This window comes from Adiantum capillus-veneris, chromosome 29, assembly GCF_014529385.1.
Source record: "Adiantum capillus-veneris isolate H3 chromosome 29, ASM1452938v2, whole genome shotgun sequence".
Taxonomy (NCBI): Eukaryota; Viridiplantae; Streptophyta; class Polypodiopsida; order Polypodiales; family Pteridaceae; genus Adiantum; species Adiantum capillus-veneris.
In genome coordinates, this window is record NC_140959.1 from 116,502,713 (window position 1) to 116,646,891 (window position 144,179).

The window sequence follows — 144,179 nt, forward strand, 5'->3', positions numbered from 1 at the left end:
GGTCTTCGCATATGTGTGGATGATGCAGGATATGGAACATAACCGGGCATAGGTCCACTCGGATAAGGGCTAGGGAGCGGCACTCGAGGAGCGTAAACAAGTGGTACTATTGGAGGTGTGGGGGCCATGTGTGCATAAGGGGCTAGAGGCACATATGGTCGAGGCCCCATATTAGGTACTACGACACTAGGTAGTGGCACTGCGCTAACCGTAGATGTCATCGGTACATTCTCTGTCAGGCTTATCCCTGGAGTGAGCACTGTGTTTTCCTTAATAGAGGGTTGAGCCAAGTTAGGGGAGCTAAAGTTGTCGCTCGGAGGCTCAGATTGCATAGAGACCCCACGTGAAATGACGTAAGATGGGTCCATGGGGCTCATTAGAGGAGTCTCCATTTGTGATAGAGTAGGCTATTGAGCCTTGCTCGTATCCAGAAATCTCATGGGGCCAGTTGAGAGTATATTTACCCCTCGGTTTTGCCTTTCTGATTGAATAATGCCATGGATAACATTACAGATCATTTTCTGTTGATCTTCGATGCTCGTGGCACTAGAGGTGGATTGTACAATCTCTATCCATCCTACATGGTAGGCGTGGCTAGAGTGTAGATCCGTCAACACCTCAGTGTGGAGGTCGTATGTCCAATGATCATTAATGAACAATCCTTCTAGAGTCGACGTGTTAACGGTTTCTTGTGAGGTAGAAGCAATGTTGCTCCCCGTGGTTTTACTTGTCACCAACGGTACTCTACAGGGAACTTCTGAAGGAGGCAGCTCAACAGGGCCTTCTTGGTAAGAAGTTGGTAGGATATCCACATGGACACTCTTTGGGGGTGTGGGGTCCACGTGCGATGTGAAAGGAGAGTCCACTTCCCCACCCCCTTCGTGTGCTTCATTTGCATCAGGTTCCGAGCGAGTAGCTCTACCTAATGTTTCCATGAAACGGCTAAACATACTAGTACTAGGCTGTGGAGCTTCGGGAGGTGCATGGCCTTCTCTCTCAGTGTTTTGGGTAGGGTATGCTTCCATGATTTCTGAGTCGGAGGAGGAATCACTAGCGGCTATTTTAGGGTCTTGGGTGGTGCTACCTTGTGTCCCCGCTGAGGGTCTAGAGCTTATCGTGGATGGGTAATGGGTGTCCGTATGAACAGAGGCACCCTCAATATGCTCGTGTTCTAGCACCCGCCCAGAGCGTGAGTGCATGTGCTTTTGATACCCTAAGGTGTCAAAAAGCTGCTCTAGGAGGCCTTGTGACTAGTTTTTAGCGTGTTTTTTGTTTGTTTTTTTGCTAGATTTTTTAGAGCGTGTCGTGGAATGGGCCGTGTGATAGCTCAAAACGAGCGTATCGGTCAGAGGGTCGTGCCGTGCTTTACAGCCCTCCGTTTGGTCACTCTATGCCCTCGGAATCCCTAAAACTGTCAATTTCCAGTAGAGAACTAGGCCCAAACTAGAAAGTCTAAGGGTGCAAGTGGGAAGAGAAAGGAGGAGAGTGGAGGACTTGTCCCACATGCTCTCATTCTCTCTTGAGGGAGTAGGGTATATATATAAGAGTGAGTCTAGTATATATCATAGGACTAAGGCCTGAGGCTTGGGCCTGGGCTTGGGCTTGGGCTTGGGAAAATGATCTCGATCCCGATCTATCTTTTATACAAACCAACCTGTCCGTTTTAAGAGTCACGTTTTTTATTTTCGAAAAATTTAACCGCCCGCTCACTCGCGTTTTTATTTTCCGATTTTATTTTATTTTTTTTAAATTCCCCAGATTTTTTTATTTTTTTAAAAAAATAATTTTTTTTAAATATAATGCAGAAAACGCAGAAATTGAAAAACCGCGAGAAATGCAGAAGATTGAAAACGCACAGAAATTGCAGAAATTGAAAAAACGCAAGAAATGCAGAAAATTGAAAAAGCACAGAAAATGCAGAAATTGCAGAAAATTGGAACTTGACAGAAAATTAAACGCAGAAACTGCAGAAATTGAAACTTGACAGAACCAGAAAATGCAAAAAATGCAAAAACGCAAGAAATGCTAACTGTGCAGTGCAAACCAGAAAACGTAGAAAACGCAAAAAACAGAAATCTCCACACAACTACACACACTCATTCCCTGCCTTTCCTATGATAGAGATTGCACCACAAGAAAGCATAAAGTGCTAACCGAGCTTAGTGTAGGGCATATCCCCGGCAGCGGCGCCAAAAATGTGCGCTCCTTGCCGCACTGTCGAAGCAAGGGACTTGCCGATACACCGTGTGCGAGCCACAAACGGCTCCAAGCACACAACAAGCCTAAACTAGCAAGCTCAAGAGAACAAAGGGTGTGTCACTCACCGCTCTACGCTCGTCTTTGTGGTGGATTCCTCGCCGCGATGAAGAAGAAGCTGCAGTCGTGCCGCGCTCAACCGCTTCGCCGCCGTCGTGCCTTCGTAATGCTCGATCGCACACACACTCTCCCTCTCTCTCTCTCTCACACACACACACAAGGAGGTGAAGAAGAAGAAGATGGAGATGCAGATGGAGCAAGAGCACTCTTCTATTGCACAAATGAGAGAATGAGTAAAAATTAGGTTTAGTTGGCTTTTATAGGAGCTCACCCCATTCACACTTGGGCGCCCATGCTTAGCCAACTAATCCCTTGAATGTCCCAGTTAGAGTGCGCCTCTCATCGGCGATCACTCTTACCCTTTTCCTATTGGTCCGACAAGCCCGGTACCTGACTCTAAATAATACAACGTTTATAGATCATAGGGTGTCCGTGTGCCGTGAGGGTTAACACAGAGAGAGAGAGAGAGAGAGAGAGAGAGAGAGAGAGAGAGAGAGAGAGAGAGAGAGAGAGAGAGAGAGAAGAAGAAGAAGAAGAAGAAGAAGAAGAAGAAGAAGAAGAAGAAGAGGAAGAGAGTTTTAACATTGTAGGAAACTATCCCAAGAGACCTTAAAGAGAGAGAGAGAGAGAGAGAGAGAGAGAGAGAGAGAGAGAAGAAGAAGAAGAAGAAGAAGAGAATTTTGAATGCGATATGGTCAGTTGCAAGAGACCCTAACATTCATGCGATGAGTCTTGGCAGAGGCAATTGTCATAGCTAGCTAGGTTAAGTGCAACCCAACCTATAAATTTGGAAATTTACACATATATAGAGCATCTGGCTTCAAAAGTTGCTATACTAGGCATGCAACCACCTCCAGGTCACAAACCCATAATGAATTCTGCCAAGATACTGCCTCTGAGAAGCAATCAACACACTACTCGCCAAATCATTTGTGCATACGATGTCCGACACCAATGGCATAGTGTCTCCTCTTGCAACTCCCCCTCCCTCCCCAAACTCGATCATGCGTGCAACCCAAGAATACACCCATCTATGAATAGGGGTCACACGTGTGAGGCTTCCCCAAGAAATGAGAGAGAGCGCCTTCGGCTTTCATCTCCAATCCCGGTGTAGCACTCAAAAGTCAACCATGAGCCCCCATTTACTTCATGTACAGCTAGCCCCACACCCTACAACCTCCACCCTCGACTTGCCAGGATGCCAAGACTTTGCATCCACTACAGGCCCTAGTGCATGCTCGCCACAAGCGCTTGCTGAGCCACCTACTTCTCTACCGCTACCTATATGCCACCCTTGATCCTGACAAGCTCCATTCTACCTACCTGCAACCCTACAAGAGAGAGAGAGAGAGAGAGAGAGAGAGAGAGAGAGAGAGAGAGAGAAGAAGAAGAAGAAGAGAATTTTGAATGCGATATGGTCAATTGCAAGAGACCTTAACATTCATGCAACGAGTCTTGGCAGAGGCAATTGTAATAGCTAGCTAGGTTAAATGCAATCCAACCTATAAATTTTGGAATTTACCCATATATAGAGCATCTAGCTTCAAAAGTTGCTAGAGTAGCCATGTAACCACCCCCAAGTCACAAACCCATAATGAATACTGCCAAGATACTGCCTCTGAGAAGCAATCAACACACTGCTCGCCAAATCAATTGTGCATATAATGTCCAACACCAATGGCATAGTGTCTCCTCCTGCTATGAAGTGTAATATTGGCGTATTGGGTCATGGCCAGGGATATAATATTTATGTAATTACGTCAAATTTTGTGTGATTACAAGGTCTTATTGACACATTTACATGATCACAGTAAACATGATCGCACAGAAACTGGTTTAGGGTGACTTGCAAACCCACAAAACTCCTGTCAGGCTTCTCTGTTTCCCAGGCGGGCCCGCCGGGCTTTACTAATACCCCTGCGGGCCCGCCGGGGAAACAGAGAAGCCCGGCGGACTATTAGCGTTATATATACGCAGGCCCGATCGGGCCCGCTGGGTGTATTACCGCTTTCGCCTTGAGAGAGAGAGAGAGAGAGAGAGAGAGAGAGAGAGAGAGAGAGAGAGAGAGAGAGAGAGAGAGAGAGAGAGAGAGAGAGAGAGAGAGAGAGAGAGAGAGAGAGAGAGCGCTTGCGCCACCTTTGCAGGTACGTCGAGAGGAGAGAGGGGGTCGTGTGGGAGCGTGCTCTGCGTCGCAGTGCGCGGCAGCAGCAGAGTACCTTACCACACGATCCAGGTATGTGTTGTGTGTGTGTGTGTGTGTGTGTGTGTGTGTATACATTGTGTGGTAGCGTGCCTTTTGTCGTAGTGTGCGGCAGCAATAAGGTATCTTACCACACAATGGGAGTGTGTGTGTAAGCTGTTCTCCGGAACAGTGCTTATCACGGGGGCATCACCTCCGTGACGCGGGAAGATGGTGTCCTTGTGGTAAGTATTGGCTTACTATCTGGGTACTACGTCGGTAACGCGGCGAATCTAGTATCCTTATGGTAAGTCAACTTCCCTTCCCCTTTCCCAAAAAACATATGGGCATCGGTCGGTAACGCGGCTATATGATGTTCGTATGTAGGCCATTGTTTTTCCTTAGATTCAGGCGGCACTCGGTCGGTAACGCGGCAATAGAGTGTCGTTTGTTAGAAGCATATGTTTTTGCATAAATGTGGCATTCAGGTCGTTAACCCGGCCATACGAACGTCATATAATTTGTATTTGCATGTGCAGTTAATTTTTTAAGTATTAAGTATATGAAATACTTGGTCGGTAACGCGGCTGTGAAGAGTATTCAATATACAAAATGTATGAATTGTTTGATTTTGTTGTTTTTAACTGTCCATTTGAAATTATATACTAGCTAATCATATTCAAAAGAATACTTTATTCATCGATCATCTCTATTTTAAATGTTCTATTTATATAGAATACTTTATTCATCAATCATCACTATTTTAAATGTTCCATTTATATAGAATACTTTATTCATCGAAGCGATGTCTACATCAAAGACATCACTAGCGCTATATGAGAGAACACAGAGCACAGGTTGCAACTTGAAGGCCAATACGAGTTGTTGAGTCCATCTGGGATATGAGAATTTGACCCCCACCACAAAGTCAGACAGTGTTGGGCAATATGAAAGTATGTTGCAGAGACTTAAAGGAAGATATCCCACCTACTTGCGACATGTCAAAGTTAGAGCTCTGGGATAAATTGTGGGAAGAACAGAAGGTAAAGATGAAGCTTGTGAAAGCGCGGGACCAAGCAGCTTTACCCAAGAGATTGAAGATGGCACAAGATGCGCAAGCAGCTTTGGGAGGTCGATCCGATGCCAGCGGCACCGGCACAATCATGCGCACTGCTTTGAATGCAAAGTGCGCTCATCTTGTCGGCATCCCTCACGAAGCCTTGGTAGAAGGTATGAGGATTGGAGCAGGCTCCTTTGGTGTGTGCACATTGTACACTATCAAAGGCATCTCATTTTTTCCAGACCACATTACATATGTGGGAAAATGTTACAAGGGAGGGAGTGAGGCAAAATTTGACAGCTTTTAGACAGAGCAAGGAATGCAAACGCTTCACCCCTCCATTGTAAGGTGCATTGGGTTTACTACAGAAGCTCCTTGGATCACGATATTCCCATACTACAATGGGGGTACCGTGGGCGACATGATGTGCCGCTTACCGTTCACTCACGGATTTTTCAGACGACACATGCACAGGCTACAACACGGTTGGAGGTCATTGCCTGTAGCAAACAACCCTGTAAACGAGATAGACACGGTGCGGATCAAAGCAGTGGTCGAGCACATGCCGGCAATTTGTCATGCCTTAATCGACGGCGTTGCGGCTGCCCACTCGGTCGGTATAGTGCACAGTGACCTACACCCGTTCAACGTAATGTTGGACTTTACTCACGCCAATAAACCCCGCGTCAGTATCATTGATTGGGGTATGATGCTAAGAACACCTGCTAAGCGCGTAGCAAATAATTATTTGTCTCCAAGCGCACAGTCGAACGAAGCAGTTTTGAATGCACAGAGAGCAGGGAACGTCGAGATGGCTAAGCAATCGTGGATTGCTCCTGAACTATACGATCCACGGTGCACAGATACATACTCAAAAGCCAACGACATTTATGCATTGGGCTATCTGTTAGACATGCTGGGAGATTTTTGGAGTGCATCCAGAAAAATTTATTTTCTAAACGAAGTTTTTCACCACCCGGATGAAGATGTTATGAGGGCTATTCGAATTAAAGTAGATTGTTGAATTAAGTTAAAAGAGCGAGACCAAAGAAGGAATGCTTCTGACGTGTTGATATTTTTCAAAGAACATTTAAAGACAGACCCTAATCCTGTGCAACTTCCACTTGTTGAACTTGCACCATCATTTTATCCGATTTAAACATTTCTATGATATACATGTCTTGTCAAGTGTATTCAAATTCTTATTGAAGTGTATTATCTGGTTTGAAGTGGTTCACCTAATTGAGTCAATTATCTTTAATCATTTCAAATTTGTCATTTAACTGTCAATATTTCAAATTTGCCTTGTGGTTCAATTAGTCGCATTTGAAGTGGTGGTTTTTAGTGGATTTCGCGCAGTGTCCCAATGAGTGAGAATATATATTTTCCAATGATATTGAATATTTGCCACTCTGTTGACTGCAACTCTAAGAGAAAATGGCCAATCAAGAACAAGATATTGGCACCCAATCATTGCGTGTGATGATCAACAACAAGTGGTTGTTAATGCATTTCAGCGCATGAAGTCTTTGGCACACGGCATGTCAGCACAACAAGCGACGCGTACTGCTCGCCGACTCTCAAAGTGGGAAAATCCAAACCATATGCAGTGGAAAGAGATCAATAAAGAAGTGACAAAGGACATGATCAAGACAATATGGCCATGTGAGGATGCAGAGATCAAGAAAGGAAGGTGGAAGGTTTCGAAGTGCACCAATGATGGTATCAAAGATAATGCTGAGAGGATGTATTTGGAGGTTTATGGCCATCCCCTGCACAATGCAGATTGTGCGCTATATTTTGCCAAAATGTTATATGTTCACTTTGTGCAACAATGACTAGTAGACTTCTTGTCAAAGGAGACAACTGTTGCCACTCATGATTTAAGGGAGAGTTGTATCACTTTCACCCGGGATGGGCTGGCATTGATAGTGGAAGGCACCGACCTATAGTTAAAGAGAGAGAAGGATATTTACACGACACAGTTGGAAGAGAAAGATGTAGAAATAACACGTCTTTCTATAGACACCCAGACACCACAACCCTCATAAGTCCGGATGGAGAAAAGCATTCACCGCTTAAGTCAGGATGTTCAACACAGCGAGTGAATCCAACACCTGTTTAAGGGACACACATCAGCCACCTTGTCTTGCATCCGGAGTTGGTCCCCTTGTCTACTTCAGATGCATCCTCATCTTCCCAATGTCCAGTTTGCTACAAGAATTTTGATGGATGGAGTGGGTACTATACATTGACATGTGGTCACTATTATCATTTAGTTTGTCTTATTCATTTGATGCAAAACAATAGTTGATGCGCAATGTGTTCACAAGATATTCCACAAGGAACGTATATGATGTTTGGCATGGCAAACAAATATAAATTCAAGCAAGCACGCCCAGATACCCCTAGCACAATTAGAAATCTGTTTGATGAGCAAGATATTGCTTCACGGCAACACAATTGAGATCGACAAACTATGTAATATCGCGACAAACTATGTACTATCGAGAATATGAAGCATTGTAATTACTCAAAACACATTTGAATACAAGGTCTTTTACAATGGTTTTTGACATTTGCTCATTCTACTCTCAAGCTATATTGAATCAGTTGAGTTGTTATCTGGTTCTAAGTCCGAGTGTTGTGGTTCTCCTTGTAATTCAACCTCCACATCTATTATCAAATTCTCTTCTATTTCGTCTACAGTGCATTGAGATACACCAACATTGAAATCTTCTTCATTTTCGTTTTGACAATCATACAACCAGGTTGGCATTCCCTCCTCGTAGCCAGCACTTTCGATGTGATTCAGTATCTTTTTGTTGCAATACATATACACTAATTTCTCTGCTTTGTCTGTTAATAGTCTGTTGCGAATAGTGATGTGAACATACTTGTACATACTCCAGTTTCTCTCTGAACTTGAATTTGCTGCACATTGTGCGAGTACTTTCATTGCAAGAGGACGTAAGGTAGAGTAATGCTCTCCACTATTCATCATCCACCACTTCCATGCAGGTTGCTCTTTTGCCATTACCTGTACAAAATCATTCACAAAAGGACCTTCTTTTAATCTAAATGCACTCATTTCTTTGATGCAATCAATTCGATCCTGAACGTTGGAATAGAACGTGTTGACCACGTGATAGAAATCGCCTACCATCTCTGTATTGGACATCAGATCTAAATTTCAATACTCTGGATCGAGCATGTAAGCCACGCTATGGAGTGGACTATGAGCGCTCTTCCACCTTGCATGAAAATACTTAGCCAAAATTTTTCGCTGTTTGCCAGAGAATGGTAATCGCCACTCCTTATCTACTACAGACACTTTCAACTCTTCAGGATTTTCAAGACTCTGTTGGACTGACCACCATGTCATCCACACTTTGCCCAAGTTTGGCTTGGCGCCCTTTGATCAAAATTGCGGATCGCGAACATAATGGGCATCATTACATGGTATGCATCCATTACACTCCTCCACCAAGCAACCTTGTTTACATTGCCACGTAGACATGTAATTTTATCCTTCACTGTTTCTTTCTGCTCAAGCTGCCATTCATCAAAGGACGCGCAATTGAATGTGTCAATCACAACACAGTTATTACGGAGAAGTGATTCAAAGGTATAAAAGTGTGTGTAGAACCGAGTTTCAGCAGGAAGTTTCAACATCGCTGACATGCGCATCCTTCACAAATCGAGCACTCTTTGTCGTTTCAAGATAAATTTCACAACCTGATGTGCTGTATCAATTATTTTGGCGAACCATGTGGTTTCTTTGTTAGTGTACCAATCTTTCAGCACCAAGTTCAAGCTGTGCGTATTACAACCATTGACAAAAATGTGTGGAAAGCACTTCTTTATTAATTTACTGGCGTTTTTACAATTCTTTGCGTTGTCCATCACAACTTGAACTACATGTTCAACACCAATTTCTTTAATTACATCAATCAAGACCTCAGCAATGTATTTGTCACTTTTAATTGCACCAGAACTATCAATCACCTTTATAAACGTTTCTTCCCTTGGACAAACCAGCATTACATTGATCAACGGTCTTCTCTCAAAATTTGACCAGCCACATCACTCACAATCATACATCCTGAAAGTGAAATATTCCCAAGTATTATTTTGCCAACACACTCTTTGACTTCGATGTAACATTTGTCCAAGAAAAAATTTCTTATCGTGTGATAAGAAGGAGCTGAAAATCCCGGACCAAACTCATCGATTTTCTTCCAAGCAGCCTTCCAGTGATTGCTGTCTACCATGACCAAAGCACTTTCAATAAAGAATATTACTTTGGCGAGTGCTATTTGTGCTTCTTCTAGAGATTGCACTCGAAAGCTTTGATGTAATGATTTTTGACGCATTTGACAAAGTCCACCTTCATTGTGGCGTTTAAAAGGAACACTCCCTGGAATTTCCTCTCCTTGCGCAGGTTGTTCTCCAAGGTTAGTTGGCGTCAATACAGGATCTGCGGAGTTAATATTTGGCTCTGGGAACTCTTGATTCGAAGGCATAGAGCTATATATCTGTCATCTCTTGCCACCTTTTTTGGCGAGCTCTTCTCTCAAACGTTTTGCAACTGCAGTTGCCTGAGAATGTTCACATTTTCTACAATTGTTTTTAGCGCTACCCAGAAAATCCCTAATACGTGGAGCACCGCCAGATTTTGTTGTGTGACAAAATTTACATTGCCACTCCATATATCGGCCGCATATGTTGTGAGCATAATCCCACTCTTTGCCAGGAGCTTTTTTATTCTTTGGCTTCTTCGTACCACTTGTGCCCACATTTTGCTCCATTGCTTTTAAATTAAAACCGAAGAGAAAAGAACAAGATGTTACAAAGTGAAAACAATTTTATATTTTCAATATATATTATAATTTAAAAACCATTCAATATGAAAGTAACCATGATGCACAATATGAGATTTCCAATGCACGCTAGTCAATCCACATATCGATCACTTATATTGTGAGCAACCATACACATTGCAATGTAATCTATACATGGCGTAATAACCATAACAATGCTATGAATCTCTCTATGCAATTATTTAATGATTATTTATATGTCCACTTTGATTTGCAAACAATAGACACATCTAATTTCATTTGCTACAAAAAAACAAACGAAAGCAATAAAATATATAATTGGTCATTTCATGCACTAGTAATCTATTGTAATAAATAATGCACTCTCTGTATAAACCAATGCATGAACTAACGCAAATAAATCTTCAATATAATCACCCAATTGGGGACTACTTGTACCCAGTGAAGGATTGTAGCCCACCCATGCAACCAATTCAATATATAAAAGCTATTTTAACCCAATCAAAGATTATAGCTCTTATATTGTAAATCAACTCAAATATAAAACTTCAAGGATCTTTATATGCCCGGTACACTAGTAGAGGACATCCGACCCTTGACTATCGACTCGTCATTTACATATGCTCATCTTCTAAAACCATTTACAGCCCTCATTTGGACCAATGGCTTCTTCGCAATGAGCATATTTCTCCAAGTTTTCAGTTATTTTGGTTTCGTACCTTTATGTCGGTAAACGAATTAAAATTTTTTAGAAGTGGTTACCGAATTAAGAATCACGTTCGGCCCAAAAAAGGACCTGTGACTCTGTAACCTTAGGTCAATTCACAAGGAGATGACAATATCCGGCACTCGGATACACTCCCCAAGGATTTGCCTAGCTAAAAGACCGGGGTTAACACACTATTTACTATATATAATTACGCCCGCCGGGCTTTTTCATTTTCTTGCCGAGCTACTGCATATACCTGGCGGGCCCGTCGAGAAAATGAAAAAACCCGGCGGGCCCAGCAGGGAAATTAGAAATGCCCGGAGGGCTAACCGGCTCTATAGGTTTTTGCAGGTCATCATCAAAGTCACGTTAACAATTAACGTGATCACCTGATTTTTTTGTGTAAATACTAGAGTTATTTACGTAATCACCCGATCGTGATTACGTTAATGAAATCCATGAGATTCATGGCCAACACATGCATCCTAAGTGACAACAAATAGCACTTGATGACTCAACTGACTCTAATGCCCCAAATGCAAGACCAAAAGTAAACCAAAGAAACATGGGAGAGTTGCTAGCATGACTGGTGCCTTGATTGGTGAGGATGGTGAGAGGAGATGCTAATGCTTCTAAAGAATTTTATGTTCAATGAAAACATTATATTCAAAGGATAGTAGCTCTCCATTAGTCCACTTAGAGGGTCACTACCACTCACTGGGGTCCCATATCAACTGTGCGAAGGGGACTCTAGCCTAATCGCAAATTATCTGTCTCATTAGAGAGAAACATAGGATGGCAAGACAAGACATCATGTGAAGGAAACCCATTACTTAATTTAATCCCAAGAGACCTCAAATTGAGCTGATAATTCTTAAACACAAAAAAAAGGGGGTGGGGTTTTTGGGGGGGGAGGCAGGGAACGAAATTGCCATGATTTGGAGGAGTGTGTTGGATCTTGGCATGACCAACTAGAAGGAGTTTTTTTCTTCGTCAATCCATGAGAATATGAAGAGTAATTACACTTCATTAATCGTTAGATCTTACACTCGAAAAGATAAACATAGTGTTGATCCAAAATATAGATTTGTGCTTGGTTGACGGAGATCGTTTAGACCTTGCGAGTTGTCATACATTGCCATGGAGAAAGTAGTTATAGCGATGATTGATGTACAAGCATATTAAAGAGCTCTGAAAGCTCATATGAGAATCATACGCATGTGCCCTCACTGTGACCGAAGAAGATCAATGGTTGCTTCAATTGAAGGACACCTTCTTCTTGGCCGCAGCAACGCGCGGGTCACATACTAGTAGATAATTATGGGTGATAGTCATATCGTAGATGACCCCCTTATTGAGGATAATGATGAAATTCAGGTATAAAAAAAAAAATATTGACCATGCAGATACTAGAAGCATCACTAAGCCAACACTACCACCACTCAACATGTATTCACGAGTTTCGGCAGCAATCTCCTCTGAACCAACCTAGAAAGCCTACCATATAATGACCCAAAACATGGTGTTTGCGTATGATTCTAGCCCTGTTGGCATTGAGAGAAACGAAGGGGATACATTATCTTACACTTGAGCGGCTTCTCTCCTCATTCAAGGGAAAAGTGCATCCAAGCAGAAAAGGAAAGGCCAACATGGTTTCTGCTATGCTTGCGATGGACTCCCATCACGATAAGAGTGCGTCTTCCTGCTCCACTCAGCTAAACCCACTCGCCCTAGTGCGACTCAGCTCTTAGGTTCTGAAACCGTGATGTAATAATGACAGTTAGTTGGCGAATCTCATTTGTTACCGATCTGGATAAAGGTCCACGCTACCATGAGTCCACGTCATCTCAAGTTTTGAAAGCATCTCTTCTCGGGTAACTCTTTCCCAACAGAACGACGCGTCCTCGTCTCTTCTCTTTCTCTCTCTCTCTCTCTCACACACACACACACACACACACACACACACACACACACACACAGAGAGAGAGAGAGAGAGAGAGAGAGAGAGAGAGAGAGAGAGAGTGTCCTACAGCTTACTCTACGCAACCCATAATCCTGGACTACCTTTACGCGATTCCTACATGCTCACTCAGAGTATCGACCTTTTTTTTTGGTGAGGCAATTCATTGAGGAAGCCCTGCTTATTTATCAGACATTACCATTCTCATGGAATGGTCGCTTTGCGAACACACTCACATGACGTGCTTCTGTTTAGGTACGATCTTCATCATTCTTTACGTCATTCTCTGTGCTATTTTACCATAAAAGCTTGCAAGATTTGTTGTCTTTGGCTGGCTGTATTCTGAAATATCGCTTTGCATAAAATTTAAAGAGCATCGATTGGATGAATAACGAGTATTAGAATGCCGATGGTAGAGCTGATTGTTTGTCAGAACTTCTCTCTGCTGGAGAAGCTCTGACTCTCTTGTGTGTGCAAGTGCAAATTGGCCCATGTTGCTGCTTGGTAAGCGAGAGAAATCTATGTATCAAATGACTCACCTTTATAAACGTTGGAGGGCCTTCTTTCCATAGTATTGAAGGTTGTATGGATTTAGTGCAAGTGACGCAAGCAAGACCCCAGTTTAATCACTTGAAAAGGTTTTAGTCTACGCACCACTATTTTTCCTAAAGGAGTCTTTGCAAGACATAAACTTCCCAATGAATACTCCCCTTGAGAAGCGAGGCCCCAGGCCATGAGAAATTCAAAGGCCACATCTCCCCATGAATACTCCTCCCAAGAACCGAAGTGTGGGCCATGAGATTCAAAGGCCATATACAACTAAATGCTCCCAAACCGTAGCTTGCGTCGTTCAAAGGTTCCATTTACAACTAAACGCTCCCCAAACCGTAGCCTACGTTGTTTAGAGGTTCCCTAATTACACATAGTTATTCAGATCTTTCAACCATAGTTTTCTGTTGAATTCTCCTCCCAAGCCAATGTTCGAGCCATGAGTTATTTACATGTCAAAATTAAAACCATGAAAACCAGAATCAAGTAGTCTTAGTTGGCACCAAAATGAGTTTGAAACAAATAAATTCTATTGCAAACCAATTACAAACAGTATTCTCAAACAAAGTTCAAAATTACAAAGCAAACTTAAAATCATTGTGGGTTTGTCTTGATCAGTTGAACCCGAAGTACAACTGGCTTGTCTTTTTGCACCAAAGTGATGGTACAATTTCGGATGTGGATGGTAGCATCATTCTTATCGTGCAAGGCATGCCCAAAAGAGCGTCGCCATGCCCTAACTTCATGATGTGGAAGTCTACCTTACCATGGCACCCTTGGATGGTGACCGGAAGAGCACCGATGAGTCGTACAACTCTATGAGTTGCCTTGTGGCTAGCTCGGCTTCAAGTTCTCCAACAAACCGATCATATTTAATGTCAAAAACTGATGGCGTGGCATGTATGAACCGGAAGATGTTTGGCCAAGAGGAGACGTAAGAGTTAGCTAACTTTTAATTTCTCCAATCTTGCTAGGTGTGGACGTTGAGTGCACTCTGTACAAATGCCTAAACCAACTTTAAGCAAAACTCTGGTATATTGTTGTCTTCAATTACTATCATTTGACTTTTAAATGCAATTATACCATTCCTTGCATTCCATGAATAACTCTGAAATACTCAGACCAGCACAAAATATGCAAAACTCTAGTATGTTGATGTCTTCACTTACTGCTACTTGACTTCTAAATGCAATTATACCATTACTTGCATTCCATGAATAACTCTGAATTGAATTGAAGAATTAACATTGGTTGTTTGGAAGCTGGAAAGAGAGCATATTTTGCATTTGAGAACATGTGTAATGCGGACCCAGAACATGGCCGAGGGGCCTTAACCCTTTAAAATAAAGCAAGACTCCCAAATTGCGTATTTGCGTAAAGGATGCTAAAGTGGTGCTGTTGTACGAACTTCTTGTAATTGTCGTTGACTATTGACGTGACATTGTACGGAATTGCGTGATTTGCGGCGAAGCTTTTGGGTAGCAGCGCTTTTGGAATAGAGCTTTTCACTTGTATGCTTTTGCCCACGGGTCCTTAAGTATAGAGTTAGGCCTCACTCTTGGAAGATTAGCTTGGGAGCATTGCCAAGGAGGGGACCCTTGGACATTGTACCTTTGTGAAGCAATAATAAAGAAATACTAGAAGAGGCCAGTGCACATTGGCTCGAAATTCCACCGTGCCGTGTCGACTCTCCTTTTGTCTCTCTTCCTCTATCAAGTTTATTCAGTTTTCTCAAGTGTGTTGTAGATCTTTGCCTTGGAGTGTCCAAGGCTTTTACAGTGGTATCAAAGCTCAGAGGTTTTTTTTTCTACGAAGGATCGGATCTGTCGAGATTGCTTTTCAAGTTTGAATTTTGTTTGAGAACTTGTTTGGTGATCTTATTTAGAATCTGTTTAAAATGGATGGTATATGTTTTAAAGCTGTCTTGGTGCCGATTTAAATTGTTTGACTCTGGTTTCAATACTGGTTTCAATGCTTGGTGATTTACTCCCCGGTTGAGTAGTGAGAAATGTTGTTTGGTTTGACGGGGTTACCTTTGAATGCTTGAAGAAGTCGAGAGGCGTTGGAAAAACTCGAAGCTCGATTGTATGCCTTGAATTCTTTGAAGGTGTGTCGAAACCTTTGTGTGGGTGGGTGCCTGAGGGTGAGGTTGGAGCCGTTGGACGCTTGCACGTGGGAAGGGCTTCTTATTGAAGATCAATATATATAAATCACGCTGGCGTCGAAAGCTGCACGTGATGACAAGTTAGATGGTGGCCAACAAATGTCGAATCTCAAGGCGGTTGCAGGCGCCGAGGGGAGTTGCAGGCACAGACTGGCTGACAGCAACTGCGTGGCCTACAGATGATGAGGTGGCAATGATTTGTTGCTTGCGGACGATGGCGATGGGAAGGAATTGATTTCACAGACAATATCTTCAGGGATTTGAACTACGACTAAGGAGGGTTGCAGGCGGGGGTGATGGGCTCGCGGTTATGCTGCACTTGGCGCGTAGGAGGGACCAAGGGCTTTGGCAGCTTGAAGAGGTGTGAATTGAATTTCTGTGTTCTGAACTTCTAAACCTCAGCCTCAAGCAGGTTTGAAGCGGGCCGCGGCAGTAGGTAATGGACGTTGCAGCTTGTAATGGAGTAGATGCCTTGATACAGCGAGAGCACTGCAGAATCGCAGATACGGGCTTATGATAAGACCGTGCCTTGCTTATGGGGTGTACGAGAAGCCGTTGACGAGCTTCAATTTTATTGTATGTGTGGCCTCCTTTCAAAGGGTCAAAAAGTCCCTAGAAGGCTTTCTCACGTGCTTGCCAAGGGGGGAAACCAATTTAGGGGGTTGAGCATTAAATACTCTCCACACACATACACTGTTTTGTGTGAACAATCTGTAGGGATTCCAGAAAATAAAACAACGCTAACCTTACAAACTTAATGGAGCAATTAGGTGCTTGTATGGAACCTGATTAGAGAAAGTAGACAGTCTGTGGAAAGCTCTTGACAAAGCCCTCTTCCACACACAATTGACAAAGTGATTTGAGGCTCAAGTAGCAAATAATTAGGAGAGCAAAATCGTGCAAAATCAATCATAAAACGCAATCAAGAAATGCAAATGCAATAGAACCCCAAAACTAATGGTAATCTAAAATGAAAAATGTGATCTTCTCCTCACATAATCACCAAAGGGTGATGGAGCATGATCATGGTGATTAGAGTGTAGAGTTATTATTAATCTACAATGCTAATGTAGATAGAGATTAATACGCTTAAGTATAGACCATTGGCTCTGATACTAGTTGTAGGGAACGGTGTGTGTGTTCTCAAGGTGGCTAAAAAAGGTAGACAGCCATAGCTTACACAGTAAGAGATAGAGAAAGAGAAATGCACTACTGAAAAAGTAAAGTGGACTCAAATTGCAAGGACAATATATTACATTAGCTTAGGATATATCATATGTACATGAAAAGCCTTTATTTATAAGGCCCAAAGGCTATCCGACTGAGAGCCCTTGACTTCCATAAAAGGCACGCAAATATCTTGCCACACAAGTACTTATCCTCACATAAGATTTTAAACAACTAAGAGTGGTTTCTCACACTAGTTGTCGGCGTTTAGGCCAAAGGCCACAAAGACAACAAAAGAGAGACGAGGAGAATTGTCACAAAACAGGAGCACATAACAATACAAAATATACTCGGATAAATAGAATTTATCACTTAATACTGAAGTCAGAGGATATAGAGAGAAATAGAGAGAGTGAGAACGATGGAGAGAGAGAAGATCGACACAGTACTTGGGGCGAGAAGATGGACTGGTCCCCCCGGTAAAAGCACTTATACAAGCACTTGAACTGAACGTATTACCAACACTCATTCAAGCCTCAGCTTCCTTTTTAAGGACAAGACCCTATCCCAAGGAACTTCCGTTCCTTATTTTGAATACTCGAGAACCAAGGTTCTTGCCTTTGGATCTTACCTTCCAGACTCGGGGCATGGCCCTGCAACTCTTTTTTGACTATGTTCCCAGAGGCCTCTTCCTGCATAATAACTCTACTTTCTTGGACGCAAAGTCCTTCCTTTGGGAATCTCAACTTCCGGATCCCAACTCGAGAGTCTACCTCTCTCCGATTCGTGGATCTACTCCCAAGCTCAGGGTGCGAAACCCTTGGGCTGACCTTGCTCTAGTTCCTTAGAGCGCTTTTCTCCGGCAGAGGCTTATGCCTTCCTCTGCTCCTACTCTCTCGCGAAGAGGAAGTACACCTGCAAATAAATACTCGAAGTTTATAACATGAAAAACGTTACCTTCAAAGTCTTGACGCTCGGAACGTAACTCGGTTCTCGAAAAAGCAACTTCCCTGAAGATATCTCTACACATTTCATTCAAGTGCTTGCTCATCCTTGTGCACAATTCTAACACAATTCGGAATTTCCTCCCAACTATGGAATCCAATGCCCTCGTCACCCACCGTGTGACGCATCAGGAATACCCATTACCTAGTCCTTTCCTACCGAACTTACGATACAATCTCCTTGGCGATGCTCTATGTCACCCATTCTATGACGCATCAGAGACGTCCGTTTCCGGATGGTCGAATACTTCTTTCCGATGTTTCCTGTCACCCATTCGATGTGATGCATGAGAAGTACTTGTTCCTGGTGGCCTTACAGATATTCCCGTCCACAGTGCTCCCGTCATTACTCTGAATGACACACTAGAAATATCTGTACTTGGATGTCTCCAGTGAGAAATCCCTCTCACCTATAATTTCAATTATTCACTTAAAATTAATTTTCCTAGTGTCCAAAGCGAGCAAAGTATCTCACTTATAAATCCAATAATTCATTCAAAATTATTTTTCTCTCCGATAAAGCCAATTTAGCAACATCTCTCTCACTTATAAACAATTGTCCTCAATTGTAGAGGTCCAACTGAATTGCCCAGGTAGAAACCATAAAAATTTCAAATCTTGCTTAATGGTGAGTTGAGTTGGTCCTTTCTCAAATGAGAACTTAAAAGTTCAATTAAACAAGAACTCAATAGTTTAACACTTACCTTACCGGTTCGAAAGTAGATGGGGTACTCAACTTCATTAGGAGAAATTCAAGTCCTTCCTCTAGTTCCTCGAGGATATCTTTCACCAAGTATCTTACGAGTCACGTAGGCAACCTGTTATTCATGTCTTTCCAGCAGATCAGAAGTTTCCTTATATGAGAATTTGTTAAGTCAGTTCCGCCTTCTCAACCTCGAGAAGAACAAGGTTCCTAAAATCCCTTCTGTTCCTGGGCGTAATCTTGCACAATTAGTCCTGAGGATCTTCAACCTCTAGAATCCTTCCGCATAGGGTATGTCCAATCATAGAGCATTAATCTCATGTTAAGATGTCTTCCTTTGGCAAACAGAGTCTGCCATCTTATTAGAGAAGGTTCTTGTTCGGGGCCCTTGCTCAAGGTAGGCCGACTCTTCAGATCCGAAGATCCCTTCTGCACAACGGCACTTCTTTCCGTGTTTTCCTACTGTAGGTTATTACCATCGAAAGTGTTTTCTTGACACTCATTAGTGTCTCTTCCTTGCGGAGGTCATAAAAAATGTTCACCTTGCAAGCATCAATGACGGCTTGCAAAATCTTAAGCAGATAAGATTCTAGCCATAGCATTTTCTGAACGTATGTCCACACTTGGTTTACAATAGAGCGAACCCACTTCGGATCTCAGGGATGTTCTCCCATGTGTGGTTCAGGTCTTTCTTTCCGTCTTGGAATGGTTGGCCGATCATTACATGCAGGAACAAAATAGTTCATGTTCAATGTAGCACTATGCGAATATTAGTTGGCCGCTTGTGGAGAAACATATGTTGCAACCGTAACTTACTACTCCGATGGTCAATCCACGTAGTGTTCTCAATGATCAACGACCATTAGAATAACCCTTCTCAACAGAGAAACTCAGAGCAACATTCTCGTGTCAGAATATCATGGTGCACAAAAAGGCGCTCAAGGAAGGTTTTTCAAATGCCAATCCACTTCCTGAAAGGGAAGTTGACTCATCTCATTCCGGTCCGCAGAAAAAATTTCGACTCGTAGTTGACTCACCTTGACAACAAGGTCTGTATCTTCATATGTTATCCATGTACGTGAAAGTGTACATACTGCTCATGCTGAACTACATCTTTTGTGAACTCGGAAGATTTCTCTCTCTTCTGAAGTTCCTTAGAGCGAAAACACTCAATGTGATGATCCCTCGACTCTATCTGAGAGCAAATCCGCTCATCAAGTAAATTGGGATTTCAAATCTAAAATTCCGCGAGCACATGCCGTAGCCGGCTCCTGCTCCTCTTATAAAGAGAGTGTTCATTCACTTGTGCAAAAAGCACTACCATATCTTCCCTTAACAGGTAGGGGTGTGGCGTAGGGAGTACTCAAGCTTAGTTAAAGCTCGAAGTGGTCCCTTCATAATGTCGGTGAGGGAATTACTGGATACGAGACCAATTATTGACGTTCTAGATGGTTGATCAAACTAGTTCATCTCATAGAACAATGTTCCAACTTGATTCTACTCTCATAATCACTCGAAAGTGATCGTCCTGGTTAGACATATGCATACCTTGTGCGAAAAAGAAAACGCACTTTATGATTTCCTCGAAGATGTAACTTTGATCAAAGACTACCCTTTCACTTAAAGCTTGAGGGTCTTCGGTTCAAAATCTCAGGAGTTAGTTTGAATTGCCTTACTCCAAAACTTTCTCCAGATAGAAATGCATCCTTCCAGGAGAGGTAACAATTTTTTTTTGTTTTTGTGTTCAATGGTTCATGTCTCACTATGGGGATTTGATTCTTGGTACGCTAAAGTGTACGCTTTCAGCTTGCATGGTTGACTCCACCATCCTTGCAAAGTATCTGTATGCATCTACGAAGTTCGGGGAAAAGTCCTTCGTTGAATTTCTTTCTCAGAGACTCAAGAATGGAGCCACCGTTGAGAGAGTAAACCAATACTTGTTCACGTAATCCGTAACTCGCTCGTGCTTTTATTGGGCTAGATGCCTTCCTCAAAGCGTAGAGGAAAAACTTTATCGGAAAATTCAGCCTTGAATCGAATCCAAGTCTTGTTTTGAATTCCTTGCAAAGCTTTGGTATACAACCAAGTACTTGCAATCCGTCAGAGGTACATACCTCATCTTCGACTCTTCAGAGAAATTGCCGTTTGCAAAGGCAACTTGGAACTGTCGAATGAAAGCGGTAGTTGTCGGGACATCTCCCCTTCTGTCAAAAGTATCAAACTTGACTGGAGTGTTCTCAGGTCTAGCGACCTCCTTATGTCCTGCCTGAAATGTCGGGATTTTTTGGCTATGGTTTTGGACTGGATGTTCATGGATATTTTGAAAGAGGAGTGAGGTGAAATAGTGGATGATAAGGAAAATTCTTTCAAAGTTCTCTGAATTTCAAGAAGTGAATTTGGCTCACTTCTAGGTTTTGAAGGATCTCGGTATTCCGCTCCTCGGATTCTCTAGGTTCTTGAGCATCATGCTCTTGTTGCCGTCTTAGAGAATCTCAAGTCTTGTCGACTTCCTGCAGAGAGAAAAATTTTCTCAACTTTGCGAGGTTTTGGACTGGATGTTCATGGATATTTTGAAAGAGGAGTGAGGTGAAATAGTGGATGATAAGGAAAATTCTTTCAAAGTTCTCTAATTTTCAAGAAGTAAATTTGGCTCACTTCTAGGTTTTGAAAGATCTTGAATTTTCCGCTCCTCGGATTCTCTAGGTTCTTGAGCATCATGCTCTTGTCGCCGTCTTAGAGAATCTCAAGTCTTGTCGACTTCCTGCAGAGAGAAAAATTTTCTCAACTTTGCGAGCTTTTCCTATAGGACTTAGGATTCCGCGTGCTTACTTTTCTCTTGGCTTGTCATGGCTTCTTCCTGTATCTTCCCAGAGGAGTCGTCCTTTACGGAGAAAGAGAGGAGACCATGCTCTAACACCACTGTCACAAAACGGGAGCGCATAACATTATAAAATATGTTCGGATTGTCACGAGGACGTGGCAACTGCTAACCTTAGTTGTTGGTTTCTTTCCGATGATTTTTATTTATTTTTGGGACCCTCTTTTTGAAGTCACAAATGGTCGGGCATTGTGTGGCCAGTGTGAAACGGCCGATGGCCGAGAGTTACAAAGGCCTTGTTGCCACAAGATGGTTGGGCGAATCGGCACTGGAATCCGAGTAGTAAAAGGGTGTCTAGGCTCTGTTCAAAGTCATTTAGGCTCCCTCGCTACACTTATAAGTTGGTGGGTACTAGGAAATTAACTCAAACGAGGCAAATTGAACACCTGGTGGCTCCAGATGATTTTGCCAAGTCTGCATGAAGAGGGGGCGCCCAAAATGAGAGGAGGCTGATTTGACTCGCTAAGTGACTACAAAGTGTGGGTGAGTAGTGGGTGCAGGTTTCACAGCTTTAATGCAAAGCTTGCCTTCTCCCTTGTCTTATGTAGTGTGATGATTCCGCTCTCGTGCATCTCTCTCCCCCTTCAAATATAGAAACGTGATATCCCGCTCGAGGGTTTTTCATTTGTATGTACAGTTGTGTGGGTTCATGCGCGATTGCCGAGGCAAGAACCTCTTGTACAGGCACTGGATTAGCTAGTTGCTAATCCCCTGCGGGTATAGGTGAATTCTGAGAGATTTCACCCGAGAAATCTTGTCCGATTCAAAGGCAAGTAGCCCTATAGGTGGGGAGCTCGAGGGCTTGCTACGGATGTGACCGGCATGCAAAACGGAGCCCAAAATGCAAAAATACAGCCTGCTGTGGATTTTTGCAGGTTTAGGGTTTTGACCCTAATTGATCCCTAGTACCCCTAGGACAATCGGGAAGCGTTGGGATTAGTATACAGGTGTTCTGGTGCATTTTTGGGGCAGAAAACAGAAAATTCAGCATGCTGCAGATTCTCGCCAGGTTTGGAAAAGTGTCCGTATGCGCCGGGCAAGTCACCTTTGACATGGGGATTTTGTCTGTGAAGCCTCCTAATGTGGTTATGTCGCCAAAATCGGGCTAGAATAGGTCTTTTTCTTCCTGGATTATGCGGGACAGCTCGTAGGAAATCGCAGGTTTTATTCCCTTTTTGATAAGAATAAAGAATACCGGTAGGGGCGCCAATCTTTGGGGCCAACAGGGTGTCAACGTCTGCTTGGAGCGCTCTAGCTTCCAGGCCGTGGTCATTTGAAGTGTTAATTCCAGCCACATGTTTAATTGTGAAGTTTCTCTGGGTCCTAAAGTTCAAGTAAAGTTTTGGGTGAAAGCCAAAGTCTACCGCCCTATGGTCCTGTCACACGGATAAATAGAATTTATCACTTAATAGTGAAGCCAGAGGATATAGAGAGAAATAGAGAGAGCGAGGGAGATGGAGAGTGAGAAGATTGACACAGCACTAGGCACCAGAAGATGAGCTGGTCCCCTCGGCAAAAATATCTTTATCACTGGGAAGAAGTCTATACAAGCACTTGAACCAAACGTATTACCATGCTCGTTCTAGAATAAGACTCGATGGAAGCCTCAACTTCCTATTCCTAGGGCAAGACCCTATCCCAAGGAACTTCCGTTCCTTAATCCGAATCTTCAAGAACCAAGGTTCTCGCCATTGGGTCTCACCTTCCAGACTCAAGGCATGGTATCCCTGCAACTCTTTTCCGACTCTGTTCCTAGAGTCCCCTTCTTGCAGAGTGATCAGGATTTGTATCTGAGACCCTCGATAGAAATGTGATTGATCAGTGGCTGATGTCTTTGTAGAAGTGCTCAATTGGTGCAGTCTGGTGCATGAGTACGTAGAGTCAGTGTCTACTGAAGATAGTTTCTGTCCTTTGGCTGTTTTCACAGGTGTAATCGAGGGCGATTACAATTCTTTCAAGTCACAAAGTGACTACGTGGCATGCCCAAATGGAAGAGAAATGGCCGAGTGGACAAGAGAGACTCGGCCTGCCAACTTAAAGAACTTTTGAGCACCGTCTGTGGGGCTTAAAACCCTAAATATCAAAAGCTTGACCTCTCGAAGTGATTTTAGTAAATTGTGTTGTCATGTTGACGAGGCAGGCTGTACGGAATTGCTGATGTGGCAAACTGTATGGATTTTCGTAAATTGCACTGTTGGTGCTGATGTGGCAGGCTGTACGGATTTCCGCGTTGTGCGTTGCTGGCCGTTGAGCACTTTTACGAGATGCTTTTGAGAGGAGTCTGCTTTTGGGCAACCCTTGTACTGTTTATAAGAGCCCTTGGGGCCTCGCTCTGCAGAGCATCTGGATCAAGAGTCTGAAAGCAGAGGACCCTCGGGAGTTGTATTATTGCGAGCATAATAATAAAGAAATACCGAAAGGAGAGCGAGTCTTTGGGGCCAGTGCTTCTGGGCGTGGAACTCCGCCATGCTCTCTCTCTCTCTCTCTCTTCTCTCTCAAGAGGACACTTGAGATGCAAACAACACATTTGATGCAACTTGAAGAGGAAGTCAAGGAATGTAAACGCTCTCTTGTGGACTTGAATGCTTTGAAGGAGCGGATGAGCAAAGTAGAGCATGACCATGTATTGAAAGAGGAGAAATTTGACACTATGAGCCGGGATGTATGCGACATGAAAAATGTATGCACAAACAAGTCTTGGGCTGATGTATGTGGTAGCAATGTGGTTTCTAATTTCTCACTCATGCAAGCTATGGTTCAAACAAAGAATGTTGAGAATGTGGATGTGGAGGAGTTGAAGGAACGGGAGCGACGTTCCAAGAACATTGTTATTCGTGGAATTCCCGAAGAGAAGTTAGAGACACCTCCTTCTCTTGCCATTGTTATTGAAGATTTCTTCAAAACCCACTTTGGCATGTCCGGAGTTATGGTCTATGGAGCACATCAAGTGGGGAAGCAAGGATCTCCTCGCTCGGGAGAACGGCCAATTGTATGCACCATGCCGGATGAGACCAAGCGAAAGATTATCCTTGATAATAGTTGGATCTATTTGAGGGATACAAAATGTTTTGTATGTGAAGATCGCACTATTAAGAAACAAAATATGCGTCGCAAGGCATATAAGGAAAAGAATAATAAAAACAAGGAGGTCTCTCATGAAGAAAATGTGCCCAAGGAGGAGGCAAGTCTCTCAAGGAAATAGGGATGCGTGACCTATGAAACCGAGTTACAATTGAAAATATGCTTTTGGAATTGTAATGGATACCCATGGAATGCGGGGGTTGGCATTGATGAACTAACAAGCAAAGCCGATGTTGTACTTCTTGTTGAAACTTGGGAGCATGATACACAAAGGATTAACGGCTTGGAGGATTACAATGTACATTCATTGATGTGGTCAAAGAATCTCAAGCAACGAAGAGGACAAGGAGGGTTAGCATGTATGGTTAAGAAAGGATTGGAAGATTTTGTATCAATTGTGAAAGATGACAAGTACAAACGTTATGTATGGCTGAAAATTATGACACCAAAAAGAGCACCCATTTTTGTAGCCGGTCGCTACATTCCTCATCATGATTCTCCCTTTTATGTTTGCATGGATAGAGATCAACCATTTTCTGATTTGGAAGAGGACATTGCTTATTTCAAAGGTGAAGGTGATGTTATTGTATTTGGGGATATGAATGCTTGCACAAAAACATTGCAACATGATACTCAACAATTTGATATGCCATACCTTTCAAGGGAGTTGGAGAAGTTCACTTGTATGATCGTACTTCAATGGATGAGAAAGAGCCGGATCACTATGGAAAGTTACTTTTATACATGTGTAATAGCACGGGTATGCTCATTGCCAATGGTGTATCTTTGTGGAGTGGAACCAATGGATTTACATGTAGGAGACATAATGGGGATAGTGTGATTGACTATATGTTACTCTTTGAAGTCATCATGTATCGCATAAAGAGTTTTATGTTTGGTCAATGGACCCCGGAATCCGACCATCGCACCTTATGTATTGACCTTTCATGTGGAGAAGCAACTAAGCATGATAATCTCAGCCAAAGGAAAGAGAAGTTATCACTATGTATGGATTTCAAACGGGCACCAATGTACATTGAAATGGTTGAGAAAAAATTATGGATGACAAAGCTTCAATGTGATGCACCATTGGAAACTAAATGGGAAGCTTTCAAGAAAGCTATTTGTTCTTGTGCGGAAGAATGCTTTGCCATAAAGCATCTCCATGGTATCAACAAAGATAGATCACGCAAAAGGTGGTTTGATAAAGAATGTGAAGATGCTCGAAAGTCCTTGATAAAGCTTGATGCAACTATGGACAAAGACAACTATCAAAGTCATTTGCATTCATACAAAGCATTGATTCAAAAGAAGAGAAGAAGATGGGAAGTAAAGCAACAAGAATTTCAAGTCCAAGAAAAGGCACATGCATGTGGAAGATTTTGGAGAAACTTGAGAGGCAAGCGGGTTGAGAATTTTGGTAACTTGAGTCTAGTGGATATGTACACACATTGTAGGTAATTATATGAGCAAGTAAATACTGAAAAAATGCCATTTTATGGTTCACTCCCATGTATGCCGTCTTTTTTTACTATTGAGGATGTATGCGGTGGGCTTGAAAAGTTGGCCACTCGCAAAGCGGGAGATCTTCAAGGTATCAAGCCGGAGATGATCAAAATTCAAATGGACGGGAGATTTTACCCATGAGTGGATGTGTGATATGTTCAACCTTGCACTTCAACATGGTATGCCTTATGATTGGAGTACTAATTGGGTTAAGCCTTTGCATAAAGGAGGGGATGTAAAGAATGTAAGCAACTACCGGACTATAATGATTGGGTCTCTTATGGCAAAGTTGTTTAGGTACATAATGGAGATGAAATTGAGTGATTGGGCTGAAGAGAATGACAAGCGTGCAAAGGGACAAGCGGGTTTTCGTCGATGCCATAGCACCATTGATCATCTTGTCACTCTTCGTGTTCTCATGAAGGAAAGTCGGTTGAAAGGCAAGCGATTGTATTGTTGTTTTGTGGACTTTAAGAAAGCCTTTGATATGATTCCACGTAACAATTTGTGGAGAAGGATGAAAGAACTCCAAGTGCCAAGTGAGTTTATGCTTGCGGTTTTTCGAATCTATGAGAAGGTGATTTGTCAATTGCGCATGGGAAGAGAAATTTCAGAAATTTTTGTAAGCACTATTGGGGTTAAACAAGGATGTCCATTGTCACCAACTCTCTTTGGTCTATGCATCGATCAATTGGAACAAATGGTACTTGACTTTATGCAAGAAGAAGGCATTGAAGAGGTCACTATTTGCAATGCGGTAATCATGCTTTTGTTGTATGCGGATGATGTAGTGCTTCAAGCACACACTTTAGAAGATGCACAAAAGCTTATGGTTGTCCTTGAGAACTTTTGCTTGCATAGTGGGCTGATTGTAAATGAATCCAAAACAAAGGTTATGCTTGTGAAAACCAACCATAAGGAGAAGCCATGCATTGTGTACAACAACGAGACACTTGAAGTTGTTGAGAGCTTTAAGTACCTTGGCCTTGAGGTTCCATCCAATCACAAGTGGCATGAATGTGCTATGCGTCGTTTGGAAGCGGGAAAGAGAGCATATTATGCATTTGAGAACATGTGTAATGCGGGAAACATCAAGTGTTGGGTTCTCAAGAAGTATCTTTTTGATGCATTGGTGACACCGGTTCTTCTTTATGGAGTTGAAGTGTGGAGCGAGAGCATCTCAAAGTCTACTTGGAAAGAGTTTGAGAATGTCCAAAAGCGTTTTCTTACAAACTTTCTCCAAGTTAAGACACAAACACCATATATGCTCCTACTTCTTGACTCGGGATCTCTTCCAATTGAGGTTATGGGCATGGAAAGGGTTGTGGAGTACATGATAAAGATGCGTCAAAACCCCTCACATCGACTTCCTACAATTGCATGGGAAGCAAGTAAAAAAGTTCAAAAGATGCATAAAAGCAAGATCTTGAGCACGGGATGGATGCAAGACATAAAGAAGTGGTTTGGGAGATGGGATGCATTACACTTGCTACATGATGCTTCAATTGACTCTCAAGTGAATGAAGCTTTTCTACAACGCCAATGTATTACGGCTTGGGAGAAATCTGGTGGGTCACGCTTCATACATTACACCACCTATATTGCCCCCAACTACAAAACCATGTTCTTCGCTGAGAGAGGAAACCGTACTCACACTTACATGCTTGAGCCTATTCCCTTGTCCGCGATACGCACTATCGCAGCAATTCGGCTTAGCTCCCATTTCCTTCGATGCGAGATAGGGCGTTGGGGCAATGGAGAAGAGTCAAATCGATTGTGCACATTATGCTCACTGCAAGTTCGAGAGTCTGAGTACCACACACTACTAGAGTGTTCAGCTTTTGATCACATCCGAACTTGCTTCTCTCACATTTTCAGCCATAACTTAGACCTACACACTTTCCTCTCCCAGCCAAAGTGTGGGCTCTCCATTGTGACTCTCATCACTACAATTTTGGAGCTTCGAGAGTCACTCATCAGCCATACACATACTACATCACATATAACTTTGGTCCCATAGGTCATATTTGACCTCCGAGGACGATAATAATAAAATATATCTATATCTATATCTATATCTCTCTCGTAAAGTTCAGTGATATTGCAGTTTTTGTTCGTGTGTTGCTCTTGATTTCTCGCTAGGAGTGTCCAAGCCTGTAACACAGGTAAGATGGACTTATAATTATAATGAAAGAGGTCAAGATTTCAATGTTTTGTATTTTTTATTGTGAGATAAAATTAGGCAATCTGTGGCCATGCTGAGTTTTCTTTGTACTGAAAACAGCTTCCTTGCAGATTCCAAGGGGGCTTTGACGGGTATAACATTACTAGCTCCAGCTTTGTGAAAGTTTAGTTTCAAGGACCTGTCGACTTGTTTGAAAGCGTCTTGCACATACCAGCCAAATCCGTTGAGAAAGTTACCTGTGTTACTTTGGTGAAGAGCAAGAGAAAGCTCAGAAAGGAGCTTTGCTAGAAACTCGGATGGTGCAGCCCAACTTGCGAAAGGACGAACGACATTTTGTAATTTAAGAGTATGCCCCTCAATGATGTCTTCTTTAAGTTAAGTCTACATTTCTCACGTCAATTGTGATCCCCATTTTTTGGGGGGTCCAAGGAATAAATGAAGTTATTGCCAACATTTATGAAAAGTTTGCAGCTTATGTTTCTTTGAGAAAAAACTGCATTGAAGAGGACTCAAAGGTTTTAGCTTTGTCTTGATTGGTAATCTATTTTTGTTGATAACTTAATGTTCCACATATGTCTGCAGATGAAGTGCTGCGTGTCAAACGAAAATGAAAATTGGATTTTGACGAACATCCAAAATTGCTCGAAGTGCATCTGGAAACGCATGGGTGAACTACTTTTCTCAGGGTCCTTTTTATTATATTACATGGTTCATTTTAATATCCTCAGTAAAACCTTACATTGATTTTTCGCCTTCTAAGAAGGCCTTAGTTTCCTTGTGCCAGCCAAAGATTGTCCAATCTTTCAATAATGTGTCCACTTTTCATCTTTTTGTTTCTCTTTGTCCCTACTTATCTTTACTTATTTGTGTCTTTCTTAAGTGCAGAATAGTTAATATGATATCATTTGTGTTTGTTTCCCCCACATTGGTATTTTCATTTTTAGAATACCATGATGAGATCTCATTTGTTTAAGTTCTCAACCTCTAGCAATCTTGATTTACCCAAAGTACTGTAGTAGATGACCATTTCATGTAAAATTTAGTAAAAGAGAGCTCTTTGTTATTCGTGTTGGCAATTCAAAGTTGTTCGAATGACCCAAAGTGCTATTATAGACGACCATTCCATGTTAAATCTAGTGAAAGAGAGGACTATGTTTATTTTTTTGGGGATTCAAGGAGATTTGTTTAGTCACAGATTGAAGTATGCAATAGTATATAGAGATTGTCCCAACTAACCCTCTCAAGGGTCCCCCATACATTACCACAGTTGTAGTTGCTTATGAGTGGCACTAAGAATGTGGACAACCACCGAACCTTGATGATCATGCAATGATGATGATACCTTCGACGTAGATCCAGCTAATGACGACTTGGCACCGACTCTCTGGTTTCTCTGAGACTCTTCTCTGCTCCTGAAGGCTTTCTTCAAATCATTCTGGGTGACACACCTCTTGGTGTTGCTCTTTGCCACCTGGGAGAGGCTAGATCCATTGCAGTCAAGTATGGGACGGTACATAAACTATGGCAGTGTAAACTGCGTATCATAAAAGGGAATGATTTTTTAATACATCAAGTTTTTTATAAAATATAAGTTTCCAGCAAGGGGTAGGAGGAAAAAGTTTAAGCATGTTCACAACATGCATCATAGTCATTGTGCTAAAGGCAAAAGCAGAACTTGAAATGCCTCGTATTTTTTTCAATGCTATGTTATGAAATGTCGTCTACTGGACTTTACCATTTAGTTTGAAAAGCTCTTCAGTGAAATTGGAAAACTCTATTGGAGTCAAATATTCAAAAACTGAAGCTACCTGGTTGAAAATGCAAATTTTCTTATTGTCTGGTTCTGACTTATTTTGGGCTACTTCAGGCTGCCTTTGGACTGGGCCACCCCAATATCAGTGTTCATCATCGAGAAAAGTTGTCAAAGTATTGATTGACCCCTGGGTCTTTGGCCTAGATCTGATAGGAAGGGATAAGTTGGCTAAACCCAAAGGGCAAGCAAAGGGGTGCTCAGGAGGCTGTCCTCAGTGATAGTTTCTACCAGCTGGTGCCAGGCCAGGTGGCCATTTCAGGTCTGCCCAAACTAGCAGAGATCGCTCTGTACTGGAGAGGGAAGGGCAACTGAGATCTCCTACCAAAACGCAATGAGGAGAGAGATGATGGTGCTGTAGCAGGTGTCTCTTCTACTCACTTGATCAGTAAGTGCCCCCCCTAGTGGTGCTTATATACTAACTTATTGGCAAGTCATCTAGTGTCCACCAATTATGTTGTTAACTTAACAATAATTAAAGCCCTTAAAAATGTGCCAAGTCAGATCTGGTGAGACGTACTCTTGCTCACAGACATCATGCTTCCCGATGCAAGCCGGTTCTTGGAAGCAAAGATGGGTAGATGTCAGCAGATTGGTGACATGGCATGGCTCCACCATACGGAAGAGATCAGAGTAAAGGAGAGGGGGAGTTCGCTGATGTGTGACGTGTACAGATTGATGATGATGAGGCCTGTACGAACTTGATGATGTGGTCATCATATGGATATGCTGACATGGCATACTATTTGTGAGATTGGGCATATGGGGAAGCATGAGAGAGAGAGAGAGAGAGAGAGAGAGAGAGAGAGAGAGAGATGTGAGCATTGAGAGGGGACTGACCAATCCCGCCATAACTACAAACCACCAAAAGGCAACAAATATAATTGTGTGATTAAGAGATACTAGCCCAAGCCTCCCATGTGCTCTACATATATAGGGTCAGAGGTGGAGGCAGGGAAAATCTCCCAACAACCCAACAAAAATAAATGGGGCCCCTTGTAACCAGATTGGGCACCGGACTAAAACCTAAATCACAAGAGATCCAGCATCGGTCGCTGGCGGATCTCATCAATCTCCTCCATGGTCAATAGTTTGACCGGGCGTCGTGCATGTCGGGCCAAAGTGATCCGAATCCTCTGATGCAGCCTCCGTCGATGCTGTGTGGTCCTCCACAGTCGTGGGCGTGTGGATCTCCCTAGCCTGGTTGCTCGGTCGATCAGTGTGCCTCTGGTGTGAGGCGATGAGCTCTCCTGTGGTAGTGGAGGTAACATTTCCCACCACCTTTTGAGGATACCTGTAAAACCATTTACTGCAGCTTCTACTGCAGTTTGTTGTCGCATTCGCCCAAATAGCATTTGCTGATAGATCCAATTATGCATGTATTCTAGAACAAGAATGATGTACTCTTGTTCTAAATATCAATGTTGTAAAAGGTAATGTCACCTACCGTTTTAATTCCTTGCACAAATTGGGGATGTTTAGAAGCTCGGGCTGCACTAGTAGAGGCTTCATCCATAGGTTCATCTTTTTCCATGTGTAATGGCACTAGAGGGATGTCGGCTTGTGAATCATCAATCTCTGACTCTTCCTGAGAAAAAGGATTATCAATTTCTATTGGAGGAGATGGAAGATTGTCAGGAATGATTTCTGCTTGAAGACCATTGTAAATTCTTTCATCATAGAAAGAATCGAACTGATCCCAATCACCATGGATAAATGCTGGACCATAATCCTTGATTCCAACTCTATGTTCTGCATTGGTTATATCCCATATTCGCTCGAGTTGGTCATGAGTCCATTGGTAGTCGATGGATTCTATGGTTACACCTTTGGGTTTTGTAGATGGAGGTTTACCTGCGTTATCAATTAGTTTGTTGCGATTTTTGTGGCAACAAGCTAGAGTGTAAAGATCTCTATCATCTTCGTCTGATAAGCCACTTCATGGCTGGTAATAAAGCTGCTCCGCAGCTTTCCAGTCTTCCCACGTCGGTTCAATGTCTGAAGAACTATCCTGTTCTTGATCAACAGTCATGACATTAAAGGACAAATTTTTGCCACAGTGACTAGAGCGATTATGCTTTGAGGGCTTATAAAATGAAAAGTAAGGTAACTCAAGGGAAGAGGGAACTATTAAATCTGTATGTACAGAGGAGGGAGAACTGTCAAGCATTTGTTGTAATTGAATTTGCATATGAGCAAGTTTATGAGTTGACTCAATGACTAACTTATGCAAGTCATTCAATTGCTTTTCAAGGAAATGCAACTTGACAGTATAGTAATTGCTTTGAAGCAATTCCGGGTGAGGTTTTACTTGATCAGGCATAGTTATATAAGGAGCTATAAAGATTTTTTCTGTGTCAGAGACAATAAAATCTTTTCCTTCGATCATGCAAAACTGTATGTTAAAAGCAAAGGAAGAAGAGTCTAATATTCCTATGAGTCGTAAGCAATGCCTGCAAAAGGTTTGATCTTTTTGCTCAAAGGTTTCCAAATGTTGGCAATCCTTTATGCGCATAGCTCTAGACTTTGTGGGGATTTTATGCACAATAGCATAAGAAATGGGCTTTTGTGAACTACTTACATAGTTAGAGGAATCTAGACTATCTATATTTAGAACTCTATTTATAAGTTCTGTTTGTACATAGCCAAGGTGAACAAAGTGATAACCCTTTTTTAGGGCTTCTGCTTTGTCATGTTGGAGAATCTCAGTAAGCTTAATAAAATGCATTAAGTTATCGGAGGGAATAGATGCTATTGACCTATTATCTAGATAGACAGTGGAGGCTCTAAGTTTAAATAAATTTTTATGTTTATATACTTGATCGTGTTTAAGTTCTGGGATTTTCCATTGAGCAGAACGCTCGGCTTCTTCTACAGCCATAGAGAGGTGTGCAAAAGACTTGGTCACTTTTGACAAAGATCTGTTCAAGAATGCCATTGAATGTTTATTTGAAATTGAGTCGTGTGGTAGGAGTTTACTACGGGAATTTACTGCTGGAATTTACTCGAGGATTTGATACCTGTGGCTTTACTCTAAGATGCCTGCGGCGACCGTCGGACCACGCGACCACGCAACCACGCGACCTTGCCTCACAACACGATTTTGAAAAACACCAATTGATTCTTTGGCAGACGTTGTTGAAAGAGAACAAACACTTTGCTAGCCTTCTTGGTAGTATGAAAGATAACCTTAGCTTAATGATGGCAAGAGATTAATCAAACACTAATTAATGACTCTGATACCAAAATACGCACACACACACACACAGAGAGAGAGAGAGAGAGAGAGAGAGAGAGAGAGAGAGAGAGAGAGAGAGAGAGAGAGAGAGAGAGAGAGAGAGAGAGAGACGATGAAATGAAATGTTATATTAACGTCTTCAAAAGGCCAAAATGACCTATGAGACCAATCTGTTACAAAATGGTGAATCTAATGCCATGTCTGGGTACAAAAAAACTAGAACAGAGATACTACTACTAGAATCCATCCTCATGTGCACTCTGGATGTCGAGAGAGTATGGCTCAAATCCTTTGCTGTAGTCTCTATCGATGCTGTGTAGCCCCTCTCCTCAATCGTGGCCGTCAGGATCTCCGTAGCTCCAGTGCTCGATCGATGAGAGTGCCAGTAGTGGTCGAATGAGTGTGGGCCGAGCTCTGCAGTGATGGCTGCTCCTTTGGCTGTCCCAAAAGAAATCTGTAATCTGTCTCTGGGACTGTCTCTCTCTATCTCTCCCCAGTAAAGTGTCTCTATATCTGTCACTAGCGTGTGACTACTATCTATCCTTTTTGTTGATTTCTTTCTTATTATCTATTTACTTTCACTTTTTGGAAACACCCCTCGGGAAATCTAACTGCCCTGCATTGCATAGCTAGTGTGGAACTGTCCAGAGGGAGTCCAGGCCTGAGGGCAAGAGAGCACTAAGGTTGGACAAGGACTATGGTTAGCCAAGTGGGGTCATTGACTAGCCAAAGTGGAATCCTTTGCTACAGAGGCTACATTTTAGTTCTGGATGTGGCCGCAGTGTACAAAGAGGGTGGGATGACCTAGAAAGATACAATGGCAGTATCTCCTAAAATTTAGGGAACTGCTATTTTGGGACCTGAAAATGTGTTGACGTCATTACCTCCGGAATGACAAGGGGAACATTTTCTTACTCTGCCGTGAAGTCAACTGGGCAACCGGTTGGGAGATTTTTAGGCGGCAACCCTGAAACGGGAAAATGCTTGTAAATGTGCCAAGTGGCACATTCTGGTGCACTTGCCTCATGCAACAAGAAGTGGCGCTGAATTTAGGAGGGGGAGAGCCTCATTTTTCAGATTTGTCACAGGTTAAGAGCTATGGAGTGCTTGCTTTCCCTCCTATGTACAGTGCGGTGCCAGGAGTGATGCCCTGCACGCTACGCACTGCCCTCTCTCTCCCCTTTGGCAGTATGTTATGCCCCTCTAGTGGGCTCTTCATTTGACCAATGTACAGTTGTGTGGGTTCATGCGCGATTGCCGAGGCAAGAGCCTCTTGCACAGGTACTGGATTAGCTAGCGGCTAATTCCCCCGCAGGTACAAGTGAATTCGGAGAGGTTTCACGCCAGAAATCTCGTCCGATTCAAAGGGCAAGTAGCCCTACAGGTGCGGGAGCTCGAGGACTTGCTAAGGATGCGACCGGCAAGCGAAACGGAGCCCGAAACAGTAAATTACAGCCTGCTGTGTATTTTTGCAGGTTTAGGGTTTTGGCCCTAAACGGACCCTAATACCCCCAGGAGGTTTGGGGACGCAAGGGGACCGCTGTACAGGTGATCTGGCGCATTTTCAGGGCTGAAAACAGAGAATTCAGCGTGTTGCAGATTCTCGCCAGGTTTTGCAAAGTGCCCGTATGCGTCGGGAAAGTCAGTCAATGCGTGGGAATACTGACTGTGAAGGGTTCTAGTACAGTTATGCTGCCGAAATCGGGCTGGAACAGTGGAAATTCAGCCGAGTTTGTGCGGGGCAGCTTGTAGGGAACCTCAGCGTTTATTCCCTCTTTTGAACAATAAAGAAATACCGAAAGGGGCACCTAAGTTAGGGGCCAATCTGGTGTCTGTCTACTCATACAGGTGCAATCTAGCAGCCTGTATCCCTCTCCCCTTTGTTGTGTCTTGAAAGTACAGGTAAAATAGATGACTAATAATGGGTGAAAGCTAAATCAAGGTTTGAAGTAAAGTCTACTGCCCTTTTTGGATTGAACAGGCCGGTTTCATGGTTCCATCGACGGGATTAAATCACTTTTTCCCATAGAAGTGAGCCTTGGGCAGTTTTGGACTTGAAGACACAAGGGATCATAGACCAGACACAGGGAATTGCAATTATGGCTGACAGACCGGATGATGTGACTGAAGAGGTTTCCTCTTCACAGGGTCAACAGACACATGAAGTGGGTGAGTCCTCAAGACCACCACAGACAGATGATGATATATTCAGGACCCAGTTGGCTACTGCTGTGACTATGTTCACACAAGTAATGCAGAATCCGAGGTTTTTAGCCTTTCTGCAACCTCCTGTTCCGTCTCAGCAAGTTGGGTCACTGGATCATATTCAAAAGCCTGTTAAGGCTCGAGCACAGGTGATTCATACCGCACAGTCAATGGAAACACCTGTACACTTGACGGAGAACATGCAGTCTCCACAACCTATGCCTAAGGTACAAGAACAGGTGGCTGAGATGCCAATCTTTCAGGCTGTACCAGTTCAGCCCGCCACCTTTCAGCAGCCTATAGCTGGTTCTAATGGGCAGGGAAGCAACCTACAGGCTATGCAACAGGTCTTCCCACCACCTTCAGTACACCCTGGCTATTTTGGAGGTGGATCGGTATTCCAGAGCATGGCTGGTCATGCACTTGGAAATCAGTTTTACACGCCAGGAACAGTGTTTGGGGGTGCTCAAACGATGATGCCTAACCCCATGTACAGTGTCATGGGTATGCAACCAGGGTTTCAGAGCACTCAGGGCCAATTTGGGATGCCACAGGCAAATTTTGGTATGGTTGGAATTACAAATCAGCAGCCAAATTTTGGTATGGTTGGAATTACAAATCAGCAGCCAAATATGGCATTTCCAGGTCAAGTTAATAGCGGCCAAGGAACAGAGATGAACCCTAATAGTGTTCCCATGTTTCAGTCACTTCCATATGACAATTTAACGCCGCTGGAGAGGCCAACTCCGTACAAAGAAGGTGGCAAAGGTGTGTCATTCACGACCTTTACAGGGTTTGATGACAGGAAGAAGGCTCTCTCATTCCTCCAGCAGTTTGACAAGGCCTATGCAGGGGGAAATTTTACAGAGGCTTCAAAGGTCCGCAAGGCAGCCACTTTCTTGACAGGGAATGCGGGACAATGGTGGACAACTTTATTGCTTCAAGGGCAAGCTCCGTCCACATGGATTTACTTCAAGCAGATTTTTGCAGCAACATGGTTATCTGATGATTTTGAAGCAGATGTCATGACAAAATGGCACCAGCTAAATGCTGCCACTTGCAGAAATCTGGATGATTACAATCGGAAGTTTTGGAAAGCTCTACTTCCAGTAACTTCCTATAGGTTTGTGCCATTGACAGAACAGATTGAAAAATACTGTTGTGGCCTACCCAAAGGATTGAGAAAATACTGCACGAAGACCAAAGTCACTACTTTGACGCAGCTCATCGAGGTAGCAAACACTGGCAATGGTTTGCTCAAGGGAGAAGATTGTGAATTTAACATTGGCGTCAAGGCAAGATCAGGCAAGAAAAATTCAGCCAAGAAGCACGTTCCCAATGAGGCTCCTAAAGGGACTCAGGAGTCAGCTAACGCAGGGAAAGATAAAGCTACGGCTGAATCAGAAAAAGGACCAACAAAGAAATGGAAAAGACGTTTTCCTCGCAAGTCAGAAGAGCAAAAGAAGGTCCTGAGGACAGAGAACAAATGCTTTATATGTGAGCAGCCTGGCCACATTGCTTACAATTGTCCTACAAAGAAAAGGCCAGCTGATTCTGATGACAAGGAAGACAAGAAAGGAAAGAAGCCCATGGCCGGTCTAGTGCCAGATATGGTGGGCGACAAGCCAAATTCAGATGCAAGTGAGCTTTGCAGAGCATGGGGAAAGGTCAGGGATCAAACAGTGCTTATCTTCTTTGATCCAGGTGCCAAAGCCAACTTCATTTCCCCAGAATTGGCTTCAAAGTTGGGAATCAGACGTGAAGAGATGGGGTATACAGCAGAGGCAGGTTTGGCATGTCCTGGCCATACAGAGGCTGTCACACCCATCATTGGAAAGTTGCGTCTACATATCCAGTCCTATGTAGATGCTGAAGAATTTTACATCATGCCACTGGACGGATGTGATGTGTTGTTAGGTATTCCTTGGTTGTTTCGTGTACAGGGAATCTTGGATGCCTACAACAAAAAGATCACTGTACAGAGCAGGGGAAAGACTCACATTCTGGATGTAAAGCTTAAAGGGGAGTCTATTCCCGCTGTATCAGCTTCTGCTATTACTTCTGTAATGAAAAAGCATCTTTCTGCGTACTTGGTTTTTGCACGTGAAGTGTCAGATTGTGATGAATCAAATTTATCTATGCTAGATAAAGAAAGGTCAATGTTTTTACAACAGTATAGTGACTGCTTTTCCGATTCATTACCGTCTCAATTACCGCCAAAGAGACCCGAGGACCATGCGATAGATTTGGTGCCAGGCAGTAACCCACCAAATAAGCCTCCGTACAGGGTTAGTGCGGCTCAGCAGAAAGAGATAAGGGGCCAAGTACAGGAGCTGTTAGAAAAGGGGCTGATTCAGCCTAGTTCATCTCCATTCTGTTCTCCAGTGTTGTTGGTGCAGAAAAAGGATGGCTGATGGCGTGTGTGCATCGACTACCGTGCACTGAACAAGAATACCATCAAGAATAGGTTTCCTATACCTAGAATTGATGATATTATGGACAAATTAGAAGGAGCAGCTATGTTTAGCAGGATAGATCTAAAGAGTGGGTACCATCAGATCCGCATTAGATCAGAGGATGTGCACAAGACTGCTTTTAGAACGACGTTTGGCCTTTACGAATTTTTAGTGATGCCCTTTGGTCTCGCAAATGCTCCTGCTACGTTCAATAGGATGATGGACAGAATTTTCCGTCCACACCAGCAGTTTGTTAGTACGTTCTTTGATGACATGATAGTCTATTCAAAGAATGAAGAGGAGCATAGGCATCACTTGGCCATTGTGTTCAAAGAGCTACGCAGTCATAGGTTGCTCATCAATGCAAAGAAAAGTGAGTTTTTTCTGGAAGAGATTCACTTTCTGGGACACATTGTCTCAAAGAATGGTGTCAGAATGGATCCTGCAAAAGTTGAAGCGATCAAGTCATGGCCAAATTTGAAGACGGTGCATGATGTTCGAAGCTTTTTGGGACTATGCTCCTATTACAGAAGGTTTATCCGAAATTTCGCTGAGATTGCTTCACCTTTACATGCTCTTCAAAAGAAGGCAGTCACCTTCAGATGGACACAGAAAGAGATTTCAGCTTTTAATCTCTTAAAGGAAAAGATGACTTCAGATCCAGTCATTGTGTTGCCAGATCTTAGGAAGTCATTTGTGGTCCAGTGTGATGCCTGCGGTAGTAGCATTGGTGCAGTGCTAATGCAAGATGACAGGGTAGTAGCCTATGAGAGCAGAATTTTGCAAGGGCCAGAGATGACCATGCAGGTCTATGAGAAAGAGTTACTGGCTGTGATTCATGCTCTCTTAAGTTGTGTTGCCAGATCTTAGGAAGTCATTTGTGGTCCAGTGTGATGCCTGCGGTAGTAGCATTGGTGCAGTGCTAATGCAAGATGGCAGGGTAGTAGCCTATGAGAGCAGAATTTTGCAAGGGCCAGAGATGACCATGCAGGTCTATGAGAAAGAGTTACTGGCTGTGATTCATGCGCTCTTAAGTTGGAAACACTACCTGCTAGGTGCAGACTTTGTTGTCCAAACGGATCATCAGACCTTGCGATACTTCTTGACACAAACAAAGTTATCTGAGAAGCATATGCGATGGGCAAATATCTTGTCCATGTTCCATTTTCAGATTGTGCATGTGGAAGGCAAGAAGAACGTTGTGGCTGATGCCTTGTCAAGGAAGCCACAAATTTCAGCTGTGTCGATTCCTTATCATCATGAACTTGATGATATGAGAGAACAGTATGCAAATGATAAAGATTTTGCAAGGGTCTTCGAGCAGCTAATGGATGGACAACGTCATGAACACTATCTTCTCAGAGATGGGTTCATGATGATGCATGGCAGATTGTGTGTCACAAAGCCATTGCGACGCAAAGTTATGGAAGAGAGTCATGTCCCACCGTATGCAGGACATCGTGGTATCGATGCTACAGTTAAAGCGGTTGAGACATTCTTCTATTGGCCTACATTGAGAAGGGATGTGGATGCCTTTGTGCGAGAATGCCTAATATGCCAAAAGGTCAAGTTTGACAGGCAAAAGGCACCAGGATTATTGCAACCACTACCTATTCCAGATAAACCATGGGAAAGTATTGCTATGGATTTTATCTTTGATCTTCCGAGAACGCAGACAGGAAACGATGGTATTTGGACCATTATTTGCAGATTCAGCAAACAGGCTCATTTTATTCCTGTCAGGAAGAAGATAAAACCAGATCAGATGGCACGCTTGTTCATGAGCAATACTTTCAAGTATCATGGCATGCCACAGTCGATCGTTAGCGACCGTGATCCACGCATGACAAGTTTGTTCTGGAGAGGCTTGTTTGAGAATATGGGCACAACGCTCAAATTCTCTTCGTCATTTCATCCTCAAACAGATGGGCAGTCAGAAGAGGCAAATTCTACTGTCCTAGATCTGCTGAAGTGTTATGTGTCAGAGCATAAAGGAAAGTGGGAGCAGTATTTGCCATTGGTGGAGTATGCATACAATAATACAATGCATTCATCAACTGGCAAGGCACCCTTTGAGATAGTTGAAGGTGGCAAGAAAGTTCCTCCCATACTGCATACAAAGGACAAGATATTTGAAGCAGATAAGTATGTTCAGGACATGGATGAAATGTACAAGAAGGTCAAAGTGGCCTTAGAAAGGACTCAGGCAAAGCAAAAGAAAGCAGCTGATCGTCACTGTCATGAAGTGGTATATTCACTTGGTGATTGGGTGCTTTTACGCTTTGAAAAGGCAAGGTTAAAGAAGATGAAGGGCAAGGAAAGACTGTTTCCAAAGCTCAACATGCGTTACTATGGGCCTTTTCAAGTGTGCGACATAATCAGTGATGTTGCATATAGGCTGAAATTGCCTGACAGTTGGAAGATTCACAATGCGTTTCATGTGAGTCTTCTCAGACCCTATGTGGGTGATGTGCCAGAAGATATGCCAGCTGAAGATCAGCCGGAAGTCGAGGAACTTGACGAGATCTTGGTCCCTGAACAGATTTTGGCACACAAAGAAAGGAAAGTGAAAGGCAAGGTTGCTAGGCGTTACTTGGTAAAGTTCAGAAACTATCCACCAATGGATGCTAAGTGGATGGAAGAAGGTGAACTTGCAGAGTCACCAACTGTGTTATCACTTTACGTGGAAGCCTTCGATTTGCAACCTACCTTGACCCCTTGAGTTTCACAGCTACATGGATTGTCAGTGTGACAATGGCTTCTGAGACAAATGATGTACATGGTATTTAAAGTGAGCTCAAATCAAATACCTGTTACATGAATGTTAGAGCTGTACAAATTGTCAGTTTGGCAATTGCTCTTATGGAATGTCCAAGAGTTTGGTTAGTGCTATAGAAGTGAGTATTTCTTGTCAGTTTGTCAAGGATACAGCGATTGCTTCTATTGAAGAGTACATGTGTAACTGCATTCTTAAACTGTCGGTTTGGGTATGCTCGAAAGTGTTACGGGATCCAACGTGTACTATAAGACAGTGGCAAAATGTGCAGCTACCATTTTGTCATTGCAAAGTTAGTGACTCAAAGCAATGGCACAGTGCGAAGCTACCACTATGTCATTGGGACAGGGTTCACACGCAGGCAATACATGAGTCGACGAGGTGTTGAATACACCAGGGTTGACAATGAGCATGTATGTGTCGTATATGTGTCGACAGGTGTTGAATACATCAGTGTTGACAGTAAGCATGTACGACATAGATGCAAACGAGGACGTTTGAGATTTCAAGAGGGGGGTATGTCACAAGCGCGTGTGACTACTATCTATCCTTTTTGTTGATTTCTTTCTTATTATCTATTTACTTTCACTTTTTGGAAACACCCCTCGGGAAATCTAACTGCCCTGCATTGCATAGCTAGTGTGGAACTGTCCAGAGGGAGTCCAGGCCTGAGGGCAAGAGAGCACTAAGGTTGGACAAGGACTATGGTTAGCCAAGTGGGGTCATTGACTAGCCAAAGTGGAATCCTTTGCTACAGAGGCTACATTTCAGTTCTGGATGTGGCCGCAGTGTACAAAGAGGGTCGGATGACCTAGAAAGATACAATGGCAGTATCTCCTAAAATTTAGGGAACTGCTATCTATCTTGAACAGATTTTGGGACCTGAAAATGTGTTGACGTCATTATCTCCGGAATGACAAGGGGAACATTTTCTTACTTTGCCGTGAAGTCAACTGGGCAACCGGTTGGGAGATTTTTAGGCGGCAACCCTGAAACGGGAAAATGCTTGTAAATGTGCCAAGTGGCACATTCTGGTGCACTTGCCTCATGCAACAAGAAGTGGCGCTGAATTTAGGAGGGGGAGAGCCTCATTTCAGATTTGTCACAGGTTAAGAGCTATGGAGTGCTTGCTTTCCCTCCTATGTACAGTGCGGTGCCAGGAGTGATGCCCTGCACGCTACGCACTGCCCTCTCTCTCCCCTTTGGCAGTATGTTATGCCCCTCTAGTGGGCTCTTCATTTGACCAATGTACAGTTGTGTGGGTTCATGCGCGATTGCCGAGGCAAGAGCCTCTTGCACAGGTACTGGATTAGCTAGCGGCTAATTCCCCCGCAGGTACAGGTGAATTCGGAGAGGTTTCACGCCAGAAATCTCGTCCGATTCAAAGGGCAAGTAGCCCTACAGGTGCGGGAGCTCGAGGACTTGCTAAGGATGCGACCGGCACGCGAAACGGAGCCCGAAACAGTAAATTACAGCCTGCTGTGTATTTTTGCAGGTTTAGGGTTTTGGCCCTAAACGGACCCTAATACCCCCAGGAGGTTCGGGGACGCAAGGGGACCGTTGTACAAGTGATCTGGCGCATTTTCAGGGCTGAAAACAGAGAATTCAGCGTGCTGCAGATTCTCGCCAGGTTTTGCAAAGTGCCCGTATGCGTCGGGAAAGTCAGTCAATGCGTGGGAATACTGACTGTGAAGGGTTCTAGTATAGTTATGCTGCCGAAATCGGGCTGGAACAGTGGAAATTCAGCCGAGTTTGTGCGGGGCAGCTTGTAGGGAATCTCAGCGTTTATTCCCTCTTTTGAACAATAAAGAAATACCGAAAGGGGCGCCTAAGTTAGGGGCCAATCTGGTGTCTGTCTACTCATACAGGTGCAATCTAGCAGCCTGTATCCCTCTCCCCTTTGTTGTGTCTTGAAAGTACAGGTAAAATAGACGACTAATAATGGGTGAAAGCTAAATCAAGGTTTGAAGTAAAGTCTACCGCCCTTTTTGGAATGAACAGGCCGGTTTCAATATCTATGTAACTCAAGTAGATATAGCCCAAGACATCTCGGATCCTCATAACTCATGACCCTAGAGAAAGGACCGAAACCCTCTCTGAATACGCAGTGGAAACGGCCTTGTATCTCATAGTACACTGTGCAATGACATGTAATGTACCTTTGTCTTTGGCTCTAGCTGGCATAAGTGGCATATCCTGCTGTCTGCGGACTGGTATCCCTATGAATCTACCAGTCTCAATCTCCAGCTGATGTGAGGATGTGCGTATTTGACCAATGACACACCGCAAACCATGAGACATATGTGTGTCCATGTAGCTGGGACGAATCACAAACCCATCTCCTGTGAGGTGGAGAACATGCTCTCTATAGAAAGCCATCTTCGTGCCCAACTCCTGTGGCGGCTCTATCCATGTCCTCCTCATATCCAGCGAGATCAGGTCCTGACGAATGAGTCTAGTAATCTCCACCCGTGTAAGAGACATCGAGGGTGTGTGAAGCGAGTACTGAAAAGGGGGCAACTTGTCCATGGTGAAGCCATGCGTCTGAAACCATGATGTCATTTGTGCATACCAGCTTGAAGTGTCTCCCTGAAGAGCTAACTGTCTGGAAGACTTGAGCGCCAATCTAGCATATCTGTCTCTAGTAGTATCCCACAAGCTGTGCACAAAGGAGACTGATCTGGTAAGCGCCTCAATCTCCATAGGAGGGGCAACTAGCTGTGCTGAAATGATAGCGTGGGGTATGGAGGCCTTGGCTCTGATCAGTGGAGAGATCATAGATACCAAGGGCCTCTCCATACGTCTCCAACCATCTTGGCCTAGAGAAGGTCCCTATATCTGCACCCTATACAATATAGTTGAGGCTACTAAAGTATCAAAGAGCCATAAATTCGTCTTGAGGTTCCTGGAACTGAACCTGCGAACACATCCTCTCCAAGCCTCCCAAGGCCGCAAAAAGCTCTAGTCAGTCTAGTCTTTGTTGCTCTCCCCAAAGAAAACCTCAGCCGAGTGAAGACAACCCCAAGGAAAAGTGTGTGCATCTATATACTCTACAATCTCCTGACCAGATGTGAAAGTCGGTGCTGATCTCCTGATCCACTGTGATATGGTGTTAAACACCATAACCTTGGTTTTACCAAGGTTTATAGACAATCCACTATCCTTTGCAAATCTATGTTATGCATCCACTTGTCGCTGCATACCCTCTGGTGACTCAGAGATCAACATGATATCATCAACATATAACAACAATGGGATCCACGTCCCTGCCAGCTGGGCACCTCTCTATCACCCTCTTTGTCAATGTAATCAAACACCTCATCAACATACATACCAAATAGAGTAGGAGACAATTGGCAACCCTGTTTCACCCCAAAGGTGGAGTGAACTAAATCAGAGATCCCCTCCAGAGTGCGTACATGTCCCATCACTGATTTGTATAGAGCTATAGTCCCCCAAATCTAAATCTGGGTATCCCCATCTCCTGCAGTCCTACGCATCAATCGAGCTCTTGGTACCATGTCAAATGCTTTGCGGAAATCCACAAAGCTACAATAAATCCGTCTCCCATGTGACCTGCCCTCCTCAATGATGGCTCTAAGCGTCAGAATATGATCAAGAGTGGAGAAACCCCTCTTGAAACCGGCGTGGCCCTTTGCTCGTACACCCTCACCCTCTGCCCAATGACTCAACTGCTGCTCAAGAATGGATGCATACAACTGTGCCAATGTGTGACCAACCATAATACTGCCATAATTCCTAGGCTCTGTAGGATCACCTGCTTTGAAGATAGGCACAATAGTAGACAACCTCCAAGTCTCAGGTCTGTCACAAACGGGAGCGCATAACAATGTAAAATATACTCGGATAAATAGACTTTATCACTTAGTACTGAAGCCAAAGGATAGAGAGAGAGAGAGAGAGAGAGAGAGAGAGAGAGAGAGAGAGAGAGAGAGAGAGAGAGAGAGAGAGAGAGAGAGAGAGAGAACTGTTAAGGTTTCGCCTGCTGTTTTAGGGTTTTGAATCTCTGTTTTTTGCATTTTTAGGGTTTCGCCCTGCTGTTTCTAGGGTTTCGCTTGCTGTTTTAGGGTTTCGAATCTCTGTTTTCTGCATTTTTAGGGTTTCGCTTGTTGTTTTTAGGGTTTCGAATCTCTGTTTTCTGCATTTTTAGGGTTTCTCCTGTTTTTTTAGGGTTTCGAATCTCGTTTTCTGCATTTTTAGGGTTTCTCCCTGCTGTTTTTAGGGTTTCGCCTGATGTTTTAGGGTTTCTTCTGCACAACAATCAATACTTAGCAGCCCGAAAACCGTAATTGTCCGAAAACCCTAACTGTCCTAAACCCTAACTGTGCGCATCTTCCTACCGCCTGCAAGAGAAAGAGAGAAAGAGAGAGAGAGAGAAAGAGTCCAAGCTTCATTTCGGGTCTTGCTTTTCCCGTTTGCTAGTCTCGCCCATTCTTCATGGCGGCTTTGCCGGTCTCGAGTGCTACACACGGCGCTCCATCACCACTTGCCTGTCGCGTGGACTGTACTGGCGACCTGTTGACACGCATTGACTCCAAAATACAACACTTGGCACAACATGCCTTGGTTGGCCGGATGATTGGACAGTCTCCACCTCGCTCTTCTATACGTGATTGGTGTCAGACTGCATTGGGCACTACTCAGGGACGGGTCTCGGAGCTTACATTCCTTGGCAGGGGCATATTCATGGTACGTCTTTCAGATCCCGCCACTGCCTCAACTCTCCTGGCTCGCTCTCCGATACTCTCTGATCGTAGGATGATATACTTGACGAGGTGGTATCCCGAGTTTACTACTGAGGAGTTTGACAGTCGACACCTTATTCCCAGATTCCCTCTGACGCTCTCCTTCCCGGGTATGCCTCTCCATTTTATTGATGAGCATCTCCTTCAGATGATTGCTGCTCATTTTGGCACAGTAGTTCCAGGATCCTGCATCTTCTCATCTGGTCCACCTCGCATTCAGGTCCTGGTGTTTGGGGATACTTCATTACCAGATACAGTTACTGTGGCTCTGTGCGATCGAGACTACTCTTGCCGAATGGTAGTCACTGGCCGCCCAGGACAGTGCTTACGCTGTCACGAGATGGGACACTTGGCACGAGATTGCCCCACCCTGCCACGCCATTGGCGGCAACAACAGCCGGCTCGTGGCACTCATGCTCAGCCACGTGGTCAGCGTCAACAACCGGTTCCTCCTACTACTACTCGAGCACCTCAGCAGCCTGCAGGTGGTCCTCGAGCTTCGACCCTCCATGTTCCTCCCTCCGCTTCAGCTCCTACTGAGGCTGCATGGCAGACAGTGGGTCGTAACCATTCCTTCCGTCCTCGTCAGCAACCTACAACGCATGCAGCCCCCAGTGTTACCTCTCCTGCTCCCTCTCAAGTTTCCACCACCCCCTTACCCCCTGATTCTCCTCGCCATTCTTCTTCTTCAGCACAGGATCACTTACCTCTGCTACCAGCTCCTCCTTCACTTGCCGTTCCCCCGCCCGCTCCTTCCCCTCTTCCCGAGGTCCCTATTCCCATGCAGATGGATCATTCACCGCTATTACCTCTCCCTTTTCCTCCTCTCCCTCTTGCCCTTACTCCCCCCCCTTCACCTTCTGGTCCTCCCTCTCCCTCAGCCGCTCATACTTACGTCCCACGCTGTTTTCTCAGCTCTTGCCCTCTTTCCTGGGGCACTCATCGAGCTGAAATGTGCGGTGACTCAGAAGGGCCATTGCAGGTGCAGCTCTACCTTATGCATCACAAGCCAGGTTGTGTTCCCTCTTTAATAGGCAGCCGCTCTCAGCCTACCCATTCTTTTTTCGTTCCATTCCACGCAGCTCAGGAATGGTCCGAGGATCAGGTTCTACATTTTGTGCATGCACAAACTATGGCTCAGCTTCATTTATGGTTGTCTACTTCCGCTCCGGATGTATTGTCTCCACACTTCCCTTCATGTATTGGTGCTATGGAATGGAGTGATGTTTATGCTTGCTATTCATTGCCTATGGTCTTGCCTATGGTCATTCATGTATCCTCAGATGTGGTGCTTCCTATGTCTATGCGCATTTGGGGTGTCAAAGCTGCAGCATCGGTAATGCAATGTAAACAAGCTGAGGTCCGCAGTTGGTGCAATGAGACACCATATTTTAGAGAGGGATTGCGGGTTGCTTTCCTACCGCCCGAAGCTCACCCCTTGGATGGCCCAGCTGCCTCCAAGAAGATGCGCAGTTAGTCAGCTGCTCTACCAATTCTTTCATGCAGACTATGGATTTACATGTAGTTTCTTGGAATGCTAATGGTTTACAGACTTCTCGGGTAAGAGGTTCCCGTAAGCGTTTACTTCGCAGAGATTTACACGCTCATGTAGTAGGCACTGTGGATATATTACTAGTACAGGAGCATAAGATTGCCACTCCCTGTGGTAATCTCATGCCCTCGAGCGCTCACACTTTTTGGGAGCCTGCTCTGGGCCTTCATGGACAGAGTTGCGGTGTATGCATCTCAGTGGGGCCACGTTACTTGGCCTCAGTTCAGCAGCATGGCACCCTTGTCGCTGGCAGAGCAGTCTATGTTTCTATTCGGATTCGGGACTCTATCATTGGTTTTATGTCAGTCTATGCACCCACTACTCCTCGGGAGAGGGCTACTTTTTGGTCCTCCTTGGCTGCTGTTCTACGTGCTGTAGACTCTTGGGTTGTTGGAGGTGACTTCAACAACGTCGAGAGCGACTCTGATTGGCGATCCATCACACCTCCAATTCTATCATCCATTTCTCCCGATGAGCAGCCAGCTTGGGATCGATTTCGTCTAGCTATTCAAGGTGTTGACGCATGGCACATACCCTCTTTTGGTCACCACCCTGCTACACTTCATTACTCGTGGGGGTTTCAGAGGCAGCAGGGGAGATTATTAGAGCGACTTGATCGTTTTTACATTAGCCCTTGGGAAGCAGCTCTAGGTGGATTTACTACTATTTGGAGAGGGACCAGCCTCTCAGATCATTTACCCATCTCATTGTTTATCTCCTTCACTAGATCCTCTGCACAGAGACGAGGCTGCCGCATTCCTGACAGTGTTCTTACCACTGAAGTTTTGCAGCAGCAGATTCGTGACTTATGGTCCACGGGTGCTTCTTATTGTGGTCCCCCTGGAGAGTTCCTTGCTCATTGCATTACTCAGTCTAGTATTTACTGCCGTGATCAGACTGCTATTATTCATTGTCAGTTGAGAGTACGTGAGTCTGATCTTCACATTCCTCTTGGTTCCACACAGTGCTTGCTTGAGGAGTGGCCTCAGGATGCTTATCTCGTTGCTAGACAGACAGAGCTCACAGAGGAGATTCGTCGCGTACAGGAGGCTAGGTCTGAGTTCACTCAGCATGCTTCAGTATCTCATTGGATAGCTAAAGCTGATCGAATGAATAAAGCCTTCTTCGCTACGCATAAAGAGCGCCCACCTGGCACCACCCTTCAGACTTTGTGCGATGCTCAGGGGACACTACATATGCATCCTGATGTTATTCTTGATATGTCTGCAAATTATTTTGAGGCATTGTTCACTGCTGATGTATGCACTACTGAGGTTTTACTTGCCCGTGAGCAGATCTGGCATCACACCCGACACCGTTGTACAGACACTATCGCAGAGATCTTGTTGGCACCCTTAACACTTGCAGAGCTGCATGCTGCTATCGAGAGTCTAGATCCATCCTCCTGTCCAGGAGAGGATGGCCTCACTAGAGCTTTCTTTTTGACTTATTGGGATGTATTGCATATACCATTGCTTCGCGGATGTCAAGACATCTTTGCATCAGGATATATGCATCTGGATCTTTGTTCAGGTCTCATATCTCTTATTCCGAAAGGGGGTGACACCACTCAGCTCCGCCAGTGGAGACCTATTACCCTACTCCCTACGGTCTATAAGATATTAGCGTTACTGATCAGTCATCGCTTGCGACCGTTCTTACCAGATATTATTCATACTTCTCAGACAGGCTTTGTCATGGATCGATGCATACTGGATAATATCTTCACTTTTTATGAGGCAGTAGAGTGGGCCAGATCATCTTTTGAACCTCTCGCTTTTTTCATCCTTGACTTTGAGAAAGCATACGATCGTGTTGAGTGGGACTTTCTCGAAGGATCATAAGCCAGGATGGGTTTCCCTGCGAGATGGATCTCCGGCATTTCCGCTCTCTTCAGGACTGCCAGCAGTGCTATTACTATTGGTGGTCGTGTCAGTCGCAGTTTTGAGCTTTCTCGATCTGTCCGTCAGGGATGTCCTTTAGCAGCATATCTGTATCTGTTTGTAGGAGAGACTATGTCCGACTTTCTTCGTGCTCAGAGTCATGCATTTCGTGGCTTGACCATGCCAGTACCTTCAGCTTCGGACCTTATCGATCAGGAGTTTGCTGATGACACTATGCTGATGTTGCGCTATTTGCTAGCATCTCTTGATGCCATGCGGGAGACCTTATCCATGCCAGTACCTTCAGCTTCGGACCTTATCGATCAGGAGTTTGCTGATGACACTATGTTGATGTTGCGCTATTTGCTAGCAGCTCTTGATGCCATGCGGGAGGCCCTGGAGGTTTTTTGCATTGCCAGTGGTGCATGCGTTAACTGGCATAAATCCTATGGGTTACTGGTTGGCAGTGATGACATACCTACTTGGGGGGTAGCTGATGGCCGGGTCAGACATGCAGATATCTGGGCTTTCAGGTTGGATTTGACGTTTCCTCACAGTAGCAGTTTGCACCCGTACTACAGTCTATTCGCAGGAAGCTATGTCATTGGTCTTCACGTCATCTGTCGTTGGCTGGCCGTGCATTGGTCGCCAACCAGGTCATTCTGGCTACAGTATGGTATACGATGCCTCCACATAGTGGCTGGGAAGGTCTCTTTGCTCAGAGCACTCTCTTATTAGTTCGTTTAGACACCATGCTGTTCACAGTTGATACTGACTACTCTCAGGGGATTCATACTAGATTGACATATGATACCACCTCTCCGCACCTTGTCTACCCCGGTGCTCGATGGGAGGCCATACGAGTAGTTGGCTCTCGCGGGAAACGTCGTTGTGTTGACCCCTGTTTCGCTTCCGCTGATGCCGCACTTTGGAGGCTTTGGGTGTGGGAGGGTCGTGCCCTATCTCAGCTTTATTGGGACCCAGGAGAGTGGCATTGGCCTCACTCTAACCCCACCGGTGCACCTGTATCATTCTTTGAGTACACTGTTAGAATTGGAAGATTAGCATTGATGAGACAACACCCAGAGCAGCCCACTCGTATGCGTTTCTGGTTACATTCAGGTCTCTCCCATGCCTATCTACAGCAGTTTTGGTCAGCCATCTTGGATTTACATGCGGCTCGTCGTATTTCTTTTTTCATGTGGATGATTGCACATGTAGGACTTCCAGTTGGGACTTGGCTAGCTACTATGGGTCATGATCCGTTATGTACTCGCTGTCCTTTGCGACTACATGAGTCACCTGCACACTGTCTTTGGTCATGCTCATCTTCTCATGTAGTGTGGCTAGCAGTTTGCTTTTTACTTAGCAGAGCCGGTGTTCAACATGGATTTCTCACTTGGGGATCTGTCTCATGGTTGATGCCGATGCCTGGACCGCATCTTTTCTACGAGGGCTCAGACACAGATCCAGCTCTTATGCTTACCTCGACTGGTTATGGGCGAGGGACTTTGGCTATGTTACCACAGATTGCTTGGTAGGGGGATCCTCAGACACGTGATGAAGTTTTTTCAGTCATCACTAGCATTACACTATGGAATGTTTGGAGAGCTCATTGTCTTCACATTCTCAGTGCGGCTCCACAGCTCCTTCACGATACCCTCACTGCCATTTGGCTGGACATCATTCACACCCTGATTTGGCAGTGGGATTCTTCCTCAGGTACATCTCGAGCAGCTGAGGCTCGTCGATTTGCCTTCCTTCGGCGTTGGGCCCGATCTCCACTCTTCTTCACACTTACAGGTGGTCAGATTACATGGCATTATGCCCCCCCTCGGTGGTTTCTCCTCCACTCATCACACATACCACCATGAGATTGTTCTAGTCGAGTTGTCACTATAGTGGCTCTCACCCTTACATTCAGCTTGTACACCCCACGTGATAGGCTATTTTGGCATCCCTGGGGATTATATTGTACTCAGTGTAATATACAGCCCTGATTTTTCCAAAAAAAAAAGAGAGAGAGAGAGAGAGAGAGAGAGAGAAGATCGACACAGTACTGGGGACCAGAAGATGGGCTGGTCCCCCCCCTTAAAGAGTATTCTTTATTAGGGAGAATCTTTTTACAAGCACAAGAACCGGAGAAAACCCCTCCGTTCTAAATCTCTGACTCTATGGTCGTTCCTTCCCGTAAGGGAAATCCGAGAGACAAGCTCTCAATCCTTTTTCCGTCTGTACTGGGAGGTGAGACTCCGCAGACAATTTCCGAATTCCGTTTCCGGAATTCCCAAGCGTAGGCTGAAGCCTTCTCGCTTCTCCTTCGCAATGAAGTACCTGCAAACACACACGCAAACACACGACAACAATTCGTATGGCGAATCCACAATAGGTACCTGTCGCTCTTGCGCGGGAAAAGCGACTTCTGTGCTTCTTAGTCTCGCGATCTCTCGCGTCTTCTGGCGGCAGAGTCTTCTCTTGCTGGCGTTGGTAACCTCCCTTCAGTGAGGGCATGTGGTGCTTTTATAGCTCCTTCACCACGGCACGAATAGCTGCTCGCAGAGAGATCGCGGCCGTTTTTTTCTTTTTTTTTAAATTTTTTTTTTCCTGTTCTACCCGAAATATGGAGAGAGAATTCGCTCGTTGGTTTTGTTACTTTATTTTCTAAGTGGCTGCCCACTTATTAAGTGGACGGCCGGCATATTTTTAAAATTGGTATGAACCTGTCCAAAATCTCAATAAAACCTTATAAGTTAAAATCAATGCTTTCACAGCACTTCCCAGGCGTCCCTGGATGCAACCACATGCACGAATGCAATGCAAACATAGATTCCTCGCGGGAAAGCTTTTGCTCTTCCCGAAAAACTCGTTAAAATATTCCGCTTTTTAAGAAAAGCTTCTCAGAACCCATCTTTATTCTTGTGCTTGCATCTTTACGCGTATTCCTCTCTCCAGTTCGGATTTCCTCTCGACTATGGATATCCTCTTTCTGATGCACCCGTCACCCACCTTGTGACGCATCAGGAATACCCATCACCTAGTCCTTTCCTACCGAACTTACGGTACAATCCCCTTCACGATGCTCTATGCCACCCATCCTATGACGCATCGGAGATGTCCGTTCCCGGATGGTCGGATACTTCTTTCTGATGCTCCCTGTCACCCATCCGATGTGACGCATCAGAAGTACCCGTTCCTGGTGGCCTTACAGATATTCCCGTTCACAGTGCTCCCATCAGTTCTTTGAATGACGCACTAGGAATACTCTGTACTCGGATGTCTCCAGTGAGAAAAACCCTCTCACTTAAAATTCCAATAATTCATTTAGAATTAGTTTCTTGGTGTTCCAAGCGAGAAAACCCTCTCACTTATAAATCCAATAATTCATTTAGAATTATTTTTCTGTCAGATAAAGCCAATTTAGCAACATCCCTCTCACTTATAAACAGTTGTCCTCAACTGTAGAGGTCTAACTGAACTGCCGGGGAGAAACCGGAAAATTTCAAATCTTGCTCAATGGTGAGTTGAGATAGTCCTTTCTCAAAAGAGAACTTAAAAATTAAATTAAACAAAAATTCAAAAATTCAATAATCAATACTTAGCTTACCGGTTCATGTCCTTCCTCTAGTACCTCGAGGATATCCTTCACCAATCATCAAACTTACGAGCCATGTAAGAACTCGTCATTCGCGTCTTTCCGAGAATCTGTTAAGTCAATTCCACCTTCTCAATCCCGAGAAGAATCATCCTCCTAAAAATTAATTTAGGTCTATGTCCTTGCGCGTAACCTTGTGCTATTAGTCCTGAGGATATTAAACCTCTTGTGTCCTCCCACATAGGGAATGCTCAAATCATAAGAGTATTAATCTGGATGTCTTCCTTCACAAACAAAGTGTGTGATCACCTTAAAGAAGGTTCTTGTGTCGGGCTGTCGCTCAACGTAGGCGGACGGTTCCAATCCGAAGATTCCTTGTGCACGGCGCACTTCCTTCCAATCTTTTCCTCCTTGCAAGCATCAATGACGCCTTGCAAAATCTCAGGCAGATAGGATTCTAGCCATAGCATTTTCTGAACGTACGTTCAAACCTAATTCACAATAGAGCGAACCCTCTTTGATTCTCAGGGATGTTCTCCCATATGTAATTCTTACCATTTTGAAACGGTTGGCGAATTATATTCTTACGAACAGAATAGTTCGAATTTATTCCAGTAGCGTGTAAATGCTACTTGACCCGCTCATGGAGAAACATATACCGCAACCAAAAGTTGCTCTGTAATGGTAAAAGCACATAGCGTACTCAATGATCAACGACCATCAGAAAACCTCTTCTCCGTAGAGAAACTCAAATTCCTTCTACCGAACACATCTCAAATAGAGATTCTCGTGTCGGAGTATCCTTGCGCACAAAAAGGCGCTCAAGAGAGTATAACAAACTCTCGTCCAGTTCCTTGGCATAGGTCTGCTTCTTCGTGTGTTATCCATGTATCCAAAGGTGTACATAAGTTTTAGTGAGCTTGGGAATTTACCTTCCCTTCGTAAGATCCTTAGAGCGAAGACGCTTAACTTGACGATCCCTTGGCTCAATCTTAGAGCAAAACCCGCTCATCAAATAAACTAGGAATTCAATCCTTGGATTCCTCGAGCACAGGCCGTAGTCGTCACTTGTTCCTTCCCTCGTAATGAGAGTGTTCATTCACTTGTGCGGAAAGCATTACCATATCTTCCCTTACCGGGTAGGGGGTGTGGGCTTAAAGAGTATTCAAGCTTAATGAAAGCTTTTCTTTGCTGGAAAACTCAGAATGGTTCATTCATAATTTCCTACCCACAATAGCAAGTAATTTGTTGGAGAACTACCGGATACCATATCAATCATGGACCTTCCGGATGGTTAAGCAAAGTAGTTCATCGTATAAACCAATGTTCTGACTCAACCTTACTCTCATAAACACTCGAGAGTGATTGTCTTGGTTAGACACGTGCATATCTCGTGCATAAAAGCAATACGTAGTGTCACAAAGTGATGACGTGGCGGACAACAGAAACCCTAATTTCTGCCAGAAACCCTAAAATTCCTGCAAACCCTAAAAACTGCCAGAAACCCTAATTCGCAGCAAACCCTAATTTCTGGAAACCCTAACTGCTGGCTGAAACCCTAATTTCTGGCGCCAGTGCCACGTGGCAGGGTTGTACGGATTTTCCGGAAATTGCGCCGCAATTTGCGCTGGCAGCTTTTGGGCGTTGCTTTTTGCATAAAAGAGAGAGAACTTGTTTTTTTTTTAATAAAAAAAAAGACTCTCTCTAAGAGAGAGAACTGATGCTTTTGATTTTTAAAGCTTTTGGGGCTCTGCTTTTGGGCATCCCTTGTAACCTTTAAATTAGTGGTGAGGGCCTCACTTCTCAAAGCATCTGGACGCAGAGTCTGAGAGTGAAACCCTAACCACTCTCTTGTACTTTGATGATTGATTAATATAAAAAGAAATACCGAAAGGGGCGCCAGTCTTTGGGGCCAATATCTCTAGGCACGGAACTCCGCCGGGCTAGTGCAAATCTATTGTGATCTGTGAATTGTTTTGAAGTGGTTATTTGGTGCTGTCGAGGTTGATTCTTGACTTGGAGTGTCCAAGCCTGTTACAGTGGTATCAGAGCACGGCCGATTTCTCTTCTACGGGAAATCCGATCCCCGAATTTTTTTCCGCGGCACCTATGGCTTCAGGCAATGATCAGTCGACTCCTTTTGCATCTGGAGATGCGGGCTGGGATCACAACGAAGATTCAGATAGAGAATATGGCCTGCCTCGGCCTACTCAGGCGGAGCAAAGAGAGATGGAGCGTCGTCAATTGATTGGCGATGCAACAAAGATGATGCTCAATTTTGCCAAGGACCCAAAGATGGCAAAATATATGAAGCAGACCTCTTTGGAAGAGGTACAGACGGAGTGGCAGAGAACCACAACACCACTCCCGAAACCCGCTCTCAAGAAACCATCTGCCTCCAAGAAATATACGGAGAAGGAACTGGAGAACGTGGTTGATGCACGGATTGCTCAGCTTTTCGACGTGCAAAAGAAAGACAAAAAGCAGAAGAAAAGCATTGACTTCCCGGGATATTTGGGTCGTCGGTTGACATTTGACAAGGCAAAGAAACGGAAGAAGCGTGTTCGATCTGAAGGAGTACCCAGTTCTTCTTCTTCTTCTTCTGACAGTTCTTCTAGCTCCTCGGATTAGAGCGAAGAAGATAGAAAAAGCAAAAAGCGAAGCAAGACACAAAGCTTCGGAAAGGGCAAGAAAAAGGCAAAGAAGGCTACATCTCGCCCAGAGACTGACAGTTCTACTGAGGACTCGTCTACAGATAGCTCAGATTCCGATGACGGAAAGTTTTATGCGAATAAGAAGAATTTTTACAAAGCCAACCAGTATGACTTTCTCGAAGATAAAAGCAAGAAAGTCCGCGAGTTTAAGGAAGGTGGCCACTCGATCAAGTTTGATACTTTTTCAGGATACTCGGATGCTTCGAAGGCTTTGTCTTTTTTTCAGCAGTTTGACATCGCTTTCGCGGGAGGACGTTATTCAGAGCACTCCAAGATTCAGAGAGCTGCCTCTTACTTTAAGAGGAATGCTCGTACTTGGTGGTCCATGCTTCTTTTAAACAAGAGTGCGCCAGTTAAATGGCTGAAATTTAAGAAGCTTTTTATTTCTTCTTGGTTGACGCAAGAATATGAACGAGATATACGAGCTGCTTGGACCCATCTTCGGATGACCAAGAGCGATACAGTAAATACTTACTGTGAAGGATTCTGGAGCTCTTTTCTACCCGCCTCTTCATTCAAGAAGATCTCGTTCAGAGAACAGATTGAGCGGTTTACCTTGGGTCTACCTACAGAGATCCGAGATCACTGCTTGGAATAGAAGTCAGCTTCTATTCAGGAGTTGATGAGTCATGCGAAGCGGGGCTTTGCCATTCACTCTGGCAGTCTGACCTACCCCACAGATGAGGCCATGACACAACGAGCCGAACAGACTTCTGGGAATGAAAGTAGAATGAAAAAGAGCAACCCAGAGAAAAAAAAAAGGATGCACGACCCAAGCTTACTCCTGAGGAGAGAGCTCGCTTCATCAGAGAGGGGAAGTGCTTTGGATGCGGGGAACATGGACATATTTCCTCGAAGTGCCCTGATAAGGCACAGAAAGAACAGAATGATAAAGACGACGACAGGTCTGAGAGTTCGAGAGCAACTGAGGAATGTGGCAGAAAAGGCAGATAGAAAAGCAGAACTGGTACCACATGACGTGGGACCTGCACCGAATCTAATGAATGAAAGTACAAACTTTGCCGCTTTCGGGGCAAAGTGAAGGATCAGGAAGCTCTTTTGAAGGAGCCAAGGCCAACTTCTTTTCACTTGGAATTGGCGGCTCGATTTGGAACTACGCCCGATAGACTGACGCCACAGGCGGAAGTAGTTCGACTGGCACCCGGATGGGATGTTGCCATTACACCGAGCATTGGCAAACTTTGTTTGCAATGACAGGGGTGTTCAGGGCACGCGAGTGACGTTCTACTCGGGATCCCTTGGTACCACAAGAACTACGCCGTGGTTGACTACCGGGCCGAGAAAGAGACTTTGATAAATGAAGGGCTTAGAGATTGTACTTGATGAACTTCAGTTTTCTTACTCATTCTTTTGCGAGAACTGAACGATGCATAAAGGTTGAATATGTTTTGACCTGAAGAAAAGAACGCCAAGATTTTTTTCTCCACGCTCATGCCGATTGCTTTTGAGAGGGCCTGAAGATCATACCATTGATCTGATATCTGGAAGCACGCCACCGAATCGGCCACCTTATCGTGTGAGCCGAGTACAGAATGAAAAGATTATGAACTCAGTGAAAGACCTCTTGGAAAAGGGTCTTGTCCAGCCTAGTACTTCACCGTATTGCTCTCCAGTGTTGTTGGTTTTGAAGAAAGACGGATCTTGGAGAATGTGCATCGATTATAGCACTCTCAACGAAATCACCATCAAGAACAGATTTTCGTTTCGTAGGATTGATGATATACTCGACAAGTTACAGGGATCCTCGTGCTTTAGCAGGATTGACTTGAAGAGTGGATATCATTAGATCAGGATCGCGCCAGGAGATGTCTACAAGATAGCTTTTCGGACGACTTTTGGGTTATTTGAGTTTTTGGTGATGCCTTTTGGCTTAACCATTGCTCCTGCGATATTTAACCGGATGATGGACAGGATTTTTCGAGAGTACATGCTATTTGTTGGCACTTTCTTTGACGACATCATTGTTTTCTCCAAGAATGAGGCAGAACACAGAGATCATCTGGTTCAAGTCTTTCAGGCATTACGAGATCACACATTAGTGATTAATGCTAAGAAAAGTGAATTTTTCCTACCAGAGATACACTTTTTGGGACACATTGTGTCAGCAGCACAGCAAGAGCGCAAATGGACCCGGCCAAGATAGAGACTATCCGTGATTGGCGGGATTTGAGGAATGTCCATGAAGTTAGAAGCTTCTTGGGACTCTGTTCGTACTACAGGCGGTTCATACGAATGTTTGCAGAGGTTGCTTCCCCTTTGCATACCTTGACACAGAAAGGAGTACCTTTTTCGTGGGGACCCACAGAGGTGACTGCCTTTCGGACATTGAAAGAGAAATTCACTACAGGACCAGATTTGACTTTGCCGGACTTGCAGAAGTCATTTGAAGTATTTTGTGATGTTTGTGGTCGTAGTCTGGGTGCGGTCTTGATGCAAGAAAGCCATGTCATAGCTCACGAGAGCCGTTTGTTCTCTAGGCCGGAGATGACAGCACAGATTTATGAGAAAGAGCTTTTGGCGGTTATCCACGCTCTTACTCAGTGGCGGCAGTACCTACTTGGAGCGGATTTTACTGTCTTTACAGACCATCAGAGTTTGCGCTACTTCTTGTCACAGAAGCAGCTTTCGGAAAAGCAGATGCGGTGGGTGAACATCTTGTCACAGTTCCACTTCCAGATTGTCCATGTGCAGGGACAGAAGAATGTGGTGGCAGATGCTTTGTCTTGAAAACCGTTGGTTCTGGCTATTTCCGCGATACATCATAGGAGCTTCGAGGATATGGTCGATCAGTATGCCACAGATACAAATTTTGCAGATATTTTCACACGGATACCGGATAGGGAGACAGTAGCTGGATACTCCCTTCGGGAAGGCTACTTGATGAAAAAGACTATGTTGTGCGTTACACAGCCGTTGAGGGAAAAGGTTATGACTGATTGCCACTGTCCACCTTTTACGGGTCACCGCGGCATTGCTACCACCATGAAAAGGGTAGAGAGATATTTCTTTTGGCGGAGACTCAAGAAGGATGTGGAAGAGTTTGTGTGCAGTTGCTTTGTATGCCAGAGGTCAAGTCTGACAGGCATAAGGCAAAGGGATTATTACAGCCTTTACCCATACCCACCCACCCCTGGGAAAGTATTGCAATGGATTTCATTTTTGATCTCCCAAGAACACAGAATGATCACGACGATTTTCCGATTACATGGCACGTATGAGACGATTGTCTCCGACAGAGACCCCAAATTTATGAGTTTGTTTTGGAAGGCAATTTGGTAGAACATTGGCACGCGGTTGCAGTTCTCGTCATCGTTCCACTTGCAGACTAACGGGCAATTTGAGATTGCCAATTAAGTGATTTTAGATTTATTGAAGTCTTGTATCTCAGATCAGAAGACTCAATGGGAAAAGAACTTACCTTTGGTGGAATTTGCCTATAGTAACACGATACACTCTTCGACGGGGAAGACGCCATGTGAGATTGTTGAAAGTGCTGGGAAGGTTCCATCCTTCCTGAGCACGAAAGATTAGATATTTGAAGCGGATGAATATTCGCGAGACTTGGATACGGCTTTTGTCAAGGTTCGCGAGACTTTCCAGAAGTCTCAAGAACGACAGAAAAAGGCAGCGGATCGCCATCCTCGCGACTGGAAACTGAAGGAGGATGATTGGGTGCTCTTACTTTTGAGAAGGCACGCCTAAGAAAGAAAAAGGGAAAGGAGAGGCTTTTTCCAAAGCTTAGTATGTGATACTACAGACCTTTCCAGATTACTGACAAGATAAATGATGTCTCCTTCCGATTGAAACTGCCAGATACTTGGAGGATTCACAATGCATTTCATGTGAATCTCTTGAAACCTTTTAAAGGTGATGTGCTTGATGATGGGGAGCCTGATGAGCAACCCAAAGTGGAAGAAAACGAGGAGATCCTTGTTCTTGAACAGATTTTGGCACATAATGATACGAAGAAAGGTAAAGTCCGAAGGCGGTTCTTGGTTTAGTTCAAGAATTTTCCTGCATTTGATGCGAAGTGGATGGAGGAGGAGGACCTAGCAGATACTCCTCGGATTGTGAAACTTTACCTCGATGCTTTTGGTTTAGCATAGTCTACTCCAAATGGAACCCAGAATTCAGCTTGGCCGAAGATCTGGTGCAGTGGAATGCACAAGAGGGGAGTTACTCCACTCCTTTGTCAACAGATGCCTCGATTTTGATACTAAAGTCACTGATGTCTCTTTGAGTTTCAGGGATACTGAGAGCTGACAGTATTCTGCTGGATGACTTTATGAAATGGAATTCCTGATAATGATACTGATTTGTTCTTGACTTCTTGTGAGTGCAGGAACTGATAGCCGAAATGACTGCAGCATTTTGGTCTGATTGATCTTGAATAGACATGGTTGCAATAGGGGTTAGTCAATCGGACATCGATGAGGTCTCGATTGGACCTAGATGTGATTGCTAGCTACATTGCCGATAAATCATGGTCTAAGATCCGAATGAATGTTGAATGTCATGTGATGTCCTGTGATGTCGTGTGATGTGACTGTCGATTTTGTACATGTGCTAGATGTGTGTTCCTAGTACGTAGGTACTAACAGTTAGTGTCTGCTAAGACAGTTGATGGCTTTTGTCGGTTTTGCAGGCGTAATCGCGGTCGATTACAATGTTTTCAAGAGGGGGGTATGTCACAAAGTGATGACGTGGCGGACAGCAGAAACCCTAATTTCTTCCAGAAACCCTAAAATTCCTGCAAACCCTAAAAACTGCCAGAAACCCTAATTCGCAGCAAACCCTAATTTCTGGAAACCCTAACTGCTGGCTGAAACCCTAATTTCTGGCGCCAGTGCCACGTGGCAGGGTTGTACGGATTTTCCGGAAATTGCGCCGCAATTTGCGCTGGCAGCTTTTGGGCGTTGCTTTTTGCATAAAAGAGAGAGAACTTGTTTTTTTTTTAATAAAAAAAAAGACTCTCTAAGAGAGAGAACTGATGCTTTTGATTTTTAAAGCTTTTGGGGCTTTGCTTTTGGGCATCTCTTGTAACGTTTAAATTAGTGGTGAGGGCCTCACTTCTCAGAGCATCTGGACGCGGAGTCTGAGAGTGAAACCCTAACCACTCTCTTGTACTTCGATGATTGATTAATATAAAAAGAAATACCGAAAGGGGCGCCAGTCTTTGGGGCCAATATCTCTAGGCACGAAACTCCGCCGGGCTAGTGCAAATCTATTGTGATCTGTGAATTGTTTTGAAGTGGTTATTTGGTGCTGTCGAGGTTGATTCTTGACTTGGAGTGTCCAAGCCTGTTACACGTAGTTGATGAGTTTCTCAAAGATTTAACTTTGATCAAAGACCTGTCCTCTCACTTAGAGTTTGAGGGTCTTCTATTCAAGCATTCAGGAGTTAGATTGAATTCCCTTACTCCAAACTTTCTCCGGATAGCAATGTATCCTTCGAGGAGAGGTAACAAAAATTCGTTGTTTCTGTGTTCAATGGTTCTCGTCCCACTGCGGGGATTGTATTCTATGTACATCAAGGTGTACACTTTCAGCTTTTATTGTTGACTCCACCATCTGCTGCAAAGTATCTTGCAGATGGGTTTACAAAATTCGGGCAAAAGTCCTTCGTTGAATTTCTTCATCTTTCCTTCCTCGAAGAGGGTCAAGAGTGGAGCTACCTTGGCAAGAGTGAACCACTACTTGCTTGGAATAACTCGTGTTCCTATTGGGCAAACCGACCCCAATCTTCTTGGATGCCTTCCTCAAAGCGTAGAGGAAAAAAATTTGTTGAAAAATTCAGCCTTAGAATTGAATCCAAGTCTTGTTGTAAGTTCCTTGCAGAGCTTTGGTATACCACCAAGTACTTGCAATCCCCTTGAGGTGTTTGGTCACATGTCTCACCTTCAACGCTTTTCAGAAATTGCCGCCTGCAAAGGCAACTTCAAACTGTCGAATGAAAGCGGTAGCTTTTGGGACATCTTCCCATCCGTCAAAAGTATCAAGCTTGACTAGCGTGTTCTAAGGTCTAAAGACCTTCTTCATATCCTTCCCGAAATGACGAGATTTCATGGCTATAGTTCTGGATTGACGTTCATGGATATTTTTTGGATTCTGAAGAATCTCGAGCATTCCGCTCCTTGGATTCTCTAGGTTCTTGAGCATCATGCTCTCGTCGCCTTCTCAGAGAATCCCAAGCCTTGTGTCGACTTCTTGCAGAGAGAAAACAAAATTTCCAACTCTGCGAGCTTTTCCTTGCAGGACTTAAGGTTCCGCCTGCTTACTTCTCTCTTGGTTTGTCATGGCTTCTTCCCGTATCTTCCCAGAGTCGTCCTCCTTTACAGAGAGAGAGGAGACCATGCTCTGATACCACTGTCACAAACGGGAGCGCATAACAATGTAAAATATACTCGGATAAATAGACTTTATCACTTAGTACTGAAGCCAAAGGATATAGAGAGAAATAAATAGAGAGAGAGAGAGAGAGAGAGAGAGAGAGAGAGAGAGAGAGAGAGAGAGAGAGAGAGAGAGAGAGAGGATCGACACAGTACTGGGGACCAGAAGATGGGCTGGTCCCCCCCTTAAAGAGTATTCTTTATTAGGGAGAATCTTTTTACAAGCACAAGAACCGGAGAAAACCCCTCCGTTCTAAATCTCTTACTCGATGGTCGTTCCTTCCAATAAGGGAAATCCGAGAGACAAGCTCTCAATCCTTTTTCCGTCTGTACTGGGAGGTGAGACTCCGCAGACAATTTCCGAATTCCGTTTCCGGAATTCCCAAGCGTAGGCTGAAGCCTTCTCGCTTCTCCTTCGCGATGAAGTACCTGCAAACACACACGCAAACACACGACAACAATTCGTATGGCGAATCCACAATAGGTACCTGTCGCTCTTGCGCGGGAAAAGCGACTTCTGTGCTTCTTAGTCTCGCGATCTCTCGCGTCTTCTGGCGGCAGAGTCTTCTCTTGCTGGCGTTGGTAACCTCCCTTCAGTGAGGGCATGTGGTGCTTTTATAGCTCCTTCACCACGGCACGAATAGCTGCTCGCAAAGAGATCGTGGCCGTTTTTTTTTTTTTTTAATTAATTTTTTTTTCCTGTTCTACCCGAAATAGGGAGAGAGAATTCGCTCGCTGGTTTTGTTGCTTTATTTTCTAAGTGGCTGTCCACTTATTAAGTGGACGGCCGGCATATTTTTAAAATTGGTATGAACCTGCCCAAAAACTCAATAAAACCTTATAAGTTAAAATCAATGCTTTCACAGCACTTCCCAGGCATCCTTGGATGCAACCACATGCACGAATGCAATGCAAACATAGATTCCTCGCGGGAAAGCTTTTGCTCTTCCCGAAAAACTCTTTAAAATATTCCGCTTTTTAAGAAAAGCTTCTCAGAACCCATCTTTATTCTTGTGCTTGCATCTTTACGCGTATTCCTCTCTCCAGTTCGGATTTCCTCTCGACTATGGATATCCTCTTTCTGATGCACCCGTCACCCACCTTGTGACGCATCAGGAATACCCATCACCTAGTCCTTTCCTACCGAACTTACGGTACAATCCCCTTCACGATGCTCTGTCACCCATCCTATGACGCATCAGAGATGTCCGTTCCCGGATGGTCGGATACTTCTTTCTGATGCTCCGTGTCACCCATCCGATGTGACGCATCAGAAGTACCCGTTCCTGGTGGCCTTAGAGATATTCCCGTTCACAATGCTCCTGTCATTTCTTTGAATAACGCACTAAGAATACTCTGTACTCGGATGTCCCAAGTGAGAAAAACCCTCTCACTTAAAATTCCAATAATTCATTTAGAATTAGTTTCTTGGTGTTCCAAGCGAGAAAACCCTCTCACTTATAAATCCAATAGTTCATTTAGAATTATTTTTCTGTCAGATAAAGCCAATTTAGCAACACTCAGGTAACCCCCCACACATGGCACGATTGAACAACACTGCAAGAACCTCTACCAGCATATCTCTAGCATGTGTAAAGTGCTGTACTACTAGACCATCATGATCATATGCCCTGATCGTCCTCATCTTGTCAATGGCTCTCTTTACCATCTCAGTGGTAAAGAAGGTACTGATAGGTGGGCATGTCTCTGTAGGATTTGGAAGGGGGTCCTGTCCAGGAACCGTATATAACGATGAGGCATACTGGCCCCACACATCAGGACAAGTAATCACTGGGGGAGGGGAGTGCTCATGAAAGAATCGCAATGCCTCTCCTGAGTCTCTACTCAACAACAACTGATACAAGTCTCGCTCCATCTAGGCCAAGTAAGCTCGTTTCTTCTGTCGCACAAGGCGCCGAGATGCAATTCGAGATTGTCTGTAAGTGATGACTCCTAAAAGAAGATCCCTCTGAAGCTGGGCTCTCATTTATCTTCACTTATCATACCAAATATTTTGGGGCATGCTCCCAGAATATCGCCTCCGACCCGGCTGAGCGTGTGGGTATGCCATGCAGTGTCTCAGTAATGTGGTGCACTCCACTGAGAGGCGAGGACTAGCTGTGTATAGACGGCTATAGATCTCTTCTGTATAAACCGAGTCCGTTTCTAGTGTAAATGTATAACAGGTATGTGACCTGCCTCCTGATGTCTGGGCTATACTATATTGAAATGAAACAGATCATGTCAATAGTGCATGATCCACTGCTACGCCCAGTGGTTTGGCTTCCACTAAGAAATCCTGAATACAAGGAATAAAGCTCGGCTGTGCCATAACATAGTCCACTGTACTGGCCGCGTGTCCGTGTGGAAAGCATGTGAAACCGGCTGAGAGAGAGAGAGAGAGAGAGAGAGAGAGAGAGAGAGAGAGAGAGAGAGAGAGAGAGAGAGAGAGAGAGAGAGAGAGAGAGAGAGAGAGAGAGAGAGAGAGATGATGCATATGGTAGACATTGAGTGGCGGAGTTCCACTCTCAGGGCACTAGCGCCAAAACCCTGGTGCTTCTTTCAGTATTTTTTTTATATTGCTTCACAATGGTACAACTGTCGAGGGACTCTTCCTTTATTAGACTGCCGAAAGCATCTGCTATGAAAAGCTTCTCCTCAAAAGCGTCAGATATGAAAAGCACGCGTCCATAGGGTTGTTTCCGCGATTTGCGGCCACCCATACAACCTTTTTCAATTTTCGGGCGTCCGTACGATTGCCACGCCAACAAGGGATTGTGTAAGTTTTTAGGGTTTAGGTCCTTCGCGAGTTGTCCAATGTTGGGCTTCGATGTTCTAATCCCCTAGGGATCATGCCACATAACCAACTTGTGACATAGTCCCCTCTTGGAAGAAGAGTGATTGTTCGCGATTAGACGTGCAAAATTCAATTTGATTCTTTAGCAGACAGTGCCTTTATGCATACGTGTCAATGCCCATCATTGCGAGATAACACATTCTCTAGTAGCATTACACTATACAGTTCCACACTTAGATTTTCATCTATCCACCTCATCCACATCGAAGCTCTTGATATTCCAACGCAGTAATATTAGCCATCACACCCAAATCGTGTTGATCCTTTGAAGGGGTATCCTGATGTACACGTGCCCATGCAATCTCATAACTATTGATGTACAAGATTCATATGGTTTCCAATGCTTTACAAATGACACAGTTTACATGTGCAAACACATAACATAAATATATTTTGGCCAAATGCTCCTCCGACCGAAGTGTGCATATTTCAGAGGGTTCTATATACAACCAAACATTCCCTAGACCATAGCTTGCGTTGTTTAGCTACAACTAAACGCTCTCTAGACTGTAGCGTGCATCATTCACAGGTCCCGAGTACAACTAGACGCTCCCTAGACCATAGTTTGCATCGCCCAAAGGTTATCAAACAACATTGAAACCATCATTCAAATGAGAATTAAACAAATTTAATCATCACCAAGGCAAGTTTAAAATATATTTAAAATTTGTTTCAAACAAATTTTAAATAGTGTTCTGGTCCATCCATGTTCTTTCGTACAAAATCGGGTGTTGACCCCACAACCTCCCACATACACACCATCTTTAGCCTGGTGAGTGTGATGGTTTTTAGGGTTAGGGTTTTTGCATCGAGGCCATAGACGCAACTTACCATTGCATTCATTTGGCTAGTCATAGACACACTCTCTCTAGAAAGATGGAACATGCCAATCTCTTTGTGAGAGTCAGAATCCTCTATGTGCATTGGTTTCCTCCCTCTAGAATATACTGATTTTCTCTCTAAACTTGAATTTCTGACCTTCTCTCTCTACTACAATTTTTTTCTCTAGAATCTCTGATTTTCTCTCCCTAGCTAATTTTTTCTCTCAGAATGACTTTAATTGACTTTACAATAGCAAAAAAAAGCCGTTTTTCTTCTCTCTTTTTTGGGAAAAAGTGAGGGGGCGGGGGGTGTTTTCGGAGAGCTTTATTTTTTGGGGATCTGTTATTATTGTTGCAAGTCCTCTTGGTGTCACGAGGACGTGGCAACTGCTAGCCTTAGTTGTTGGTTTCTTTCCAATGATTTTTGTTTAATTTTTGAGACCCTCTTTTTGAAGTAGCAAACGGTCGGACATTGTATGGCCAATGTGACCGGTAGTTTCACTTGTAGACGGGAAGTTGGTCGGCACTGGAACTCGTAAAGTAAAAGGATGTCTAGGCTCAGTTCAAGATCATGTAGGTATCCCCGTCGCACTTAGCAAGTTGGTGGATACTAGGAAGTGAACTCAATAAAGGCATAAAGTCAAGGTGGGATCACCAACAGAAAGTATCCGATAGTTGGGCTACATTGCACTTTTGGATGCGGTCCCAATGAGGATAGATGGTCAGATGACGAGTGGAAGCCCAACGGAATCATTTCCTAAAATTTAGGGAATTGCTATTTTGGGCCGTGAAATGTGTTCGTGTCATTACCTTCGGTATGACTAGGGGAACATTTTACAACTGTGCTGCAAAGTCAACGGATGCACTAGTTGAGAGATTTTTAAGCAAGAAGCCCAATGCCAGAAATTGCATGTATGAGTGCCAAGTGGCACTTTTTGGTCAATTTACCAAGTTTGAGAGAACAGAACTTGTAACTGACTTTTTGGAGCAGTTTTGGAGGTTGATAACTGTGATTTTCAGCCATTTCTCTCCATTTTTGAGCTTCCCATGACTTTGCCTAGGTCCAAGCAGCTCATTTTCAGCATTGGAAGGCGTCAGATGCATGTTTACACGGCTGTTTTGCTGCGTTTTCAGCGATATGCAGGTTTTGGCAGCCATTGAAATTTTTCCCTTTTTGCATCTATTTGTTCACAGATGCATTACAGGTTAAGGGCAACAAAGGGGGAGCTCGATTTATGATGGGGGGATGCTTCATTGAGAATCTGTCACAGGTTAAGAGCTATGGAGTGCTTTCTTTCCCTCTTATGTACAGTGTGGTGCTAGGAGTGATGCCCTGCACGCTACACACTGCTCTCTCTCCCCCTACGTGCAGTTATGTGATGCCCCACAAGAGGGCTCTTCATTTGACTGATGTACAGCTGTGTGGTTTCATGCTTTTGTGCTGAGGCAAGAGCCTCCTTGAGCAGGAACAGGGGCAGCTAACTGTTGCTCCAAAGTAGGCACCGGTGAGGGTCATAACCTCACCGTACATGTGCGTTTCCAGCGCTGTGTATTGTATGCGCTGTAAATTGACTGTTTTCCAGCCATACGAACGCCAGAACCATTGGGAAGAGTGCCCCATTGGCAGAGGACTGTTAGGGGACTGTTTGGGGCTGAAAACAGGGCAAAAACCAGTAAATACAGCGTGCTTAATTTACTTTTTTTGGGCAGGAATCAGAGGGTTTATGCCAGTGGAAGTGAGTTCCAGCAGGGGAATTGGTTTGGCGCAAGTTTTGGGGCTGTTATGTTGCCGAAATTTGGCCAAATCAAGTGGTATCTAGTTGGATATAGACAAAGGATTCCCAGGACTCTACTTTGTAAATTTACCCTCTCAAAGTATAAAGAAATACCGAAAGGGGCGCCAATTTTGGGGCCTACAGGTTGTCGGCGTCTGCTCGGGGCATTCTAGCTTCCGAGCCGTGTGTGTTTTCAAGTGTTAATTGCCGTCGCAGGTTTCCTTTGCAAAATGCTCTGTGTGTGTGTCTAAAGTACAGAATTTCGGGTGAAAGCCAACGCCTACCGCCCCACCACGGGCCGGTTTCACTTGGTCTATAAAAACAACCCTCTAGGACAGCACTTATACGCACAGAACTTGCAGATTGACACCGCCTGATTGCATGAGCACCAACTCTTAGATTTCAGCCCTCCGACTTCTTGTATGAGAAGAGTTCAACTAATAAAGAAATACCCAAACAGGGGCATTTTAATGGCAGTTCAGGGCCACCAACTACGTATAGGGGCATCCCGCTTTGACATCTTCTCTCTCTCTCTCTCTCTTTCTCTCTCTCTCTCTCTCTCTCTCTCTCTCTCTCTCTCTCTCTCTCGCTCTCCCCTCTTTATTTCAATTCAGTTATTCAAGTTGTTTGATGTGATAAAGTCTTTCCAAGTTTTGCAAATTGTAGTGATCTCTTGATTATAGTGGTATCAGAGCATCAAATCGTTTGCTTTTTTCACAAGCAAACCGGTCCTACATCAATCTACAATTGGAAGCTATGGAGTCGGAAGAAGAAGAAAAGACCATAGAAAGAGGAGATGAAGAAATAGAAGTTCGTTTTTAACCTATGAAGCACAAAAAAAATGTTTTTTGATGCTTGTCTGTGTTGGAGAGGCCTCTAAAAATCTCTACAACGAACGAGAACTTGTACATGCGGCAAAATTCAATTGATTCTGTCGACGAGCCCCACACATTGACATGAGGGGATTTTTGATTCTGACAATTTCAAAATTTGGAGTTTTAGCAGCAAATTAGGGTTTTTGCAGATTTTTTTAGCATGTGTCAAATTTATGTTTTGGATTCTCTTGTTATTTGTTTGGAGGACAACAGGCAGCAAGATGGAGGAAGATGGATTTACAAGCATTTGGAAGTATAGAAGATGCAAACATGAACCGTGAATTTTGTTTTATGTTAAATGATGATTAAGATTTTGATTATGATTATGATGATGATCTTGGGTATGGGATCGGCATCCAAGCATGATCCAAGGACGTGGACGAAGAACATGAAGATTGCCGAAATGGACAAGGTGAAAACCCAATGGGTCCTTCCTCTCGGAAGGATCCACAGGAGACCTATGGTGTGACTAGCCAAATGAACGCATTGCCTCATCGCAAAAACATTAACCCTAAAACCCGTCAAATACTGTCCTCTAAAATCAAAGCAATCATCCTCGATTGCATGATATAGCAAAAGAGAAGGAAAGTAATAAAAGGATGTCCAACACTTCTTAACATTTACGCAATGTTTACCAATAGTTAATCCTGCACGTGATCATTCAATTGTGCATACTTGTGCAGCGGGTAGTGTGCATAAAAGGGATAAGCTAGCTACAGATACCTTGAGTGCGTTTGAAAATCTGTCATATGGCCAGTATCATAGCCAATGTTTATAAAAGGACATTGGATCATACTTGCATGTGAATCGCACACTCAAGATCATCATAATCATAATCATTATCATCACTCTCTCTCTCTCTCTCTCTCTCTCTCTAGAAAGGTGGTCCATGTCAATACTCCAAAATCCTCTATGCGCATTGATTTCTCTCTGTAGAATCTATTGATTTTGTCTCTGTACCTGAATTTTTGATTTTCTTTCTATTGCAAATTTTTTCTCAAGAATCCACGATTTTCTCTCTCTAGAATCTGTTGGTTTTCCCTCTCTTTACGAACGAGTTTCCTCTTTCTAAAACTGAATTTAAAAATAGAAAAAAGCGCTTCTCTTTTTTTAAGCAAAAAGTAGAGAGAGAGGGGGAGGGAGAGTTTTTAGGAGAGCTTCTACTTTTTGGGGAGCTGCTATTGTTGCAGGTTCTCTTGGCCTATAAACAACCCTTTGGGCCAATAGATGCAATGAAATTGGCCTGTAGCCTCACTAAAGGGCAGTAAACTTCAGCTTTCACCCGTAAATAAAGTGTCTACCTTGCCCTGTACTATATGACATAAAGTAACTTCACAAACAAACTTGTAATTGGAATTCACCACTTCAAAAGAATTCATGACTTGGTAGCTAGAGTGCTCCTGAGTAGACAAAGACACCTTGTTGGGCCCAAAGGTTGGCACCCCTTTTGGTATTTCTTTATTCTTATTGCACTTGAGAAAAGCTGTAAACTTCTACAAATTGTCCCACTTCAATGGGGCTGAAATTTCCTTACTCTAGCCCAATTTCGGCAGCATAACGGTAGTAGAAGTTTCCACAGTCAAAAACCCAAGTAGACAGTGATTTCCCAAGCACTTTAGATTACTTTTATGAACCTGGAGAGAAATTACAGCAAGTTCTCTGTTTTTGGCGCTTCCTCGAAGCTCATGGGACATTCAGGCATCAAAAAGAGCTTCTTCTTGACATTCCACAGAAGCTTTCATTCGTCTTGGGGGAGTTTTCTGATAGATGGTTGCAACACCTGATTTTGCACCACCTTCACCGCCTCCCCCACCGCCTACTGTGTTTCACAGTTGGTATTATCCACCTTTGGCACTTGCATTATCTCAATCTAAAGACTTCAAGGATGGTGGATCTACAGTAAAATTTTTCACCTTTTGGGAGTGAAGGATCGAATGAAAGCATTGCAGTTCTTCAACAGTGATCTATTCACTCGAGAACTACACAAAAGAATACAAAAATTCTCGAGAAACCGTTTCTTGAAAGACAATGCCATGCAACGGTGGAGTTCCTTAGCCACAAAGCCTCACGCTCTACGGACTTGGCAAGCTTTCAATAATATTTTTGCTCGAAGTTATCTGAATAGTTTATTTGAAGTACAACTTTTGGCAAAGTGCGGTAACTTGAATATGATGGCCGCTGAAACTAGGGACGATTACAATCATTTTTTTTTGGACATCTATCTCTCTGTCTCCTCCTTCAGAATATTAACCTTGGAGGACCAGTGTGAGCGCTACATTATCGGACTACTATCACCACTTCAAGAATACTAACCACTTCAAGAATACTGTTTGTCCAAGCAAGTCTCTACCATACAAGAACTTATGGACCATGTTGTGGTTGGTTATAAACTGATGAAGGGACCAACCAACACCTATAGGGAATACTGGGTCATAACATTCAAATTCTTGGGATTTTTGTGACACTTAAACTCTGCTTGCACGAAATCACCGTACTGCTCGCCAACAAGACACTTTTCAACAAGAAGAAATGTATTTTAAATGTTTCAAGACAAGACATACTTCCTATGTTAGTGCCCACAAAGGAGATAAACCTCTTGAGCAACCTTCCGCCAAGAAAGCCAAAACCTCAGTGGAACTTGTTCCAGACGTTTATGCAATTACTACGCTCGATGCTTCCAAAGAATTATGCCAAGCTTATGAAAAGATTCGTGGCCAGAAAGCATCTGTCTTCTTCGATCTCGGAGCCAATGACTCATCCACCGACTTTGACTACGACAAACTTGCTTGAGGCAGAGTTGGCTATAGGAGATACTAGTACAATTGTCTTGCTTATTGGTGTCCTTCTTGTCACCATTCAGGGGTACCATGGCAAGGTTGACTTTTACATCAAGCAGTTGGGGTACTGTGACGCGCTTTTAGGAATGCCTTGGCATCATTAGAACGATGCTACCATTTAAATCCACAACAAAACCATCACCTTGAACCAGGATGGCAAGGCATTTGTTCTTTGAGTTCGACTTATGGAAAGCAACCGCGAATTATTTTTTTTGTTTTTAGACACTTTTGGGAACATTTTTTGAGAATTTTTCTTGCAAATTGTTTGAAATAGATTATATTGTTGGGAACTTGTCTTGCTGCCGATTGAATTTGATTTTGGTTGCAATGCTGGTTTCAATGCTGCTGGATAACCTCTCAAAGGCGTAGGCTATGGTATAGAGATCGTTTAGTTGTGCTTGGAACATTTGACCGATGCAGGTTGCTACGTGGGGATCGTTTAGTTGTAAATAGAAGCCTTTGAATGGCGCATGCTGTGTTCTGGGGGTCCTTTAATTGTACTTGGAATCTCTGAATGATGTAGGATCCGGTTTGGGAAGTGTTTAGTTGTAAATAGAACCCTCTAAACGACGTAGGCTACGGTCTACCACATCTGTGACTTGGGTGGGACAATTGGCATTTTGGCAAGGACTTCCTTTTGGGACCATGCACCAGTGATCCTTACAGTGACTGATAGGCAGAGGAGGGGGAGCACGATGCTGCGCATCCCTGAGAGGGTCTTGCTGGACTCTGCGCTTAGAGAGCGAGTGGAGACTCTTTGGATAGAGAGCTTAGAGTGTCCTCGAGACTTGCTCAGCTTGGTCGTTTCTTTCTTCAAGAGTCTTTGGCTCGCCTGGCTGCAGCGAGAGAGGAGTAGCAGCGTCTCCAACGGGGCGTTGCTTCCTTGCAGAGGATGCAGTAGCAACATCCAGACAGTCCTTGGTTGGAGGAGGAGTTACAGCAGGCTCGCCAGGAGCTCGTCAGCACAGAGGAGAGGCGCCATGAGTTTGCTTTCCATCGACAGGCATCTTAGTGGACCCAGGTGGGTGATAGAGTGACAGGCGCTTTCTTTGAGGCAGTGGGACCCCGGCATACGCATGCCAAGGTAAGCCAGTTGAGGAGGCCGACGGGTCAGTTGCTTTAGAGCCAGAGGACATGCGTGCAAGTGCTACTGACTTCTACCGTGATCTATTGTCTGCAGAGCCTCAGTCAAGGCGTCAAGATGTATGCAGAGAGCAGGTGTGGGCACAGATGCCTTGTCTTGTGACGGAGGAGATGCACCAAAGGCTTGAGCTTCCTCTTCAGCTAGAGGAGCTACACACGGCTCTTAGAGCACTCCCCCAGGGTAGCTGTCTAGGTGAGGATGGCTTGACTCCAAGCTTTTTCTTGGAGTATTGGGACTTGCTTGGCAGAGATCTCTGCAGTGCTTTTTAGTTCATCCTGCACACAGGAGAGATGCCTGACAGCATGAGCGAGGGCCTGATTTACCTCATTCCTAAGGAGGATGGCTCCTTGGATGAGATTCGACAGTGTCGCCCCATCACCATCCTCAACTCAATCTACAAATTTCTTGCCAAGGCTCTGAGTTTGAGGATTCAACCACTTCTAGAGAGCATTATACATGCGACGCAGACAGGTTTTGTCAAGGAGCGTAGTATCCTTGACAACATCTTTACTTTTTGGGAGGCTTCTGCCCTCGCGCGGCTCCGTGGTGAGGATCTGGTGATTCTTCTTCTCAATTTTGAGAAGGCATACGACAGAGTTGACTGGGACTTTTTGGAGGGCATTCTACGCAGGATGGGCTTCTCAGATGCTTGGATCAGAGGGGTGTTAGCTTTGTACAGACGGGCACACAGTCAGGTACTTTTGTCAGGAGGTAGAGGGGATCGTTTCATGCTCACACACTCGGTTAGACAGGGCTGCCCTCTTGCCCCCTTCCTCTTTCTGCTCTATGCTGAGGCGATGAGTAGGTTTTTGGTTTCACTGCAGATTGGTTTACGTGGCTTAGCGCTCCCTATTCGGGGAGATGAGCTACTGGACGCTGAATTTGCAGACGACTCAGCCTTGTACTTTGATGGCTAGGAGGCCAACCTTCACAGGTGTGAGCAGGCTCTTGAGACTTTTTGTTGTGCATCAAGCGCATTGATGAACTGGAGAAAGACAGTGGTTTTCTCGGTTGGTAGTGTTGCTACGCCTGATTGGATGCCAGGTGAGGGTTTCGGGTGGATTCCCCCAAGGACTCCAGTTCGGTTCTTGGGCTGTCAGGTTAGTTTGGACTTTGTCTCCTGAGCAACAGATTGCTCCCCTCCTCTTGTCTATCAGGAGAAAGTTGCTACATTGGAGCTCTGCACGACTTTCTGTGGCAAGTAGAGTTGTAGTGGCCAACTAGGTTTTGTTGGCTACTATATGGTACATCACTTCTTGTTGGATATTTTCGGGTTCTTGTATCAGCCAAGTAGAGAGGACGATCAGGAACTTCCTTTGGTCAGGGAGTGACACTTAGATAGCCCGTGCCAAAGTGTCATGGCAGGTCATCATTCTTCCTTGTTCTCAGGGAGGATTGGGGATCATAGACCCAGCACAACAAAGCAGAGCCCTTCTTGGGAAGTTTATCGTCAGAGGACTTCTTCCAGGAGAGGAGCCTTGGAAGGAGTTCTTGCTTCAGCGGCTTAGTGCTAGGGTGCCTCAGGCTGGAGGCCCCTGGCGACCCTCAACTAGATGGATTTTCACAGAGATGCGTAGAGTTGGCTTGAGCAGGAGACTGGAGGACCGCTTCGCTGTGTGTCTGCTCCGCTCTTGGGAGCAACTGCGGAGAGGCCTGGAGCAGCGTTAGCCTACTTGCACGGAGGAGTGCCAGAGATAACCCCTTGTTTGGAACCCCATGGTTAGCACCCAGAGAGGCCACATGGTTGGTAGTCGGCCTCATGTTTCCTGGGGTCGCATGGCAGAGGGTCCAACACGCACCTTAGGTGACTGGCTATAGTTTTTAGGCTTGTTGGAGGAGCTTCAAGGCATTTAGCTACTACAGGGCATGAGAGGGGTGCAGAGCATGTGTCAGGATATCTCAGAGGCAGTACCAGCTGAGTTGCTCACACCTCTCGAGTCAGCAGTGCCCAGATGGATGGGGGCCTTCACGCGACTGGAGGTTCTCATCTCAGTTTGGGCTTGCTTGGAGACTATACCCTCCCTATTTTTCGAGCTACAGGGTGAGGGACGTTTACACCGAGTTGCAGTAGAGGCCCCACAGGTGGCAGAGTGCTGTTTTCAGAGGATCCGAGTGGTGGGCATCAATGGGAGGACTTGTGTCATAGATCTCGACCCAGCAGCTCTTGAGACTGGCCACTGGAGACTGTGGGCTTGGAAGAGCTGTCCACTTGCACGAGTACAGTGGGATCTTGGAGAGTGGCTTTGGAGGGACCCTTTCTCCTCAACAGACCATCCAGGTATCCCTTTCTTTCATTACACTGTTCGACTGGGACGTCACATACTGGCTCGTCTTGCTGCAGCACCTCATTGGCAGGAGGAGGGTCTCACAACTGAGTTCTTGGCAGCTTTTTGGGAGGGGTTGTGGGACTCCGGACAGCTGAGGCAAGTCACTTTGTTCCAGTGGCTGGTTGCACACCGAGCTACAGCAATTGGGAGCTGGCTTGTACATAGTGGTCTCTCGGCCGCATGTGCAGCTTGTGATCACCTTGTGGAGAGTCATCGTCACTGTCTTTGGGACTGTCCTTTGGCACAGCAGGTGTAACTTCGTGTTCTTCGGCTGATGCCAGCTCTTTCTACAGCTTGGAAGTACACTTGGGGGGAAGCTGCTTGGTCCACTCTCACAGGCCCGGCACTTCGGTTTGAGCTATCCTCCACCAGCCGGATGATAGTGATGCTCGGCAGTACACTTGGGGTGAAGCTGCTTGGTCCACTCTCACGGGCCCGACACTTCGGTTTGAGCTATCCTCCACCAGCCGGATGATAGTGATGCAGGGGGGTCGACCTACACTCCAGCCTGTCTACAGAGCTTACTCCACAGGAGTGGTGGAGAGAGAGAGGAGAGTGTTGGGAGCTCATCAACGGCCTAACACTCTGGTTCATCTGGCGGGCCCGCTGCTTCCGCATCTTCGAGGCTCGCCCTCTACCACCAGCAGAGACTGTTCGGGATCTCTGGGTAGAGCTGATCCATACTCTCAGAGGACAGTTTGAGAGACTCCAGGGCAGCTCCGACCGCATGCGGGAGCAGAGAGGCTTTCCTTCGACTCTGGCGCCCTTGGCCTTTTTTCACCACGGTCCAGGGTGTGCTCAGATGGCACTACCGTCCACCTGTGTGGCTTTTCCTTCCTCCATCTCTTGATTTAGCCTCATTGTACATATGTTGTTTTTTCATTGGGAGAGTCTCTCCATCATGATTGTTGTAGCCCTCTCTTGTAGAGGTGGTTGTAGCCCTATGGGTAGTTTCATTGACTAATATAAGGATCTTTCTCTAGGGAAAAAAAAAACATTTCATTTTCATTTAACTCTCCCCCCCCCCCTTTTCAAAAAATCCCCCGAAAAGAAAAAAGAAAAGAAACACCACCACAACATGTGCACCCACATTTATATGACATGTGAGTTTTAGTTCATGTGCTTTTAAGTCCATTATTAGTCTGGCTTACAGTTGCTGATTCATCTCACTTGCCAAATATTTTATGTACATTTGTAATGTACTCAGTGCTTTCCATTGTGGGTTGAGATCTTGAGGCTTGTGAATAAAGGTGTGTAACAATTACTTGTCTCATTCAATCAGATGCCACAGTACATGGTTGTTTGTGCAATCAATGTGCTTGAAATACAATCTTGATTATCCTTTCTATTATCTGAAGTTAAAGGCTTAGAGGGACTTTCAAAAGTCTGGGTGAGGAGGGGAGAAAGCCTTAAAAAACTAGGCTAAACAATGAACATTTGAGGTTATGCTGAACAGGTTGGAACACGGACTGATACCCTTTTCTTTCTCATTTTGGCCTATTTCAGGGGATGTATTAGAGGAGTTATGTGGGAGTGCCCCTATTGATGGTCACCTAAACTCCTATCATAGCAGTAGAAGACACCAAATGCCCGAGCCACATAATCAAGAGTTGATTGCATATCAGAATTTATCGTTGTCTACTTTTATACAGCGGGCAAGTTTATGCCAGCTTATCTACTTATTGGGCTCTGCAATTGCAGAGTTTGGATATCTTGTCGGAAGCATTCCACTATCTTTCATGCAAGGGTCAGTATTTCTGAAGTATGCATTATTAGGTCTATACCACAAGGGATGCTGCCAATTTTACTATATATATGATGATAGTGAACTGTTTGTCTCACTCTAGATAAGAACTTTGCTAACAAAGCATTGGTTTCAGGGCCTTCCTGTCTTTGACATGTGCCAGAAGACTAACAGTTTCTTGCTTCAGTCACTTCCAAAAGTGTGTTTCTCAAAGGAGCAATCAATTAAGAAGGTAATGTCAGTTTGGCACTTTTCTGTTGTTTGATAGAAGTTGAACCCTATATGTGTAAGCTGCAACTTTTCAATGACTATGTGTAGGCTCGCTTGCCGCATTCAATCCTCAATACGAGGCTCTGTTGACGACATTGGATGGCTGCAGCGCACTTCAGGGTTACCTCCAGTGAAAGATCGTACGGACAGATTTGTCCAGCTTCTTGGATTGGTCAGGTATACCCATATCTTTGTGTAGAAGATCTTGCAGGACATTATTGACATGCTTGAACTTAAACACATTATTGTTAATTGCAGTAATGGAATACACAAACTGCCCAACAGCTACGTTTACCTCCTGATTCCTGGTATTTCCCTTTCTTTAACCAAACATGTCTGTGGGTTGGTCCTCACCGGGTCAAACCAGAAGTGAAAATCAATTCTTATGCAGATGAGTCTGAATTATCTTTGGGGGTTAGGTTTGTTCAGCAACCATGGCCCATTATACTTTGTTGACACAAAGAAATACTTCTCAAGGCTGGGACTCACTTGCCACATTGCCAGAATACACAGTGAGGTAGAACAAAATTTACTACATGTCAATGCCTAGAGAAGCTGGTTGTATAATGTCTTCTTACATACTTGTGAGGCTGTAAACAGGCATCTGTGGAGACAAATGCTCTTGAGCTGAAAAATTATATAGAGGAACTTTATTGGGGTTGTGGCAAACGGGTTATGCTGCTGGGACACAGCAAAGGGGGGGTGGATGCAGCTGCAGCGATAGCCAAATACTGGTCTGATCTAAAAGATAAAGTAGCTGGACTGGTTGTTGTCCAATCTCCGTACGCTGGAAGCCCCATCGCCTCTGACATTCTGCGGGAAGGTCAAGTAGCAGATGTGGAAACACGCCGTGTCATGGAAGTTATCATTTGTAAAATCATTAAGGTAAGCAAGCTTTCAATACTTCGTCCTGTATCAGTGGAGTCATGATAGAAACTCAGTACTTAAACCTGTCCTTATGCGTTTGTGTTTGCGTGCGTGTTTTCCGTCGCCAACTTTCATCCACAGAGAGAGAGAGAGAGAGAGAGAGAGAGAGAGAGAGAGAGAGAGAGAGAGAGAGAGAGAGAGAGAGAGAGAGAGAGAGAGACGATGAAATGAAATGTTAACGTCTTCAAAAGGCCAAAGTGACCTATGAGACCAGAAAGTTACAATGTGGTGGATCTGGTACAAAGTCAGAGTAACAAAATAACAACATAACAAAACAAAAAATACTATGGGATCCTAAGCTGGTCGATGTGAACTAAGCAAAATGAGCAGCTGGCTGGGATAGAGGGCAGAGGAGCGAGCAGGGGAAGCGGGTTGTGCACAAGGGCGGGTAGCACCAGCGCACAGGGCAGAGGACAGAGCGTGGGCGAAAGGGGGGGGTTTCAGCGATGGCGGGAGGGCAGCATACAACAGCGAGCAACGGGTCCCTGTGTCTAGCATACTTAGCCTTTAGCTTATTCGAATTTATGAATTTATTGATACCAATCAGGGATGGGTGAATTTTCTGGTGTAATGCACCATCTTGAAATTTATCCGTGTCCGGATAGTATGATAAGTAGAATAGTAGCTGGACGCAGTGCAAAATAGTTCAGAACAAGCACATGAACAAGATGGTGTCTCCAGTTCGCTCAAAAAGCTAAAACTTAATAGTTTTTATGGAGGCCGTCCATGAAGTGCCGGCCGGACACAGTGGAAATACGACCCGCTGGGAGCCAACAGACTGAGTCCAAAAAGTGAGATTTAATGCCAGAGAAGTGAGATTTAATGCCCATTTTTAAGTTCAAAGGTTAAAAACCTTATAAACTCAGCAGTCGGTCAGTTTGAACGTGGCCACATTTAATAAACTTAAAAAAAATCCATCCCAAGGTGAGAAAACTCTAGCAGCGAGCGTTTTCTATTTTTCGAAAACTCTCTCTCTCTCTCTCTCTCTCTCTCTCTCTCTCTCTCTCTCATGAAGCGCCAGATGGCCAGACCAATCGTCGGCAAGGCATAAAGACAGGTAGCGCTATCATCCGAGGAGGCTCTGCAATGTTCTCTATTTTTTGAACTCTCTCTCACCATATGTTCACCTCTCTCGCAGTGAGAGGAACTTGGTATTGAGACAGGATCTGTGGCAGCTATACACTAGGAGAGTCTGGGAGGCACCTAGCTTGGGGACGAGGATGTCAGATTACAGAGACCAGTTTCTCACCATATTGTCTGGGGGGTTCATACAGAGACCACGCTACATGGACACATATATGCCACATAGCTCACGGGTGGCGATTGGTCAGCTGAGAGTGGCTTCACACAGGTTAGAGATTGAGATCGGGAGACATACTGGTGTTCCCAGGGAGGAGCGAATCTGCAGAGCCTGCACAAAGGAGGTGGAGAGTGAGGAGCACTTTGTATGTAGATGCAGAGCATACACTGAGATCAGAGGCAGGTATGAGGCCCTATTTAGAGGACAGCCCACTCTCCGAGAGATCATGGAATCTCGAGATCAGAGACAGCTCGGACGTTTCTTACTAGAGATACAGAGCCACCGGGACACACTACTACAGCCACACACAGCTACACAGACAGAGGGGAGACAGTCGCAGCTCACAGACTTCTTTCAGAGGATTTCCGCCCCCCCCTCACCAGACACTCAGAGGGGAGTGACACTCCCACAGGCGGAGGTGAACCGAGCTAGACGACGACCACGAGTCACAGGCTACAGGGGCGCGAGCTCCCACCACCGACAGATCGAGGAGATCCGAGCCCGGGAGCGCCGTGCCACTGAGGAGCGAGTGGCTCAGATGAGGGCTGACCCGACAGCTTTCATCCGGGTAGCCTTGGCACCAGACCCACCCATGTACCACATCTTACATCCCCCCATTAGTACAGGATGGAGCTAGATAGCTTGATGCATTCTCATGATTGTACTACCTTGAGCATACAGACATGCATATACCCCTAGAGATAGAGCTCCATCCCTCCTCAGATACTCCACTACCTACATTCAGTTCAGTTTTGTATCAATTTTGTTTCATTTGTCTTTCCGATAGACGGATGACATACACACAATGTACACTTGATTTGTCTCATAGGCCGATTTCGGCCTGACATAGACGTTAAAAATCTTTCTTTCTTTCTTCTTTCTTTTCTCTCTCTCTCTCTCGCATGAAGCGCCAGATGGCTAGAGCAATCACCCGCAAGGAATAAAGACAGGTAGCACTATCATCTGAGGAGGCTCTGCAGCAGTTTGCATTCACACGGAGCCTTCTCTATTCACTCTCAGTTCAGCCTCCTCTCTCTCTCTCTCTCTCTCTCTCTCTCTCAATTTCCTTACTCGGTAGTCCGTGTAGGCCGTGCAGAGGCTGTGAAGCCTATGAAAGAGGCAGAGTGCAGCCAGAAGAGCTTGTGTGCGTCCCTGTGGGGAAAAGTCGCACTTAGACAAGCGTATTACCAACTGTTCATGAAGATTTCAGCACTTTGACGGGTTCGAGAATTAAAATTCAGCCAAGAGGAACACGTGTGGGCATATCCTATGCGAGGAGACATCAGAAGAAGCCGCTCCTATGCAAAAATTCTTCGTACGAAGCAGACTTAGCCGTTCACAACTATAGGTATGAAATTTTCAGCCAATAGGCTTGTGAATTACATGCATTCTTATGCAACAAATAGTAGTTGGACACGAGCAACATATGCTCTTTCGGATTAATGTTCTTGTAATTGTTCAAAAGTAATAAGAAAAACTTCTTCAAGGGAGGGGACCAACCCATCTTCTGGTCCCTAGTGCTGTGTCCGTCTTCTAGTGCTGTGTCCGTCTTCTGCGTCATATTTTCTTTTTGTGTGGAATCTTGTAAGAAAAGTTAGATTTAATTTAAAGTTTTAAGTTCACGCTTCTGTTTCTGTGATATTGGTATCAAAGCAAGGTCCTCTCATTTCCTTTCTTAAGGCAAGACGGTCCTTGGCAGAAAATACTCGTCATGGCAGGACAAGCCGAAGAGCTTGAGCGGCTCAAGCAACACATGGTAGAATTTTAGGCTGCTTTTGCTCAGCTAGAAGTGCAGAAGTGCTTAAGACCCTTGAAAATGGGAAAGAAAAGATGGTGGAAGAGCCACCTCAGAATCCCACAGTACCAACTCAAACTTAGGGAATACCTTAGACTGGGCCCCAACATGGCCTCAGAGGGACCTGCAGGAGGAACCTCCGAGAGCATGAAGAAGAAGAGGAAATATCTTCACCGACTTATTTGCCAAATTACTCTTTCATGAAGAACCAAGATAAGATCATTCCTGATGAGAAACTTGAGTACCCCTAGACAAGGTTGTAGATCAACCACCACAAGTAGAAAAGCAAGACAAGGAACATAAGAAGAGTCGGCTCAGAATTCCGGTGGACAAGGATTCCAAAGCCATCACGAAGAAGCGGTCTCGACACCACAAGAAGAAGAATAAGACATTCAAAACTAGAGATAAAGATGTTATGTTCGAATTTTGTAATGGAAAGCGGATTGATATGAAGGCTCTCGCTTTCATTCGAGAATTCGAGGTGGCCTTTGCCGAAGGTAATTTTTCAGAGCGCTCAATACTACGTCATGTTAGCATGTATCTGAAAGATACAGCTAGCAACTGGTGGCTTACCACAGTTCTAGAGAAACGTAAACCTAAAGATTGGGAGGAATTCAAGGAGTTTTATGCTCATTCCTTCCTCCCGACTTTGTCGATGATGTGAAGAAAGAATGGGATTGGCTCTCCCAAAGAGAGCATGAAGTTGTGTTCGACTACGCCGACAAAGTTTGGGCGGTCCTCCTTAAGGTTACTCCCTTCATGAAAATTTTTGATGGAGAGAATATATGTAAGTTTGAAGTGGGACTCTAGCCAGGACTTGAGAAGACTATGAAACTCTATCTCCAAAACACTCTTCGAATTATGATGCAGTCCGCCCTGATAGTTTGTAACTTGCATTCGAAAGGGACTCCTCGTAAGCAGGAGTTTAGTACCTTTCATGCAAAGTAGAAGGCTCTCACTGCTGAGGAGAAACCCCCACTCGAAAGTGGCCTTTAGATCAGCGCAAAGGCCCATAAAAGAAGCCAGAGGGAGCAAAGAAAAGTAAATTCCTCACCCTCTCTCAGTTGAAGGCGTACATGGAAGAGGGCAAATGTTTCTATTGTGGCGAGAGAGGCCATAGGAAACCAGATTGCCCACATTTTAAGAAAGATTCCCCTCCTGCATCAAATTCAGTACTTGCTGTACAAGCTAACACCAAGAAGGAGAAAGAAAAAAGGCAGTTGCTCAAAGGGTGGGGCAGTTTGAATGGGCAAAGAGTATTGATCTTGTTTGATCCAGGCTCCACCGACAACTTCATTTCATTGGATACCTCAGAATCTCTTGATCTCACTCCCGAGACACTGGCAACTCAAATCACTTGAGGATCAGCCTTTGAAGGCTTGACTACGAATTCCACTCCTATCCAAGGACTGTTGAATCTGAAGATCGGAAAGTACTCTAATCGAGAGTCTTTCCTAGTTGCCCCTATACAAGGATTTGATGTCATCTTGGGTATGCCGCGGCATTACAAAATCCATCCCATCCCAGACTATGTAAGCAAGAAACTGTCCTTTTCCTTAAAAGGACAGTAGTATGATGTAGATGCTAATGCTAGTGACTGGCCTATTCCTATGGTTAGGCACATCACTGTTAAAAGAGAAATAAAGAAGTGTATTTCTGCTTACTTGATTTTTGTCAAAGATAGAGAGGTGAGTGCTGAAAATTTCTTGTCAAATTTAGATAAATATTTGCTAACTTTTCTTAATCAGTATAAGGATTGTTTTATGGACACCCTTGCAGATGAATTGCCTCCTGAGAGAGCGAAAGACTAGTTCCAGAAAGTTCACCCCCCAATCAGCCACCTTACTGCATTAGTCTCTTACAGCAGGAAGAAATTCTTAAACAAGTGAATGAACGTCTTGAGAAGGGTCTTGTTCTACCTAGCACTTCTCCCTACTGTTTGCTTGTGTAGAAGAAAGACGGCACATTTCGCATGTGCATCGATTATCATTCTCGAAATAAGATTACAGATTTTCGATTCCCCAAATTGATGATATCTTAGACAAGCTACAAGGGGCACGAATTTTCAGCCACATAGATCTCAAGAGCGTTTACCACGAGATTCGTATTGCTCTTGAAGGCATACATAAGAGTGCATTCCGAACAACTTTCGGATTGTACGAGTTTTTTGTAATGCCTTTTGGCCTTATTAACGCTCCAACAACTTCCAATCGAATGATGAACCGAAATTTCGTCCTCATCAATAGTTTACATGCCTTTTTTTTTTCCGAGAAAGAGATCCTTAGTTAATGAAATTGCCCATAGGGCTACAACCACCTCTTCAAGAGAGGGCTGCAACAATCATGATGGGAAGACTCTCCCAATGAAAATACAGCATACGTACAATGAGGCTAAATCAAGAAATGAGAGGAGGGAAAAGCCACATAGGTGGATGGTAGTGCCAACTGAGTACACCTTGGACCATGGTGAAAAAAGGCCCAGGACGCCAAAGTCGAAAGAAAGCCTCTCGACCTCCCACATGCGGTCGGAGCTACCCTGGAGTCTCTTGAACTCTCCTCTGAGAGTATGGATCAACTCTAGCCAAAGATCGCGAACAATCTCTGCCGGTGGTACAGGGCGAGCCTCATAGATGCGAAAGCAGCGGGCCCACTAGATGAACCAGAGTGTAAGGCCACTGATGAGCTCCCATCACTCCTCTCTCTCACTGCACCACTCCTGTGGAGTAAGCTTTGTGGTAGGCTGGAGTGTAGGTCACCCCCCCTGCATCACTATCATCCTGCTGGTGGAAGATAGCTCAAACTGTAGTGTCGGGCCCGTGAGAGTGGACCAAGCAGCTACCCCCCAAGTGTACTGCCGAGCCATGGAAAAAGCAGGCATCAGTCGAAGAACACGAATCCACACCTGCTGTGCCAAAGGACGTCCCAAAGATAGTGACGCTGACTCTCCACAAGATGGCCACAAGCTGCACATGCGGTCGAGAGACCACTATGTACAAGCCAGCTCCCAACTGCTGTAGCTCTGTGTGCGACCAGCCATTGGAACAAAGTGACTCGCCTCGGCTGTCTAGAGTCCCACAACCTCTCCCAAAAAGCTGTCAAGAACTCAGCTGTGAGACCCTCCTCCTGCCAATGAGGTGCTGCAGCAAGGCAAGCCTCTCTCTGTGCTGCCAATATGTGACGTCCCAGTCGAACAGTGTACTGAAGGAAAGGGACACCTGGGTGGTCTGCAGAGGAGAATGGGTCCCTCCAAAGCCACTCTCCAGGATCCCACTGTACTCGTGCCAGTGGACAACTCTCCCAAGCCCACAGTCTCCAATGTCCAGTCTCAAGAGCTGCTGGGTCAGGATCAATGACGCAAGTCCTCCCACAGATGCCCACCATTCGGATCCTTTGAAAACAGCACTCTGCCACCTACGGGGCCTTTACTGCAGCTCGGTGTAAGCGTCCCTCACCCTGTATCTCGAAAAACAGGGAGGGTACAGTCTCTGAGCAAGCCTCAACTGAGATTAGAACCTCCAGTTGCGTGAAGGCTCCCATCCATCTGGGCGCTGCTGGCTCGAGAGGTGTGAGCCACTCAGCTGAGACTACCTCTAGGATGTCCTGGCACATGCTCTGCACCCCTCTCATGCCCTGTAGCTAAAAGCCAGGCAGCTCCTCTTACAAGTCTGAAAACTGTAACCAGTCACCTAAAGAGCGTGCTGGACCCGCTGCCATGGGACCCCAGGAAACATAAGACCGACTACCAACCAATTGGCCTCTCTGAGTGCTAACCATGGGGTTCCAAACAAGGGGCTGTTCTCACGCACTCCTCCGTGCAAGTAGACTGACGTTGCTCGAGGCCTCGCCGCAGATGCTTCAAGATCGGAGCAAACTCACAGCGAAGCGGTCCTCCAGTCTCCTGCTCAAGCCAACTTTGCGCATCTCTGTGAACATCCATCTGGTCGAAGGTTGCCAGGGGCCTCCAGCCTAAGTCACCCTAGCATGAAGCCGCTGTAGCAAGAACTCCTTCCAGGGCTCTTCACCTGGAAGAAGTCCTTTGATGATGAACTTCCCAAGAAGGGCTCTGCTCTGCTTTGCTGGGTCTATGATCCCAAGCCCTCCCTGAAAAGTTAAAACAATGAAGAGTGATGACCTGCCAAGCCACTTTGGCCCGGGCTATCTGAGTGTCATGCCCTGACCAAAGGAAGTTCTTGATCAGCCTCTCTTCCTGGCTGATACAAGAACTCGAGAAGATCCAGCAAGAATTGATGTACCACATAGTAGCCAATAACACCTGGTTGGCCACTACAACTCTGCTTGCCAGAGAAAGTCGTGCGGAGCTCCAATGTAACAACTTCCTCCTGATAGACAAGATGAGGGGAGCAATCTGCTGCTCAGGAGACAAGTCCAAACCAACGTGACAGCCCAAGTACCAAACTGCAGTCCCTGGGGGATCCACCTAAAACCCTCGCTTGGCATCCAATCGGGCACAGGAGCACTACCAACCGAGAAAGCCACTGTCTTTCTCGAGTTGACCAGTGCGCCAAATGCACAACAGAAGGTCTTAAGAGCCTGCTCACACCTGTGAAGGTTGGCCTCCTGGCCATCCAAGTACAAGGCTGAGTCGCCTGCAAACTCAGTGTCAAGTAGCTCATCTCCCCGAATAGGAAGTGCTAAGCCCCGTAAACCAACTTGCTGTGACACCAAAAACTTGCTCATCGCCTCAGCATAGAATAGAAAGAGGAAGGGGGCAAGAGGGCAGCCCTGTCTGACCGAATGTGTGAGCATGAAACGATCACCTCTACCTCCTGACAAAAGTACCTGACCATGTGCCCGTCTGTACAGAGCTGACACACCTCTGATCCAAGCATCTGAGAAGCCCATCCTGCGTAGAGTGCCCTCCAAAAAGTCTCAGTCAACTCTATCATAGGCCTTCTCAAAATCGAGAAGAAGTATCACCAGATCCTCACCACGGAGCCGCGCTAGGGCAGAAGCCTCCCAAAAAGTAAAGATGTTGTCAAGGATACTACGCTCCTTGAAAAACCTGTCTGTGTCCCATGTATAATGCTCTCTAGAAGTGGCCGGATCCTCAAACTCAGAGCCTTGGCAAGAATTTTGTAGGCTGAGTTGAGGATGGTGATGGGGCGCCACTGCCGAATCTCATCCAAGGAGCCACCCTCCTTGAGAATGAGGTAGATGAGGCCCTCACTCATGCTGTCAGGCATCACCTCTGTGTGCAGGATGTACTGAAAAGCACTACAAAGATCTGGGCCAAACAAGTCCCAGTACTCCAAGAAAAAACTGGGAGTCAAGCCATCCTCACCTGGACAGCTACCATGGGGGAGTGCACTAAGAGCCATGTGCAACTCCTCAAGATGAAGTGGCAGCTCAAGCCTCTGACGCATCTCCTCAGTCACAAGACAAGGCATCTGTGCCCACACTTGCTCTCTGCATGCATCTTGACGCTCTGACTAAGGCTCTGCAGACAGTAACTCACGGTAAAAGTCAGTAGCAACTGCACGCATGTCCTCTCGCTCAGAAGCAACTGACCCGTTAGGCCTCCTCAACTAATTGACCTTGGCTTGCAAATGCCGAGGTCCCACTGCCTTAAAGAAAGCACCAGTCACTGTGTCACCCACCTGTGTCCACTGAGATACCTGTCGATGGAAAGCAAACTCACGGCGCCGCTCCTCTGTGCTAACAAGCTCCTGGCGAGATTGCTGTAACTGCTCCTCCAACCAAGGACTGTTTGGATGCTGCTCCTGCATGCTTTGCAAGGAAGCAACGCCCCGTCGAAGACGTTGCTCCTCCTCTCTCGCTGCAGCTAGGCGAGCCGAAGACTCGTGAAGAAAGAAACAACCAAGCTGAGCAAGTCTCGAGGATACTTTGTCAGCAGGAGAATCCTGTATGTCTAAGCTCTCTATCCAAAGAGTCTCCACTCGTTTTCTGAGCGCAGAGTCTAGCAAGATCCTCTCAGGGATGTGCAGCATCGTGCTCCCCCTCCTGTGCCTATCAGTCACTGTAAGGATCAATGCTGCATGGTCCGAAAAGGAAGTCCTTGCCAGAATGCCAACTGTCCCACCCAAGTCACAAAAGTGGTCACTAGTGAAGGAGCGATCTATCCGAGATAGATTCACGACTCCCACTCTGCGGTCCGAACGAGAGAAGGCCAGGCTGTCTGGGGGCCTTACAAAGCTAGAATGCTGCCACACATGTGCAGCCCGTAGAGTCATACAAAACCTCTCCCGAGCTGCCAGCTCAACTTCATGCACAGTAGTATGGCTACCACCAATCTTGTCAGAGGGGTCCTCCAACATGTTGAAGTCACCCCCCTATGCACCATTGCTCTGCCTGCGGCAGAGACTCAATAATCTGAGACCAAAACTCTGCAGGTGCACTGGCCCCATTGGACGCACAGATGTTTAGGAAGCCCACGAGATAACCCTGAACCTGCATAGTGATCCACTGAGCCTGCCTGGCACAATAATCCCTCTGCCCACAATGGCCTGCTGCAAAGAATCCACAATAGTCATACATACCCCACCCTGGATGCCTCCAGGTCCAAAAGCAGCTTTCCACAACGTCTAATGCGGCTCTTACACAGATGATGCTCCTGTATCATAAGAAGGTCAATCTCTCCTCCCACAAGGCATCGTTGCAGCTCCTGACGCAGTCGGCCCCTTTGACGCTGAAATTGTGGCCCACCTAATCCTTGTACGTTCTATGAGACGATCCTCATGGGGAGCGAGAGAGAACAGATACTGCCGCAACAGCTAAACGTGCTGTCTTAGAGGCTGGCTTGGATGGGGAGTAATCTGCATCCGAGCGTCCTCTAGATAAGTGTGACTGCAAAGAGTGCCTGGCCCAAGCCCAAGTAGACCGAGCTGTGCGTAAAGCAACCTCCTTTGTCCAGGAGTCCTCATGAATGTGTACATAGCATGGCGGGCACTGCGTATTAGCAAAGAAGTGGACCACAATGTGTCTACATCCTGCTGCATCTGGAGGTGTCACAACAAACTTGGCCAATGGCCAAAGAATTTGAAGCATGTCTGTAACTCCTAGGTCTCCCATGCGATGAGAGAACTCTAGGGCCTGTGTCTGTAGCCACTCCAACATTGAGTCGAAAGTCCACTCAGTCTGGTCCGTGCCACAAAGGGGAAAAGAGAAGCCAACCGCTGAGTCCAGGCCTCTATCCCCCTATGTGCCAGGAACAGAACATGAACCCTGAAGCAGGCAGCCTCAAGGTCTAGTGAGGAGTCGCGGGGAAAGCGTGTGAAGTCGTAGGCAAAGAAGTCCCATCGGCGTCGAATGTCGAAGCACGTCAGACCACGAGGGACTGCTGCAAAGGGAGACGTCTGTACCAGAAGAGGGGGTCGCTAGAAAGGTTTTCTCTCTCTTGCCAAGCGACTCGTGGCAAAGGTGCTGCCAAGAGATCTCCTGGTAGCCGAGGATGGCCTTGCCCTCTGGGTCGACTGTGGGACTGGAGCGAGAGGGTGGGGTGTAGGAGCAGGAGGAGGGGGGGGAGAAGAGAAGCGAGGGGGACCGGCAAAGGTAGGGGGCGAGGAGGAGAGGCGAAGGGAGCAAGAGGGGGGGGGGGGGGGGGGGGGGGGGGAACTGGGGGGGAGGAGGGGCTGTCGAGGGGGAAGCTGAGGTGGAGGCTGGAGCAGGGACCTTGTCCTACTGAAGAGGACCGAGTCGGTTCCCCGTGGGAACCCACTGCTGCTAGGCAGGCGCCTCAGGCCCACTCTGAGTGCCAGGCTGTCGCTGTGCACCCTACTGTCGTCATCCACGAACCTGCTGTCATCCCTTCTCTGCTGGAGCCCGAGGCTCGGAGGGTGGCTCTGCTTGTGTGCTCTGTGTCTCTGGCTGCTACTGCTGGCCAGCCCTTGAAGGCTTGGGTTGGGCCTATGGTGTAGGTCGGAGTGTCACAAAGTGATGACGTGGCGGACAGCAGAAACCCTAAAATTCCTGCAAACCCTAAAAACTGCCAAAAACCCTAATTTGCAGCAAACCCTAACTGCTGGCTGAAACCCTAATTCTGGCGCCAGTGCCATGTGGCAGGGTTGTACGGATTTTCCGGAAATTGCGCCGCAATTTGCGCTGGCAGCTTTTGGGCGTTGCTTTTTGCATGAAAGAAAGAGAACTTGCTTTTTTTTTAATAAAAAAAAAGAGACTTTCTCTAAGAGAGAGAACTGATGCTTTTGATTTTGAAAGCTTTTGGGGCTCTGCTTTTGGGCATCCCTTGTACCTTTAAATATGTGGAGAGGGCTTCACTTCTCAGGGCATCTGGACGCAGAGTCTGAGAGTGAAACCCTAACCGCTCTCTTGTACTTTGATGATTGATTAATATAAAAAGAAATACCGAAAGGGGCGCCAGTCTTTGGGGCCAATATCTCTAGGCACGGAACTCCGCCGGGCCAGTGCAAATCTATTGTGATCTGTGAATTGTTTTGAAATGGTTATTTGGTGCTGTCGCGGTTGATTCTTGACTTGGAGTGTCCAAGTCTGTTACAGTGGTATCAGAGCACGGCCGATTTCTCTTCTACGGGAAATCCGATCCCCGAATTTTTTTTCCGAGGCACCTATGGCTTCAGGCAATGATTAGTCGACTCCCTCTGCATCTAGAGATGGGGGCTGGGATCACAACGAAGATTCAGACAGAGAGTATGGCCCGCCTCGGCCTACTCAGGCGGAGCAAAGAGAGATGGAGCGTCGTCAATTGATTGGCGATGCAACAAAGATGATGCTCAATTTTGCCGAGGATCCGAAGATGGCAAAATATATGAACCAGACCTCTTTGAAAGAGGTACGGATGGAGTGGCAGAGAACCACAACACCACTCCCGAAACCCGCTCTCAAGAAACCTTTTGCCTCCAAGAAAATATACGGAGCAGGAACTGGAGAACGTGGTTGATGCACGGATTGCTCAGCTTTTCGACGTGCAAAAGAAAGACAAAAAGCACTGCAAAAAGCAGAAGAAAGGCACTGACTTCCCGGGATATTTGGGTCGTCGGTTTGACATTTGACAAGGCAAAGAAACGGAAGAAGCGTGTTCGATTTGAAGGAGTACCCGTTCTTCTTCTTCTTCTTCTGACAGTTCTTCTAGCTCCTCGGATTAGAGCGAAGAAGATAGAAAAAGCAAAAAGCGAAGCAAGACACAAAGCTTCGGAAAGGGCAAGAAAAAGGCAAAGAAGGCTACATCTCGCCCAGAGACTGACAGTTCTACTGAGGACTCGTCTACAGATAGCTCAGATTCCGATGACGGAAAGTTTTATGCGAATAAGAAGAATTTTTACAAAGCCAACCAGTATGACTTTCTCGAAGATAAAAGCAAGAAAGTCCGCGAGTTTAAGGAAGGTGGCCACTCGATCAAGTTTGATACTTTTTCAGGATACTCGGATGCTTCGAAGGCTTTGTCTTTTTTTCAGCAGTTTGACATCGCTTTCGCGGGAGGACGTTATTCAGAGCACTCCAAGATTCAGAGAGCTGCCTCTTACTTTAAGAGGAATGCTCGTACTTGGTGGTCCATGCTTCTTTTAAACAAGAGTGCGCCAGTTAAATGGCTGAAATTTAAGAAGCTTTTTATTTCTTCTTGGTTGACGCAAGAATATGAACGAGATATACGAGCTGCTTGGACCCATCTTCGGATGACCAAGAGCGATACAGTAAATACTTACTGTGAAGGATTCTGGAGCTCTTTTCTACCCGCCTCTTCATTCAAGAAGATCTCGTTCAGAGAACAGATTGAGCGGTTTACCTTGGGTCTACCTACAGAGATCCGAGATCACTGCTTGGAATAGAAGTCAGCTTCTATTCAGGAGTTGATGAGTCATGCGAAGCGGGGCTTTGCCATTCACTCTGGCAGTCTGACCTACCCCACAGATGAGGCCATGACACAACGAGCCGAACAGACTTCTGGGAATGAAAGTAGAATGAAAAAGAGCAACCCAGAGAAAAAAAAAAGGATGCACGACCCAAGCTTACTCCTGAGGAGAGAGCTCGCTTCATCAGAGAGGGGAAGTGCTTTGGATGCGGGGAACATGGACATATTTCCTCGAAGTGCCCTGATAAGGCACAGAAAGAACAGAATGATAAAGACGACGACAGGTCTGAGAGTTCGAGAGCAACTGAGGAATGTGGCAGAAAAGGCAGATAGAAAAGCAGAACTGGTACCACATGACGTGGGACCTGCACCGAATCTAATGAATGAAAGTACAAACTTTGCCGCTTTCGGGGCAAAGTGAAGGATCAGGAAGCTCTTTTGAAGGAGCCAAGGCCAACTTCTTTTCACTTGGAATTGGCGGCTCGATTTGGAACTACGCCCGATAGACTGACGCCACAGGCGGAAGTAGTTCGACTGGCACCCGGATGGGATGTTGCCATTACACCGAGCATTGGCAAACTTTGTTTGCAATGACAGGGGTGTTCAGGGCACGCGAGTGACGTTCTACTCGGGATCCCTTGGTACCACAAGAACTACGCCGTGGTTGACTACCGGGCCGAGAAAGAGACTTTGATAAATGAAGGGCTTAGAGATTGTACTTGATGAACTTCAGTTTTCTTACTCATTCTTTTGCGAGAACTGAACGATGCATAAAGGTTGAATATGTTTTGACCTGAAGAAAAGAACGCCAAGATTTTTTTCTCCACGCTCATGCCGATTGCTTTTGAGAGGGCCTGAAGATCATACCATTGATCTGATATCTGGAAGCACGCCACCGAATCGGCCACCTTATCGTGTGAGCCGAGTACAGAATGAAAAGATTATGAACTCAGTGAAAGACCTCTTGGAAAAGGGTCTTGTCCAGCCTAGTACTTCACCGTATTGCTCTCCAGTGTTGTTGGTTTTGAAGAAAGACGGATCTTGGAGAATGTGCATCGATTATAGCACTCTCAACGAAATCACCATCAAGAACAGATTTTCGTTTCGTAGGATTGATGATATACTCGACAAGTTACAGGGATCCTCGTGCTTTAGCAGGATTGACTTGAAGAGTGGATATCATTAGATCAGGATCGCGCCAGGAGATGTCTACAAGACAGCTTTTCGGACGACTTTTGGGTTATTTGAGTTTTTGGTGATGCCTTTTGGCTTAACCATTGCTCCTGCGATATTTAACCGGATGATGGACAGGATTTTTCGAGAGTACATGCTATTTGTTGGCACTTTCTTTGACGACATCATTGTTTTCTCCAAGAATGAGGCAGAACACAGAGATCATCTGGTTCAAGTCTTTCAGGCATTACGAGATCACACATTAGTGATTAATGCTAAGAAAAGTGAATTTTTCCTACCAGAGATACACTTTTTGGGACACATTGTGTCAGCAGCACAGCAAGAGCGCAAATGGACCCGGCCAAGATAGAGACTATCCATGATTGGCGGGATTTGAGGAATGTCCATGAAGTTAGAAGCTTCTTGGGACTCTGTTCGTACTACAGGCGGTTCATACGAATGTTTGCAGAGGTTGCTTCCCCTTTGCATACCTTGACACAGAAAGGAGTACCTTTTTCGTGGGGACCCACAGAGGTGACTGCCTTTCGGACATTGAAAGAGAAATTCACTACAGGACCATATTTGACTTTGCCGGACTTGCAGAAGTCATTTGAAGTATTTTGTGATGTTTGTGGTCGTAGTCTGGGTGCGGTCTTGATGCAAGAAAGCCATGTCATAGCTCACGAGAGCCGTTTGTTCTCTAGGCCGGAGATGACAGCACAGATTTATGAGAAAGAGCTTTTGGCGGTTATCCACGCTCTTACTCAGTGGCGGCATTACCTACTCGGAGCGGATTTTACTGTCTTTACAGACCATCAGAGTTTGCGCTACTTCTTGTCACAGAAGCAGCTTTCGGAAAAGCAGATGCGGTGGGTGAACATCTTGTCACAGTTCCACTTCCAGATTGTCCATGTGCAGGGACAGAAGAATGTGGTGGCAGATGCTTTGTCTTGAAAACCGTTGGTTCTGGCTATTTCCGCGATACATCATAGGAGCTTCGAGGATATGGTCGATCAGTATGCCACAGATACAAATTTTGCAGATATTTTCACACGGATACCGGATAGGGAGACAGTAGCTGGATACTCCCTTCGGGAAGGCTACTTGATGAAAAAGACTATGTTGTGCGTTACACAGCCGTTGAGGGAAAAGGTTATGACTGATTGCCACTGTCCACCTTTTACGGGTCACCGCGGCATTGCTACCACCATGAAAGGGGTAGAGAGATATTTCTTTTAGCGGAGACTCAAGAAGGATGTGGAAGAGTTTGTGCGCAGTTGCTTTGTATGCCAGAGGTCAAGTCTGACAGGCATAAGGCACAGGGATTATTACAGCCTTTACCCATACCCACCCGCCCCTGGGAAAATATTGAAATGGATTTCATTTTTTTTGATCTCCCGAGAACACAGAATGATCACGACGATTTTCCGATTACATGGCACGCCTGAGACGATTGTCTCCGACAGAGACCCCAAATTTATGAGTTTGTTTTGGAAGGCAGTTTGGGAGAACATTGGCACGCGGTTGCAGTTCTCGTCATCGTTCCACTTGCAGACTAACGGGCAATTTGAGATTGCCAATTAAGTGATTTTAGATTTATTGAAGTCTTGTATCTCAGATCAGAAGACTCAATGGGAAAAGAACTTACCTTTGGTGGAATTTGCCTATAGTAACACGATACACTCTTCGACGGGGAAGACGCCATGTGAGATTGTTGAAAGTGCTGGGAAGGTTCCATCCTTCCCGAGCACGAAAGATTAGATATTTGAAGCGGATGAATATTCGCGAGACTTGGATACGGCTTTTGCCAAGGTTCGCGAGACTTTCCAGAAGTCTCAAGAACGACAGAAAAAGGCAGCGGATCGCCATCCTCGCGACTGGAAACTGAAGGAGGATGATTGGGTGCTCTTACTTTTGAGAAGGCACGCCTAAGAAAGAAAAAGGGAAAGGAGAGGCTTTTTCCAAAGCTTAGTATGTGATACTACGGACCTTTCCAGATTACTTACAAGATAAATGATGTCTCCTTCCGATTGAAACTGCCAGATACTTGGAGGATTCACAATGCATTGCATGTGAGTCTCTTGAACCCTGTTAAGGGTGATGTGCCTGATGATGGGGAGCCTGATGAGCAACCCGAATTGGAAGAAAACAAGGAGATCCTTGTTCCTGAACAGATTTTGGCACATAACGATACGAAGAAAGGTGAAGTCGGAAGGCGGTTCTTGGTTAAGTTCAAGAACTTTCCTGCATTTGATGCGAAGTGGATGGAGGAGGAGGACCTAGCAGATACTCCTCGGATTGTGAAACTTTACCTCGATGTTTTGGTTTAGCATAGTCTACTCCAAACGGAACCCAGAATTCAGCTTGGCCGGAGATCTGGTGCAGTGGGATGCACAAGAGGGGAGTCACTCCACTCCTTTGTCAACAGATGCCTCGATTTTGATACTAAAGTCACTGATGTCTCTTTGAGCTTCAGGGATACTGAGAGCTGACAGTATTCTGTTGGATGACTTTATGAAATGGAATTCCTGATTATGATACTGATTTGTTCTTGACTTCTTGTGGGTGCAGGAACTGATAGCCGAAATGACTGCAGCATTTTGGTATACTTGATCTCGAATAGACATGGTTGCAATAGGGGTTAGTCAATCGGACATCGATGAGGTCCCGATTGGACCTAGATGTGATTGCTAGCTACATTGCCGATAAATCATGGTCTAAGATCCGAATGAATGTTGAATGTCATGTGATGTCTAGTGATGTCCTGTGATGTCGTGTGATGTGACTGTCGATTTTGTACATGTGCTAGATGTGCGTTCCTAGTACGAGGTACTAACAGTCAGTGTCTGCTAAGACAGTTTATGGCTTTTGTCGGTTTTGCAGGCGTAATCGCGGTCGATTACAATGTTTTCAAGAGGGGGGTATGTCACAAAGTGATGACGTGGCGGACGGCAGAAACCCTAATTTCTGCCAGAAACCCTAAAATTCCTGCAAACCCTAAAAACTGCCAAAAACCCTAATTTCTGGAAACCCTAACTGCTGGCTGAAACCCTAATTTCTGGCGCCAGTGCCACGTGGTAGGGTTGTACGGATTTTCCGGAAATTGCGCCGCAATTTGCGCTGGCAACTTTTGGGTGTTGCTTTTTGCATGAAAGAAAGAGAACTTGCTTTTTTTTTAATAAAAAAAAAGAGACTCTCTCTAAGAGAGAGAACTGATGCTTTTGATTTTGAAAGCTTTTGGGGCTCTGCTTTTGGGCATCCCTTGTACCTTTAAATATGTGGAGAGGGCTTCACTTCTCAGGGCATCTGGACGCAGAGTCTGAGAGTGAAACCCTAACCGCTCTCTTGTACTTTGATGATTGATTAATATAAAAAGAAATACCGAAAGGGGCGTCAGTCTTTGGGGCCAATATCTCTAGGCACGGAACTCCGCCGGGCCAGTGCAAATCTATTGTGATCTGTGAATTGTTTTGAAGTGGTTATTTGGTGCTGTCGTGGTTGATTCTTGACTTGGAGTGTCCAAGTCTGTTACACGGGGCCTCCTCCATGGACATGCCTTAGCAAGATGGTCCATCTATCGGCAAATGAAGCACTAATTCGGGAGGCCCGAATACTCCACGCTTTGTTTAAACCAACCCCCACTCACCCGAGGAAGTAGGATGACCTTCGGGAGAGTGTGGGTGTCTCTAACCACAATGCAAACTGAGGGCATGCCGGCCGCCTTGGCAGCTACGTAGGCTACCGTGCTAGGTGTCTCCAGGACAATCCCAATCGGTGAGCCTATCCTTGATAGAAGCGGTAGGTACTCCCTCCTCAAACTAGGAAATCAGACGGAGATGGGAAGCTCTGCCTCCTCTACCAGAACATCTGAAGCTGGGTCAAAACCATGTCTCCACTATGAAAAGTGGGCTCTTAACTGCTCGGATGGTCAGGGGACTCATCGCGATGACCTTGGACGCCATCTCGGAGGTCTCAAACTCTATTTGATAGTAACTGCGTCCGAGGAACTGAACGTCCAAGATCTTGCCCACCTCTACGAGAAGGCGGGCCTGGAGAAGGTCACGCAGCTCTCCTCTGCAAGGTTTGGTGCCGAGAATCTTGTAGATGACAGAGGTCGCCCGGAGGCGCTCCACCTCTGCGGCGAGGCTCTCTTGCTCTGTCGGTGAAAGAGCAAGTGGAATGGTGGGCTCAGCGGGATCGGGCGAGGGGACTTCATTGTAGTTCCTCTATGGTGGAGCTTGAGCCTCCATCCGTGTCTACTGCTGCGGAGAATAGTCGACAAGGGGGGAAGCTCCCGCTGGACCAAGCATGCCAAGAAAGCTGGCGAAGCCTGACAAGCAAGAAAGGCGGAAAAGAAAATGTAGGCGAGCGGAGCAAAAAAAAAAAAGGCGAAGGGATTGGGTGGCGGCGGGGGAGGCTGGGTGGACAGGGCGGCGGACAGGGCTGGGCAGGTAGCGGGCAGGGCGTAGGGCAGCGGGAGGGCAGTGGGGTGAGGCAGCGGGCTGGGCAGAGCGCTCTAAGGGCAGCCAGGCAGGCTGCGCGCAGGAGGCAGAGCAGGGGGGTACGCGCGGGGTGGGAGGAGAGGGAAGCGAAGGGGGGAGTGGGGGGAGCTGCGATGGCGGGGGGGTGGGGGCAGCAGCAGTGAGTTCCAAGTCTGTGACAGAGTTAGCAAACTTCAAAAGAGATTCTCAATCACTTTGGCGTTCTCGATCAGTTCACATGCTTTTTTCTTGACGACATTTTAGTCTTCTCTCACACAGAGGAGGAACACAAACGACATCTACAGGCTGTGTTCGAAGAATTGCAACAACGTAAACTTCAAGTTAATGCTAAGAAGTGTGAATTTTTCTTGAGAGAGATTCACTATCTGGGGCACATTGCTTCTCATAATCAAGTATCCATGGACCCAAACTATTTTAGATTGGCCACAACGTGCTTTGGTTCATGATGTTCGAAGTTTCCTTGACCTTTGTTCCTACTATAGACACTTTATATGCCATTTGGCTCATGTAGCTGCACCTCTCCATGATCTCACAAAAAGAAAGATATCTTTTGTATGGGGGGACTAAACGAAAGGAAGCCTTTGAAAAGCTCAAGTACCTTCTCATCCATGGACCCATCCTTATTGTACCAGATCTCCGGAAAACATTTGAAGTGCATTGTGATGTTTCAGGCGATTGCATTGGCTCAATTCTTAATCAAGAAGGCCATGCAATAGTTTATGAAAGTAGACGACTTCGTGATGCGGAGCTTCGTGCTTCCATCTATGAGAAGGAACTCATGGCAATCATCCATGCTCTCTCAGTTTGGAAACACTACCTTTTGGGAGCAGATTTTACGATCAAGACAGATCATCAAATTCTTCGATACTTTCTCTCTCAAAAAAAGTTGTCTAAGAAACAAATGTGGTGGGCCAAATTTCTTTCAATGTTTCACTTTCAAATTTTGCACACTTCTCAAAGTAAAAATGTGGTTGTAGATGCTCTTTCTCGTCGGCCCCAAGTCAATGCCATAACAAGTATACATCATGAAGAACTGGAATCTCTACCTCAGATGCACCCTGACGACCCCAATTTCGGTGAGATTTGGCAACAACTACAACGTGGCACTGAAGTTTTTTCCTATCCTATTAAAGATGATTACCTTTATTTTCATTAGGCTCTTTGTGTGGTGCGTCCACTTAGAACAAACGTAATGGATGAAGCACATGCTTCTCCTTATGCAGGACACAGAGGCATATTGTCCACGAGACATGACTGAGAAAGATATTTTTATTGGCCAACACTACGAGCTGACATAGATAAATATGTCAGAGAATGTGTACCATGTCAAAAGCGAAGTATGACTACCATAAAACTCCTGGCTTACTACAGTCTCTACCGGTCCCTCAGGTACCTTGGGAAAGTATTGCCATGGATTTTATGATGGATTTGCCACCAAATGGAAATGATGCAATTTGGACTGTCGTAGACAGATTCAGTAAGCAAGCTCATTTCATTCCAGTAAGAAAGACCATTAAAGCTGATCACATGCCAAGATCTTTTTGGCCGAGATTATTAAGCACCATGGATGCCCAAAACGATTATATGTGATCGCGACCACGAATGACTAGTAATTTCTGGCAAGCACTTTTTACGAACTTAGGAACTAAGCTGGATTTTCTTCGGCTTATTGTCCTCAAACAGATGGACAAAGCGAAATCACTAATTCCACAGTCCCAGACATTTTAAAGTGCTATGTCTCAGATAACCAACGAGAATGGGAGAAACATCTATCCCTACAGAATTTGCCTATAATAACATTGTACATTTCTCTACAGGGAAAGGTCCTTTCGAGGTTTTTTATGACAAACCACATCTTGTCCCAATCCTACTTACCAAGGATAAGATATTCGCAGTTGATGAATTGTTCGGGATCTAGATACCGCTTACACTCAAGTGAAGCGTGCTATCCTTAGATCTCAAGAAAAGCATAAGAAAGTAGTAGATAAACATCGTTGTGATCTCAAGCTAACTAAAGGACAATTTGTTCCTCTCAAGTTTGATAAAGCGTGACTTAAGAAACATGCCAATCAGAAAGGCAAAGTTTTACACAAATAGTATGGCCCGTTTAAGATAACAGAAAAGATAAATGACATAGCATTTAGATTGGAGAATTGAAAAATCCATAATGCTTTTCACATGAGCCTTCTATGACCTTTCGTCAGCGAGCCATTAGGCAAAATTTGGACTCACAAAGGGGCCCTTTAAGGAGTTTGACTTTACCTCTCTCTACCAAAACGGGCGCATGGATAAATTTTTGCAAACAAACTCCAAAGTTGGCGGAGGTTTGACAATTAGAATGTCCTCTTCAAGTTCTATCTACTGATATATAGCACGCCATGAGATTCCTCATGATTCTTTTTTTGATTCACTTAGATTCCGACAGAGTTATCACATTATAGGTGAATCAAAAAAGAATCTTCTAAAATATGAGGAATCTCATGTCGTGCTATATATCAGTAGATAGAGCTTGAAGAGGACATTCTAACTATCAAACCTCCGCCAACTTTGGAGTTCGTTTGTAAAAATTTATCCATGCGCCCGTTTTGGTAGAGAGAGGTAAAGTCAAACTCCTTAAAGGGCCCCTTTGTGAGTCCAAATTTTGCCTAATGCTCCTGTAGCAGCAGTTACAGAAGATCCCGCTGAGGTAGAAGAAACTGAAGAAATACTTCTTTCAGAACAAATCATACAACATCAAGAGCTCCAACTAAAATCTAGACGAACTCATCGTAAGTACTTAGTAAAGTTTAAGAATTACTACCCTCTAGATGCTCAGTGGATGACGGAATCAACATTGCAAGATTTCCCAGGCATCCTGTATCAGTATCATGAAGCCTTACAATTGAGGACAACTATTTAGAAGCCAGAGGGATGTAATATTTTGAGCTACGTCTACAGTTACTCAAAAATGACTTTTGTGCACATAGAATGAATATATGAATTTATTGATACCAATCATGAACGGGTGAATTTTCCGGTGCAATGCGCCATCTGGAAATTTATCCGTGTGCGGATAGTATGATAAGTAGAATAGTAGCCGGACGCAGTGCAGAATAGTTCAAAACAAGCACATGAATAAGGTGGTCTCTTCAGTTCGTTCAAAAAAGCTAAAATTCAATAGTTTTATTTGGAGGCCGCCCAATGAAGTGGCCATCCAGACATAGTGGAAATACGACCCGGCGAAAGCCGGCAGAGTGAGTCGGAAGAGATATCAAATCGGCCGGGTTGATAATGCCCGAGATTGGCCAGTGAGATTTACTGCCCGTTTTTAAGTGCAAAGCTTTAAAAACCTTATGAACTTAGTGGCCGGTCAGTTTGATTGCGGCTTAAAAACCTTATATACTTAGTGGCCGGTTAGTTTGATTGCGGCCTCATTTAATAAATTTGAAAAAAAACCCCTCCTAGCGTGAGAAAACTCCAAGAGCCATCGTTCTCTCTCTCTCTCTCTCTCTCTCTCTCTCTCTCTCTCTCTCTCTCTCTCTCTCTCTCAATCATTATCGTTCTGTATGGAGAAAGATTCAAAATTTTTGGCACCATTTGAGCCTATTTCTTCTCTGGATGAGTCTGAAAGATTGGCGGATTGGAGCCTGTATCGGGCCACCCCTGCTTGTGGTCCTTTATCTCTACCTCAGCTTTGTGTGCCTGTTTTTTGTTTTTGGCCAGTCACGGAATAAGACCTTTTCTTCTCCTGACAATCTTTACATCAATGTGTTTATGATTGTCTGCCTCTATAGGAGATTGACCCATCATTCTATGCCCTTTTCTCAAATGTGTTTTGACTTTGCCTTTGTTCGCTATGAACATGGGCTTTTCTTGTATATGATATAATTTGTGGGATTTTCTTCTTTCCTTATTTTGAGGTTTTCTTGTGTATGATATAATTGGTGGGCTTTCCTCATTTTGAGGTTTCCCACTAGTAATTCAAAATTAATTTACCAAAAAATGTGTGTGTGTGTGTGTGTGTGTGAGAGAGAGAGAGAGAGAGAGAGAGAGAGAGAGAGAAGAAGAAGAAACGTCGTAGGAAACTATCCCAAGAGACCTTAAAGATCTCTCCGATGAGAGAGAGAGAGAGAGAGAGAGAGAGAGAGAGAGAGAGAGAGAGAGAGAGAGAGAGAGAGAGAGAGAGATTTTTTGAAGCTATTTTTGGATGTTTCAAATGAAAGGCAGATGCTTCTTAGCCTCAGTGTTTTGGGTTTATTCATTGAGAGAGTACTTCAACATGCATATTCTTTGTTGATTATCTTCCTTTTTCTGTAGGGTGACATTCGTTCCCTGGAGGACTTGACTTATGACAAGAGACGCGAGTTCTTGTCAAAGCACACACTGCCATCAGATTTTCCTACAGTCTCCTTTCATACTCAAGTTAGCATTGCCCCTGGTGTTATATCCACAATGTCACATATAGCTCATGCAGAACTTCCCTGGCTACCTTTATCTGCAATCCATGGAGCAGATTTCCAGGAGCCTCCACCAGCTACAAAGCTACCGGTGATTATTCCATTGGCAGCGGCTATGGCCATATGCGCATTGCATCTCAATTTACGATACGGTGAGGCAAGTGATGGTCTAGTGGTTCGGAAAGATGCAGAGATTCCAGGTTCTGTGGTAGTGAGGCCTGATCAAAAGTTTGATCATGCATGGATGGTTTACTCTCAATCGCGGAAAGAAGCTCGGGAATCCGATGCATCACAAATGTGCGAAGCACTTTTAATGTTGCTGTTAGAGGAGGCAGAGAGTCGCTATATTTGTAACGGTGAGGTTGCAGCAGTTCTTGATGATGCCGTTGTGTAATGGAGGCAGGCATGTCATTTTATCATTCTTTATTTCTTAATGTACACTAGCAAAACTTCAAAACTGAGTCTTTCCTCCACAATCTCATCAAAGTGTATTTAAAACAACAACCCCCCCCCCCCCCCCCCCCCCCCCCCACACACACACACACACAGAAAGGGAAAAAAGAAAGGCCCCAAGAGGTGGGCTAAGAATCAGGAAAGCTTGATGGAAAGAAGGATTCAAGAGAAGAGTCCTACAATTTGGCAGTGGGAAGCACAGGCACACAGTGCTTCAAGTGTATCTTTATCGCTACTGTTTTAGCACGTCGAACATAATCCCTGTATATGTATCTCTGCATGCGATAAAACTTGTTTGACAAGAATCTTTTTCTTTTTCCTGCGAATCAATGATGGTGTTGAATCTCCTGACATTACTGCATCCATTGATAATGGGACTTTCAAATTTGTCGCATCAATTTTGTCTTTCATGTTAATAGAAACTTGTTAAATCTCCTGACATTACTGCATCTATTGATAATGGGACTTTTGAATTTGTGGACATTTTTATAGAAACTTGCCATCAATTTTATATTCCACATTAAAAGGATCTTTTTTGGGCCTGTCACTTCCGTTTTTGCATCGTTTTTTGGTTCTTGAATCCATGTTCCTGGTGTCCACGTTAGAGTCAGTGAAGCTCATCAAGCAAAAGGGGTGTGTGACTCCACTTATCTTGGGAAATGCTTGCATAAATGAGGAGATGAACATGGAATTGAGTAGAGGCCGAAGTCAATAGTCCATATCCTTTCCATGACCAGGGAAAAAAAACTAAGCTAGATTTTCATAGGTGAATGAAACCATGATCTCTTCCCCTTTGAGGCTGAAGATGCATGGGATTTTTGGGGGAGAAATGGAATGTTATATTAACGTCTTCAAAAGGCCAAAATGACCTATGAGACCAGTTTGTTACAAAATAGTGAATCTAATACCATGTCTGGGCACAAAAGAAGTAGAACAAAGATACTACCACTAGAATAGAGAGAGAGAGAGAGAGAGAGAGAGAGAGAGAGAGAGAGAGAGAGAGAGAGGAAATGCTATATCACCGTCTTCTAAAGGCCATAGTGACCTTCGAGATCAAAGAGTTACATCATGGTGGCTGTGATACAAGGTTTGGATAAAAAGAAAGAAACTAACTAAAGAGAAACACTACTAGAACTATAAAAGGTGCGTATTAAGAGCCTAAGTGCTCCATATACATAAGGTGGGTGTTTATCTTGTAGAATAGATTCAAAATGGTGGGTACGTGTATCAAAATTCGGAGATGGCTTGCATCAGTTGGTGCATGATCGTGTCGATGTCCTCCATGGTGAGTCTGCACAGGGTGTCTCCCATGTCACCAATATAGGTTTGATCCTTTGTTGCAACCTCGTCCGGCGAAGAGAGAGAGAGAGAGAGAGAGAGAGAGAGAGAGAGAGAGAGAGAGAGAGGGATGCAATATATGTCCATCACTCTCTTATTGGACAAAAGCATTGGTTGGCTCACAAGGTTATTAGCGAGACAAAAGCATTGGTTGGCTGACAAGGTCAGCAAGGGGCAGGTCACTCTTTTATTGGACAAAAGCATTGGTTGGCTCACAAGGTTATTAGCGAGGCTTGGCAGGTAGCATACTCAACTTCCATATAATGGAAAGGTGTTCCTTTGATGGGAGGGGCTTTCATTGGGAGCAAGTTGGAGCTGTAGTCATTCTTTCCTTTGGCATATGTTTCTTTTGCATCACTTCAAGAGAGAACAAAAGCCATTACTTCATTACTTGCCCTCTTGCTAAAAGTGTTGTTGGTGAATCATTTCCTTGTGACTGGGTTTTTGGAAAGTGTGTCGTTATCACTTCTTGAGCATCTTCGTTACTGCGTTTTTATCAACCTTGGACTACGTTTTCTTTTATACAGCCTTGGCGTTTTCGCCTGCAACTAAAAGGATTTGAACCTTTGCTATGCTCCTAGCACCGTAATTGCTGTGTATCTCCAACCACATTTTGTGTTGTGCCTAATTTCACCAGCTGGATAAGCTATACATGATAATTAAACCCACACAAAACAGTCTGGTATATGTAAATATTACTATTCTTGAAAGGGTGCTACCCTACATTGTTTGTAATCAGATTTCATTCTACCTAGCAAAAAGTGGCATGCAAGTGGTGTTCAAAAGCATGTGTTCGGGTTGAGAGGTATTTTGCTTAGGAGTGTATCTTTGGCTCACCCCTCATTTCTGCGGCAAATCCATGAACCTTGAAGGATGGCATCTTGGTGACCGTCATTGCTTTGGTACTTTGGTTTAGGTGTCAAATTTAAAGCATTTCAACTGAATAGCCTAATTTGTTCCTAGTTAATTAATTGTCTTTAGGTATTTATTTTTACTTATTTGACATGATTCTTGGTAGGGCAATTTCCCAGAGGGGTACTTAAGGCAATATATAAGTGCAATCAATCAATAATTCATTGCCCATTTAGTCTCTCTCTCTCTCTCTCTCTCTCTCTCTCTCTCTCTCTCTCTCTCTCTCTCTCTCGCGTGCGCGTGCGCTCGCATTCTCTCTAAGCTCTACGCTTACCCTCTCTCTCTCTCTCTCTCTCTCTCTCTCTCTCTCTCTCTCTCTCTCGCTTGTTCGTTTTCTAAGGCATGGTTGAATCAAAGCGAGCATTGTCCAAGTGCACTTTATAATTTGACCTACTATCTCCCTATGTAAAAACACCCCCTATTGGCCTGCAATTTTTCCCTCAACCATGTCAACATCACAAGGACCAATTGATGGCCCATCCAATGTGGCTAGCCTAGACGAAAGCTTCTTGGAAAATTTTCATGATAACACCCCCTATGTAAAAACACCCCTTATTGGCGTGCAATTTTGCCCTCAACCATGTCAACATCACAAGGACCAATTGATGGCCCATGACTTTGACACTAGTATGATTGCTTTTTGGCATCTTGGTTATGGCCTTTACCATGTTTTGCCCAAAATTTGCAATTTGGCATTCTAGCCTTTGTACATAGTTGTTTGAGTGGTCGTTGCATATTACGAGTGAGAGAGAGAGAGAGAGCGAGGCGGGATGCATAGGGTGGTTTTCAGTAAGCGTTCATTGTAAGATAATGCAATTAGGTAATTGGGTCTCCAAAGTAGTGACTACAATTGGGCACTGACGACGTTGGTGGGATTTAGTCAATACTAATACTATGCATGGTGTCTTTATGGATGACTACCATGAGTCTTTAGCTGCTTTTCCTTTATAGGTAAATTTGGGCTATTCCTTGATTCATCAAGTATAGGTAATTGGGTCTTCTTAAACTCTTCTCATAACATTACAGTTGTGTGTGTGTGTGAGAGAGAGAAAATTTGGGCTATTCTAGGTATCGTTAATTGGGTCCCTTCAAACTCTTCTCATAACATTACAGCTGTGTGTGCGCGCGCGTGCACGTATGCGCTTTGTCGGGCTGCCTTTTGCTGATGAAGTGTCCTCTTGCCATGCCTTTGTGGCCCCATGTGTTTTCGCACTTTTTGTTAGGCTAGAGTGTTTTTATCTTTAGTTTTTGGCTGCTTTGGGCTTTGCTTAAGCATGTAGGTGTGCTTGTTTGCCAGTTTGTGTTGATTGCAGAATCCTTGTGTGAGTGATGCATGTGCACAAATATATGTATGCATTATGTTTTTGGTTTTTGCGTGTTTAGATTGTTTGTGTACTTGTATGTTCTTCTTGTTTATTGCCTTTTCATGTTGGGTGCCTCTATTGTTTGCAGAGTTGGCCAATAGTGTGGTGGGGGCTGTCTGTGTTCTGTTTTGGTGAGGTGGGTGCTCTATGTGATCTTTGTCCATTGAAAAGCAAGAAAATCTCCACATGCTGGCGTTACTGCCGGCCTATCTTCTTGCAAAATTGTGTTGCTTCCGTAGCCCTATTCAGTTTTGACTTCTCTTAACTCTCTTGCACGAGTTTATCTTCGTAGAAACCTTTGGTCCCTCTACGACAATCATGAATTCCCTCATGGGTCTCTCCAATATGGCCTCAACAATGCTCCGTAGCCTCCGATGTATACCTCATCTATTATGTGAGGATTCTCGCATCCTCAAGTGTCGTTAGCGGCCAATCTGGATGGCTCGATCAAGAAGGATGCCCCAATGAGGGTGTCACTGGGTAATTGGTGCTCGGTCATCTCTAGTAGTCTCTCTGTAAAAGGTAGTGGTCTGCCTCTATATGGATCCTCTATGTGTAGGTCTGCTCCTAAGGGTAGTCTTGTCCAACAGGAAGAGATCTAGGCACGTCTAATTGCTGTAATCCATGATGTAGGATAAGGGGTTAAATACCGCTTTGAATAAGCAATGAAAACGTCGATGGATCTCATAGTTTGTTGTGCATTGGCAAATATAATGCTCCTTTGTCGAGCCTTTGTCTCTCGCTCTCTCTGGCAAACCTAGCATAATCTCTCCTCTAGGGGTATACCTCTTTATCAATCAGTCTCTTATCTCCAATGGGTGAGATGAGGTGAGTAGCTGACCCATAACATGTAATCTCATGTGTTTTGCCCGAACCAGCATGGAGATCATGGATACAAAAGGTCTCTCCAAGGATCTCCATCCATGATATGTGCATCGTCATCTACTACGATGATAGATGACCCATAAAGCATCGTCATCGTCGTCCCCATAAAGCATGGTAGAAGTGACCCAAGTGTGAGATAGCCACAACTTAGAGCGTGGGTCCTAAAGCTACAGCTGTGAGCATATTCTCTCTAGTCCTCCTAATGTTGCATATCCCTTCGTCTGTAGCACCTCTCACAGACAGAAAGTGGGTCCTCTGAATACAACACCAAGAGATATGTATAATAGTCTATATATTCCACTATATCTCCCATCCATCGGTGCTAATCTGTTGACTCTCTATGCCGCAACATTGAATACCATCACCTTGGTTGTGAGAGAGAGAGAGAGAGAGAGAGAGAGAGAGAGCGCAATGTCTTCTACATGCCGAAGTTGGTCTATGAGATAGAATGACGTGTGCGCTCTCGATATCCTACAAGAAGGACACAAGTTACCAAATAAGGCTCCTCTCTCTCTCTCTCTCTCTCTCTTCTTCTTCTTCTTCTTCGTGGGTGTGTGTGTGTGAGCGCGCACTAATAAGAAGAAGAAAATGGTATAACCTATCTATCACCCAATTGTGGTAGATTGGTTATGCCACTTCCCTCTTGAATAACAAATCTTGAATTCAACTCTCCTTGACGGACAGTTCTTTAAGGTCTCTTGGATAGTTTCCTACGACGTTAAAAATTCTCTTCTTCTCGGTGTGTGTGTGCGCGCGCTAATAAGAAGAGGAAAATGGTATAACCTTTCTATCACCCAAGTGTGGTATGCCATTTCCCTCTTGAATAATAAGTCTTGAGTTCAACTCTCCTCATTGGTTAGATCTTTAAGATCTCTTGGGATAGTTTCTTATGACATTGAAAATTCTCTTCTTCTCAGGTTTGTGTGTGTGTGTTAATAAGAAGAGGAAAATGTTGTAACCTTTGTATCACCCAAGTGTGGTAGATTGGTTATGCCATTTCCCTCTTGAATAACAAGTCTTGAGTTCAACTCTCCACATCGAATAGATCTTTAAGATCTCTTGGGATAGTTTGCTACGACGTTAAAAATTCTCCTCTCTCTCTCTCTCTCTCTCTCTCTCTTACACACACACACACACACACACACAAAGAGAGAAAACACACACACACAGAGAGAGAGAGAGAGGATCAAATCATAAAAAAACATACCTTCAAAATTTTGTGCACATGTTGAAACTCTCTCAACATACATTCTCCTTTTCTATCAAAAAGTAGAGCCAAAATATAATAAGACAGACAGGGGGTGTGTGTAGATGTGTGTTGAGGGATGAGGGGTATGGAGGTCTAGCTATTATGAATGTGGATCTCCCGCGTTATCAACTGTGTAAAACTTAGTGAGCTTATGTAAGGGAGGGGGTTTTTGAAAAGTACATATGCATATAATTTAGGGGTGGGAAGGATTTTGAAGGTACATAAGCATAAAAGTTAAGGGGTAGCCTTTCTTTATGAATAATCAAAATTTGTGGTTTAATAGCTCATTTCTTCCCTCAAATATTGAATTATTTAATATTTAACTTTATATAAAACTTTATACAAGATAAACACAGTTTGGTGTAGCGTAAAAGCCCCAGAGGGACAAATTTTAAGTCTTGCTCAAAACCTAGAATACATGAGCGCGAGAGCTAGGATGGTTAGCATGATGTGTCTATATTTGATAGGTGGGAGTTATGGTTTAAATCTAGTGTCATGAGGTACTTTTGTGATTTGGGTGTGTGTGTGTGTGTGTGTGTGGGGGGGGGGGGGGGGTGGGGGAGGGGGGGCTCCTCTTCTCTTTTCAAGGCTCATTTTGATTATGCGGGAAAGTGAAAACGGGTGTCGCATTCTATTACATAACAACAAATGAAAAAACACCTTAATTGCTTGGAAAGGGATGGGAAGAACTGCTAATCAAGCCCTCAAGCGACTATTTCAGTGAATCAAAGCATAAATCGCACAATTTTTTTCTTCAATGTCCTTAACTTGAGATGTTTATCCTATTGAAAAAAATTAAATTACAAATTGTGCTAGTGTAAAAAGGGGGATCATACTTTACTTATACAAGTCATAAATAAAGGGTTTTCCAAAACTCTCTGCTCGCAGATGGCATTCTTTTTCTACAGAGAGTTAATATGCCAAGGTAAACTATGCATAGGGAGGTACAACCAGAGTATGCAAACAACTAGCTAGCACCATCCAATACCAAATTGGGGGTGCAGTATGCATGTATAGGTGGGTAGGAGTATAGAGTCCCCACAATAGGCTATGAAAAGGCCTAGTCTTATCTCCGAGTGTCCCTACGGCTTCTACCATAGTTGGATCTCTAGGATGGCTTTGTGATGTACTCTTTGAGCATGGTATGTCTCGGTGGTGTCTACACACCGAAGGGATCAACTCTTTATAGAAAGGATATGACACTTGCAAGCGAGGAGCTTAGGGAACCCCTTATTAGAGCTTATTTATAGCCAATGATTGGTAATTATCTTGTAAGTATGACCCGCCTTCTTACACTTATAAGAGCTATGGCTAAACAATTGTTGTTGTTTCTTTGACAAAACTCACAATGGTGAGTAAATTATATTGACAATCACAAAAAAAGTTACATATCCTTGCCATGCTCATGCCAAGATAACTCTTAGAGGTCACTGATACATCGGCTAATAGGGGAGCCACCCGACGAACAACTCAGGGTCCTTATCTATGAGAGTCAGTTAAAGTGGTGCCAATTAACATGTTCCATTTGTAAGAGTTCTCACGTTTTCCAAGGGCCATGATCATCCCCCATGCTTTTTTATGCTATCTATGTGAACTTGGCTATTTTCATGGTTCTATCGAAAAGACGACCGTTGCTAGCCTTCTAGACATGTTTAAAGTAGAAAAATCTTATAATTTGTGTTGCAATAAGAAATTCCTAGCTTTTAAGAACCTTCCCTCCCAAGAACATATCGTTCTAATAGAAGTCTATCTTCGAGGTCCTTTGCACTCATTTGCAAGGCCGTTGATGGCAATGCATACCTTGAAAAGGTGGGAGAGGTCTTCGCTAGTCGTTCTGCATTGAGAGCATCTGTCCGGGACAATTCCCCTATCTAGACTTTATCTTAGTCGGCAAGGCTCCCCACAGTACCTTCCAAAGAAATACCTTCATATTGAGTGGCCATTGTGGGTACCAGATGTTCTTGGTGACTTCCTCCCATTTTGATTCTGGCCACTTATGCCCCACTGTTTTTTCAATGGAGAGAACCAATCCATCAAATCCATAAGTGTGTGGTATACTTCTTTACTTTGAGGCTTAAAGAAGTGTCTTTCCTTATCATCACCATGCTTTCCACTCAAACTTAGACTCACAACTAGGAAGGCACCAGCTGTCCATCCATTCCAGGACCATGGATTCCAGGGCTCTGCTGATTAGTAGCCTTTCACTCCCATCCAGGTTGTATTAGAGAACCATTTGGTCTGTTTTTTTCCACTAGATAGTGCTGTTATCCCACAATTGGTCCAAACATTGAATGCCTTTGTTATTGGTCTTTATAGCAAATTTGCTCCAAACTGGGTTCAGAGAGATGCTTCCCACCTTAGCCAGCCACACGGGAACCAATGAGATGCAGAGTTGTGAAAATACCTTGTAAGTTCTCCCCACCCCAAGGTCTTCGCCGCTCTATTGCATATCCTAACAAGCTCGCCTGTCGTGCCATCGAGCTTCAGGTTAGCCCACGGCGGGGCAAGCAATTTGTCATGTACCTCGATCCCTTTTCCACTACCGGGCCTTGCGAGTAAAGCTTGGCAGTGTCCATCATAGCATTGTCCATAGTAGCGCAAGATTGTCTTGCTTCACGAGTGCGACCAAAAATTTAGTAGACATGGCCTCCGCGTGGATACTGGGGTTAAGAATCGCAAGACTTCGTTGCTTGACTGGTCTTGCAACTGTTTCCCAGCTAGCCCACTGCGAGGGTGTCAAGTCTTTGGTATTGTTCTTCCATTGGAATATTTTTACCGGTTTAAGGAACTCTTTCTAGTTGCATTTGGCCGGTTTCAACAATGGACCATTGAAAGTTATATACGCGAGCATGAATGAGTTGATCACTTTCATTTTGCTTTGAAAGGAAAGAATCAAATACTCCCAATCTGCGCATCTTGATTCTTATCTTCTCCATGACCCAAGTAGATTTTTGATTGTGGTTAACATTCACCCCTAGCGGGGCTCCAAAGTGTCAAAATATCTTCCCTCTTTCCACCATTTCCTCGAACCACATTGATGGATCTATAGTTAAGTTAGTTAAAACAATTGTTATAGCCCTTTCTTATATATGAAGTTTTATATGGTTCTTTGAAAACACACTATGGCTATATTTGTTTTGCAGTGAAAGTTTCTTTTGTGTTTTTTTTGGCATTAATTTATTGCAAATATATTTTGATGGGATTCTCTTTATTCCTAAGCCTTAAATAACTTTAACAACATAAGAATACAAGTACAATCAAACTTGAGTTGATTTATGTGAAAAGGGTTTAGGTTTTGTAATATCAAAAGAATAACTTTTAATTGACATTAGATGGGAATTATGACAATTATGCTAGGAATGCTGGCATTCTACGTATCAGTCGCTCTCTATCTATATATGTCAATGGAAATATGTTTTATTTATAGAACTCAAAGAGAAAATATGTATGTCTCTCTTTCCAGTACATATCCATCTCTTCTCTTTCTCATCTCCCTCAAGTGAGACATATCCTACCCCTCCTTATAAGTTTGGAAGGAAGAATTATTGGGGGCTACTTCTAACTTACATGCTTATTTAGCTTTTATAGTAACCTCCCCTCCTGTGTTCTTACATGGTACAGTAATTTTTTCGTGGTCTATCGTCTATGTCTACACGCTTGACCACTATCTACCAATTGTAGTGTGATCCCTCTTTGAATGTCGGTGGGTGAAACTAGGGCAAGTCTCTGAATGAAGTACGGGAGGTTTCCCCCTCTACTAAAGTGTGGTGGTGATTTGAGGAGTCTCCCTGTGTCTCTATGTATACAAATGCTCCTAGATCTCCACCCCACCTCTAAATGGCCCTTCTTTCCTTTATCTATGTTGCAAGTGCAACCTTAACCTCTACTCTATAAGATGAGACCATGAGCTGTCGAACGGCCACTTGTTCCATATTGCATATAATTGTCTATATGTCTTGGACACTGGATGGAGCCATCCTCTTCAATACTCATGAAGTGACACCATCTTCGATGAAAAAGGATGTCTTGGTGTAATCTTTGTCTGTTGGGTGTATACAGATATTGTCTCAAGGTTTTTTTCCTCTCATGGGTGAGGTGTATAAAGGTGAGCTAGGTCATCAAATCTATATCTAAACGATGTGTGTTGAACCATTGTGTCCTCTATGCATACCATGATATACTTCCAATGCCTCTCCTAGCTGCATAGATGCCTTAAGAGCTTAAGTTTGTTCAACAATAGCTCCTTGAAACTTTAGATGAAACCTTTTTCAAAAGAGAGGTTCTACTAACATGGGGAGTGTGGCCAGCTTGACTTTGATAATGTCAAGGTGCCCAACATGTTGTAGCATACATCATGGTAGGGGTAGTTAAGGTGTCAAAAGGTCACCCCTTTGTGTGGGATCCTTGCAGTGTGCTTGGTGGCGTCAACCCTCTAGTGAACCTATCTCTGGCTATGTTTTCCATGGAGAAGCAACATGTGGTGGTGGTTGAGAAAGTAATCCCCAATGTATACATATGAGTCTACCACCTCAATTTTCCTTCCAGCTAGTGTGATAGGGCTCTATTCTTGACTTGTTTGGATATACTAAAGATTAGAACCTTGTTTTTTCTAATACATTAACAAAGTTATTGGTGTATAGTCTTCATAAGTCCTCTCTATGTGCAAAGTAATCCATAGCTTATAGATGAAGTTGGAGTCCCTCTTGTGACTTAGATACCAAGGCAAAATCCTCATGATATAGCATAATATCATGTAGTCACCATGAAAGTGGCCCCGAACCTTTACATTCAGTGCACCACCTTGATTTTCTCTCCAGGTAGTGTGAATAGGGTTTTAATTCCAAACTATCTAGAAATATGAAAAATGAGAACCACGATCTTTATAATACATTAATGAGATATCAATGTACATTGTTCATAAGTGATCTCTATGTGCAAATTACAGGTCCTAGTACTTATGAGAAGAGTTAAGCTAGCAAGTTGAAACGAGAGAGAGAGAGAGAGAGAGAGAGAGAGAGAGAGAGAGAGAGAGAGAGAGAGAGAGAGAGAGAGAGAGAGAGAGAGAGAGAGAGAATATGAGAAACACACTAGTATATTTGATTAATTGAATAGACTAAATACAAGAATTTGTTCACGACTGCCAATGGAACGAATCCAAAACCTAAATACCCTTTCACATCGCTCAATGCGTGCTCAAAATACATTGCGGCACACATTTGAGAAACGGTCAAAGCCAACAACATGACACTGTTTGTGTCGAAACAATTGGATTACTTCCCTAGTACTTTCCTTAACACTCCAAATTAGGAGAAACAATTTGAATATTTTTCCCTTGTACTTTCCTTAACACTCTACATTGGTAGAAATAATTTGAATATTTCCTTTGTACTTTCCTTAACCCTCTACATTGGTACACACGACACACCCTTGAAGACGGGTAGGCCCATTCAAGCCTCTCATGCAAGATGTATGATGTCTCTGCCATCCATCACATCCCAAATTTCCTTGAGGGCATGTATAGGGTTTTGTTGCAGTTTTATACCGCCATGTATTTGTTTGCATGTCGTGGTATATATATCTCTTGCTCTCTTTCTGGGCATGTAGAACTCGTGGCATGCATGAACAACTATGCTCTATCCTTGTTTGGGTAAGGTTAACATCGAGAAAAATGAGTTCTCCAACTAATATGTGCAATATCACCCTCTTCCATCTGAAAATGGTCCTCTCTATCTCCCTCCTAAATTGTAGGGTAAGAGCCCTCTTCTTGGTTGTGTCTTTTCCCGTTCTACAAGCTTTGTTAAATCAGAGGGGCTCCTCTTCCTTATGTTCTTGCATATGGTCTTGAAGGCAGTCTTCTCAAAGCTACCGGTGATGCGGATGTTGAGGCGATGGGCTTGCCTTGTCTTCTTTTCCTCCAAAGTAGTGTGTAAAATTTGTGCCTCCTCTTGTCCCTCTTTGCAAAGGTTTTCTTCACCACTTCTATCCAACCATACTTTTTTGCTTCAATCTTCTCCTCTATGCTTGTGGTGATCACTATGGTGAGATCTTCCTTGATGGTGAATGTGTCTACTTCAAGGATTTCTCATTCTCTTTTGGAATGATCTCATAGCTATAGATGCAAACTCCCCTTTGAGGAGTTCAATATCATCTCTCATCACTTCCTTCTCTTGTGCCCACTCCTCCTTGGAACTTCTTGAGCATACCCTAGCTTCATGCATAGCATCTTTCCATCTCCTTTGAGCAATGTTGGCCCTCATTAATATGCATGTTACTTGTGTGCTAAGTTCACGTGAGTGTCTCCTCTTTTCCTCTCCAGTCATGGCATATATGAATTATTGTGCCTCTTCCTTCAATTCTTTTCAAAGGTTCTCTTCACCACCTCCACCCATCCCTTTTTTGTGCCATTTATTTTCCCTTCAAATCTTGGCATGGCCTTCATGAGCTTCTCCTCAATGGCTTCCTTGTCTACCTCCACTGTCTCCCTCTTTTGCCTTGGTGGTGGATGGTCCCTTGACGATGTTAGCTCAAACCTCAAATTGTCCATCTCATCCCTTGTAAACACTTTCTCCTTGCTCAATTCCTCCCTTCCCTTCTTAGTCTCTTCCTTTTCCCACTTCCAATCCTTCTTTCTCTTCTCCATTCTTCTCTTGTGAAAACGACTACCTTTGTTGCTTGCCCATCATAGAAACTTTAGAAACGTCATTCATCTCTAAGATTGTATGCATGTGCAATATTATCATGGCCTAAGACTTGTGTTTGTGCATTTTCTATGGTGGTTTAAAAGTAATGAGCTCGTAAAAGTTGTTATACCTTTTTTTTTTTTTTTGGCAAAACTCACAATTGTGAGTAGATTATATTAACATAGAAAAAAAAGATACAAGTTCCTGCATGCTCAAGCCGAGCCATGACAGTTTCCCTAGGTCAACCTTACATCGGCTGATGGGGGATCCACCCCAATGCAAGTGATAAGACCACCCTTTCACCCAAGAGAGACTGAAATAAAGACAACAGCCTCCACTCATAAGAGTTGACCTGTTTCCCAAAGGCCATGACCGCCTTCCTACTTTCTTGGACCATCTTCATGAATTTAGCTGTCTCTAATGTGTTCTCAAATATTCGACTGTTTCTTGCCTTCCAGGCATGACAAAAACCCCCACTATTGGATTAATCTTGGTGGTTGTTGTTAGATTCTATTCTTCTTGTGATGATGATAGATCAATCACAATTTGCCTTGAATGTGGCTCCTCAGAATGTGTATCGGGTATTTATAACCATGTGAGGGTAGATCTATGCCCCTCACTTAGCCTCTCCTCTTGCGTTTCCTGTGTGTGTATATGAAAGAGAGTTTTGGAGGGCCTGAACACTTGCTTACTGTGTGGCTATGGAGATGGTTGAATACAAGGAGGCATCTCAGGTTGGTAATAGAAAAAATATTTGCTTTTAAAAAAACTACATTCTCTGCAGTACTCTGCACCTCCAATTTGTTAAGATAATCCTTGGCTTTTATAGCTAATGGTGACTAGAAATTACATTCTTAGAGTTTGGATTAACGATTTTTTAGAGAAGTAGATGGGGTGGTATAATATACCCTTGACACCCATAGGAAAGGTAATGGTATATTGGGTACTCCTAACCCCAAAGGGCGATTGTTATTTGAGATTTCTTTTGTGGATTGTTGACTGCATACCTTGGAGTAACCTTTGTTCCATTTGATACCGAGTTCATATCAGGCTACCAACGTAAGGAAGGGTGCCACTTTTTATGTTGTTCACTGGGGTGATAATTTTTTAAATGTATTAAGGCTAAGTTGACCGGATTTAGGTTTTTTTCTCATTTGGCATACAAACTGAGGCATGATGGATTTTGTATGTCCAAGTGGGCCTATGAAATTTGGTTTTGCTTGATAACATAGCCGATTTTGATACCTTAAACTATCAATGGAATTTTCTATTGTTGAGGGATATCTGAAGTCGTTGATTAGGATCATTTATGGCTTTATGGTACTTAAAAAAGCTAGAGGACTTGGAGCTTGGCAAAGTAACTTTGATATTGAAGGGTAGACACTTGGATCAGAAGGGGTGGTGGCCTTTTGATCAGAATGATATGTATGCTAATATCTATTTAAGGTCTAATAAAAATTGGGGCTATATAAAAACCATACTTATAATTACCTCCATAAATCTTTGGGATAATAAACTTTTTTACAAAACAATAAAAATCAAAGAATTGGAATACATGAACAGTTTGGACAATGGTTTTTCTTAAAAGAAGTTGTGAGTTAGACATGGATAATGTTACCATATACATGTGGTAGTGATGTGTGTGAACATGCTTAGGACCGCCGGGGCAACTTTTCCCTCTCTAGGAGGTTTTTCCCCCCGTGCATTGTATATATGTCCATCACTCTAGGGCTATCTATCTTTCCATTGCACACTAAGTAATACACTCTCTGTTGTGTGCCTTGAGTTTCCTTCGTCTTCTCCAAGTTGTGTGCATTTCCCTGCAACCCTAATTCCAACAATTGGTATCATAGCAGGTTGCATCCTCTCGCGCTTAGTTGCCAGCAGCTCCAACACTTGCCTGCTCACTTTGTTAGATTTCAGTGAGATTTGGTGAGCCTTCGCAGGTCGACAAAAATTTTGGGTGAGCTTGTAGAGCCAAGTTTGCTCAGGTTTTTGATTCGGGCTCATTTTGGCCTCTGTTTCCACAATAGGCAGTATTGCACAGGCTATTTTGTCATTTTGTGCAAAATTTTTGTCAGTGCCGTTGTCTGCATAACAGGTCCCTTATAGTCTTCTACGGTTTGTGCTCTATAGCACGTGTTGTTTTCACTTTGTTTCTCCTCTTTTTGGGCAATTTTCACATCAGGTGCAACATTTACCATGGCTGACAACAACACAAATGTGTTCAAGATTTTTGTTGCTGAGGACAGATTGGATGGGGACAATTACCCTATGTGGGCTTACATGATGCAACATGTTCTTATGTCAAAGGGCATCTGGAATATTGTGTAGGGCATTGATGTACGTCCTTGTTCTGAGGATGTAGGCGATGTTGAGGATGTTGCAGGTCTTGCTGCATGGATTGCTGATGTTAGAGTTGTTTTGCCTAAGGTAGAACAAGCTCGTTAGGATGTAAAGGATGCGTAGGCTCATGCGTTGATTGTGTTGTCTATGAAGCGCACCATTACTCCTCACATTCGTTCAGCGAAATCTGTAAAACAGGCTTGGGATATTCTAGCTGGTCTTAATGCAAGCCACAATGAGGCAAAATTTCATTGCTGCGTAAAGGGCTGGAGTTGAAGGTTATGCATGAGGAAGATGACATGGACACTTTCCTTGTTGGTGTCAAGGATATCAATGAGCAACTTATTTCTGCAGGTGAAGTCATTTCTGACAGTTCCCTTGTGCAGAATGTTCTTGATGCCTTGCTAGACTCTTACCAGACTTTTTCTGGTACTTGGAGACTTATGACCCAAGGAAATCCTGAAGTTGTCAAGTTTGATGCATTGTGCACATTGTTGTTGCAAGACTCACTTTCCAAAAAAAAGAGGACTAGATAGTGTGCAGTCGAACATGCTTTTATTGCTGCTCAAAGAAAGGGTGCTAACAACAATGCAGCCACTTCTTATGGTTCTTTTGCGAGTCGAAAATCACATGTTCCTAATGCTTCTGCTGGCAGCAATTGGTTGGAAATTCTGGTGATAAGGGCAAATACAAGATCCATTGCCATTATTGTAAAGCTAATGATCACTAGATGAAGCAGTGTCCTAAGTTGAAGGCCAAAGAGGCTAAGAAGAAAGATGGTGGTTCCATTGCAAATGTTGGTTCCACTATAAAGGCAGCCATTGTTGAGTCTTCAATGAAGGAGACTGTGATGCTAATGTTGATGCAGAATGGGCTTTTAGTGCAGAGTGCACTTACAATCCTGTTGTCCATGATGCATGCATGTCAGTTGTGCTACATGTGTGGTATTTTGACAGTGGTGCTACAAAGCACATTACCTCACATCGTGAATTGTTCACCTCTCTCGAGTCTGTCCCTCATGGGAATTTTGTCACTTGTGCCAACAATGCCTCTTATCCGGTTCAGGGAGTTGGAAAGATTGTGCTTACTTTTGCAAATGGTAGTTCTTTCACACTTGTTGATGCACTTTATGTACCTGGGATCAAGAAGAATATTTTTTCAGTATCTGCACTTGCTAGACTTGGTCTTGTAGTCAAATTTGTGGATGTCAGATGTCCAATACATGATCTAAGTTTTGGTGATGAAATTGTTGCATCTGGCATTTTATACCGTGGGATCTATAAGCTCACTTTGCATGACAAGTGTGGGTAGAATTTTTCAAATGTAGTTTTGGATTCAAAGGCTATTCAGATGCAAAACTTTGGCATGTACGTTTTGGTCATCTGAATTTTGCTAGTTTGCTGCGTTTGCAGAAATCTGATATGGTTGCTTCTTTGCCGCCTCTTGAAGCACCTGGAAAACATGTTTGTGAAGGCTGTATTTTGGGTAAAATGTAGCATGCTAAGTTTCCAAAGGATGGGTCAGTTCGTGCTACATGCAGATTGCAACTTGTGCATAGTGATGTTTGTGGGCCTATGCAAACTCCATTATTGGGAAATTACTTGTACTTCATGACTTTCATTGATGGCTACTCTAGACATGCATGGGTATATCCGTTGAAAGCTAGATCGAAGTGTTCATGTGCTTCAAGGAATTTCTTGCTATGGCTAAAAATGTCTCGAAATGTACTATGGGCACCCTCCATTCCGATCGAGGGGGGGAGTGTATGTCTCATGAATTGAATGCATTTCTGGCTAGTCGTGGGATAAAACACCAATGTACAGTGCCGTATATGCCTCAACAAAATGGTGCTACTCAGAGGAAAAATAGATCTCTTACGGAAATGGCAAGATGGATGGTCAAGAGTCAAGCTTTAACACATTCGTTTTGGCTCGAGGCTGTCATGCGTGCCACTTATGTACTCAGCATGTGTCCTACGAAAACATTGCAGTCTATCACTCCATATGAAGCATGGCATGATAGAAAGCCATCTATTGAGCACATGCGTGTTTTTGGTTGTTTGGCTTATGGTTTAGTGTTACAAGCGCAACGCAAAAAATTGGATGATACGGCTATCAAATGTATTTTTGTTGGTTATAGTGATGAAACCAAAGGTTACAGGTTGTACCATACGCAAACAAAGCGTATTTTGGTCTCACGTGATGTTGTGTTTGTGGAAGACTCTGTTCATTCTTTGTTGTCATGTACTAGAGATAGTAATGTAAGCTCACAGGACATTGATGACACTTTGTTGCTTCATTTCAGTGGTGGAAGTATGAATGTAATTTCTAATGAGGCAAATGTACAGCCTATGGGGGTTTCTGAGAATGTTACAGATCAGCCTATTACTGATGCAAATATACATGATGTACTTGATGAAGAAAGGGTTGAAAATGATCAGGCTAGAGGTATGCCAAAATGGCCGGTGAACACTTTGCGTGATAGTAAATTGGAGCACCTTTGTCTAGCCGTACTTGTTCAGGTTCTTGCCATGCCTCTTATGCATCAGATTGTTATGCTTTGGTTGTGTCTAGTTTACATGATGTTGAGGAACCTCTATCTTTTGATGAAGCACAAAATTTAGAAAATTGGATGGCTGCCATGCAATTAGAGTTTGATGCACTCATAAAAAATGGCAGATGGACTTTACGTTATTTGCCTCCTGGAAAAGGGCCATTGGTACAAAGTGGGTTTAGAAGTTGAAATGCAAGTCGAATGGTGAGGTTGATCGCCATAAGGCTTGACTTGTTGCAAAAGGCTATGCACTACAAAAAGGCATAGATTATGAAGAGACTTTTTCTCCCACTTGTCGTATGACTACTGTGCATTTTCTATGTGCATTGGCAGCTTGTTTTGGTTGGGATGTACATCAGTCAGACATTGTTAATTCTTTCTTGAATGGTGACATATTTGAGGAAGTTTATTGCAGCCTCGTGGTTTTGTCAACAAAGGACAAGAGGACAAAGTATGCAGATATAAGAAGGCTTTGTATGGGTTGAAGAAATCTCCTCGTGCTTGGTATGAGAAAGTTGACACTCATTTGGTCAAAGGAGGCTTTCGTAATAACAATCCAATAGAAAGCACATTGTATGTCAATCATGAGGGCGATGTACTTCTCATTGTTGTTATTTATGTGGATGATTTGCTGACCATTAGTCCCAATGAGGCACATATTTTTGAATTTAAGGCTGATTTGAAGAATGCTACTTTCAAGATGAAAGATTTGGGGATGTTGCATCATTACTTGGGCATACAGTTTAAGCAGTGTGACGGTGGTATTGCCTTGTGTCAGAAAAGTTACATAGAGACATTGCTATGTAAGTTTGGACTTGAGGATTGCAAACCTATTGCCACTCCCATGGAAACAGGTTTGAAGTTGAGTCTACATGATGCTGGTGATCCTTCTGATGTCACTCTTTACCAAACTTCTATTGGATGCCTCATTTATGTATGCAACATGAGGTTGGATATTTAGTTTGCAATCTCACAGGTCAGCAGATTTATGCATAGCCCAGGGTCTAAGCATTGACAGGCTGTCAAGAGGATTTTTTGCTACTTGAGTGGCACTTTACATCTTTGCTTTTTTTATCCCAAGGGGGGATCATTGCTGCCAGACTTACATGCTTTTTTGGACTTAGATTGGGCTGGTTGTTTTGACACGCGAGTGTCCACAAGTGGTTTTTGTTTCATGCTTGGCAGTTCATGTATATCATGGTTGAGCAAGAAGTAACCTAATGTGGCCACTTCTAGTTGTGAGGCTGAGTATAGGGCATTATTCACAGCTACGATTGATCGTGTATGGCTCAGACACCTTATGGATGATTTGGATGTTGGGCAGGACACTGCCAACACTATCTACACTAACAGTCAGAGTGCATTGGCAATTGCAAGGAACCTAGCTTTTCATGCTTGCACAAAGCACATTGAGGTGAATTACCACTATGTCAGGGAGAGGCTCTCAGCAAGAGAGACCAGCTTGGCTTATGTGCCAACACCGAACAACCTTGCAGATCTTTTCACAAAGGCATTGTCTCGTGAGAAGTTCAAAGCTTTCCGCAAAGCTTTGGGCTTACTTCCCTTTGTGGAGTGATCATGTCCTCAGGGCATGGCACTTCCCTTTACTCATGGGCCAGCTCTCATTCACCGCATCACTATAGGGTGGATTTGTTACCATATACATGTGGTAGTGATGTGTGTGAGCACACTTAGGACCACCTGGGCATTTTTTCCCTCTCTAGGAGGTTTTTTCCCCCGTGCATTGTATATATGCCCATCACTCTAGGGCTATCTATCTTTCCATTGCACACTAAGTAATACACTCTCTGTTGTGTGACTTGAGCTTCCTTCATCTTCTCCAAGCTGTGCGCATTTCCTTGCAACCATAATTCCAATAAATAACAACTGATATAGTCCATTGACATCTATAAAACACATTTAAGTATAATGTATCTGTTGTCTTGTTTGGATGGAAGCAGTTGAGGACTCTGTCCTTTCTTGGAATCTTTTTTTCTTGAAGAAAATGACTGTCCTTGACATCACAGGCTCTTACTACTTCTTGGGAGATACTTTATAGATCAACTATTGTAATTCTACACTAGAATGAGATCTCATTCTTATAGCAATGTACATAAATAATTATAGGACTGAGTTGTTTTTGTACTAATCATTGTCACTTGTCTAAAGCCAGCTTTCTTTTGAGCTTAAAAGTTTATTTATCTTTTATTATCTAAGTAACACAGCTATATACATGTCCTATACATAAGCTTTTCCCAACCTTCTGGGAAAACCAGGACGTTGGCTTTGGAAACTAGCTTGAATTAGATGAAGCCACTGTCTATAATTTATTTTTTGGTTGGCTGATGTTAGGTAGTCCCTCTTAGACTATAGTTATGGATACCTTCTCACGGCTTTCATAGTCTTTGGCTTTGCCGGTTTAAGGGTTGTGCAGGTCCAACTTACATTACTAATGATTGTTTTCTATTAACTTTTAGGATCACAAAAATTTTAAACTGACTGCTCGCATGAGAGTTATCCACGACATGGAGAAGCATAAAAGTATTTTAACTAAATGACCATCCTCCAAAAAAAGCCTTGATTGATAGGACTAGACCCTTTCTGGCTCGATGTGCCAAAAGCATTGCTACATCTTACCCTAAGTAATCTCTTACTTACTAACAATTTTGTCTATTGCAGACCCTTGCTCTTTCTTAAGTCCTCGAATTAACTTCTAAACACCTCTCTGTGGCAACCTCTCTTGTCCTCAGATGCATTTGCAGTCTGGATGCTTCTCAATTAATCTATGATTCGGCCTTAGCTCTACGGATAAAAATCTTTCTATCTTACACATGCTTTTTTTCAATGATTGGGTCAATATATTGGCTACCTTGGACAAGGACTCCAAAGATGGGGTTGCTATGATTTCTCATTACATAGCCCAGTTATCTATACTATCTTTACAATACCAACAAGAGCTAGCCCTGTTCTCTTCTTTTAGAGCTGAGCATCTAACTTTCCCAAAAATTATGTGGCCTCAATCTATCTTTTATCAATACCTCCGCTACTTCAGATATCCATCAGACAGGCGACATCTTTTTTAGAGATAGTGCTTCACTTGAAGCTGTTAAGGAGTTTCAAAACAATTTTTGCTCCCTTAGTGACTGTAATATTTTGGAAATGGTACCCAAAGTGTCCAAAGTTTTTCCTTTCTTACTTTTTAGACAAATTGAAATTGTGTCCTTTGGAGTGGATCATTAGCTCTCAGACTGGGTTTTACCTAATAAAACCTTTTGGCACCCATTCTTAGTGAAACTTGGGTATATTTGGCTAATCTAGCTGGCTCCACAGTTGAGGATTGCAGACTCAGGATTCTGAAAGGAGGACACTTCCTTGACAAAGAGGAACTCATCAAAGCCCCCTTCAAACTTAACTTTATTGACCAGTCTAAATGCTCCTCTAATGCAGGATTGTACATTCGTACAAAAGGGAACATGGAGTTTGCTAAGAGCAATCCCGACCTCTACATTGAATCAATCTAGAATGTATTTTGGCAGTATGTGAAATGGGCATGCAAGTTTCTTGACCCCAAAGCCTCATGTGAATCTAGAATTATGTGGTTCAACCATGCTATTTGGTATATCCTCAACCATCTTGACCAACCATCTTGACCAACTCTTCCCCGAGAAATCGGTGGACTTTTATTTATCCCTTATCTGCTCTTGGTTAGGAGGCCAAGCCAAACAATTAGTGGCTGCTCAAAATGCTTTTATATTTTTCGTGTGCTTATGCCAAATATCCTTAAAGAACTCAAATCTTGATGAACCAGAGACTTATCTGACCACTTATGCCAACTATAAAGGTGCCGAAATAATCACTAGTCTACTTAAGCTTTGTATTGAAGATGATGACTCCCCTTCATTGAAAATATCTAACTCTTCAACCACCCCCAGTAACTCATTCACATCTTTTTTGACCCCCAATTCTTCCTCCAATTATAACAGAGGAAAGTCTCGTAGCTTTACTAGGGGAAGAGGAAGAAATACTCCCATCTGGAACCTCCTTGATTTATGATCATCGATACTGTGCAGGTTGCTTTTGGCCCATGTGTAAGGATGCATCTTACTAAGAAGATATCTCTTCCAATGATTTTATCTACTTACAATGTATGTTCCAAAGTGAACTTCTGGATTGGGTTCACCCCAAAATAGTATTCCATAGTGCTTTGACTTACTTTTTGGTAATCATGAAAAACTTGATAATGTGATTATTGGCTGGAAGTATCAACAACCTATTAAGAGTCTTGTCTATAGTAATGATTTTTTAATGTCACAACACTCTTTTGGATTGTGCTTGTGATAAATATGGCTCTTTTTGTAAATATTTTGATAACTATGGTAAGCCTATCTGTAGTTGTGATCTTAATGTAATTAAGGATACCACAGTCCAAAAAAATTTAGCTAAAGGGTTGAATCACATCACTAATTTTCCAAAAAAACCCTAATCTGGCTCTATCAGCTTTACTTAGCTGCTTAACTGGCCTTGTCAGTACTCTCCAACTGGAGAAGACACTCCTACTGGACTTGACTAAATTAGTTGAACAATGTTTTTTTCAAAAAATCTCTCTCATACCTTACAAATGGTTGTCTACTGAGAGTTCTTGGATCACACCACACCTCGAAGTTGAGTTTCAAAAACTTTCACAGAATTGGTTTATAGTAGGGCTAGATAAAAGCTCCAAATGTCCTACTCTTATGTGCAAAAACTTGGCTTGGAAAGCAGCTCACTCTCAATTATCTCAGAAGGAATTACACTGCTAAACCTTTCTCCTAGTATGGTTACTGATAAGATCTCTAAGAATATTTTGAATCTTAGTTATTCTCTTCAGACTACCAAGATTATCGTGCTTTTTCCCACATATAAACATCATAAGCATAAATTTATATGGATATCAGATGCTTCGAATCGTATTCTTATTGACATTACTAAAGATATCACCCTTTGCATTGACCTTGTACTTTCAAAATTTGAATCTATTTGTGCAACTAAACAAAAAGTATGTTCTAACTTCCTCCAAATACACTATAACCCCTTTTGGATAGTTAAAAACACTACCGAGGTCAGTCTTAACCTCCCCAAACATATATTCCATCTCTTCACAACAAACATCACTTAATGCTACGAAAATATACCTCTGGATGGAGAGATAGGATTGAAGAATATTCTATTACAAATGATTGGGTTAGCACTTATGGGTTAGCACTTAAGCATGCTAGGAAGAAAGGTTTCTTCTACATTTATCTCATTAGTAAACCAAGATGGATTAAAAAACCCCACTCATCTCACCCCTTACACTTTAATGAGGAGAAACTTTTATATAGCATTTCCTAGATTCTAAATAACTAACTATACTCTTCGGCGGCCAATGCTTTAACCAAATCCTAGGCATCCCTATGGGATTTTCTTGCTCACCCCTTATGTGTAATATATTTAGCCTTCTTTGAATACAAATGGTTTCTTAGAACCGTGGAAGATAAAGATGGTTGTCAAAAACTCTCCTGAACTAAACACACTTACAGATATATGGATGACATACTAAGACTCAATAATAAATATTTTTCAGAGAAAATTTATCTCATTTACCCTAACTACCTCAAGATTGAACCAACTTATGGTCAAGGTTTTACTACAACCTCTAGCTTCTTTTCTACCTCTTGACAATTCCTTAACTTTACACACTTCATAACCCTTGTTATGGTGGCTATGACTAACGTTTCACTTGAAAAAGAGAACTATTGAATATCCCTCCATAAAATTCATCCAAAAGAACAATAACCAGCCTCATAAAGCTACTCTTAGTACGTGCATCAACCTCTTGTACTTGATTTATATTCTTCCTCTAACTGCTTCTTAGCATGTGAAGACATCAAGCTGCTTATTCACAAGTTTTACCTTAATGGATTTGAGAGGAACAACCTAATAAACAAATTCATCAAGACTATTCCTCAAAATGATAGCCTGGCTTACAACTCAGGTTAGCACAACTCAGTTGTGCTAACCTCATCTCTCCAGTTAGATAGTAGGCTGGCCCATGCACAATGGGCCTACTACTGACCCATTGTGTATGGAGCCTAGGACAGGGCGGGTACACACGCACACACACACAAATAAATACAAGTACCACAACTTGGTATTGCTCAAAAACTTTCCTCGTATACATTAAAAAGCATGGAACTTCTCCCTCCTATCTGGGATGCTCTCCCTTAATTGGTAGTTGCCATGGCATAGTCCTCATAGAAATACCTTCCTAAGTGGAGAGTGAGTCTTTCTCTACCTTGGGAAGCAAGCCGTGCATTATTTCCTCCCACTCTCTGTGCTTTGTTTACTACTCCCCACTCCTCTACGTCATTGCGCTCTGATTTTGTTCACTCCTAACACACCTAGCCCAACAAAACACACAAACACCCCCCCCCCGGATTAATCTTGGCGGCTGTTGCTGGATTTTATTCTCCTTATAATGATGACAGATCAATCATGACTCGGCCTTGAATGTGGCTCCTCAGGACGTGTACCAAATTGGGTATTTATAACCATGTGAGGGTTGATCTATGCCCTCACTTAGCCTTGGCTCTTGCATTTCCTGTGTGTATATGAAAGAGAGTTTTTGAGGGCCTGAACACTTTCTTACTGTGTGTCAATGGAGATGATTGAACACAAGGAGACATCTCAGGTTGGTACTAGAAAAAAAATTGTTACTTTGCATCACCTCAAGTTTGTTAAGATGTTGATAATTCTTGGCTTTTATAGTTAATGGTGACTGGAAATTACGTTCATAAGGTTTGGATTAACGGTGTTTTTGTGTACGTCTACATTGTTTTTTCCTTTGACATGATACATGTTGCGTTGATGTTTATTAACCGATTCTCTCTGACTTGATTACTATGTTGGGAAGTTTGTGTTACAGATAGTGAGTTTTGTTTCACTGGTGGTATTGGGTAAAACCTTATTACACCATGGTTTGGTTTCATGAAACCCCTTCATAAACAATGTCTTGGCTCTAGATAAAGCTATTTTCTAATGAAAAAAGTGGGTGCACTGGTTACTGGTTATTGTCGGGATTCTGGTAGAATTCTGTCTTAACACTATATGTTGCCTAAAATTTGTTTTTTAGAGAAGTGGATGGGGTGTTATAATATACCCTTGACACTCACAAGAAAGGTAATGGTGTATTGGGTACTCCTAGCCTGAAAGGGTGATTGTTATTTGAACTTTGTTTTGTGGACTATTGATTGTGTACCTTGGAGTAACCTTTGTTCCATCTGATACCGAGTTCATATCAAGCTACCAACTTAAGGAAGGGTGCCCCTTCTTATGTTGTTCACTGGGGTGTGATAATTTTTTAACTATATTAAGGCTAAGCTGACTGGATTTAGTAGATTTTCTTCTCATTTGGCATACAAACTAAGGTATGATGGATTCTGTATGCCCAAGTGGGCCTGTGAAATTTGGTTTTGCTTGATAACATAGCCGAGTTCGATACCTTAAACTATCAATGGAATTTTGAAACTCTTGGATGACGGCTTTACCACCTCGGTAGATTGCCCATTTACCTTGTTTAGGGTCTTCGTGCATTTTCTTGAGCTCATTGGCTTCGGCCTTGAGTTGATTCGGAGTTAATTCTTCGGCAATCCAAAAACAAATTCCCTTGAGAAGATGAGACTGCCGTAGTAACTTCCACCGCTCTTCCTTGTCCTTGAAAGTGAGGATACAATGCTCGAGTGGTACCTTTCTATGTGTGGCATTGATCCATGAGATAGTCTCTGGCTTGATATTTATTGGTTGGAGAATATCGTTAAGCTTGGAAATTGCTTCTTCAAGAGTGTCCTCAGATGTGCACCATGGTGAGTGGAGTCCCCCCAATCCTGACCTTGAGGCCCAAGGATTATTGTAGCCAATTTTCTTGTAGTGCTGCTCGAATTTCATTGTCAATCCTTTTGTGTGTTGCCTCCTGGACTTCTTTCTCGGCTGCCTTGACAGAATCAGTGAACGAGGTTTCCACCTCCTGTGATTTTGCATGTAGAGACTGACTCTCCACTTCTTTTGTTTATTCAAGCTTGCACAGGCGTTGCTTGAGTTGAGTGTTCTCCTCAATGAGGTCTTGAATCTGAGTCTCAAGGGCTACAATACTTGCCTCTGATGGGCCACCGGGTCCTTCTTTGGAGCAGCTGCCACGCAAGAAAGGTCTTACGGGTGCGGGATATTAGCGTGGATGTCATCCTATTTGCCGAGGTGGGATATCACCCTTAAATTTGTGTTTATTTGAGTGGGTGTTTGATCTTCTGTTGATCGACTTCAAAGAGTGGGTATTTCGACCCTGGAAAGGCAAAGCAAAGCCACCTGGTCGCTCAAGACTGGCAGGAACTCCACCATAGGTGCACCCCTACACACAAACTGGATCTGATGCAGACAGTCTAAGAGATTGCAAATATCATCAAAGATGAAGCGTAGAGATCGACTCCAGTTCTAAAAAAACCATATTTTGTTTACTGTTCTGAGAATGGATTCTTGTTTATTTTAACATGACATGGATGGTAGGTATAAGTTAAAAAGTTTTTAAGCAGGACAAGGATAACAATAGATAGGTTTATTGATACATGTACTATGTATTCAAATCTAAAGAATTTGTTGTCTTGTTTATATGAAAGCAGGTGAGGACTCTATCTTTACTTTGGACCTTTTTTGCTTAGATCTTGTCCATCACTGTCGATCCTGGCCTCTTTCACTTTAGAATAAATTGTTCTTGACTATCTTATGTACAAAACACTAGAATGATACCTCATTCTCAGTATGATGTACAAAAATGAATCAAAAACCAATTTGTTTTTGTGCTAATCATTGACCTTGTCTAAAGCCAGATATCTTTTGAATTGTTATGTTCTTTTGTGTATAAGTATAAAAATAGCAACACACACACACACACACACACACACACACGGACGCCACTCTAGTCGATGCCCAACTCGCTACATTGGTATCAGAGTAGGAGCACCGGCTCTCTTTTTTCTCTCTCTCACCATAGCTAGCGGTAGAACCGATCACAATTGATATATTTTTTCTTAATCTTTCCCCACCGTAGTAGCCTATCAAGCCATCGAAGCTCATTCCTTGCTAGTTGCAGCAACTTGTCAGGCCAAAGTTTGTCAAGCTCATCAGGAGATGCAAAATTTGGAAATGAGTATAGACGCTTGCTATTGAGCTCATCACCGCATGCTTAAAGGAGCCCCTACATACCTGCTCATTATTTCATGCAAGTACATCGTTTTGTTTTCAATATGCTTCTTTAATGCCCCGTTCACACATTAAGTGCTCATAAGGGCTTGCTCCCTTTAAGTGAATAGAAGACTCATAGTGGGTATCTAAGGCCATTTCTATGATTCATGGCCGAGGAGGGAAGTACGACACATTTAACATGTTTTTCTTGAGATTCTTCTAATCAAAACTCTTTACTATTTCCTTTGTTAGTTGTGTGATTCCCACTTTTTTTAAAGTGTTTTGTAGATCTTTCCATAGATGTGGTCTGATTTCCAATAGTTTCCTCGATGTTATGGTGTACTGAATAGGTGTTGACATGATCGACTAAAGGTTTTCTACATCTAAAGTCTCTTTACTTGATTTAATTTTGTGGTCTTACTACCAAGGATTTTTCTTTGTTTTCTCCCAAGTATGAGAATAGGGTTTCTCCATATAGAGACTTTTACATTCCAATCGGGCACTCGTAGGATGGGAGCACTTGTCAAGGCCTTTTTTTAATAACATATGAATAAACCATCCATAGAAGTTGACATACCCCAGAAAAGAGCTCCGTTTAGACACTGTCGACAGGGACTGTGACTCGTTGAGCACACTTAATTTTAGAAGAGGCCATAAATTAAGGATCAACTTGCATTTGATAAGGATGTGCGAGGATCATTTGGGACTAAAATGAATATGAGCTTTAAGGTAACTCAAAGTTTTTTTAACTTTGTATCTTATAATGTATGCTTTATATTTTCTTATTTTCTATCATGACACATGGTGCTATCATTGTAGATCTTTGCTACATCCAAAGTTGAATGTAGTAGGCTCCAATGTCAAAGTACATTACAACGGTCTAGTTCCAAGACAAGTAGCTGAAGAGATGATAACTCATTAAAAAATATCATAAATTGAAAGGGAGACTCCTTGCCTTATTCATGAAGGAGAACCAACTGGAACCAATTGAAGTGCAGGCAATACTTGATGAGAGTGGCATCTCACAGAAAAAATTAGCTAAAAAGTCTCAAAATAAGTTACAAAGAGAATCATTTCTACCATAGCCATCATTTGTAAAGGCTGCACGCTGGTACGCAAATGATTAGGTGCTTGAGAAACTTGGTACACCATTCCATATTGAAGCAACATTCTTGGTCAAGGGGGGTAGAGAGGTATAGTATAACATTCATAATAATCACTTTGTTGATCTTGAAGCATTGCAAAGGTATGTAGTTCACTTTGTTGATATGAGTCAAGAAGAGTACAATGGTGTTCTCGAGTTTTCTTTGAAGCTCGATACGTGTGAGGTCTTGAAGAACAAAAATTTGGAGAGAGTCACCATTACTCTCATGCACAGAGATTTGGATCCATCAACAACCAAAGAGGATCTATGATACTTCAACGTGCAATGTGAAAACAACATTCTGACACGAGGATCATTTGAGGTAAACTTAGTTACAGCTATAATAACAAAAACATTGCATGTACGGTTCTTGATTTAACATTCCCATTTTTTAATGATAAGTTGATAAGGAAGATTTTAAAATCCTCCATTGGGTTTTTAGTCAAACCAAAATTCCTTCTATCATTAATGAACAAAGAAACAGAGGTGTGCTTTTGGTAGAAGGTTTCGGTGACTATACAGACGAATGGCACATGGCAAGTGACTTAAAGATTTTTAAGTGCATGTATAACATAACACATGGTTCAACAATGCAAATACATGCTTATACTACATGGATAATGCCCAATCTCTTGAGAGTGTGCATTGGACTAGACATCTTCAACATAAATCTTTTAGGCCAGTGCTTGATAATCCTCTGAGTAGAGTCCACGTCTGTACACTTACTCTCTCTACAAAATAATTAAAAAGGTGGCTCATTTGTATATATGTTTTGCATGGACCTTGAAGCTAGAGTGAGAGTCAAAAAGAGTCATCAAAGCATTAGAGGGAGTGCTCTCAAAAACATTGGTTTGCACAGAGGAAATGTCAAAATTGAAGAGGACCCTAAGTTGTCTCAAAGTCATTACAAGGTACCTAGGAAAGCATCAATAGGTAGTGTCAAGGCAAGAATATTTCTTGGGTTTAGCCTCAAAGACTTTGATAGAGAGGAGAGGAGAAACCAGTTCAAATGGAAATAGCTACACATAGTGGTTAAAGACAATGCTAGTGGTGAGGCATCCAGAATCACAAGGCAAACGTGGGGAAATCACTTGATAAAGTCTTTCACTATGTAGAGCACCATGCTTGAGACAAAAGTGAGTAGGGGAATGGAGAGAGATTTTGGAGGGAGCTTTTGAGGGAGTTTTTATGGAAAATGAACCGGCTAGCAAATTTATTGAAAAAGGCTCTCTCTTTGAACTTTGTGTTGGATTCCCTAATCTTATGCAAAAAGCTCCCTTCACCAAATGTTGGTTGATGTCACAGACCGTCATGGTTGACAATAACCGAGAGAGAAGAATGAACATTGATAACACTGATTTTTCACATGGAGGTGCTAATGATGATACCCCCATGTTTGTCAATTATCTTCTTACTAGGTTGCAACAAACTATGGGCAACCCTGCCTTGCAAGCCGAAGTTACTCAACAACCTCGTGATTATGGGATTTCCCTTCCTATCCAAGAGGAGAGAGAGCTTAGGAGGCCTCTTGATGAGACCCCCAAAAGAAGACTCTCTCCCATAAGAGAGTAGGAATCCAAAGAACAAGAAAGAAGCGAATCCCTACGTTCCTCTAAAGATGTGGCTCCATGAAGACGGCAGTCTAGACGATCGCCAAATCCTCCCAAGAGGAAACGGTCAACCCTCAGTCTTTCTCCTCGTCACTCCGAAAGGGAAGAGAGGAAACAAAGGAAGAAAAGGGTAAGAAAGAGGCCACCCTCTCTTCACCTTCCTCCTCTTCCAACAAAATCAATAGCTAATCTCCTAGGCAATACAAGAGGGGAGGACATCGCAAGTATTACCCTGCATGGTGAAGGTCCCAAAAGCTCAAGAAGTTCAAAGAGAGAGGAAAGAGTATCTCTTTTCTCACCTATGATGGCACCCTTTGGTGCTACCGGAAAAGTATTGACCTTCATCCAGCAATTTGATGTGGCCTTTGGAGGACGAGGGATTCACTGAGTCCTCCAAGCTACACCATGTATGTATGCACTTCCAGAAATCTTCTCGTCAATGGTGGGCTAGCCTTTGTGGCAATGGTGACGCCCCAAAGACATGGAAAACTCTATGAGTTTCAAACATGAAGTAATTCCTTACAAGTGATGCAAAGGAAATAGTGCTTACCGAATGGTGGAGTTTTAAGCTTCTCTCCCGGGAGTCTATCCACAAATATGTGGACAAGTTTTGGGATCTACATCTCAAGGCTACTATCTTTCAAAAGATAGACTTCACCGAGCAAAAGCAACAATTTTTTGTAGGATTACCTGAAGAGATGGCAGAGTACGTCAACTACCAACGGCCTGGTGCTATCACAAAGTACCTTAAATAATTCAATATTTGAGGGAAGAAATGAGCTATTAAACCACAAATTTTGATTATTCATAAAGAAAGGCTACCCTTAACTTTTATGCTTATGTACCTTCAAAATCCTTCCCACCCCTAAATTATATGCATATGTACTTTTCAAAAACCCCCTCCCTTACATAAGCTCACTAAGTTTTACACAGTTGATAACGCGGGAGATCCACATTCATAATAGCTAGACCTCCATACCCCTCATCCCTCAACACACATCTACACACACCCCCTGTCTGTCTTATTATATTTTGGCTCTACTTTTTGATAGAAAAGGAGAATGTATGTTGAGAGAGTTTCAACATGTGCACAAAATTTTGAGGTATGTTTTTTTATGATTTGTTCCTCTCTCTCTCTCTCTGTGTGTGTGTGTTTTCTCTCTTTGTGTGTGTGTGTGTGTGTGTGTGTAAGAGAGAGAGAGAGAGAGAGAGAGAGTTGATGAATTTACCTCGTGTTAAAACTTTAAGAGATCTGATTAGTCTAATGAGTGCTGTTTGATACCTTGTTATTCAAGGGGGAAATGGCATTTCACAGACACTTGGGTGATACAAAGGTTACAACATTTTCCTCTTCTTATTTCAACAACCAAACGCATGTATATAGATGCTAGTGAGTCCGGTCGTACTATACCACTTATTAAACCTCCTGCTTTTGACAAATCAATGAAAAGCTCGGTTTCTATGTACATGATTTTTGTCAAAGAGTCCCTAAAAGGTCCTAATGTTTCATCAAATGTAAATGGTAGGAATCAAGAAGAGTTAGACTTGTCTAATTTTCTAAATGGATTCCAAGATGTTTTAATTGATGATATTGTTGGGTTCAAGCCTTGTATGGTCTAATCCCGTGGGAACGCCACTAGTTTTAGGTAAATGAGCACTCCAGTCTTTGTGGAGTTTGCTTGGTTGTTTTTGCATGGTTGGCCTAAGTTCTTTATATATGTAACTAGGATTTTAAATCAAATATAGAATTATTTTTCAGTTGTATCAAGCTGCTCTTTCTCTCTCTCTTGTTCTCTGCACTTCTGCACATCTTTGGCATGGCTTCTCCTTGCTGATGGCATACACCCTAGCCATTGCACCCAACACTAATATCAGAACCCAGGCGGGTAGGAGATAAGCGCTGCAGGTTGTCGTCATCAAGGCTCACATGGTGCTAGCAGAGACCAGGTGTAGGTGTTCTAAAACTCTCTCTCTTAAGCGGCTCCCAAGCGTGGGCAAGGGGCAGACCCAGGACGTAGAGCCCAAGACCAAGCCTAGGTGGCACCTATAGAGGCATATCAAAATGTAGTGCTCTTCTGTTTCTATTTGAGAGCACTTAGCCATCAAGGTCTCCTAGGTGTGACGTCTCAAAACGTTGTCCTCCCCTTAGTCTTGACAGTGACCTCACACAGTAAAGCATATCAAAAGGTGAGCAGTGGAGGAACATTTATTTGGTAGTTTTTGAAGCATCTAAAAAAGTTTCCGATTCTCACCCATGCAAAGCTTCTCAAAGAACTCACTAGAAAGAAAAAAACATATCAAAAGCTACATGTTTAGGCGGTTTTGACAGTTATGGGAAGGAGCGGTTTTATGACCTCACAACTTTTGCTAGCATTTCAAAAAGCTACTGCAAATTGACAGTTTTGCAAGATTGTCTTGCACACCTACAAAGGTGGTTGTTGATAGACCTCCAAACAAGTGGTCTAATGATGATAATAAGAATATTGAAGCTCACTTCAATCAAGTGGTCAACACCCTGGCTTTGGATGATGATGCTAAAGAAAAGCATAAGGGCGACTCAAAAATCAAAACTTATTGTGAAAGAAAGCAAGTGAAGAATCATCCAAAGGTTTGCTTAGAGCACTCGGTACATCAACAAATACAAAAAGTACAAAAATTGTTTTTCCCTCAGATACATAGATTTGTTATGTTTTGTCCTTTTTCAACACAATTATGTTTTTCAGTCAAATCCTCTTTTATCTTATCTGCTGTCAGTCATGCCATGAAACACATTTGTATGGGTTAGACACTACCACACATACATAAGTGGTAAGACCTCCCAAAAATACCAATTTTTGTTCAAGTCCTATTTTGTTTTGCTTCTCATGAGGTTACTGGGTACACCTTAAACCCAAGGTGAGCCAAAAAATCGAGTTGTTGGTAGCTAATTTTTCAAACTACACCCTATCTGTTCAAGGGGGGGTTCACTTTCACAGCACCAGGTTATGGATACAACAAAATCCTTGGGCTTCTCCTTGCCAGTAGCATCCACCCTAGACGTTGCACCCAACATATATCCTTATGGACTTACCTTCAAAACGAGGGGATGATGACCATTAAATTAAGCTCCTACCATGAATCTCACCACCTAACAAGCCTCCTTATTGAGTTTCCCAAGCTCAACAAGAGGAGATCATAAGGCAAGTATAAGAATTGGTGGACAAAGGGATGGTGAGGCCTATCTCCTCTCCCTTTTGTTCTCCAGTGCTTTTAGTGCAAAAGAAAGATGGTACATACCGCATGTGTGTGGACTATTGAGCACTCAACCATATCACTCTATCAAAAACAAATTCCCCATACCTCGGGGAGAAGATCTATTTGATAAGCTACAAGGCTCTACCTACTTCAGTAGGATTGACCTTAAAAGTGGCCATCATTAAATAAGGATAGTGAATGAAGATATTCTAAAGACCACGTTTTGTACAACGTTGGTCTTTATGAATATCTAGTCATGCCTTTTGGCTTGACCAATGCACCAACCATGTTCAATCGTTTAATGAAGAAAATATTTAGATCCTACCGCAAATTTATTGGAGTTTTCTTTGATGATATCATCTCCTACTCCAAGTCCTTGGAGGATCACAAGCAACATCTCCAGGCGATTGTTCAAGCATTGAGGGAAAACAAGCTTTTTACAATCAAGAGAAAAACGAATTTTTCCTTCAAGAGATTCAATACTTAGGTCATATTATCTCTCAAGATGGTATCCATATGGATCCATCAAAGTTGGAGGTAGTAAAAGCTTGGCCTACTAACCCAAGGAATCTACATGAGCTAAGAAGCTTTATTGGTATGTGTGCATACTATAGACGCTTCATATCAAAATTCTCTCAAATAGCGGGACCATTACATAACAAAAAATAACGTTAAGTACTTATGGACTGCTAAGGAGAAAAATGCTTTTGACAAGCTCAAAGAGAAGCTTACCTCCCAACCAGTCATTATGCTTCTAGATTTCTCAAATCCATTCGAGGTCCAATGTGATGCTTGTGGTGATTGCCTTGGAGCAGTCTTGCTTCAAGAAGGGAATGCCATAGCATATGAGAGCCAAAGACTCAATGCCAATGAATGAGTCTTGGGAATATACAAAAAAGAGCTTTTAGTTGTTCTACATGCCCTAGAAACATGGAAGCACTATCTATTGGGGACTCCATTTATTTTGTGAACAAAGACCACCAAAGTCTCAAGTACTTCATGACGCAAAAAAACCTTTTCAACAAACAAATGAGGTAGGAAATTTTCTTTCGCAATTTTATTTTCATATTGTTCACATTGTATTGCCACATTTTCACTTTTACGTGACGACCAAAAGTTAATGTGGTGTCTATAGAAACTCTCAATGATCTATCTTCTATGATAGATGAGTATGCTATTGACCCTGACTTTAAAGACATATTGTCAGCCCTTGCTTTGGGGAAGAAAGAAGAACCATTCACCTTGCAACATGGTTATCTTCTTCATGGCAATAGGCTATGTGCTACCCACTCCATTTGTGAGAAAGTCATGTATGAATCCCATGCTCCTCCCTATGCGGGGCATAGAGGTATTCAACTTACTCTTTGAGGACAAGGGATGTACTTCTATTGACCTACCATGAAAGTAGGCATACAAGAGTATGTTTCAAAATGTGTGGTATGCCAAAAGACCAAGTATGATAGAGAGAAACAACCTGGATTACTCCAACCATTTCCAATCCCTAATTCACCATGTGAGAGTATATCCATGAATTTTATCTTTGGATTACCCAAGTCTATCCATGGGAATATAGAATATGGAAGGGTATTAAGGTTCAAAGAAAAGGGTTGGGTCTTACTTAAGTTTCCCAAGGCTCAATTGAGGCAAACGACGGGCAAAAGTCCTACGGGCCATCAAAAGTATTATGCTAAAGTAGCAAAAAGATACTATGGTCTTCTTGAAATCTTGAAGCCAGCCTCAATGAGATGGATTATCAACTTAAGCTTCCTAACCATTGGCTCATACACAATGCTTTTCATGTGAGCCTACTTAAGCCCTACAAAGGAGAGACACCAAGTGAACCAATTACTGAAGAACCTCTAGAAATCAAAGACCAAGAAGACTGTGCTACAACCCGAGGCTATCCTTCGGCATGAATACAAAGTACTATGACATGGTAAGATTATCCGATGATATCTTATTAAGTTCAAAAATTATCCTTTTGATGATGCTAGGTGGATGCAAGGAATACAGCTTAAGTATAGTATGAATCTCGTCAATTCTTACAATGCTACATTAGAGTAAGAAAATTTACATGTTTCTTTGAAATGATCAAATTTTTTGTTTTATAAGACTAATTCTATTTTTATTGTGCACAAATTTCAATAGTATTCATGCTTAGAATCATGTTTGTGATGACGACGTCTCTCAAACACCAAGTACAATTTGTCACTTTACTACAAGAATGAAATGGACTAAAGAGTAGACATGCTTGCAGCAGCTACATCTCCCAAGCACCAAATGGATTAGTCATCCATCTTGGAATGATGTAGTAGGGTAAATAGGGATCCTCTACCCGCTAAGAAACATTGACTGCTGATGACTAAGGCTTTATCTCTTCTACCTCATAGTCGAGGACAACTATGATTTCAAAAAATAGGTAATGTCATTGAATCAAATATCTAACCAACCCAAAGTATTTTCTCATATTAAATTGATCATTTAATGTGGGAGAATAAACGGGAACAAAAGTTAGAATATAGACATGTGCTTATGGATATATCTTGCACTTTCCTCCTTTGATTTTTCCTTGGCAAGTGAACTTAGACCCTGGTTTGCACCTACGGATTGCCCACATGGTGTCATTTATGTCAATCTCGATGGCCCTAATTGTCACCCCGTCATTCTCCTCGTCCATAGAGTGATCTTGGGTTATCTGTGATGCATCTCCAAATGACAATTTTTGAGCCTTTCTTTGTCGAGCTACATTTTGAGTGACATACTCTGGCTTGTGTGAAGTATTTGCCTCCTCGCCTGAATGTCTTGCATTGCCTTGTCATTGTAACCCGGCAAAAAACTCAGGCACCTTTGGAAGATCAGTTCCTCCAATTGCATCGTTCACAACACGGCTAGTCTGTGATGGAGTAGGTGTGTGAAATTGTCATGAAGCTGCCCCGTCTCTCATCTTGCTCATGCTTGGTTTGCTTCCTATATACTTACCCTCTGTATATGCCATTCTTTTGGATTGTTGAAGAAGAGTGTTCCCAATATCCGAAACTGTTGCATCGTACAAAGAAATTTTAGGCTTGTGACCTTCACCTGCTAGCCATGAAGCGTGACGTGACTCTGAGAGATTTGTTCAAGGGACGACCTCGATACAATAGTCATCTAGAGCCTACAAAAAAGGAAATAAAGATATTTCATTGATATCATGAAGGGTCTAATTAAATGGACATCCTACAACTTATTCTAGAATAAATTTGAAAAGTTACACCAACAATTTCCTTCCTCCAATGAGGATACATCACATGCCACCAACTCAACCAGCACTCCATTGGGCCTAGATTCCCATCTGCCACCTTTCTTGTTGCCCACCAAGCTCGAATAAACCGATATTGGGCCTCTGCATCTTCACTGCTTTGCGCGCACCGCCACATTCGACACAGTCGCTTGTGCTCGTCTTGAAATGCATTGAGCACATATTTTGTGGTGTGGATCCTTAGACTTTGTTCCCAATGGAAAAGGCATGATCTCTCCCTACCTTTCATCACCATATCCAGACCTCCATTGAAAATTGTGCGCACCGCATTCCAGTTTGCTTGGGCTTCATCTGCCATAAAGCCAACAAAATCTGGTGGGGGCACCCCATTGCGCTCTAGCACATTGATCATTTGTTGCCAAAATATCATATGTGTTGTAGTGTCCTCTTCTTTATCTCACATATGGAAATTGTCATTAATTCTTGGGCACAGAACATCAACACAAAGCCACATTAGCATTGAAGTATGTGTCAATATGTGTTGAGTATTGAACATAAAATTAAAACTTGCCTCGGATCGTAAACATGTGCTGCCATGGTTGTCCATCCTTCTACCCGTCGAACGTGATTAAAGCAAACCCATGCTCTTTTTAGATCTCCATTTCCATTTCTTCGCATCCTATTGACAAGATCTATGCTTGCGCTAGGACCTGTTGTCGACATCTTAAATACAAAACATCTATCCTCCTCTCTATTAGATTGACCTGGAAAAAGCATTCCGTGGATTAAAAAAAATGTCACATTAGGAAAAATATGAACCCTCTAGGGGCCCTTTGGGATTAAGGTTAATTAGAGACTAGCCAATAGGAAGAGGGTGGTGGACACACTCTATACCCTCAAAAAAGTAGGGGGACAAGGTAGCCTTACACCTTTTAATGGCCTCTTACCTAGTGAGAAGGTAAGGGAGGGGGGGTGGTAGGGGAAAGGGAAGGGGGGGGGGGGGGGGGGGGACCACTTTGACCTTTTCTCCCCCACTTTTTGGCCCGGATTTAAAAATACACTAAAAATTTCAAATTTTCAAAAAATTTCAAATTTCAAGTTTTTCCTCCTTAAAAGGTCCCCTAACCTATTTCATGGTCAAAAAAGTATTTTTGACCTCCAAAAGTAAAAAACGTGCACTAAAAAATTTCAAAAAATTAAAAATTTCCAAAAAAATTCAAAACATCATTTTCCACCCTCCAAAGTCTTTCCAAACCTATTCTATAGCTAAAAAGTGATTTTCTCTCTCTACAAACCCTTTTCCAAGCTCTCCATGGCTGCAACAACCACATGCACCCCCTACAGTCCAACATTATCTCTCTACTAGCTTTCTCCCATCTCCATTGTAGCACCAAGCAAGCTTCTCCCCCATCTCTTCTCCTTGCGCACCACATAGTTCCACACCAAGCTAGCTCTTCTCCCTTTTCTCACCTCCATTACAGCATGAAACAAGATTCTCCTCCTTCTACTTTCATTCACTCGCACTACATGGAAACCTCTACTCCCGAAGGTGGAAAAAGCGTCAACTCACATGACTTGCATACCACAAGAACAGGAGGTGTGAATAGTGCATGGGCATTGCAAGGATTCATCTCCAACATAAAGATAGAATGGTGAGAAAACTACCCTTGTTTTTTACATTCAAAGCTTAAGATCATCTCCATCTTTAAGTTTAGCATGCTGGAGGGAATTAACCTCTTTATGGCTTTCAATGTTTAGGCTTCACACCTCATAACATTGGGTGGTGCTATTTTGTTGATGGCTTTGGTGCGCCATCTATAGTTTTGTAGCATGTGATTGAGTCTCACCATGTAAGTAAGTTGTGTTATCTATGGAGAGTCATCAAAGATTTTTCTTATAATTTATTCTTTGTATAGTTGTCATTAGATTATTAGAATGATATCATTTTGTACTTTATAACTTTGTGCTCACATAATATGTTGTTTACTTACAAAGTCAACTTGTTTTGGGAGGACATGAGCAAGCAACCATGTGCAGAGATGGAAATCACCCTATTTTTTTTCCGTGAGGAACCTTTCACTACCGTGTTAGAAGATTTTGATAAGAATAGTAGGATTTTTGTAGAATCTTGAACCAATAGGTACTCTCTAGGAGCTCTTAGAAAAGCCATCCCTATAGTACTACTATCTTCCCTAGTGTCATAGACACACAAATACTCGTTAGAGAAGCCTAACAGCAACAACATTGTCTCCATTTGTAATTATTTTTATGAGGCTGGATTCCTCTATAAATGCAATATAAATATTTCTTTTTGTTAAATGGTGTCGCACTGAGTGAGAGTATTTAATTTAGATTACTGGAGTTTCATACAGATTTGAGAAATATTGTTGATTTTTATGGATATTCTGATTTACTTGTAAGATGTTTGAAGTTTCAAGTCTTAATCATTCCACCATGAAGAAATTCATGCAATATTTTGATTTCGGTTTAATCACTAATGGTTATTCTTATTAAGTGGATCATAACCTTCGTCAAGATGTCTTCATTTGGGGATGTTGAATATATATCAATAGCAACATTTCAAAAGTTGAGAAAGCTAAATTCTTGCTTTCCAAAATGTTATTGTTTCCATACTATGCCTATTCCAAGCTTGACTTAGAGAAATGACAACTTGAGATGGAGGTGTAGATATATAGGGTTGACTTATTATTGATTCTTGTTTCATCATATATATTATAAAGCCTTTGAGTTTCCACCTTTTTGAGTAGTGTTGAGAAGTTTTTGGTATCAAACCTTCTTAAATATCCCTATTCGTTCGCTATTGGTAGCTATTTATTTGGTATTGCTAAAGATCATACCAATAGCTATCACCTTGTGAACTTAATTGTTGAATTGAGGATTTGATTTTTACTATGTAGCTCATTTGGATAGAGAAAGTCTAAATATAAATTATAGATACATGCATTGTTAACATAGAAGATATGTATCACTCGAACCTATATAACTGCTAATCAAAAAACCTTTGGTTGGATACTATAACAATAGGGGTCACATATGGTTTTAAATACCAAAGAAATGGCTTAACCAAAACATTCCCAAGAACACGAGGTGAACACAAGGAAGTAAAAATTGGCTCCGTGTTTGGTTGATTTCTAATGCTAAACGTTCTGAGTGCACAAAATTTGTGAGGCCTTTGACCTTGGGAGTTCACTAAAGTATATGTAACATAGCACATGTGTTCAACATAAGGGAATTTATATTCTTGTAAAGTTATAGAAACATGTGTAGGTAAGGCCTATAAGGGCTACTTTCAATCCATTGTGGTGAACGCACATAGTGAATACTCCGGACATCAAACACTACAACTCTATCTCATGGCCATACATTAAAACAAATCCCCTATTTGTCATTTTTCCCTAGGGACCCTCAACAAGAGGGACCACAACGGCGTGTAGAATGCCCATCCAGGCACAAATAGGGACCAAGATATTTCCAAGAACAGGGGATGGACACAAGGAAGTAAAAAATGGTTGATAAGTATGATACAAGGTTTAGGTATGTGCCATTGGGGGGGGAGGGGTTGCTATGAACACATTAAACTGCCCAGTTCTATCTCATGGCCATGCATTAAAAAAATCTTGTACTTGTCATTTTAGGGCCCCAGGGACCCTCAACAAGAGGGGCCACAAGGGCGCGCAAACAGGCCATCCAAAATTTTGGATGGCCTGTTTGCGCGCCCTTGTGGCCCCTCTTGTTGAGGGTCCCTGGGGCCCTAAAATGACAAGTACAAGCTTTTTGTTAATGCATGGCATGATACAATGTTTAGCTATTTGCCATTGGGGGGGGGGGGGGGGGGGGGAATTTGCTATGAATACATTAATTTGCCCAGGTCTATCTCATGGCTATGCATTAAAAAAAATCTTCTACTTGTCATTTTAGGGCCCCAGGGACCCTCAACATGAGGGGCCACAAGGGCGCGCAAATTGGCCATTCAAAATTTTTGAATGGCCAATTTGCGCGCCCTTGTGGCCCCTCATGTTGAGGGTCCCTGGGGCCCTAAAATGACAAGTAGAAGATTTTTTTTAATGCATGGCATGATACAATGTTTAGCTATTTTCCATTGGGGGGGGGGGGGGGGAGAGTTTGCTATGAATACATTAATTTGCCCAATTCTATCTCATGGCTATGCATCAGAAAAAGCTTGTACTTGTCATTTTAGGGCCCCAGGGACCCTCAACAAGAGGGGCCACAAGGGCGCGCAAAAAGGCCATCCAAAAATTTTGGATGGCCTGTTTGCACGCCCTTGTGGCCCCTCATGTTGAGGGTCCCTAGGGCCCTAAAATCACAAGTACAACATTTTTTTTATGCATGGCCATAATTCAAGTGGTCTTTTTTTTTTTTAAAGTGTTGAACTTTTAGGCTGTTTTCAAGAGCTTCTAGTGTTCAATTGGCTCCGAATCTGTCTGGGCTTGTCTCACATAAATTTGTTCATCTCGTCGCGCTCTTCGACCATCGTGTGATGCAAAAAAATCATATCCTACTCCGATTTTCCAAAAATCAACGTGCAAGTTGTCAATTTCTTAAAAAATGATGTAAAACAGACATTTCTTACTTTTTCCTTAATCTACGGGTTCGAACGGGCATTAAAACCATGGAATCTGAAAATACTCAGAGAACCAATGTTTTTTTATTGTGTTAAGGATTGCATTTCCTACATGCAAAAATTTCTCAGAATCTCACCCTAACACCTTCAAAAGTGGCTTCCAAGGAGTGCCCTCGATCAAAAATTGAAACTGAAGGAAAACAATCAGAATGAACTCCTAGAATGTATACAAACTTTAAAATAACCCAAATTTCCTTTTAAAAAAATTTATTGCTAAAAATTTGAAAATAGACCACCCTTGGAATTCCCACAATGATAGAAATCAAAGGGTTCAAGGAGAGGTCTGGTGTCACAAGTGCATGGTAGGAATCTAATCGAGGCTTATTCTGTCAAGATCTCTTATACTTTATTATGTCTTCTCATGTACAATCTTATCAAACAAAAACAAACTTACACTTTAAATGACTACAAATTTTATTTAACTTATCAAACAATCTAAAATATAGTAGACCTAGAGTGCTCTTACACATCAACAAACAAAAAAGACTAAATTTCTTCTCATTAACTTTGATAAACATACATCTGTGAACAACTTCCAAGGAGTAGTGCGGTCATAGTTCTTACATCCATTCCATGACATGGTATGCTCCTGGGGTGACCTATCACATAAAAATATCTTTGGTAGGAGTGCCCTCATGTTAGGAAAGGGTGTGTTGCTGCTGATGAAAAGTTTTTGCATTGTCCTACTAGGGATCTCTCCATGTTAGCATAATGATTTTTGGTGTAGTGGGAGCCACATTGCCGCTGAGGAGAGCTTTGTGCCACCGTAAAAGCTTCATGTTATGCCAGTTCCTTGAGTCATTCTTGCAAACAACGCCACTCAACTAGCATAGCAAGAGGTCACCTTGTAACAAAAACATGTATGAATTCAACATTCGCAAGCTATATAATGAAGACACTTGTTAAGTATATGTTGTACAAATTTGCAAGTATTTCTATCTAACTGGGAATAAACAATACAAAAATATACATTAGGATGAGATTACCGCCCCTAATAAGCATGGATTTGAAGCACCTACCTGCAAGATGTAACAAAGAAGACTGTTTTAGAGGAAAAGTGGTGACACTTGGCCTCTCTAACCTGCAACCTTTCACTATTTGTGTATAAAAGCAACCTTTGTACCAAGCACTACAAAACAAGTAGAGGCAGCACCTTAGACTTCAAAGTTTATGATAAGAAGAACACAATCAAAAGTAAGAAGTATATTGTTACCTTGCATAAAGGGGTGTTTTATTCAAATATGATGGTATTAGCAAGATATTGAAGAATCGTCAACATTCATCTCACCGATGGTACGACGTTCCTGGGATGACCTCTTCTCACCCTCATGTGCGGCCTTCGGTGCAAACGTTGCGAACAAGCAAATATGTATGCATACGATTTGTGATGTCCTTGAGCACCATGGTAGCTGTTGCATGAGGAAGCAAAGGATGAAAAGAGAAAGCAAAGGGTGAAAAGAGAGAGGGGGGATGGAGAGAGAGGAACATGGGAGAAGACAAGGGGGTAGAGAGAGAGAGAGAGAGAGAGAGAGAGAGAGAGAGAGAGAGAGAGAGAGAGAAGGAGGAGAGAAGGGGGCAGGGAGGAACATGGGAGGAGAGAAGGGGAAAGTGGGGGAGAGGGAGACAGGGGAGGAGGAGGAGAGAAGGGGGCAGGGAGGAAGAGGAGAGGGAGAAAGGAGGGAGGAGGAAGAGAGAAGAAAGGTTTTTTTTTGGGGGGGGGAGTTTTTTTTTGAAAAATTGGACTTTTAGTGCTTGTAAGTTAAAAAAAAAATGTCAAAAAATACTTTTTTGATATGGATATATATTGGGGGGGAGTTTTAAGTCAAAAATAAGTAAAAATAACTTTTTTTTAAAAAAGTCAAATTTTGGCTCTTAGTGATCCACGTTTTTGATGATGTGGCCACACCTCTTTACTCCCTTCACTTTCAAAAAGCTAAAGAGAGAAAGTGACCTCTTAGGTCCACATCCTACATGTGTCTCAAAAAAGGCTAAAAAAGCCTACTAAAAACTAGCTTCTTGAATGCCCTTGTCCCCTTAACCTTACACACCATTAGCCTTAATCCCTAAAAATTAGGATTCCTTGCAAGGCCCATGCAAGGTTCATATTTCTCCTAATGAAGCGTCTCTTTAAGTCAATTATCAATGACTCCTCTCCACGAGCACTTGACTTTCCATGAAATTTATGCACTCAATTTTTAATTCTGCGGAGAACATGATGAAAGTTTAGAAATATATAAGACTTTAAGTTTAAAATGTATATTAAAATGCATTTCCCATACCTTTGGCTTTTAACAAGAGGAAATCTTTCTTGAAGTAGAACTGACAACTCTACTTGTCCAAGCAATGTGCATTCACCTGAAGAAGGTTGAAGGACAGATTGAGAAATAAACCAGCCCCATTTGGATTTTTCTCGGCCCAGCTTGGATGCCAAGCAAATCAACGACCTCAGCCACCAAAGACTTCACCCTTGCAATGGTACTTTTGGATGACCCTAGTTTGACATCATGGTCATGGAAGCCTTGGTGCACCATGGCTCGAGAATAGCGTTTGTCGGCGGTTGGCATTATGTAGTAAACTTGGCAGTCGCAGGTTTTTCAAATAGTAGGCACATGTTGACAATAAAAGCACTTCAACATTCCATACTTTTGCAAGTCACCATTTAGCATTGGTCTCTCAATTATTTTACTTGTTATTCCATGCCTACAATTGTGATTTTGTCACTCTTCCCTTGTACATAAAACAAAAGAATAAGGAATACCTGTCTAAGACGACCGGTTGGGTATTCCTGTAGATAACACTTGCGAGCACTCTGCAAACACTCATTCAAAATCACCTCCTCAATAGCTTTTCCTTATAGTTGCTGGAAATTTGATGTTTGTGGTTGTTGGTTTTGTCCACACATGACCATCCACTGATTGCTCCATTCCATCCATAGATGACCTCTCGATATTAGGCTGAGGTGGAAATTCA

The 144,179-nt window shown here is 43.5% G+C and overlaps 1 protein-coding gene across 6 annotated transcripts; it reads left to right on the top strand.

Moving 5' to 3' along the window:
- Positions 1-12,987: 12,987 nt before the first annotated feature.
- Positions 12,988-101,097, top strand: LOC147419819 (uncharacterized). 6 transcript variants are annotated; one of them, XM_086505705.1, is made up of 11 exons: positions 12,988-13,323; positions 28,405-28,651; positions 28,888-28,972; positions 30,173-30,503; positions 75,850-76,090; positions 76,224-76,319; positions 76,406-76,534; positions 76,616-76,665; positions 76,777-76,874; positions 76,958-77,242; positions 100,152-101,097. In XM_086505705.1, exons 5-11 carry the CDS (start codon positions 75,930-75,932, stop codon positions 100,683-100,685), a joined length of 1,353 nt encoding a protein of 450 aa, XP_086361831.1. In that variant the 5' UTR covers positions 12,988-13,323; positions 28,405-28,651; positions 28,888-28,972; positions 30,173-30,503; positions 75,850-75,929; the 3' UTR covers positions 100,686-101,097. The 6 variants fall into 6 exon arrangements, with proteins under 6 accessions (XP_086361831.1, XP_086361828.1, XP_086361829.1 ...); XM_086505702.1 differs by lacking the exon at positions 30,173-30,503; XM_086505703.1 differs by lacking the exon at positions 30,173-30,503 and having other exon boundaries at positions 28,416-28,651.
- The last annotated feature ends 43,082 nt before the right edge of the window (positions 101,098-144,179 follow it).

What these genes read in the sequence shown, in the direction of transcription:
- LOC147419819 (XM_086505707.1), top strand. Translation starts at nt 28,376, where the DNA reads ATGCTGAGTTTTCTTTGTACTGAAAACAGCTTCCTTGCAGATTCCAAG. An exon ending in TTCCAAGGGGGCTTTGACGG is followed by an intron (nt 28,437 to 28,562) that starts GTATAACATTAC and finishes TTTGGTGAAGAG; the next exon opens with CAAGAGAAAGCTCAGAAAGG. An exon ending in CGACATTTTGTAATTTAAGA is followed by an intron (nt 28,652 to 28,887) that starts GTATGCCCCTCA and finishes ATATGTCTGCAG; the next exon opens with ATGAAGTGCTGCGTGTCAAA.